Here is a 127,360-nt window from a genome sequence, read left to right as displayed (position 1 = left end):
GGGGGGGGGGGGGGGGGGGGGTGAAATCTAGGAACTCTAATATATTAGTTTGGATTTTTAAACCACCATTAATATGCTTATATTTATTCTAATTATAGATTTAAGTGTGTTCATATTCCAAGAATTTATTTTTACTAATGCCATATTGCATATTATTTTAGAGAGCAAATTGATGAACTCCTGTTCCGTCAAGTAGCTGTTCCAGATATTTAATACCTTTATTCTTCCATATGTAAAGTTTATCATTTTATTATTTTTGTAGGATATCAGGGTATTCCACATAGGTGTACGACTGCATGGGTTAAGGATGACTTTGTCATTTAAAGAACTCTCCCACCATGCTGTCAGAGTAAAACTAATGTTGATATTTTTAAGCATGTATGCCGTTTTATATTTGAGCTAATAACGCAAATCTGAAATCATGATATTATTGCACAGTTCCTGTTCTATTCTCACCAAGGCTCGTCTAGATGACTATTTTATGGAAGTTAGGCAGATCTAAGCCTCCTCTGTCTTTAGTCTTCTGGTTTGTCTTTAAGCTAATACGTGGGGGTTTATCTTTCCAAAGAAAGTTAGAAATGGCTGAGTCTAGAGATTTAAACCAGTCAGATGATGGTTTATTGAGGATCATTGAAAAAAATAATAATTCTAGGTAGGACCATCATTTTTATTGCACTCCCTACCCATAAGTTGAGATTGGAAGCGATTTCCATCTTTCAAGGTCCTCTTCTATCCTGTTTAAAAGTGAGGCATGGTTAATTGTAAGTATCTGTTAATTTATTCGACCCAGTAATACCTAAGTATTTAATATTTCCTGATTGCATTGTTTTCGAGAGAGCATTGAATTGACAGTACCCAGGTAGATGAGACCAGTTAAAGAGTAATCTGATACTTTAAGAAAGATTCTAGTATTCTAATTACTTGTGAAAGAGATTATTTGAATGCTGGAGATAAGTAATACATCATCGCTGTACAGACTAATCTTATGCTATATTTTCATGCATTTTATACCTTTTACCAGCTTTTGTTTGTCTGATTGTTGCTGCTAGAGGTTCTATAAAGATGGTAAAAAGTGATGGAGAAGAGGCAACCTTGCCTGGTGCCCCTCTGTAGACAAAAACTGGCGATATTTGATTATTTTGTCCCTGACACGGCTGTTGGAGAATTGTGTAAAATTTTTAAAACCAATTTATGAAAAAAAAATTCAATCGCCAAAACCGATTATGAAGAGGTAGCGAATAAAATTTCCAGTTTACCTCACGTTATCTAAAGCTTTTTCTGCGTCTAAAGACAATATATTGGTTTTAATTTTTTACTGTAGGAATAATCAATTAAAATTGAAGTAATCTGCGTGTATTTGTGGCTGACTGCTTCCTCTGCTGAAACCAGTTGATCTGGATGTATTATGAGAGGAGTTACTTTGTCTAATCTTTTTGCAAAAGCTGTTACAGATTATCTTAATATCCCCACTAATTAAGGATATGGGATAACTGGGGTGGCAACATAGGATCTTTGTCTGGCTTGAGCAGAAGGCTGTGGAGGCAGAATTCATAGTACGCTGGAAATCTGCCTTTTTCCTGTATTTCCTGCAACATTCTGTGGAACGTGGGGCTAGAATATTCCAGAACTCCTTATAAAACTAGTAGGGAAAATCCATCTGGGACCTGGAGCCTTTTTATTAGGCATGCTTTTTAAGATCTCCTGGGTTTCAGCTGTTGTCAGTGGGGAATCCATGTCATCTTTGTTATCTGATAATTTAGAAGTGTAATTTTATCAGAAATTGCTTAATATCCTTCTCTGATGGATTTATCTGTGTGTGTGTATAAAGATTTTAAAATCGCGGAAGGTATTATTATACACTCCGGTTCATTTACTGTATTACCAGTTGAATCTGTAACTGCAAATATATATTGCTTCTCCTTGTTTATTTAAGCTGATTAGCTAAAGCTTCCTGACTTATTGCCATGTTCAAAATTTTCTATTCGAAGTCCTTGTATTAGAAATCTATTTTGCTTTCATATAGTGGTTTAGTTCTGATTTTCCTTTACGGATTTACCTAACTTTCCTTCTTCTGAGAGAATTTCTAGTACTAAGTTTTTCTTCTAATCGCTGAATCTTTTTGTTTTCCTTTTTCTTTTTATGAGATGAGAAAGAATATTTTACCCCTCTCATCACTGCTTTTTCCACTTCCCACAATATTCGATGCCGATGTACCTGGTTGATCATTGTATTCCAAGTATGAAGCCCACTGTTCTTTAATGAATTTTTAAATTCTTCAATCTTTAGCAGTGATGTATATAAATCTCCAGCTTTTGTTTTTCTTTATATATTCTAAATTAAGGACAGGATTGGTCCTCCATATGGCCAGATGAAAACATGCACATCTTTCTAAACAAGATAAACCAAAAAGCGTTTTTTCGGAGAATTTTTTCCAAGCACGAAGAAGAACTTGATACTGAACGGTGCTACACATGCTGAGCTCCATTAGCACCTCCTATGCTACATGCTAAGCTAAGCATTAGCACCTCTATGCTACATGCTAAACTAGCATTAGCACCTCCTATGCTACATGCTAAGCTAGCATTAGCACCTCCTATGCTACATGCTAAGCTAGCATTAGCACCTCCTAACGCAGAGCTGCAGGCTTAACCAGTCTTCTGGGGGGAAACCCTGCAACGAGTTCTGATGAAGAGGAGGAATCCATCAGCTGCTGAAAACGGCTCCTAAACTTTAGCCATCCACACAGTTAGCATGAAGAAGGAATCTCCAAACCTAATCGGTGCAGCAGAACTCTGGGCTGGAAAAACATCCCCCATCATGGTGTCTCCTCTGCTGCGTCCTGCCGCTCTTTGAGCTCCTGCTTCCCTCCAGTTTTTCTCCGCTGTGCCTCCAGCTGCTGGACTCTTTCCAGACTTCATCAGACTTCAATCACCTTGCAGCTCTGCTGCCTCTTCCGCGTCACCAACATCCTTTCCCGCTTCTGGCCTCGCAGCAAAACAAGGACAAAGAACCCGAAGAGACCAACGTGGCTCCCTTTTGGAAAATGCGCATAAACACCGGCCGCCATCTTGGTGCGGTCATCCTGCAGGCAAGCACCGGATGCCAGAGGCGGATTTTCAGATTTCTTTCAACTTGTTTGTAAAACGAAATATAATTATGTCAAGGTTTCCTCTTTTCTTTAATTTAATGTTGTTGTTAAAATCTGATAAAAAATAACAATTTAGCTTGTTTTGCAGTGTTTTTTGTTGAGTCATAATATTAGAATGGGAAAATTGGACACTGATATTTTAACGTTTTGTACCCAAAGTATTGCTTCTAAGTATATATTAACTTTCAGAAAAAAATCTTTCATCTCAGGCATTAGTTTCTTTTTAGTTTTGATCATTATTTCAAGATTTGTCACTCTAATTCACCAACCCCTTATGGAAACTTGGAAGGCTCTCTAAAATTTTTAAAAATAAATTGGGACAAAAACACATTTTCTCATAGATAAAATGTCCCCCATAGAATTCAATAATTTTAAACTGAAGATGACATAAAATCACATTTGTGTGTCCTCTTAATTCCTGAAATGTGACTAATCAGGGAAAGCAATCTTGTCATTTTTCATCAAAAATGTTTTTAAAAACCTAAGAATTGTAATCAAATTAATTTCACATGATAGCTCTTATATTTAAGATAAAAGTCAACAGACAATTATTTTTTTAGCATTTACATTTTTTTAATGAAACTAGGTGTGATGGTGTTTGAGACCAGCATAACAGGGTTAAGATGATAACAGGGTAAAGGGACAATACAATTTTACATATTTACTTCAATGTACAGCACTTTCCGTTGGCATTATACTGTATTTAATTTGGAACCATAGCAAGGACACCAATATAACTGCTGTTGAATTGAGCTTTATTAAGCTAGTTAAAAAACAGCATATTACCAACAGTAAAACATTAAGTGAATTTATTAAATGCAACATAATGTGAACTGTAGTGTGTAACAAAGTCTCATGGGAGATGTGCTAAAAGTAACATCTTCCTAATTCCTAACATAGAGTTACGCTTGTAATTTCATATATTTATATTAATAACGACAATGATCAGACAGTGAAGAATTTCAATGTGTCTGTATCAGTGTTTGTGTCCATGTTAAAGTGATTTTGCATGTGTTCCTGTATCAGTGTGTGTGTGTCTGTCTGTATATATGCATGAATGTGCCTTTTGTTTCATTAAGTTCATATTGTGAGTCGGTTCCACACCTCTTTAAAGACTTCCACATGGCGCTTTGGTAACGTTTGTGGGGGTGGGAATAAGTTCAAGGACTTCAATCAAACAGGTACCAGTGAAGATCATCCTGATATGGCCAGAAGAAACCGCTTTGACCCAATACCATGCATACATTTGACCTGGACACGTGGTCTCTTGTATGTTTAGAATGACACCTGGATACAAATCATCATCATATCTGAGAATACAGCATTTACCAATCAGCTGTGAACTTTCCCACTGCTTTGTTTTCCTGTATTTCCCTCACCAGCTGGCTGTGATGCAGCCATTTCCATCTTCCTGTCTGAAACTGAAACACTGGCTGTTGAGCACTTGCAGATAAACTGCTGACGTGTTGAACTCATGCAAACTTGCATCCAGAACCATCAGTTCTCCTGGAGCCAGAGTTATGACCTGGTGGATTCTCATGGTTCCAGGAACAGCCGGTATCTTTGGCATTTCTCCATTGCTCCTTCAACATCTTTTCGCAAAGAAGAGGTTAACTCTTGTGTTTGCTTCAGACAGGTCCTGAATAACTCTTCTGCATCTGGGATGTCACGGCCTTTTGCCACCATCTTGTCAGCTGCTCTTTTTAAGGCTCCCCCAGCACCATCTGCTCCTTTTCCATTGACATTGTTAGGAAGATGTTCTGTTGTTAATACAAACAGGATTCAAACTTGGCATCAGTAAAAGGTCAGGCTGTTTTTTTCATACCCTTAGTAAATCTGGAACTGTCCAATCTACCATACCAGGTCTGAGATGGTAGCATGTAGGGAGTGTTTGCTACCCTGTAGTCCTGCAGCTCGGTCCATTAGTGGCCTGGCTGGCCAGAACCACGCTGACCTCCACTTAAGGTAAAAAATTAACTGGTTTATTTTGTGCACACGCTGCAGACACCATCATACCAACTCTGCTTCAGGAGAAGCTCTTCCAGCTGAATGTGGCTGACTCCACCTGCAGGTGGATCACAGACTTCCTGTCTGACAGGAAGCAGCACGTGAAGCTGGGAGAGAGACTGATCTGCACTTTTGCCTCTAAAGTCAGAGAGAAGAGAAAAAAGGAGTCAGTTCCAGTTGCACTGAGCAGCTGAGCAGATTAGTAGATTGTTGGTTCCTGTAAAAACTAGACATCCATGGAGAAATCAGCAGACAGATCCACATGAATAAAGCTAGAAAGTCAAATCAAGGAGAAAGGCAATGGTTTAATCCAGAACACCAGACACTAGCCTTAACCAGCATAGCAGTCATTTTAACACCAAACATTAAAAGAGGCCAAAAGCTTCAATTTTAGCACATTTGGAAAGGTTTGCCACATGAAACTGAAGCAGAAAATGCCAATTGTCCACGTGGTCAGCTGTCTTTAGTCTGAAATGTAGAATCCTAAAATGCTGTAAACTGAATAGTGGAACGAAGGTAAAAAAGCCGAGGTAAAAAAGGAGGCGATGGAACGAAGCACATCTAGCATCAAAATCTGAGTCCCATCTAAATGACTGAGAGATTTAACAAGGACTCATCCAGGAGGTCCCAGAGGAAGCAGAACAACATGTGAAGCTCTGCAGGACTCACTGCCTCAGTTAAGGTCAGAGGTCAGCATTCAACAATTAGAGAGAAAGTGGAAAAATGGCCTCCATGGGAGAGGTCCAAGACCAGAACCACTGCTGAGCCACAAGAAGCCAAAGAGCCAAAAACATCTGGATGATCATCAAGACTTTTGGGGAAATATTCTGGGACTGATGAGACAAACTGGACCTTTCTGGAAGGTGTGGGTCCGTTCCATCTGCTGAAGAACTAGGACAGCGTTTCAGCAGCACAACATCAGGCCTACAGTCAAACATGGTGGTGGCAGTGTGATGGTCTGGCTGCTTCTGCTTCTTCTGGACCTGGAGGACTTGCTAGAACTGAAGGAAGCATGAATTCTGCTCTTTGACAGAAAATCCCGGAGAAGAAAGTCCTGCAAGCAGTTCTGGACCTTAGACTCAAGCTGACTGAGGTTCTGCAGCAGGACAATGATCCAAAGCTCAGCAGCAAAGCCAGGGATGAAGGTTGTGGAGAGGCCTAGTCAAAGTCTGGAGCTAAAGCTGACTGAGATGCTGTGGCCTGACCTTAAACAGGCTGTTCATGCTGGAAAAGCCTCCAATGTGTCTGAATGAAAAAGTTCTGCAAAGCAGAGCGGGTCCAAACTGGTCCAGCTGATGGAAAAGACTGATTAGCAGTTATCAGAACCACTAGATGGCAGCTGCTGCCGCCAAGGCTGGAAGCAGAAGTAACACAAGAATGACTTTAAAACCACTTTCTGGATCTACTCAGGTTCTGTTTGTCTGACATTAAAATTCATTTGATGATCTGAAAAGTTTCCATGTGACAAAAACTAGAAGAAATCCACCAAATTCTTTAGATTTCTGTTGAAAACGTCTGAAGACTGAGAGCAAAGTGGAAGCAAAGTCAGATTGCTGGTTTGTTGCTCAAAGGTTGGCAGTAAAGCAGATGATTCTGATTAGTGCGGATGAAGCCTCCAGCTGTCTGCCCTTCATCCTGCTCCATGCTGCCATCACACAGGAACAAGACACCAAAGATGATGTGAACTCCTTGGCTGGAGGCAGAGACTCATCCCTAACCTGGAGGCAACAAAATACAGCAAGTCCTTTCTGTCAACTTTGAATTGACAGCTTGATGGATTCAAAATCTGGCCCAGATCAAATCCATCATTTCTGAGCCTAATTTATGACCTTCTGAGCCTTTTCTCCCTGATGCTCCCCCACATCTAACTGCAGCCCTAACCGTGGCCTTAGTGGCTTTTCTGGCCATTTTAGGAGACACATGGAGACAAAGTAGCTCATCATGGTGAAGTGGAGCAAAAGGAAACTAGTTGTTTGTTTCTAGTTGGGAAAGTTTTGGAGAATCTCTTTCTGCTGCCGTTCTAAAGGCTTTACAGGAGGAATCTGATCTGCTGGCTTTCAGTCCACAAACACATCAACTAACTTCTTGGTGATCTCTTTAGTTTTCAGCTTTAAAGTTGATTCAAAGCTGTTAAAGCTGAAGAAAATTTGCTCTGATGCAGCAATGGAGAAAATCCAAGCTTTTCTTCTTGGACTGTTTCAAACTAATGAGTCTTCAAAGAAATCTGCAGCACATTTCATCTTCACTTTTATTAGATGGAGTTATTCAGGGGGAAAGTTTCCACTAATGAGCCTGGATGTGCTGCTTTGTGTTGATCTGCCAAATCAAATGGCAGTAAAATCAGCAGAGTTTGTGGTGGTCAGCTGCTAAAAGGACTTTAATGGGGTGTGAATACTTTAGCCTGTAGGGGCCTGTAGTGGAAGTCAGTTTGCTAGCAGGACTCTGCAGCAGCTGATGGATGTTGAGCAGCTGATGTGTGGATGAAAAGCCAGAGAAAATGAATGTGCTCAGCTTTGAGAAAGCTGTGAAAACTTTGCTAGCAGCAGAATTTGCTGCTGTATTTTAGGAAGAGAAGAGCTGCAGCTCTAGCAGCCCTAATGTCAGAGAAAAGTCCATCTTTAATGCAGCAACTAGAAATCTCTGCTGGTGGGAGTCAGAGGAAGCTGCAAGCTGGCAGCTTGTAGAATGGCCAGCAAAGCAACATGGAGGGAGGCTCTGAGAAATGTTTCCATCCTTCAGCTTTTCTAGCCCACTTCCAGCAGCTCAACATGAAGCCAGATGGAGATTTGGCCAAAGAGCCGAGCGCTTGTCATTGTTGATCATTTAGAGATCAGACTGTGAGGACATGACAGAGCTGCAGTCATCAGAGCCCAGCAGAAAGCAGCAGAAGCCAGAGAAGAAGCAGCAGCCATGCTTGTGTTGTGGATCAAGGTAGCGTGCTCCATGTTTGGCTCATTAAAGCAGAAGCTTCACAAGCAGACAATGGGCCACTACTGCACTTTACAAGTTTACAGTCCTAGCAGAGTTTCCTTTAAAGACCTTTGGCTTCCAGGCGCTTCTTTCTGGAGGAGTGGCACCCTGGAGCGGGTGGGCTCAGGAAGCCCACTGCAGCTTGGTGACTAGAAGCCACTTTCTAGCAGTGACTTCTGTGCTGCTGCTCGCTTGGCCTTTAACTTTTTCATCTGCAAAGCTGAACAAGGATCAGATGTGCGCTGAGTCTGGACTCACATTTTGACTGAGAACGCTGCAAATGCTGCGCTGAAAGCACAACTTTGGCTCTTTTCTGGACCCAGGGACAAGATTTGCTGCTCAGCGCTGAGCCTGACCTACATGCTGGGGGGGGGGGGGGGGGGGGGGAAGCAGCCAGCAGTCAGCATGCTGCTGCTGGCAGGAAATGAGGGAGCAGAGGAAGGAGGCAGCCTTGTGGAGCCGCTCAGTTCCCAGAACACTGCTGAACTCCCTCAGAAGATAAGGTGGTGGAAAGGAGAGACACAGCAGCTCCACATGGCAGCTGCAGACGTTTCCCTCAGCCACTCATTCACTGATGTCCACCAAATGCCCATAGAGTTCACCTTAGGGCCCAACAGCAGAGAAGCCATCCAGCTCCATAACAGAGGTCAGAGGTCAGAGAGGAGCCAGGTCTCCCTGATCACAGCATGCTGCACCCCAGCTACTCCTTGATACGCAGCTCCTCCACCTTCCACTTCACACAGCGTGTGCTGCACAGCAAGACGCTGGGGGGGGGGGTCCCTGTGGGCTGGCGTACTCCTCCCCTTCTACCTGTCCTTGGTCCAAGCCGTCCTGATGATTGTCCTTCCAGCGCTTCAGGCAGCTCTGCAGGGCCAAGGGACAGAAGTGATCTCTGCAAGAAGTAGAAAGTCACCTTCTGCATGTGGAAAAGTTGGAGCCTTTAGCATGCAGAAGTTTGAAGAATCAGTCTTTGTTCCCAGAAAGCCGTAGTGGAGCAAAAACACACAAAGACAATGAGTGCAGAAGAGCAGCTGCAAAAAGGCCTCAAAGAAAGTGAAAAGAAGAAAAGAGCAGCAGCAGCAGGAGTCCGGGTGGCCAGCAGAGCAGCACAGCCACAATTTTCCATCTCAAGCCATGAACTTTAAAGCCAGATATCATGTTTAGCTTTGAAGGGCTCCACAAGCCATCAGAATCAAAGCAGAAGCAGAAGCAGGAGCTCAGCTACTTTTAGCTACTTTGTAGACGGCATTCTGGGAGAAAGAAGCGTTTTCATCCACTTTTTTCCACTCTTGCTGCTCATGTGCATTAATGCGCCACCATGAGAGACGAGGGGAAGCTTCTGCTTCTGCTGCTCACACGCTGCACTCGGGACTCCCCAGCAGAAGAGAAAACAGACTCTGCAATAGTTAGAAAAGCACTTCTCACTAACTTTGCAGCTGCACACCTTGCAGAGGGAAAAAGGCCTGAAAAAAGAGGCAAAGCAGCCACTTGTTCCATCCTCTGATGATTAGAAATGAAAGCAGGAAAATCTGCAAAGTGCTTCTTTAGGATCCTGTTCTACGGCTGCAGCTTCTAGCTGCTAAATATCTGCAGACACTTTGGCTTCAGCAGCTTGTGGAGAGCAGCTCTAAAGGAAACTTTCTCACTATGGGGGCTTTATTTTCTGCTGGAACTTTGCTGCTTTTAGCAGCTTTCTGTCCTCCAACACTTGATGCTCAGACCAGAAGCTTAGCTCTGCTTGCTCCCAGCTCAGAGGATGAAGGACGTTTGAAGGTGAAGTTGTGACTTTATGGACATGTTGATGCAAATCAAGGACTATTGTGAATGAGGGAGGAGATGGCTGGTCTTGATGACTCAGCATTTCTTGGATCCTTGCAGGGAGAACAGCAGCAGTCTGTGGAAGATGTTCAATGTGCTCTAAGCAGACAGAGAAATGTTCTCTTCTAGATGTGGCTGACTAGAGGCAGCCTTCAAGAGCCACTCCCCGACTGAAGCCTGCAGCTTTCCTTTCTGCCTAGCGCTCTCTGGGCTCCTCAGCCTTGGCTCTCTCTCTCAGACTAAACACAATCAGGAGGGATTGAAGACGTTTGTCAGGCTGGCAGCACAGAAACTTTTGGAACTTTTCTATCTGAGCAACACATGATTGATTTGCTCCTTTAAATAGTCACAGTCATGCTGGGCTCTGGGAGGTCAAAGGTCAGCTAGGTGCCAGCAGGGAAATGCTGATGGCCAAGTTGCTGAATCTTTGCAGCTTTTCCATCTTTTTCTTTTTCTGCCTGCGTTCAGTTCAGATGATCTTTTAGTTGCTTCCTGCAGAGATGTGAACGTTCCACCATGATTCCTGTCTGATTCCAGCAGAGCAGCAACACACATGATGCTTTAAAGCCAAACTGAAGAGGCAGATGCAGACAGGAAGGATTGCTGGCTGCAGTTAGTTGGTGTGGACAGCAGGTGGCGCTGCATGGCCCACAGAGGGAGAGCAGCAGCGCCACCTGCAGGGACACATGAAGAGCAGCCTGAAGCTGAGCTGGGAGACATGAAGCTTTAACATCTGCTGAACTCTTCAGCTCCTCTTTCCCTCACATCTGGCCTGAAGCAGCTTTAAGGGGGAAAACTGCTGCAGCTGGAGGAGATTCAGCAAAACCAACATGTTGCTTTGCTTTCTGGGCCACAAGCTCCACAGGAGGCTTGGCAGCATCAAGCTGGATGAAGAAGAAGAAGACTTTTTTTTTGACTTTTAACAAAACTTTAATTACAAAAGGCCAAACAATTAAACAATTGAGTTAAAACCAAATGTCATTTACATAAAATTCTTACATAAGAAGCTTGTTAAATTGAAGTTCTTTTCCTTCAGACACTTCACATAAAATCTTTTTAAAACCCCACAACTGCATAAAATCCTCCATGTTCTGCGTGACTCTGTGGAAGTGAAACTCCAGCCTAATTCTAGCTTTAACGTTGCACTTCCACAGAGCCACAGCATCAAGGTGAGGTCCTCCCTGCAGTCTGTCTCTACGGGACAAATAAATAGCCATCTTTGCCTCACTGATTAAGAAGTTTAAAAGTCTGGCCTTTGCCTTATTATTTTTATTTTGGCACACTCCTCCAATAAATAAAGAAGTAGTAAAAACAGTGCCAAAAAGACTAAAAACATTTGTTAAAAGGCTAAAAATGGTCTTTAGTCTGTTACAGTCCATAAAAACATGAAAAACGTTCTCAGACAGACTGCAGAAAGGACACTCATTTAAAACAGCCCGATTAATAACGGATAAAAAAGAGTTTGTGGCGATGGCACCGTGTAAAATCCTCCATTGGAGATCACCAGTTCTCTTTTTAATTGGAGGCTTATATAAAGTCCTCCACTGGGGTGCTCTACCAGCAAGTCTATCAGTCCATACACAGACTGCGCGGTTCTCGAAGTGTCTTCGATTTATGGCTTTGGAGCAAACTCTATAAACAGTTTTCTGATCCATAGTGGATAAAACCATCTTCTGTGGGTCCAGGCTGGAGAGCAGAGGTCCACTTCTCTCCGGGAACCCAGGATCCAGGATCAGGCCAGGAAAGGAGTCCATCGGGTCTGGCTGGCTCTGTCTCTCACAGTAAGCACGGAGGAGGCTCCTCTCCTTGGCCGACATCTTTCCCCTCAGGAGGTCCAGGAAGCGCCGCACCAGCCTGGCAGACCGTACCCCCATCACGGAACCCATGGCCTCGACGTTGGAGAGGGACGGTCCTGCAGTCTCCACCAGCTGTTTCACGGTTGTTATCTTTGACCGGCGCAGCGCCTCCGACAGCCCTGGTCCAGCGCCGTCACACACGTCCAGCCTGGACCCACAGATTAAAGGCTCCTGTAAAAGCCAGTGCAGAGAGTTAGTCGTTTGGGATGGCTTTAAATTGAACAGGGTACATGATTTAAAAACACCCTGATAAAACCTCGGTAATCCCCTTAACTTTAAAAGATTTAAATCAGTTAAAAACAGAGCCGCATCCAGCCCCAGGTTATTTACACCTCTAAAAATGCAGCTGGCCACGTCCCTCCACACTAAGTCAGAGGGCCCTGCCAGGTATTTCTGTACAAAACATAATCTAAAAGCCACTGTTCTCCCGGCTAAGTGGACAAGGCCCTGGCCCCCCTCTTCTCTGGGTAAAAACAACACAGACTGTGGCACCCAATGAAACCCGTTCCAAAAAAAGTTGACCATTTTTGCTTGTATGTTGGCCAACAAACCAGACGGTGGGTCTAAACAGGAAAGTTTGTGCCACAGCTGAGATGCTACAAGGTTATTTAAAACCAAAACCCTTCCCCTGTATGACATGTGGGAGTGTAGCCATCTCCACTTTTCTAATTTACATTCTATTTTCTGTTCCATGTTTTCCCAGTTCTTTTTTTCAATGTTTTCATTGCCTAAAAACAGACCGAGATATTTAAAACCATCTTTTTTCCATAAAAGTCCCTGAGGGAGAACCGGGAGCCCTTCACGCCATTCGCCCACTGCCAGGGCTTCACTTTTTCCCCAGTTCACCCTCGCAGAAGATAAAACAGAGAACTTAGTTGTTATCTCGTTCAGTACGTCGACATCTTGCTGGTTTTTAGTAAAAACAACAACGTCATCAGCATAGGCAGATAAAACCACTCTACTATTAAAACCAGGTAAAACCAAACCATGAACAGTAGAACGTATCTTTTGAAGCAGGGGTTCCAGGGAGAGCGCGTAGAGCATCCCGGACATGGCGCAGCCTTGGCGAACACCTCTACGCACCCTAAAAGGAGCACACAGACCACCGTTAATCTTTAGCATACTCTCAATGCCACTGTACATCACCTGGATCTTGGCGATCAGACCAGCGGCGAACCCAAACCTCTCCATAGTTTTCCACAGGAAGCCGTGTTCGACGCGATCAAACGCCTTTTCTTGATCTAATGCGATCAAGCCCGTTCTTAAACCCAATGAACCGGAGACCTCCAAAACATCCCGAATTAGGTAGACGTTATCTACCATGGACCTGCCGGGGACGCAGTAGGTCTGGTCCCGGTGGATGACCTGCTCCATAGCTTCTCTCAGCCGCGTTGCCAAGGCTTTGGAGAGGATCTTGTAGTCGGTGCAGAGGAGAGACACAGGGCGCCAGTTCTTAATGTCCTGCAGGTTCCCTTTCTTGGGCAGGAGGGTGATGACTGCCCTGCGGCACGAAAGCGGGAGTGAACCAGCGGCCAAACTCTCATTATAGACCTCCAGTAGGTCTTCCGCCAGGATGTCCCAGTAGGCTTTGAAAAACTCTACTGTAAGACCATCGATGCCTGGGGCCTTCTGGCCCTGCATATTCAGGAGGGCTGTATGGAGCTCTTGTACCCCCAGGGGGCGCTCCAGTTGTACATTGGTCTCCTCAGAGACCTGGGGCAGCCCACCACAGAACTCCCCAAACAGCTCCTCATTCTCTTTATACTCACTCTCAAACAGAGAGGAGTAAAACCCAACAGCCCTCCTCCTGATCTGGCCCGGTTCACTTACCTGCTTTGCCCTGTGTCAGATAGTAGAGAATGGATCACCTTCCTCTGCCCGCGTTTCCTCTCCAAGCTGAAGAAGAAGCTAGAGGGAGCATCCATCTCTGTGATGTTCTGAACCTGAGACCTGACCAACACGCCTTGGACTTTAGACTCCAGCAGGTTGGCTAAAACTAGCCTTTTGGATTTGAGAGCTTCAATATGCTCTCGATTTCCTGTGGACTCACTTAAATGTTCTAGTTCCACTATATTCATCTCCAGATCTCTGATAGATCTGGTGACGTCACGAGTGACATTAAGAGTATGCTGTTGACAAAGTTGTTTTATTTGAACTTTTCCATGGTCCCACCACTGCCTTAGACAAGTAAAATCACCCTTTCTTTGTCTAAAAACAGTCCAAAAATAACTTAAAGCTTCTCTAAAACTACGATCATGAGTTAAAGCCAGATTAAAATGCCAGTAGGCGCTTTTAGGTAAAATGTTTGTTATAAAAACATTCCCTAAAAGCAAAGAGTGGTCTGTAAAAGCTACTGGTAAAATCTGACATGCTTTAAACACATTAAAATGATATTTAAAACAATAAAAACGGTCAATACGTGCTAAAGAGAGGCGGTTTTCTTTACTGTGGGACCAAGTGTACTGTCTGGAGCCTGTGTGCATCCTCCTCCACACGTCCACCAGGCCGTGAGACGAGACAAGCTTCTGCATGGCTTGCTGGGAAGCTTTGTGAGGCTCTTTATGATTCCGGTCTAACAATTCGTTTTCTGTACAATTAAAATCCCCACCTAAAAAAACATAATCATCAAACCCGCAATCTCCCAACCTCTCCCCAATGTTCTCTAAAAAACGCTTCCTCTCTGCACCGACGTTAGGAGCATAAATATTGATAAAAACTACGTTAAAATGATCAAACTGAGCTTTTACTAAAAGACACCTTCCCTGGACGATACTTTCTACATTAAAAGAGTTTGGGGTGAAAGCTGAGGAAAAGAGGAGGCCCACCCCAGAACTCTGGGAGGTGCCGTGGCTAAAAAAAGCTTCTCCCTTCCATTCCTTGCGCCAGTCTGCTTCATTGTTAAGATCACTGTGCGTCTCTTGTAAAAATAAAACACTAATTCTTTTCTGTTTTGCTATTTCATAAATCATGGTGCGTTTAACAGCCTCCCTAGCTCCATTAACATTTAAAGAAGCTATTTTAAAATTATCCATGTTGGGTAAAAGGCTAAAAACAACACCACAATAAAATACGCACAATAAAAATAATAAGTTAGTGCTCATCATTCTATTCAAAATTGTTTTCTCACTTTTCCCATAATTTTCTTCAGTCTAAAAACCTCCTGATCAGAAAACCCAGACTCTTCTTTTCTTCTAATATAATATCTCGCAGAGAAATAAAATATTTTTAAATTGGGAAAATATTTTTCTACTTTTATCCCTCTTAATCCTTTTGTTTCTTGGAGAAAATTATTAAAAGATTCAACAGGATAACGTGCCTCTGCACTGCTACCCTGTGACAGAGACACCTCACTGCTGTCAGACAGCTCACCCTCACTGTCGCTGCTGTCTGACACACCTTTTCTCTCTGTGGCCAGCTTGCTGACCTGTTTACTGCTCTGAACAGCAGTCATCACATTTTTTCTCTTACTGCGCCTTTTTTAATTCATAGGCGCCTCCTGCTCCATCACCTGCTCTCCCTCGCCTTTCTCCTCCACAGGAGCCACCACAGACTCCCCCACACTCACCTCCCCTCCACCTGCCACCGCCTCACCTTTCCCTCCCTGCTCTCCACACACACCAGTCACCTCACCACCAGTCTCACCCTCCTGCTCTTCACACACACCAGTCACACCCGCCTGCTCTTCACACACACCGTCCTGCTCCATCTCACCCTGATTCTCCACTTCCTCACCAGTCACACAAGTTTCCCCACCACCACACACCACCGTGCTGCCCTCACTCACCACACAATCACTCCTTTGTGGATCAGATGTTTTATATAAAATTTTCTCCTCCACTAAACTCCTCTGCTGGTCTCCAGCGACCGGAGCCGACGCCACGGCTTCCTCCGCGGCTACGCTGGAGTTCCCCGCAGCGCCAGACTCCTCCACCGCAGCAGGAGCTCCAGCCTCGCCGGACACACCCACCTGCTCCTCGGCTGCCGCAGGCTGCTGCTCCGCGTAGCCCGACGGAGCCGCCCCGGCTCTGTTTGGGCACGATTTTATCAAATGTCCCTCCTGTCCACAGCCGAAGCACTTCATGCCGGATGAGGTGGCGAACAAGACATAGTCAAATTCGTCCACTCTCACCCGGAAACGCAGGTTTAGCTCCTCGTCACGGTTGTTGAGGATCATGAAGAGTTGTCTCCGGTGGGAGACAACATGCTTCAGCAAAGGTGATTTACACCCCGACAGAATCTTTTTAACGGGGGAAACCACCTTTCCGTGACGAGAGAGCTCTTTAACGAGAAACTCGTCACTAATGAACGGAGGGACATTTGATAAAATCACCCTGGTAGCGGGCTGCGTGAGCGGCGACACCTGAAGGAACGAGCCGTTCACAGAAATGCCCGACTCGACCAACAGGTTCGCCTGCTCAACCCGCTCAACAAACAACACCGCGGCTCCGTTCATGCGAGCCGCGGACTTGATGGAACCATGACCAATAACCTCACCCACCGCCAAACAAACGTCCTCCACGCTGCACGGAGACCCGGCACCCACCTTGATGCCGTTCCTCCGTGTCAGCGCGGAGAAGACGCCAGAACCACCACCCACCACCATGGCGTTCAAGACGCCGACCTGCCGCCGGGCAAAACCCGACAGCCACCAAACCCCACAAACCCCACCAAAAAACCCTAACAACCAAAATAAAACAACTATATACACAATATTTACACTCACCCAGTGAAAAAGGACAGAAAAAAGTAAGAAAAACCACTCAAAACAGAGTTTTCCACTCGCTCTCTCTTCCGCTCCTTCACTCACACTCCTCCCACACGAAGAAGAAGAAGAAGAAGTGAGAGCAGCAGCAGCAGTCACCTCCACACAGGCTCTGCTTCCTTGCTGAACATCTCCAAGCAACACGTTTCCTCAGCTGTGCTGTTAGGATGCTGCTCTGAAACATGTCAGGAGGACAGGACACTTGGAGACACTTTGGAGAGGAGATCTCCTGGAATCAGACTCACCTAAAGCTGCTGAGAGCCTCAACATCTCCAGATCCTCAGCAGACTGAGCTGAGCTGCTGACCAGTCTGCTGAGCAGAACTTTACTGGACCTGCAGCTCTGACTGGGATCTTCTTTAACTTTGGCTTTCAGCAAAAACATCAGCAGAAGATTCCCAGAAATCACACATGAAAGCAATATTTTCTGGCACTCCAAGCTGGGAGAAAGTCAAGCTGACTGTGGCAACATTTGCTGAACACTTGCAGATGATTTCAGGGAGAAAATGATCCCTGTAGAACCAGGACTGAAGAAGAGAGGGTTTAAATATTTAGGAGTTTTTCTGGGTGATCAATCTTTTGGTTTGAAAAACTGGGAAACTGTTCAAGATAAGGTGAAAGGTGGTTTAACAAGGTGGAAGTGGATTTTGTTAAAGATGTCCCACAGAGGCAGAGTTCTAATTGTCAATAATTTGGTTTCATCCACTTTATTGCACCGCCTGTCATGTGTTGACCCCCCCACCTGACCTGCTGTCAAAGATCCAGGCTCTTCTTGTTGACTCTTTCTGGGACAAATTGCACTGGGTGCCGCAGAGTGAAGGACGATGGAGGACAGGGCCTGATCCAGCTCAGCAGCAGGGGGGCTGCTTTCCGTTTCCAGTTCCTACAGAGGTTCCTGTGTGGTCCTACTGATTTAGTGTGGAGGCCGTTGGCTTGTACTATCCTGAGTCGGTTAGGTGGACTTGGACTGAACAAATCCTTGTTCCTGATGGACTCAAAGCAGCCTAACGCATATTTTTTACCAGCCAAAATATTAATTCTGACGAGAACTCTCAACTTTTGTCAAAAGGTAAGACTGAGATTATGTTAATTTTCGGGGGGCGTGGCTGACTGGACCCTGGAAGAGAAATCTTTGTTTCTTGACTTTAAGAAATAATTGTAGTTGATTATAAAAGGCACAATATGAATTATCGGATTCACATCCAGGCAATAAAAACACTACAGATTATCATTATTCTATCCATGTTGGTCTCATTTGTGAATGAGGCAGAGTTTCATCAAGCCTATACGGTCCAACATTTTTCCCTCAGCTGCCACACTTAAAGCACACAGGGGTTCGCGCTGCGTCTTTACGCTGATCCAGCTGCTGGATTTTAACCTCATGGGCTTTGAGGGATAAACAGTGAGGAAAATTCATAAAGTAAGACTGTAAAGGGCTCCTTTAGAGGGAAGAGAAGGAATAATGGGTCTGAGCTGAAGCCCCTGATGTTACAAGTTCCTTAAAATGACCCTTAAAAGTGCGCACCTAAATTACATGTAACGTAATTTTGCGCACCTGAATTCAAGCTCAAGGGACCACGCCCACCGAAGCACCGCTGGTTCTGTGTCGTTAGAAACAAAAGAGCATGAAACACAGCTAGTGACTCTCCTATTGATTTTAATTGGGACATTTTGGTACGAGTGGAAGGACATTAAACGTAGTGATTCACGTTTTAAAGGCTGGCCGCTGATAAAAGCACCTGGCTCCAAGAGAAGGGGGGGGGGGGGGGGCAGTGAGAGCAGTGAAGCACAGAAACATGATGCATGTAGTTAAAAAAAATGCAGAACAAATGAGAAGAAAACTTGTAAACAGACTAATTGGCGTTTTAGACTGTATCTGGTTTGCAGAAGTGATCCAACGTGCTGCCATGACTGGTTCTGAATGAAGGATTTATCTGGGAGCTGCTCTCCCCCTTCGCCTCCTGTTTCGTACTTTCACCGCTGGTTAAGACCAAAACAATCATGACTCTGATTGTTCTTACTGCTGCTCTGTTAACTGGATCATCCATGCATTTAAATTTTAGTTGTAGTTCTCTTAGCCTTGCGCTTGTGCTCAGTTACGCACTCTATTTGCACCATACACTGTTGCCAATTAAGACACTATTTTCTCTCTGTGAAGTATTTGATAGAGTGCAGGTCAGAGAATCTGGGCGCTGTTCATAGGGGAAACTAGAAACGTGGTTACAAACACATGCAGTGTTATTGAGGAAAACTAAAATAACTGCGCTCATTCTTAGTCTGTCATCATGGTCCCAAAGGCAGCTGCAATGTGCCGCAGCGCTGCGCATCGATGGCAGGACGCTATGTGGAGAAATGCAGGCAGATGGAAGGAATAGCAATGAGCTTCTCTGTTCATGTGAACATCTTTAAAATAATAGAAGAAAAATGGAAGCAGGACCTGTGGCAGCCTGGACAGGTTATGGTTTCATTTTCTGAACGCAGTCTCAGTCAGAAACGGCTCCACATAATCTCTGTTTTGTCAACAGAGGTTTAACAAAAACTGTTTTAATGGAGAACTTCTGCTGTTTGACATTTTCCTTTATTAAAGACATTATTTGGTATTATAAAAATAAAATAAAATGACTGTTTGTCAACAGAAGTTTAACACAAACTGTTCAACAACATTTCAACAAAGCAGCAGAAAAACTCTTCATTTTATTTTTAATTTTCTGAGTTTAATCAGAAAATATTCCAGCTGCCAAATCCAATGAACAAAGGCAGTGAAAAGCCATTTTTCTCCTTATTCTAGCGGTTGGTGGATCAGTGACGGTCCTCATGTCAGACCAACAGCCTCCGTGGACTAAAGAGCTTCTCTGGTCTCCAAAGTCCAACCAGCGTCTTCATCAGCTCTTCATCCACAAACTGCTGCCTGACAGCCTGGAGCTGAACAAAGATCACCGCAGCTGCTGCTTTGCCTCAGAAGGAAAGAAGGGAAGATTCTGAGCAGATGTGGACTTGGTAATAGTTCACAGCTTCATAGTCACTTCCCACATCAGTTCATAGGCCACATAGTTGCATACTTGAAGAAGTGGGACAGAGGCCTTGATGGTAGCAGCATGTTTGTGAGGATGATGACGATGGAGAAGAAGATCTGCTGTCACATGCTGATGGCTCCAAACCAACTGAAGGGAGAAAATATTGTCATATTTCTGCTTTCATTGCTGTCATTAGTCCTCATTGCCTCTAAATGATGTTTCTGATAGAGAACAAACTGATTTCTGCATTCAAATATGTTCAGTGTTGGGATCCTGAGTTTCTTTGACATAATCTGGATTTTGTTCCAGTTATAATAGCTTGACTGACGACCTCTGTTTTCTCCATTGATCAGGACTGTAGCAACTTCAAAGCTGCAGATTTACTCTGATCCAGAACCAGCAAAGCAAACGTGACATAACTGGTGTATCTGGAGCTGTTGCCGCCATGAAATACCATTTATGTTGTTGAACTGGTGGAGAAAGGTGCGTTCATTAATTTGAGCAGAAGTCATTACCTGTGGTTAAAGATGGAAAACCCTCAGATGCTGTCCAGAAATGCTGAATTCTCTGTTATTTTCATATTTTCTCATGTATTTATCAGTTTTTTCTTCTTGAAACAGGCTTGCAAATCCAGAATGTGTCATCAGTGAGCTGCTGAAAAGATGTCAGGACAAAAACATTCATCTGCATTTCATAGACGACGCTGCGTGGGAACTTTTCTCACAGATGCATGTGAGCATCTTCCTGAATGATTGACTCAATATTTCTGTTCATATTAATAACTCACTGTATTGTGTTGATTAGAAAACCAGAGAAGCTCTTCCTAAAGGTTTCTCCATGGCTGTAGCGGCATTTCATGTTTACAGACAAACTGCTGGCTCAGCTTATTTTTTGTTTGCTGGGACTAAAACTATTTAGCCAAATTGTAGCAGATGTTTCATCCTAGGTACATACCTGCACATGAAGAAATGATTCACTCCATTCTTTGTGCCACCATTTCCAACAATGTGCTCCGAGCTTTTCTGTTCATCCCAGATCATGTAGAGAACACGAAGGCTGCCTGTATCTGGCCTAACAGTTTGGATCCATTTAAGGTTCTGCTAATGTGGCTCCATAGAAAGCTGAAGCTGCTCAGCAGCACCACCTGCTGGTCTCCTATCCTGATGGAGACAGAATGAAGGCTGGAAACTAGATGAATCATCCAGAGAACAAATGATTCAGAACAAATGAACAGAGAAATGTTCCTCTAAGGTTCCCACGCTTCCATCAGAGGAATGGTCTCTAAAGCTGCTCTGACTGAACCACACTGACAGTCCAGCTTTTCATTTCCACTCAGGGATTTTTAGTGGGAATCAAGTGAGACACCACCTGCTGATCTTTGGTTCTAATGGATGTTTTAAAGCTAGAAACTGAACCAACGGATCCAGATAACTTGTTAAACTTCTGCTTTTAAACTCAGTTCTGACTAAATCTAGTAATCCCTGTTTGATGCATGAATCATTTTAATAATTCCTAATTTTAACCCAACTTTAACTTAAAATTCAACACATCTAAAAATTATTTTCTATTTTTCTGCCTGTCTGCTGGGATGCCAGATGTCGTCTTTCTCAGGTTCTAAAGTTATTTATGTAACAGGGAGACGATCGGAGGATCCAGGTTCTGTAGAGCAGCTTCTGGTTCTGGTCTGTCTGAAATGTCCAGGAAATGAGAAAAAAAGGAGATGATTCATGTTTGAATTTCTGATGCAAAGAAAAAATCTCTTTTCCTTCTCCAACGTCCACAGTGGACTTGATGAGGAGCTGCAGGTGAAGGTTTTACCCCCACAGTCCCTAAACAGGATTAAAATCTATGTTCTGACCTCAGCAGAGCAGAGCTGCATGATGAGCCTCAGATCCAACAGAACCAGAACCGTTCTGCAGGAAGAACAGAGAAAATCCTCCAAAGAAGATCTGAAAGTCTCTGAGCTGCTGCGGAAAGTGTTTCCATGCTCACCAAAGGAGAAGCTGGAGCAGATCAAACTTTATCTTTACTCACTTTTAGATTTTACCTTCAGAAAGAAGGAAATAAACAATTTGATGTAAAATCCTGAAGAAAAGCTTCTTCCTCTGATTGAAGAAACCATCATTTACTCACTGAGCTGTTTGCAGCAACAGATAAAAGGACCAGAGCTGCCCAAACATTTGCAGAAAACATCTAAAATATGCTGAAAAACCTCCAGAAACTGCATCACAATGAAGCAAACATGCAGCCTGAAAACTTTAGAGTTGAGCTTTATTTCAAATTTCTGGGTTACAAGCTGAAAATGAAGCAGAGAGAAAAAAGATCAACTTTGCAGTTTCATCAGATTCAGATCAAAACTCCATGGAGCCACTAAATGCAGCTTAGTTTTCATTTGATCCTCATTGGTCCACAGAGACACACAAAATCAGACACTAAATGACAGACATGATCAGATAAACAGGATCAACATCTCTAAGGTCAGAGTTCATCATCAGGATCCAGTCAGAGTCTCTTTAAACTCAAACTGCTGCAGCTTTAACCTCTGGATCATCAGGACAGCTCAGCTTCTCTCCTCATCCAAGATGGTTTCCTCCACCTCCTGCAGAGAGAAGAAGGAGCAACAGAGGAGATCAGTCAGTGTTTCAGCCTCTGGAAGCTGAACATGAACATCTCATCTGTTTCTGAAACACCAGCTGACTAAGAAACATGGAGGCTGTCCCTACACACACCCGGATGAAACTAGTGAGAGAAGGACACATGTCCAGATGTGCTGAGTGGACATCAGCAGAGCTTCTGCTCTGTAGAAAGACCACATGGTGTCTAAATGTAATGATGGGCTGTGAAATCAGTGATTTGCAGGCTGCAGTCAGACTGATCTCAGAGCTGTGACTAAGATGAAACTGATCAGCTGTTTGCTGCTGAAATGAGAGAACAAAGAGTCTGAGATCAGATCTGATGCTCCACAGCTTGATGAATGAGGACCACTGTCTCTAGACATGGTGGAAGGCTGTCAGCTGGAATCCAGCTGCATTTCCTGGAGACATGAACACAACAACAGTCATCTTCACATGGACACAAAGACAGGAACACAACAAGCTGCTGGCTCCTCTGATTGGCTCATTGTTGTCTTTGTGTCCAATCAGGAAGCCTGTCACCATTCTCCTCCCACTGAGAAGCTGCAGCTTTACTGGAAACACTGGATCTTTGCTTTGGTACCAACTGGGTTCAGATCAGTTCTGCCGACAGCAGCTGGACTCACTCCAACCATCTACTTACAGAGTTTTCAGTTTGTAGTTTGGACTCTTTACAAGATCCTGCAGCTGCTGAACATCTGACTCCTTCAGGTTGTTCTTCATCAGGTCCAGTTCTGTCAGATGGGACGGGTTGGACTTCAGCGCAGATACCAGATGATCACAACTGATCTTTGACAACCTGCAGTTATACAATCTGAATAAAGAATGAAAGATGTGAGCTGAAGCCACCAGGATGCAGGTTCTAACAGTCCAACAGAACCAGTTAAAGAACTCTCATTAATATTAATGACAACAAGCTGCTGCTTCAATAAAGACCTGCTGACTTCAGCTCTTCAACAATCAACAATATCAGAACTTTCAATAGTTAAAACTTGTTTAGCAGTTTTTACAGTTCTGGCTCTCATTTAGAAACTTTGTGTGGAATCCGTACTAAAAGTGAACGCCAAGAAAAATAAAATGGAGTATGGCAAAAATATTCAGATGAATCAAACCATGCTCAGGCACAGCAGCAGCCATTTTCCTTTCTAGATCCCAGCTGTAGCGATACATTTGGTACCAGGTTCTGGCTCAGGTTCTGCCCTCTACACGCCCAGATTCAAGCAGAAACGGTCAATGCAAAGCTCCTCATGAATGTTAATGTGTAGAAAATGTGTCAGCTGATCATTTTTTCATCATGGTGACGTGGCACCCACGGAGAAAAAGCAAAGAAACATTGGGAAAATTTCCCAGAGAGGCATTTATTAAATGTAGCAATCAGAGGTAAAAGCTCAGCTGTTGTCCACATTAAAACAAGTTATTAAGAAGCTGTTAAAATAAGTTGTTAAAAAGTAAACCATGCTGTGCTCCGTGTCAAAATTCCTCTGTGGCTGTGGGTTCAGATCCACATTCAGAGGAGAGAGGTTTCCCCACCATTATTAACCCCCCCTAAAAAGGTGAGCACTGCCTGGGTGTGAGCAGAAAGCCTCCTTCTCTGCTCTCTGGGGGTTGGAGAGCTGCCTTTCAGCTCCTCACAGGGAAGTGGAGCCACTTTCCCCTGTGGGGAACAGCACAATGCTGGGAGTCAGAAGCAGGATATTGGCCAGGAAATCTGTGATCCCTGAAAGCGCGTTTTCTCAATTCTCTATCTGCACGGTCTTCCAGCAGTGCCAATGCATCCAGCACGCAGCATTACGCACGAGTGTGTTTGACTGTTTGCAGCAATGGCATACCGCAAGCAACCTATTTTTAAAACATGACGTCACAAGACGTCATATCACGTGGTACGCGGTAGGGCAAGCTTGCTCTGTCCTCCACTGTTTCGCTGTAAAAGAGCTGTGCGTTACCCTTGGTTTTACTTGTACAACGACTGCTTTTTCCAAGTCTAAGACCATGGTTTTTAAACATTGTTGCTATGGAACATGCAACAGCGACTCGAGGTACGCCGATCGGCCGCATATGAAGGATGTTTTTTCAAGACAAAGAGAAATGTGTGCGCTGGGTACACCGGTGCGGTCGGCCTTCACAACAGTTCAACCCGGAAAAAATTACCAAATTCACGTACATATGTAGCAAGCATTTTGTTGGAGGAAAGGGCCCAACCGAAGAACATCCTGACCAAATTCCAGTGACATCAAGTAGTGAACAGGTAAGAGTATTTTGAATACCATTTACCTTTGTCAACTGAGCAATCAAATGAATTGCCTGCTACCATGATAGCATATAGGCTATCATGGCAGCTGAGATGTAAACAGTTGTTTTGTAGCTGCCTATTAGCAACATATACCGATTCCTGGACGGTGATCACAAACAGAAAAAAAAAAACGGTCGACGACGCCATGAATGCCGAGCAGGGGAAAAAAACGACTTACCGTTCGATCAACTCGGCCTTTTTAAGCCCTCGACACTCAAGCCGTCCTTTGAGCTGAAGGTTGGTATGTTCTTCCACAGTTCGACCAGTAAACTGTGCGCCTGGGACATCGTCTTGCGAAAGTTTAACGGCTATAAAGTTGGTCATATCGCTGTTTCTGTTGTGCGTGTAATGGCTGGTGGCTACGGGCGCTCTCTACCTGCTTGCCCTACCAAAGCGGCAAGGTACGTTGCTCTTGAGATGGTGACGTCACGTGCACCGTACGCCATTAAAGTGATTGCTGCTCACCTGGTCACAATAATCTGTGGAACACATCACCCTGGTGATGATTGGAGAGATGAATGTGAAGGTAGAAAACCCAGAGAAGATGTTAGCAGACTTTGATTTAAGATTTAAGATGGCTTATGGGCATTTAGATTTATCTGAAATGTCCCAGATGGATTTAAGAGTCACCAGCAGCAGAATGAATAATACTGAGGTTTTAATGCTTCTGATCAAGATGATCTCTGATTAAAGTCTGATATTGAGTGAAATTGAACGTCTGAGAGGAATCCTCATGCAGGTTGGCTGTAATTCACCACTTCACCATCTGCGTCTCCAGTTTCCCCGTCTCCAAAATGAGCATACGCCTGGGTCAGAGCTGGCATGAGGACCACACATTTTCCCCCAAGTTCATTTTTAGAGATCCTAAATTCTGGTGGAAAGTGGCTTACACACATTTAAGCTCCATTTAGTGTCAGCAAGCTTTCTAAATGACAGCCCTGCTGGCTTCAGCTCTTCACCTCTGTCAACTCCACCAGCAGCTCCATCAATACAAACTCAGCTTCTGCAGCCAAATTATTCAAGTTTCACAGAAAACAAACAAGTCTGCAGCAACTGTGGAGCAAATATGAACACATGGAGATTAATGCAGATAAATTAACAGACCGTTCTGTTTGTTGTCTTGATTTTTTTGCCTTTGTATTTAGCTTATTGAGTTTACCATACTCATTCATTTGATCCCCGGTAAGATGGCGATGTGGGCACACGTATTATTCTGAGCTCCATCTACGCAGCCCTCTAGAAGCTACTTAAACTGGCCTTTAAACATCATTTCATCCACAAGGTGAATCCCAACATCCACGCTCTACAGTAAGGGAAAAAATAAGAGTTTTATAAAATATGTCGGCTGTTGATAAGAAAGATTTTTGTGGAGGAACTATGAGCAAATGGAGATTAATGCAGATAAATGAACTATTTTAATGATTCCACAGCCATTAAAACATGATGTCATGGAGGATATTTCATGTAAACTGACTTTAGGAGCTGAAGCTCCCAGAAGCAGAACCTGGTACTGTGACATGTTGTGTCTGAGTGTTTTAGTCAGTAAAATCCTTGCAGAGCTTCTAAAAGTGCTGAAGCATCAATCAGGGATTATAGATTTGTTCCTGTCAGACAGATTCCAGGAGCTGAAATTCACTTTTCTAAACTGGCTTGAATCCCCTCTGAGCCGCTTCAAATGAGGGGCATTTATACACACTGGGGGTCCCAATGCTGTCCGCTTCTGACCTGAGATCAGGGCTCAGACTCAGTTACACAGAGAGACAACATTAAAAACTGGTTCCAAGTCCAGCAACAAACTCAGCAAAGATTTATTACAATAGAAGATCTGAACTTTGGTTTTCAGCTCAATTACATCCACTTATTCAATTATTTTAAAATCATCCTGTAGAAAATGGAGAAAAACTGACCTGATGAAGGTTTAAAGAGATTAAAAACCTTCAAATAAATGAAACATCAGGATTTTATTTCTTCTCTCTTCCTCTTTCTCAGTTCTGGATAAAAGCTGCAACTCTAAACTGAAATTCAGCTCATTGTTTCATGTTTTCTGCTGAATATTGGAAAAATCCTGACAGGAAGTTAGAAAAAGAAAGAAACTTTAACTGGAGCAAAGCAGTGAAGAAGAAAGCAGACTTTACTATGAAGATCCTCAGTGTGGATCAGTAGAATATCAGCCAGATGTCTGCAGTTTAGTGTCAACACAACTTTTACATCACAAATATCAGATCTAAAACATGGAGTCTGACCTCAGTGTCTGTAGTTTGCAGAGGGGAGTCTGGAGGAAACCACAGAGCTTCTTCACTCCACAATCTTTCAGGTTGTTGTTAGTCAGGTCCAGTTCTGTCAGATGGGACGGGTTGGACTTCAGCGCCGGTCCCAGATGATCACAGCTGATCTCTGACAAACTGCAGCTCCTCAATCTGAATAAAGAATCAAAGATGTGAGCTGAAGCCACCAGGATGCGGGTTAAAACTGAAACATGAACAAATAAATGATAAAATGTAGAAAATGAATGTCCCTGAATGTAAAAGTCCCAGAAACATGATGAACTGATGTCTGATATCTGATCCAGTAGATCTGGTTTAAAGAGTTAACGCCAGCAGAACCAGAACATGTTATCATGACGTGTGAAGGTCCAGATCAAGGTGTGGTTCTCAGCAGTGGCGGCTGGTGATGAAGATGTTCTGGGGTTAGGGTTGGGGGGGGCACTAGAGCTTGGAGATTACCAGCCAACAATAAACTCTACTTGAACATAAATCCATCCATGATCACTTGCTGCTGCTGCTGGATATTTGAGTCTGATGACTCTGGCGTCTGTTTAAAATGCTGCTGTCTACTAGTCTGGCTCACGGTTCTACTAGAACAGTGGTTCTCAGAGCCAGAATGTTCTAAACATGGATCATTTAACAGAGTTTCAGCTCACATTGTTCCGGATTCATCTTCAAGCTAAAGCAGCAGCCTGCATGGAGGCTTTTCTCTAAGGAAACATGGCGTCTGGTTAAAGTTCTGCTCCTTCAGTCCCTGATCACTGAACATTGGTCCCATGTTCTGCTGCTGGGCTCACATGTTCTCCATCATACTGGCTCATTTGTTCTCAGTGGGTCTCTGTGTGTCTGGTGGCTCATTGTGAGAACTAAAACCTACCATGAGGAGACTTTCTCCACCTGTGGCCCTCAGCTGTGGATCAGCCTTCCTGAAGACCTGAGGGCAGCTCAGAGCTTTGGACTAAATAGGGAATCATCTGCATTTTTCAGCACATCTTTGGAAACCAATTAAATGTGTCCTCTGCATTTAACCCGTCCCTCAGGGAGCAGTGGGCTGCCACTGGGTGGCGCCCCGGAGCATTCTGGCTCTAAGGGTCTTGCTCAGGGACCCAGGGCAGGAGCCTGTGGGATTTGAACCAGCAAACTTGCAGTGCAAACGTGGACTACAGATCTATGCATGGTATTAGGTTTTAGCACTAAACGCTGAACACTGGAATAATGAGGCACAGATTAAATCACCATTTGACACAAGTTATAAAGTCATAACAACACCCCCCCCCCCCATATTTAGGAAGGGGGGGGGGGGGGTGTTGAATTTCTGGATGTCCGGTTGAGTTACGATACCCTCCAAGCTCCTAGGTCCAGCTGAGTTAGCCAACGACAGCCTAGAGTCCATTAGCCAGCTTGTTAGCATCGGCTAGTTGCAATGCTAAGCTAGCGGCTAAACAGTCTGAAAAGCTTCCAGTAGAAACTTCTCTGTCTTCTACCTCGGACTGAAGCTCATTTACTCACTCTGGAACATCGTGGGCACAAACCACGGCACACATTACTGTTTACAGTCCAAAGACAAGCAGCTTAACATGGAGAGGTTAATTTATGGCAGCAGAACCGCATCTCCTCAGCTTCTCCTGCTGCGCTCTATGACCCAGACTCACGATGCATTCAATGACTGCCTCTGTGTAGGAAAATACACTTCTTCTTCTTTTGTTTAATGGCGGTTGGCAAACAACTTTTGGTGCATTACCGCCACCAACTGAAATGGAGTGTGGATCGGGATAACCTAATCTAATATCCTACTACTATAAATAAAAAAAAAATAATAATAATAATAAACAAAAATAACAGTAAATAAATAACTAAATCCTTTTTAGCAAATTAGTCTTTTTAAGAATTCTCAATAATAAAGAATAACGCTCTGATTTTGTGACCATGTCTAAAAGATATTTTATGTTTAGCTTTATTTTACTGATTTGTAATCTATTTATCAATTCATTTCTCTCAATATCATATTTACTGCAAAATAATATAACGTAATCCACTGTTTCTTCAACAAAACAAAAATCACACTTTCCTGTTTCAGGAATTCCCATTTTAAATAACGTGCTATTTAACCCTGTATGACCAAAAGGTAATCTTGACATTACTGTTTCTTCCTTTCTATTCCTTGATGTTATCCTCATTAATCCTACTTTTCTTTGAATATTATAAAACCATCTTCCATTTCTTTCTTCTGCCCACTGTTTCTGCCACCTTGCTCTAACCCTTTTCTTAATCACTGATTTTATTTCACCTTTACTAAAGGGAATTATTATATCAATTAAACTGCGTTTACTTGCTCTTTTTGCATATTTATCTGCCATCTCATTCCCTTTTATTCCTATATGAGAAGGAATCCATATAAAAGAAACTATTAATCCCATTGCTTGAATTCTGAATAATAATTGCTGAATTTCTACCAATAAATCCGGTCTGCTATCTGAATGATTATGTTTAAATGAATATAATGTTGAACTAGAATCTGAACAAACTACACTTCTTAATGGTCTAATTTCTTCAATCCATTCTAATACTAACATAATACCAAACATTTCTCCTGTATAAACTGAAATTTCATTACTGATTCTTTTACCTGATTTAAAATTAAATTCTTGAACTACAAATGAAACACTATTCCTATTGTTTGAATCTTTTGAAGCATCCGTATAAATTTTTACATATCCACAATATTCTTTATCTATATATTGCTCAACCATATTTGAATCTGAAATATCCTCTTTGTTTTTCCGCTTATACAACAAGGTTAAATCTACATCGATTTCAGGTTGGATAGATGGATGAAGTATTGATCTAATAACTATTTTACTGCCATTTATTAGAGATAATTTAAGATCTGTTATATTAGAATCCACTATCCACCCGAAATAATTTAATTTCTTCTTCCTTTTTTCCCAACTTGGTTTTAAAATTTCCTGACATGGATGATTTTCACAATGATTCTTTAACGCAAAGCTATGCTGCGCAGTAAATAAAATCCAAGCTGAACTTTAAACAAAATAACGGTTAATAATGGTTAATTTTTAACCATTTTGCAAATCTGGTGTGATGGTGTACCACAGTCTCTCTCAGTGAGCGCCAGGTGCTGATCGGAGCGCACCACTGATGGATGGGTTGGACAGATGCCTTTATGGTTGGGCGGTTTGCGCTTTGCGTCTTTGTTCTGACCGTCGTTTCAGAAAAAAACGGCTGATCTACCCTTAGTAGAAAGCTGCTACTCTGAGTAGTTCTTCCTCCTTATGTCATACTCAGCATTTCCGATTTCAGAACAGATGATATCAGTCAGGTAACTAAACGCAGCGCCCGATCAACCATTGAACATGAGCATGAAAAAAAGCCCGATCACTGAAAGCAAATAACGTGATTCACCATGGCAATGACTGGAAATAAGGTTGGAAGTACGCATGTCCTACGAGTTGAATTAAAAATCTTTAAAGAAGGCATATGGACAATATTAAACCATAAGAAACAATGCCATGGGTGTTGAAAACCGCAAGAGAGAATTGTTGAAAAAGTCAACGCGATATGAAAGTTATGTGATGGAGAATTAAAGCTGTGTGTGTGTGTGTGTGTGTGTGTGTGTGTGTGTGTGTGTGTGTGTGTGTGTGTGTGTGGTGTGGGGGGGGGGGCATTGAAAGGACATGGCAGCAAAAAATTTGTAAAAAAAATAAAATAAAAAAGCCGGTCCACAAGCATCCTCGTTCACATTATTTATTGACTGTATCTAAAAAAAAATCAAATATATGTTTAATTCAAATGAAAATATAAAATAATACAATGCAACATACAATGATTTAAATTGTATTGTATATTGTGGTCATCAAATCAGTGTCAGTTATCTCTGTCAAACTGTAGGGATTTTTAAGGTCCAGCAGGTGTCAGTATTCAGTGACACGGTATCGGCACAGTATCAATACAGTTTGGCAACGTGTCGAAAAGCTTCATGACGCCTCATCGACCCATCACTACTTTACATAAATGCGATGTTAATGCAATTGGCCTATAACTCCCTGGATTTGATCTTTCTTTACCTGGTTTTAAAATAGGAACAATAATTGCCTCCTTCCAAACTTTAGGTAAATGATCCACTTCCCAAATCTTATTATAGAAATCCAATAAAATCCTTTTAGATGAATTACTTAACTGATTTATCATAATGTATGAAATTTGATCTGTACCTGGAGATGAATTTTTTGATTTCCCTAAAGCATTCTTAAGCTCTACAAAAGAAAATAGAAGATTTAATAAATCATTACTATTTATATTTCTTATTAACAATTGTCTGTTTTCATTAATTGTACCTTCTCTTTCCTCTATTTCTTTTTCAGTTAGATTTTTTGAGCTATAAATTTTAGCAAACTTCTTCACCAACATATTTGCTTTCTCCTCCTCTGTCACAGCCCATACAGGTAAAAGCCAGTAAATTAGAATATTTTGAAAAACTTGATTTATTTCAGTAATTGCATTGAAAAGGTGTAACTTGTACATTATATTTATTCATTGCACACAGACTGATGCATTCAAATGTTTATTTTGTTTAATTTTGATGATTTGAAGTGGCAACAAAATTCCGTGTGTCACAAAATTAGAATATTACTTAAGGCTAATACAAAAAAGGGATTTTTTAGAAATGTTGGCCAACTGAAAAGTATGAAAATGAAAAATATGAGCATGTACAATACTCAATACTTGGTTGGAGCTCCTTTTGCCTCAATTACTGCATTAATGCGGCGTGGCATGGAGTCGATGAGTTTCTGGCACTGCTCAGGTGTTATGAGAGCCCAGGTTGCTCTGATAGTGGCCTTCAACTCTTCTGCATTTTTATGTCTGGCATTCTGCATCTTCCTTTTCACAATACCCCACATATTTTCTATGGGGCTAAGGTCAGGGGAGTTGGCTGGCCAATTTAGAACAGAAATACCATGGTCCGTAAACCAGGCACGGGTAGATGTTGCGCTGTGTGCAGGCGCCAAGTCCTGTTGGAACCTGAAATCTCCATCTCCATAGAGCAGGTCAGCAGCAGGAAGCATGAAGTGCTCTAAAGCTTGCTGGTAGACGGCTGCCTTGACCCTGGATCTCAGGAAACAGAGTGGACCGACACCAGCAGATGACATGGCACCCCAAACCATCACTGATGGTGGAAACTTTACACTAGACTTCAGGCAACGTGGATCCTGTGCCTCTCCTGTCTTCCTCCAGACTCTGGGATCTCGATTTCCAAAGGAAATGCAAAATTTGCTTTCGTCAGAAAACATGACTTTGGACCACTCAGCAGCAGTCCAGCTCTTTTTTTCCTTAGCCCAGGTGAGACGCTTTTCGCGCTGTTTCTTGGTCAACAGTGGCTTGACACGAGGTATGCGGCAGTTGAAACCCATGTCTTTCAAGCGTCTCTTGGTGGTGGATCTTGAAGCACTGACTCCAGCAGCTGTCCACTCCTTGTGAATCTCCCCCACATTTTTGAATGGATTTTTTTTCACAATCTTGACTAGGGCGCGGTGATCCCTATCGCTTGTACACTTTTTCTGACCACAGTTTTTCCTTCCCTTTGCCTCTCTATTAATGTGTTTGGACACAGAGCTCTGAGAACAGCCAGCCTCTTCAGCAATAACCTTTTGTGTCTTTCCCTCCTTGTGCAATGTGTCGATGGTCGCCTTTTGGACAGCTGTCAAATCTGAAGTCTTCCCCATGTTTGTGTAGGCTTCAGAACTGGACTGAGAGACCATTTAAAGCCCTTTGCAGGTGTTAATCAGCTGATTAGTTTGTGGCACCAGGTGTCTTCAAAATTTAACCCTTACACAATATTCTAATTTTGTGCGACACAGAATTTTGGATTTTCATTTGTTGCCACTTCAAATCATCAAAATTAAATGAAATAAACATTTTAATGCATCAGTCTGTGTGCAATGAATAAATATAATGTACAAGTTACACATTTTGAATGCAATTACTGAAATAAATCAAGTTTTTCTAAATATTCTAATTTACTGGCTTTTACCTCTATATCCCCATCCTTCAGAACTGGATATCCATAATCTTTCTTAATTCCATTCATTCTTTTTATCATTCCCCAAATATTTGAAATTTTTGTTTCTCTACCAACCGACTCACAAAATGATTGCTTGTAAACCCGTTTTGCACATTTTACAGTTCTTTTGACTAGAGTTTGCGACCTTTTATATTCAATAAAATACTGAAAATTTTGATTTTTCTTTAACATTCGAAACGCTTTATTTCGAGATTTAATAGCCAAGTCACAATCTTTTTTCCACCATGGTACTATTTTCTTCTATCAACCTTTTGCATTTCTTCATCACTAATTCTCTTATATTTTTCCCAATCAGCATTTGCAAAAACCAATCTTTCTCTGCCTTCAATATAATTTTGTCCTGTCTCACAACCCACTTTTATTAGTATTGGATAATGATCACAACATATGGTTGAATCTTTTAAAACTTTCCAATTACTTATTCCTGCAATATCTTTAGATACTAAAGTAAGATATATTGCTGATTCTGAGCCACTCCTAATATTAATTCTGGTACCACTCCCATCATTAATACAAACCAAGTTCTTTATATCCATTATTTCTTCTATCACCTCTCCATTAGAATCATTACTACTATCCCAAAGTGTACTATGAGCATTAAAGTCTCCACAACAAATGATCTTTCCATTTATATTTTCTATCAGTTCATCCATTTCCTCTAAACAAAGCTTTTTACAAGGGTTATAAAAAAATTATATTTTAATATTTCCAGTTTTAATCCAAACTTCTATAGCTATCCATTCTAATTTTTTCCCTTTTCCTAGAAATCTATATTAAACTCCCTGTTTTATGAAGATTATACATCCACCCCCACTTCCCTGTTCCCTGTCCCTTCGTACACTATCATATCCCTTTATCACAAAATCTAATTCTGTTTTAAGCCATGTTTCTTGCACACAAATGATATCCGGTTTATTTTCCAAATGATTTATGTAACCTTTAAACTCTTGACCATTACTTATTAAACTCCTAGCATTCCACTGAAGGAGAATCATATCCTCCCTCCCACTGTTTTACCATGATTCTCAAGCTTTTTATTTATTAACTCCCAAGAAAGATATTTTGCAGAAAATAATTTTTCTGCCCCTTTCACAATAATTTTTGATATTTTTCCGTTTTTTGTTTCACTTGATCTGTACAATTAATAACATAAGCCATGGATAAAATTAATTTATCCTTTGTAATATCCAATCCTGACATATTTCTTTGGTTTTGCTCTGGTCTTGAATCTGTGAACCTCCTTCAATTGTTCTTCTTCCTTCCAGAACCTTCTTGGCTACTTCTGCATAGCTAATGTTTTTAGCCGTTTTCATTTTTTGTATTTCTGCTGCTCTTTTCCTAGCTTCACAAACGCCATATGCAACATTATACAGTTACATTTTATCTGATCACCTTTGCATTCCTCATATTTATGTTCTCCTCCACATTTAGCACATCTCTCTTTCCCTTTACCCCCGTTAACGATTACATCGCTCGCTGTCAGGACATCTGGAGGACCACCGTCACAGCACTCACGCACACCGCAGAGCGGAGCAAGAGGTTCGCCGACCAGCACCGCAGACCAGCTCCCCATTATCGCCCGTGTCAGAAGGTTTGGTTATCTTCCAGAGACGTCTTAACCAACCCATCCGCTAAGAAGCTTGCTCCCCGGTTCACTGGGCCCTATGAGATAGTGACAGTTATTAACCCAACCACCGTCCGTCTACGTTTGCCCCCTCACTCCCGAGTACACCCCACCTTCCATGTTTCCCAGATCAAGCCCGTTTTGGACAGCAACTTGTGCCCTCCTTCCGGACCCCCTCCACCCTCCCAGGACAGTCAGAACCCTCGCGTCCTCAGGGTTGTGGACACCCGTCGACGAGGTAGGGGTCACCAATACCTCGTCGATTGGGAGGGTCGCAGCTCTGAGGAACGCTCATGGGTCTCTGCAGCAGCTATCACGGACAAGGATTTGATTTTAGACTTTTGGTCTACTCAGCCCAGCACCTCTTCGTCTGGGCCGCCAGGAGGCGGGCATTGGGGGGGGGGGGGGGTAGTGTCAGGGTTCTCTGTGTTGTCCTGCTCTAACTCTACTCCTCAGGTGTGCCTAGTTGGCTGAGGGGCGTGGTCCACACCTGCAGCTCGTTGCAGGCGGCTTCCCCTGGCTTCTTAAGCAGAGCGCTGACAGATGGAAGACGCCAGAGCTTTAACCAGTCATGGTACGACGTGGCCTCTGACCCAACTTTTGGAAACCAGCTTGTGAGTTTTTTCGTCTTTGAACTTTGAACAAATTTTGGATCTCCCTGTTTTCGTCACAGTTTTTGGTGCTTGGATGCACTCACCTGTCTTGACGTCTTGTCCGCAGAACCAGGCCATCAGAATCCTCTCGCTCAGATTTTGCTCTGGCTCACCCCTCATACTCCCTGGACGTTACCCTGGATAAACCTTCCAAACTGAGATTCCCCTTCCCGGATTCTGCTGGTTCTCCCCACACTCTGGTCAATCCATCTGTCACCCACTTCCGAGGAGGCTCGCTCTGGATCCCTCACCAGAAACATCTGCCGCCATCAGCCACTAGCCGCCTAACACCAACAGGGTAGGATCACAGAGTTCCCTCGGCGCTACTTCTCCCCGGTTAGGTCCGCCCCGCTTTATGGTAAGCAGCACAGTTTCTAGTAGTTCTCCTGGTTCAACTTCCAAAGTCATTTACTCTTCTTCTCCTTGCAGTCTCTCCAGCCGTGACGTTCTGACCCTGCCGAGTTGCCTGTAGTCTCGTCCTTGATATCTGCCTTTTTCCTAAATAAACATCTTTTAAAACTGTGCTTTGCTTCCCGATCGTATCTGCATGTGAGCTCGTCACCTGAAAACCATGACATATATGACCATATCTCTGACACTTGAAGCAACGCAACGGAGGAGGGACATACAGCCTAACTGGAAAACTCATGAAACCTATTTTAATTTTATCTGGGAGAACATCTCCTTGAAACTCCAATAATACTGACAAACTTTCAACGTTTTGACCATCCACTGATCTTAACAGCCTTTTCAATCTTTTAACTATACCTCCCTGGATATTTTTTTGAAGTTTTTCAAGATCCTCTTCAATCGGAATGCCATAGATAACTCCACGACATACCTTATTTTCCCCAAATATTTTCCTTTCACAAACTACTTTTTTACAAACATTATCAATTTGCATCGCTTTATTTTTCTGTTTTTCAGTTTTACACTGAATCAACATATTTCCATCTCGCAGAACTTTCACTAGTTCCAACTCACCTAGCTTCCTCTTCAGTTCCCTGGAAACCGCAACAGGACTCAAAATCATCTCCTCATCCTCCTTCTTGAATTTCAATAATATTTTAAATTCCTCTTTTTCCATTTTCCTTCTCACTGTTCTATTTTCCTCTTCTGAGCTCCTCTAAACTTCTCTTAACATTCTGATTACAGATTTCCTCGCTGTCATCTTTTCTCACGTATCCTTTTCCTCTTCCTCTACCTACTGGAGTCCAACTATCAAACTCCATGTCCTCATCGTCATCTGCCTGCGATGTCATCCCAATCCAGTCACACTTCAGTTTATGCCAACCACCAAGCTCAAAAATACTTATATTTCTGTCCGCTGCCAAAAATCGCCAAAAAACGCGTCTGCAGTCACTCCACCTCAGGCTCGACACCTTGGCACGTCTAAGTCAGGAAAATACACTTCTTTTTTTGTCTTTTTATTGGCGGATTGCAACCAATTTAAGGTCCATTTACTGCCACATACCAGACTGGAGTGTTGTCATCAATGATCGCAGAGGGAAATTAATAATACTTCAATGTATTAGTTATCACATGTCACAAATGTATGTGTGTGTATAAACATGCATACACACAAATACATACACACTTTAAATACTATTAAATGACCCAGTGTTTCTTTAAAAATCTAATTAATTTATAACAGAATTTAATTTCCTAAAAGACTTATCACAGAAAATCCTATTTTCCCTCTATTTAGTATCGACTTTAAGTGCTGACATTCCTCTAATCACATTCTAATAAGACATGTTCCACTGTTTCCATCTGATCACAGTAAAAACCTGCCGAGGGAAATGATGGTGCAATTCTACTCCTCCATCATTGAGTCCATCCTCACCTCCTCCATCACCATCAGGTACGCTGGTGCCACCTCTAAGGACAAGAGCAGACTGCAGCGTGTCATCAGGTCGGCAGAGAAGGTGATTGGCTGCAATCTTCCATCTCTCCAGGACCTATACGCCTCCAGGACACTGAGGCATGCAGGAAGAATGTGGCTGATCCCTTCACCCCCGTCACAGACTATTTCAGACACTTCCCTCTGGCAGGAGGCTGCAGTCCATCAGGACCAGAACCTCACGCCACAAGAACAGATTTTTCCCATCTGCTACCAGCCTTATGAACAAGGCCCAGAACCGCCCGTGACCTTTGACACTGCCTCTCTCCCCCGTTCAGGACCTACAAGCTACACCAACGTAGCATCTCCAGACTTTCTACGTTACATTAATGCACGGTCTACTGTGTGTATAGCTTTCTGTATATATCATGGGTTAAAGCAAAAATAATCAGTTTGACTGAAAATAAATTTCAAGTCAGCGAGCCCATATATTTCCCGAGCCGTGGACGTCATGCCACATTAATTACTGTTCCTGTACATCATCTATGTAACACCTGAACATTAACTCCACTGGCTCCCTGTCACATTAAATATAAACCAATCCTATGAGGTTGCAAGGCTGATGCGGACCTCGCGTTTCTGCTGATGCGATTGTAAGTAACATTGTAAGGTTTCCCTCATGCTACCGCCTGGCCAACATTCCAAAAAAATAAAAAATAAAAAACTAACTACATATGCGCGCAAAGCTTGTCTCCCCCGCTCTGCCGGTTGCAAAGCTTGTCTCCAGCCCCCCCCCCCCTCTGCCGGTAGCGCAACGCTAATCTCCCCCGCTCTGCCGGTTGCAAAGCTTGTCTCCCCCCCCTCTGCCGCTCGCGCAAAGCTTGTCTCCCCCCCGCTCCATCGCGCTAAGCTTGTCTCCCCCCTGCTCCATCGCGCTAAGCTTGTCTCCCCCCTGCTCCGCTCATCCGGTAAGCAAATTCCTAGGAGAAATACTGTATTGGAATGGTTTCTCTCTCTCTCTCTGTGCATGTTCATACTTTCACTGTGTTAGTAGACATGGTGATTCGTTGCGTTCGCCTGTTTGCTAAGCTCAAAACCACCGCGCCTGGCTTGACGGAGAAACCAGTAGAACAGCTGAGTATATTTACGACAGTGTACTTTTACTTTCGCCCTCTGGGGGGAGCCTTGCTGGAAAATCAGCCCCGGTTGCATAGTATACCTTTAAGTCCAGTAGAGAAATGACTACCTCTTCCTTCCTCCTTCCATTCATACAACTATTACCCCCCACAGTCTTTTGAATTTTATATAAATCTCTACCAGTGTCATGATTAGCCCATTGTTCCTGCCAAACCTTATGGATTTTATTTTGAAAAATAGATTTACCCTCAGTTTTGCTTAAAGGAATACTTAAGTTAATAATATCTTCAGGGACTGTTTAGCTAATATATCTATTTCTTCATTTCCTTCTATACCTACATGAGCAGACATCCAGACAAATCAAACAAAACATTTCTTATTAAGTAGCTGAACTAATAAGCGATATATACCTAATAATAAATCTAATCTACAAGATTTGCCAGATTTTATACTTACTAATGCAGCTTGACGATCTGATGCAACTATATATTTACTTTCTTCTTTAATATTATCATTAACCAACCATTCTAAAGCTAACATGACAATTAATTTAACTGTAAAAACTGCTAGATGGTCTGTTGTTCTCCTTTAATCATGACTTTATGGTGTGGGATATTCACAGCTGCTCCTGTTCTGCCACTATTTGGATCTTCAGGCCCATTTGTATATATAAATATACTATCTTTAAATCTTCCAAAATAATTATTAACTATAACCCATTTTGGAGTCTTTCCCTTTTCAAGCAATTCCCATAACTGCAGAGCATTCTGTTATCTGAGACATCATCCAGAGAAGACAGATCACCCGCTATTACCATCTAATATAGAACAGATTACTGGATCTTCTCCAGGAGTGAATGCTGCTTGTTGGGACTTTGATGCAATCAACTGGTTCCCTTATATAGGAATTTCTTTTGACCAATCTGTATAATCTGACCCAATCTGTATAATAGGGTAGTTCATTGTTATTGTTTTGATGCAGGTTTTTTTCGCGCATGCGCGCCGGACTGGTTGGCAAAAGACGAACACAATGGCGGACGCAAACAGAGAAACTGACGAGTTCTCCATGTATTTTTCTTCTTTAGATAACGTATCACAAGATCGTTTTAAGAGTAAGTTGAGGGTTGATGGTATCAGATTGCCAGATCCACACAGCAAAAGCCTGAAGGGACGGAGCGAGTCTGTGAAATGCTGGCCAAGTGTTCCGTACCGCGACATATACAGCTGCCTTATAAACACACAGGCCAGTACAGAAGAGAGAGCACGAAAGCCCCTGAAACCACTGGACGGCAACAATTATTTTATATCGGGAAAAAGGCTCCAGCAACGTCCGCAACGCCATGAGGGATTAGGCGGGTCAGAAAATGGATGGATGTTGTTCACACGTTTGTGCAATCACAAAGCGGCGTCGGACACAGACTGCGTCTCAGCAGAGAGGAAGACCCGCCTGGTAGGTTAAAAAAAACATCATTCACTACGAATTATTTTTGTGTTTTTGTCTTGTTAAAATGGGTGGGGGTGTCGGCGACCTTGCAGCATAAACACAGAAGTACTAGCGCCTGTGAACGGGGGCGTAAGCAGCTCCAGACAGCAGCTGCTACAGCAGCAGCAGCCGCTTCTCCGGCCCGTGTAGCGATCGCCACCTCCCCTCCGCCGCTATTTAAGTAGAACAATGACTAGAGCAGAATTAAGTTGTATTTACCGGAGATGAAGTGTAGACTGCAAATTCTGTCGTAGTATGATGGCTCCCCCAGTCCATTGGGAGTGTCTGCCTGCGCTCTTTTCATTGAAATGATCCATTTCTTTCTTCGTCCTTCCTCCTTCGGTAAACTACAGAAACGTACATCCAATGATTTGGAATGCATCTCTGTGCAACCGGGAGCACAACAAGTCGTAGGCATTGTTTAGATTCCAAAAACCCAAGCTAACCCTACGCTGCAGGCCTGTTTCTATGCTTGTTTTTGTTTTTTATTGGCTGGTGGTAACCAACTTAAGGTGTATTGGGGACATAAAAGCTCCAAAGCCAAATGTGGAGCTTTTATGCCCCCAATCCATCCAAAGCTAATACAATCAGATTTATGATGTTCCCAACAGTCCTGCAGCACAGCCTTAATTGGATGACCATCAGGGGCAGATTTACCATTAGGCGAAACTAGGCAGTTGCCTAAGTCCCCCAAGTTCCTGGGGGCCCCGATTATCCAGCCAGGCTTTGATAATGATGTTGTTCAACCAGACTGAGAGAGTCCAGCATCCATTCTGCTGGTAAGCAGTCAGCACAGTATACTTTCTGAATATGACCCAGATCTGGCCAATCAGCTGTCTGATCATCCACGCTGCTCAATAGTACTGAGAGGACCACTCCAGGTGAAGGACAGGATCTTTCCAAGAAATGGAGACGGGCGCAGTTTTATTTCCATCTATTATTTCATTCAAAAAAATGGAGAACAGATAAGCATATCATGGCTTGTCTACTAGAAAAAGGGACAAACGAAAACAGAGGAAAACAACAATAAAAGGGATAAGAGAGGGAAAAAAGGTATAACAAATAATGTATGTCTATTCTATTAAAATTTTTGTATCTGTATAATGGGTCTGTTTTATGTATTGTCGTCACAATTCAGAGGGCCCCATGCCTTTCTTTGCCTAGGGCCTCAAATTTCCAAAATCCACCCCTGATGACCATAATTATGTCCCTGTAGATTTACCCAGTACACATACATTGGTTTCAATCTTCTTAAGCTTAAAGGAAGCTCACCAGTTCCAACCTGCAAAGCAGCTAAAGGAGATGATCTGAAAGCTCCACAACATATTGGTAACGCTTGTGTTTGTTCACTATCAAGTTTTCTCCAATGACTGTCAGCAGCTGCCATATATGCTATACACCCATAATCCAAGGAAGATCTCATGAGAGCCTGATAAACTGCCAACAGCACTTCTTGAAGCTCCCCATTACTGTCCAGAAAGACATCTCAACAAATTATTCACTTTTTATTTTGAACTAATTCTATCTGCTGTTTCCAAGTTAACTTTTTATCAAAGATGACCCCTAAAAACCTGACTTTATTCACCTGTTCTAGCTTCTGATTATAAAGATTTAAATTAACTTCCTCATGTCTTTTAGAATAACAAATAACTTGGGACTTTGCAGCTGACATTTTAAATCCACATTTATTTGCCAACCTTCCACTTTCAAAATGGCATCCTGCATCTTTTTCTGCAAATATATCAGATTCTGACCCTCACCCACAGAGCCCCATCATCTGCAAATAAATATTCCCTATACTACCATCTATCTCATCAGAAATGTCATTTATCATAATATTAAGAAGAATTGGGCTACACACTGTCTTGTGGGCAACCATTCTCAACAATATATCTAGTCTAAAACCCAGTTAGAAATCTGACCACTTATGCCACGTTTTTCTTATTTAATCAATAATCCCTCTTTCCATAACATCTCATACACCTTTTCTATGTCAAAGAACACAGCTATCACTATTTCTTTAAGCTTTCCTTACTCCTGACTCCAGGTACAGAACCACATCCATTGTATTTCTCCCTTTACAAAAAAACACTTTGAAAAGGACAGAATAAATGTTTACTTTCTAGAAAAGATGATATTCTGTTACAATTCTCTCCATTGTTTTCCCTAAATGAGATGTCAGAGCTATAGGCCTATAGTTTGAAGGCTCTGCTGCATTTTACCTGCTTCAACACAGGAATTATAACTGACTGCTTCCATGCTGCAGGAATAATCCCCGTCTCCCACATCAGATTAAACAGTTTTAAAATAACAGTCAGTGATCTATCATTTATATGTTTAAGCGTTATATAACAAACTACATATTTTCCTGGTGTTGACTGTTTAACATTAAAAATAGTTTTTTTCAGCTCATACAAAGTAAAAGGCAGATCTAGATCTTGATTTGAAACTTTTCTCCCACACTTCTGTTTCCCCTTGCGTTCTGTCACCTCATGTCCAAATCTTTGACATTTAAAGCACCGCAGTGGTGGATGAATAAATGGTTTAACATCATAACTCATATATCCCACAAACACTTTGTCTGCTAGAGTTTTCTCTTCAAACTTTAGCATGATAGAAAAACTATCAGTCCTTTCTCCATTTTTGTTTCTTTTCAACCGTTTGACTTCAACTACTTTCCCTCCTGATAAATTAGATTTAATGTCATCAACTGGCACATCAGGAGAAATACCTGAAATAACACCGCACACATATTTCCTGTTATCTAACATTCTCCCCCTCACATTCTCACCTAGGACTTTTTATTTTCAGAGCCCTTCCTTTTTGTTTAACATCATTACAAATGATCAGCAAAGGTCCATCCCTTAACACTTTAACATTTCTACCTTTTTCCAACCAGTGAGTTGATTTCTTTAGTAAGTTTGGTCAGATTCCACTTACCAAAGGACACACCCTCTTTGCCCGTTTAAGACCATTTTAAACTCTGTAATCACAACTGTTTCTCCTTCAGCCTCAGAAACAGACCATTCTGTTTGTTGTCTTGATTTTTTGCCTTTGTGTTTACCTTATTGAGTTTACCATACTCCTTCAATTGATCCCCGGTAAGATGGCGATGTGGGCACACATATTATTCTGAGCTCCATCTACGCAGCCCTCAAGCAGCTACTTAAACTGGCCTTTACACATCATTTCATCCACAAGGTGAATCCCAACATCCACGCTCTACAGTAAGGGGAAAAATAAGAGTTTTATAAAAGTTGTCGGCTGTTGATAAGAAAGATTTTTGTGGAGGAACTATGAACAAATGGAGATTAATGCAGATAAATGAACTATTTTAATGATTCCACAGCCATAAAAACATGATGTCATGGAGAATATTTCATGTAAACTGACTTTAGGAGCTGAAGCTCCCAGAAGCAGAACCTGGTACTGTGACATGTTGTGTCTGAGTGTTTTAGTCAGTAAAATCCTTGCAGAGCTTCTAAAAGTGCTGAAGCATCAATCAGGGATTATAGATTTGTTCCTGTCAGACAGATTCTAGGAGCTGAAATTGACTTTTCTAAACTGGCTTGAATCCCCTCTGAGCCGCTTCACATGAGGGGCATTTATACACACTGGGGGTCCCAATGTTGTTCGCTTCTGACCTGAGATCAGGGCTCAGACTCAGTTACACAGAGAGACAACATTAAAAACTGGCTCCAAGTCCAGGAACACCCTCAGCAAAGATTTATTACAATAGAAGATCTGAACTTTGGTTTTCAGCTGAATTACATCCACTTATTCAATTATTTTAAAATCATCCTGTAGAAAATGGAGAAAAACTGACCTGAGGAAGGTTTAAAGAGATTAAAAACCTTAAAATAAATGAAACATCACTATTTTATTTCTTCTCTCTTCCTCTTCCTCAGTTCTGGATAAAAGCTGCAACTCTAAACTGAAATTCAGCTCATTGTTTCATTTTTTCTGCTGATTATTAAATAAATCTTGACAGGAAGTTAGAAAAATAAAGAAAGTTTAAATGGAGCAAAACAGTGAAGAAGAAAGCAGACTTTACCATGAAGATCCTCAGTGTGGATCAGTAGAATATCAGCCAGATGTCTGCAGTTTAGTGTCAACACAACTTTCACATCACAAATATCAGAACTAAAACATGGAGTCTTACATCAGTTTCTATAGTGTGCTGACGGGAGTCTGGAGGAAACCACAGAGCTCCTTTACTCCACAATCTTTCAGGTCGTTGAGGCTCAGGTCCAGTTCTGTCAGATGGGATGGGTTGGACTTCAGCACCGATGCCAGATGATCACAGCTGACCTCTGACAAACTGCAGCCCTTCAAGCTGAATAAAGAATAAAAGATGTGAGCTGAACCCACCAGGATGCAGGTTAAAACTGAAACATGAACAAATAAATGATAAAATGTAGAAAATGAATGTCCCTGAATGTAAAAATCCCAGAAACATGAAGAACTGATGTCTGATATGTGATCCAGTAGAACTGATTTAAAGAGTTAAAGCCAGCAGAACCAGAACATGTTATCATGACGTGTGAAGGTCCAGATCAAGGTGTGGTTCTCAGCAGTGGCGGCTGGTGATGAAGATGTTCTGGGCTTAGGGTTGGGGTTGGGGGGGCACTAGAGCTTGGAGATTACCAACCAACAAAAAACTCTCCTTGAACATAAATCCATCCATCCATCCATGATCACTTGCTGCTGCTGGATATTTGAGTCTGATGGCTCTGGCATCTGTTTAAAATGCTGCTGTCTTCTAGTCTGGCTCAGGATTCTGCTAGAACAGTGGTTCTCAGAGCCAGAATGTTCTAAACATGGATCATTTAACAGAGTTTCAGCTCACATTGTTCTGGATTCATCTTCAAGCTAAAGCAGCAGCCTGCATGGAGGCTTTTCTCTAAGGAAACATGGCGTCTGGTTAAAGTTCTGCTCCTTCAGTCACTGATCACTGAACATTGGTCCCATGTTCTGCTGCTGGGCTCACATGTTCTCCATCATACTGGCTCAGTTGTTCTCAGTGGGTCTCTGTGTGTCTGGTGGCTCATTGTGAGAACTAAAACCTACCATGAGGAGACTTTCTCCACCTGTGGCCCTCAGCTCCGGATCAGCCTTCCTGAAGACCTGAGGGCAGGTCAGAGCTTTGGACTAAGTAATAATCATCTGCTTTTTTCAGCTCATCTTTGGAAACCAATGAAATGTGTCCTCTGCATTCAACCCATCCCTCAGGGAGCAGTGGGCTGCCACTGGGTGGCGCCCCGGAGCATTCTGGCTCTAAGGGTCTTGCTCAGGGACCCAGGGCAGAAGCCTGTGGGATTTGAACCAGCAATCTTGCAGCGCAAACGTGGACTAAAGATCTATGCATGGTGTTAGGTTTTAGCACTAAACACTGAACACTGGAATAATGAGGCACAGACTAAATCACCATTTGACACAAGTTAGAAAGTGTTAACAATACCCCCCCCCTCCTTATTTAGGAAAATAAAACAGTGAATGTACTTTAGGACCTTTAAATAAAGACAAGTAACAAGCACTTCTCTGCATGCAACAGCAAAATAAAAACCCTCAGGGTGTCAATCTGAGATCCCAATTCAATAATATTTGCTTAAATGCTTATTAATTAAAGCTAAAGGCGGTAAAACCCAAGCTAACCCTACGTTGCAGGCCTGTTTCTATGCTTGTGAACATGGAGACCAAACTCAGTGGTCGCTTCTCTCATAGAGCAAATAATAAACTAAAAAGGAACCTTGGTCCAGATGAATAATAATGCTAACAGAGAGGCTCTGCTCTGTGACTACTGTGAGGGACAGAGCCAACCAGACCCCATGGACTCCTTTCTTGGCCTGATCCTGGATCCTGGTTTCCTGGACCAAAGTGGACCTCTGCTCTCAAGCCTGGACCTACAGCAGATGGTTTTATTCACTATTGACCAGAAAACTGTTTATGGAGTCTGTTCTAAAGTAATGACTCAGAGACATCTCCAGAACCGTGCAGTCTGTCTATGGACTGATAAACTTGCTGGTAGAGCATCCCAGTGGAGGACTTTATATAAGCCTCCAATTAAAAAGAAACCTGCTGATCTCCAGTGGAGGATTTTACATGGTGCCATCGCCACAAACTCGTTTTATCTGTTATTAATCGGGCTGTTTTAAACGAGTGTCCTTTCTGCAGTCTGTCTGAAAATGTTTTTCATGTTTTTATGGACTGCATATGACTAAAGAACATTCTTAGCCTTTTAACAAACGTTTTTAGTCTTTTTGGCACAGTTTTTACAACTTCTTTATTTATTGGAAGAGTGTGGCAAAATAAAGGATTAAGCCAAAAACCAGACTTTTAAACATTTTAATCAGTGAGGCAAAGAGGCATTTATTTGTCCCATAGAGACAAACTGCAGGGGGGACCTCACCTTGATGCTGTGGCTCTGTGGAAGTACAACGTTAAAGCCAGGATTAGGCTGGAGTTTCACTTCCACAGAGCCACGCAGAACATGGTGGATTTTATACAGTTACAGCTATTGATTCATAATCCTGCCCTATTAATTCTACTTTATATCTTATACCATCTTTCACAAAAGTTACCCCCCACCACCACCACCTTGTTTTTCCTTTCTATCATTCCTAATAGTTGTATATACAGGAATTACAAAATCTAATTGGGGCTCAAGCCAAGTTTTCTGAATGTAAATCAGATGAGACTTAATTATCAAACCAGAAATGTATTTCTTAAACTCTAGACCATCACTAATGAGACTTCTTGCATTCCACTGGAATATAACTAACATAAAGAAGGGCCACAAGTGCATGATTGAGGCAGAGAAGATTGCGTCTCGTTCAGTTTTTCCTTAAATAATTCCCAGCTAGCATTCTTAAAATCAAGATATGTTTGGGTTGACTTCACAATTATTGCTTTTTTGCTGTTTCCCCTTGCATTCTGCCACCACATGTCCAAATCTTTGACATTTAAAGCACCGCAGTGGTGGAGGAATAAATGGTTTAACATCATAACTCATATATGCCACAAACACTTTGTCTGCTAGAGTTTTCTTTTCAAACTTTAGCATGATAGAAAAACTATCACTCCTTTCTCCATTTTTGTTTCTTTTCAACCGTTTGACTTAGACTACTCTCCCTCCTGATAAATTGGATTTAATGTCATCAACTAGCACATCAGGAGAAATACCTGAAATAACGCTGCACACATATTTCCTGTTATCTAACATTCTCCCCCTCACATTCTCACCTAGAACTTTTTATATTCAGGGCCCTTTCTTTTTGTTTAACATCATTACAAATGATCAGCAAAGGTCCATCCCTTAACACTTTAACATTTCTACCTTTTCCAACCAGTGAGTTGATTTCTTTAGTAAGTTTGATCAGATTCCACTTACCAAAGGACACACCCTCTTTGACCGTTTAAGACCATTTTAAACTCTGTAATCACAACTGTTTCTCCTTCAGCCTCAGAAACAGACCATTCTGTTTGTTGTCTTGATTTTTTTGCCTTTGTGTTTAGCTTATTGAGTTTACCATACTCCTTCATTTGATCCCCGTTAAGATGGCGATGTGGGCACACGTATTATTCTGAGCTCCATCTACGCAGCCCTCAAGCTGCTACTAAAACTGGCCTTTACACATCATTTCATCCACAAGGTGAATCCCAACATCCACGCTCTACAGTAAGGGGAAAAATAAGAGTTTTTTAAAAGATGTTGGCTGTTGATAAGAAAGATTTTTGTGGAGGAACTATGAACAAATGGAGATTAATGCAGATAAATGAACTATTTTAATGATTCCACAGCCATAAAAACATGATGTCATGGAGGATATTTCATGTAAACTGACTTTAGGAGCTGAAGCTCCCAGAAGCAGAACCTGGTACTGTGACATGTTGTGTCTGAGTGTTTTAGTCGGTAAAATCCTTGCAGAGCTTCTAAAAGTGCTGAAGCATCAATCAGGGATTATAGATTTGTTCCTGTCAGACAGATTCCAGGAGCTGAAATTGACTTTTCTAAACTGGCTTGAATCCCCTCTGAGCCGCTTCAAATGAGGGGCATTTATACACACTGTGGGTCCCAATGCTGTCCGCTTCTGACCTGAGATCAGGGCTCAGACTCAGTTACACAGAGAGACAACATTAAAAACTGGCTTCAAGTCCAGGAAAACCTCAGCAAAGATTTATTACAATAGAAGATCTGAAGTTTGGTTTTCAGCTGAATTACATCCACTTATTTAATCATTTTAAAATCATCCTGTAGAAAATGGAGGAAAACTGAAAACTGGCTTTTAAAGAGATAAAAACCATCAAATAAGTGAAACATCAGTATTTTATTCATTCTCTCCTCCTCTTCCTCAGTTCTGGATAAAAGCTGCAACTCTAAACTGAAATTCAGCTCATTGTTTCATGTTTTCTGCTGATTATTGAATAAATCCTGACAGGAAGTTAGAAAAAGAAAGAAAGTTTAAATGGAGCAAAGCAGTGAAGAAGAAAGCAGACTTTACCATGAAGATCCTCAGTGTGGATCAGTAGAATATCAGCCAGATGTCTGCAGTTTAGTGTCAACACAACTTTCACATCACAGATATCAGAACTAAAACATGAAGTCTGACCTCAGTGTCTGTAGTTTGCAGAGGGGAGTCTGAAGGAAACCACAGAGCTCCTTCACTCCACAATCTTTCAAGTCTTTGTTGTAGCTCAGGACCAGTTGTGTCAGATGGGACGGGTTGGACTTCAGCGCCGATACCAGATGATCACAGCTGACCTCTGACAAACTGCAGCCCCTCAATCTGAATAAAGAATACAAGATGTGAGCTAAAGCCACCAGGATGCAGGTTAAAACTGAAACATGAACAAATAAATAACCAATTGTAGAAAATGAATGTCCCTGAATGTAAAAATCCCAGAAACTTGATGAACTGATGTCTGATATGTGATCCAGTAGAACTGATTTAAAGAGTTAAAGCCAGCAGAACCAGAACATGTTATCATGACTTGTGAAGGTCCAGATCAAGGTATGGTCCTCAGCAGTGGTGGCTGGTGATGAAGATGTTCTGGGGTTAGGGTTGGGGGGGGGGCACTAGAGCTTGGAGATTACCAGCCAACAATAAACTCTACTTGAACATAAATCCATCCATGATCACTTGCTGCTGCTGGATATTTAAGTCTGATGGCTCTGGCGTCTGTTTAAAATGCTGCTGTCTTTTAGTCTGACTCAGGGTTCTGCTAGAACAGTGGTTCTCAGAACCAGAATGTTCTAAACATGAATCATTTAACAGAGTTTCAGCTCACATTGTTCTGGATTCATCTTCAAGCTAAAGCAGCAGCCTGCATGGAGGCTTTTCTCTAAGGAAACATGGCGTCTGTTTAAAGTTCTGCTCCTTCAGTCCCTGATCACTGAACATTGGTCCCATGTTCTGCTGCTGGGCTCACATGTTCTCCATCATACTGGCTCAGTTGTTCTCAGTGGGTCTCTGTGTGTCTGGTGGCTCATTGTGACAACTAAAACCTACCATGAGGAGACTTTCTCCACCTGCGGCCCTCAGCTGTGGATCAGCCTTCCTGAAGACCTGAGGGCAGCTCAGAGCTTTGGACTAAATAAGAATCATCTGCATTTTTTAGCACATCTTTGGAAACCAATGAAATGTGTCCTCTGCATTTAACCCGTCCCTCAGGGAGCAGTGGGCTGCCACTGGGTGGTTCCTTGGAGCAAGTCAGGCTCTAAGGGTCTTGCTCAGGGACCCAGGGCAGGAGCCTGTGGGATTTGAACCAGCAAACTTGCAGTGCAAACATGGACTACAGATCTATGCATGGTATTAGGTTTTAGCACTAAACACTGAACACTGGAATAATGAGGCACAGACTAAATCACCATTTGACACAAGTTATAAAGTGTTAACAATACCCCCCCCCCCCTTTATTTAGGAAAATAAAAAGGTAAATAAAATAAATGTACTTTAGAACCTTTAAATAAAGACAAGTAACAAGCACTTCTCTGCATACAACAGCAAAATAAAAACCCTCAGGGAGGAGAACTTCAGCTTAACAAGCTCCTGATTTAAGGATTTTAGGTTAATGACACTTGTTTTTAACTAAATTGTTTAAACTTTTTGTTAAAAGTCAAAAGTCTTCCTCTTTTGTTTTTGTTTTTTATTGGCAGGTGGTAACCAACTTAAGGTGTATTGGGGACATAAAAGCTCCAAAGCCAAATGTGGAGCTTTTATGTCCCCAATCCATCCAAAGCTGTTACAATCAGATTTCTGATGTTCCCAACAGTTTTGCAGCTCACCCTTAGTTGGATGACCATAATTATGTCCCTGTAGATTTACCTAGTACACATACATTAGCTTTAATCTTCTTAACCTTAAAGGAAGCTCACCAGTTTCAACCTTCCAAGCAGCTAAAGGAGATGATCTGAAAGCTCCACAACATATTGGTAACGCTTGTGTTTGTTCACTATCAAGTTTTCTCCAATGACTGTCAGCAGCTGCCATATATGCTATGCACCCATAATCAGAGGAATGTCTCATGAGAGCCTGATAAACTGCCAACAGCACTTCTTGAAGCTCCCCATTTCTGTCCAGAAAGACATCTCAACAAATTATTCACTTTTTACATTTATTTTGAACTAATTCTATCTGCTGTTTCCAAGTTAACTTTTCATCAAAGATGACCCCTAAAAACCTCACTTTATTCACTTGTTCTAGCCTTTAATTATAAAGATTTAAAATAACTTCCTTATGTCTTCTGGAACTGATAACTTGGGACTTTGCAGCTCACATTCTAAATCCACATTTATTTACCCAACCTTCCACTTTCAAAATGGCATCCTGCATCTTTTTCTGCAAATATATCAGATTCCCAACCTCACCCACAGAGCCCCATCATCTGCAAATAAATATTCCCTATACTATAATCTATCTCATCAGAAAGGCTGGACTATTGTAATTCTTCACTATCAGGAAGTCCACAAAATGCAGTTGGAAGTCTTCAGCTGATCCAAAATGCTGCGGCAAGAGTTCTGATGAAAATCAACAAGAGGGATCATATTTCTCCAATTTTAGCTTCCCTTCATTGGCTTCCTGTTAAATCAAGAATAGAATTTAAAATTCTTCTTCTAACGTATAAAGCCCTTAATAATCAAGCTCCATCATATATCAGAGCTCTGATTACCCCGTATGTTCCTAACAGAGCACTTCGCTCTCAGACTGCAGGTCTGCTGGTGGTTCCTAGAGTCTCTAAAAGTAGAATGGGTGGCAGATCCTTTAGCTATCAGGCTCCTCTCCTGTGGAACCAACTCCCAGTTTTGGTCCGTAAGGCAGACACCCTGTCTACTTTTAAGACTAATCTTAAAACTTTCCTTTTTGACAAAGCTTATGACTGGAGTGGCTCATGTTAGTCTGGGCTGCCTTTGTAGTTTTGCTGCTATAGGCTTAGGCTACTGAAGGATATCAGGATCTAATTTTCTCACTCTATAGAGTTCTACTGTTCTTCAATTATGCATTATGTGTTGTCATTTCTGCTCTAACTTTCTGTTCTCTCTCTTTTATCTTCATAGTAGGTACACCTGGTCTAGCGTTCTGTTATCTGAGACATCATCCAGAGAAGACAGCTCACCCACTACTACCATCTAATGTAGAACAGATTACTGGATCAATGTGTGCTTCTTTGCTTTTTTGTCTCTCTTGTTGTGTCTCTGCTCTGTCTTCTGTAACCCCAGTCGGTCGAGGCAGATGACCGTTCATACTGAGCCCGGTTCTGCCGGAGGTTTTCCTTCCCGTTAATGGGGAGTTTTTCTTCCCACTGTCGCTTCATGCTTGCTCAGTATGAGGGATTACAGAAAAGCCATGTACAATGCAGACAACTCTCCCTGTGGCTCTACGCTTCCCCAGGAGTGAATGCTGCTTGTCGGAACTTTGATGCAATCAACTGGTTTCCTTATATAGGACATTTTTGACCATTCTGTATAATCTGACCCAATCTGTATAATATGATTGAACTTGATTTTGTAAAGTGCCTAGAGATGACATGTTTCATGATTTGGCGCTATATAAATAAAATTGAATTGAATTGAAATGTCATTTATCATAATATTAAAAAGAATTGGGCTACACACACTGCCTTGTGGGCTACCATTCTCAACAATATATCTAGTAGAGAAAGCAGCCCCGACTCTAACTTCTATTTCTCTACTAAACAGAAAATCTAACACCCAGTTAGAAATCTGACCACCTATGTCAAGTTTTTCTAATTTAATCAATAATCCCTCTTTCCATAACACCCCATACACCTTTTCTATGTCAAAGAACACAGCTATCACTATTTCTTTATTTCTTTGAGCTTTCCTTACTTCTCACTCCAGGCACAGAACCGCATCCATCGTAGTTCTCTCTTTACCAAAACCACTTTTCAAAGGAAAGAATAAACATTCAAACAAATAAACAGCCTGGTGGCCAATCTTCATTAATGGGACATTGAACAAAAAAGAGTAGAGTGTGAAGGTCCAATTAGCAGGGTAAGAGCATGGTTTTGCTCAAAATATTGCAATGCACACAACATTATGGGTGACATACCAGAGTTCAAAAGAGGACAAATTGTTGGTGCACGTCTTGCTGGCACATCTGTGACCAAGACAGCAAGTCTTTGAGAGGTATCAAGAGCCACGGTATCCAGGGTAATGACTGTAAGGGGATGACACGGTCTGCTCATGCGCTCCTCGTTATCAGGTAACCGGGATAAAAAAACCAGGCCAAGACCTACTCAGGAACTGGTCTGCAGTTAGCGCGGTCCGGTTATGTTTAGCGCAGTCCGGTTCAGTCTGCTGACCATTTACACACAAGAGTTATCTTGGTTATCGAGCTCGGACTGGTCTCGGCTCGGTTAAAAAAGGGTAGTGTGAACGGGCCTTTAATGGACTAGGGAGGCCTACCAATGTACCATGATTTAAGTTGATAAACTGTAACAGGAATATAAGTAAATGTACTTATTCTGTATACATGCATTTGTAGTAATTTGAGGTGTAGTATTTGTTATTGTGTTTGAAGAACAACATGTAACGAAATGGTACCTGAATGAGTTAAATGTTAGAAACTAGTAGTAAGGATACATTCTTTACGTTTTAAAGTGTAAAATGTTTTGGAAACATTTTATTATTTTAGTAGGGGACAGTGTAGAGCCCTAGAAATACGTTAGGAACGTGAAAATGTTAAATTGATAAGTATAATTCTAATTTGGTTAACATTTATTTTATTTTGTGTTTAGTTAGAACAATTCATTTGGTTTATGACTAAAAATGTGATCAAACTACTTTATTTTTTTGTTATCATTTCATAGATTTCTGTCATGATAATACCCCTTTAAGAAAAACACAATGCATTTTGGTAGAAAAAAGAGGAAAAGAAGAAAACATATCTGCTGTATGCTCGAACCGTGGATTTTTTTTAATAAAGTTGCACAAAGGCCAAAACCTCTGGTTTATTTTTAGTTTTTTTTTAAGGGTGCAACATTTACTTTCTACAAAAGATGATATTCTGTTATAGTTCTCTCCATTGTTTTCCCTAATTGAAATGTAAGAGATATAGGCCTATAGTTTGAAGGCTCTGCTGCATTTTTACCTGCTTCAACACAGGAATTATAACTGACTGTTTCCATGCTGCAGGAATAATCCCCGTCTCCCACATCAGATTAAACAGTTTTAAAATAACAGTCAGAGATCTATCATTTAAATGTTTAAGCATTATATAACAAACTCCATATTTTCCTGGTGTTGACTGTTTAACATTAAAAATAGCTTTTTTCAGCTCATACAAAGTAAAAGGCAGATCTAGATGTTGATTTGAAACTTTTCTCTTATTAGTGAAATCTGATCATTTCCTATCCAGATCTTAACAACTATTGATTCATAATCCTGCCCTATCAATTCTACATTTTTACCATCTTTCACAAAAGTTACCACCACCACCTTGTCTTTCCTTTCTATCATTCCTAATAGTTGTATATCCTGGAATTACAAAATCTAATTGGGGCTTAAGCCAAGTTTCCTGAATGCAAATCAGATGAGACTTAATTTTCAAATCAGAAATGTATTTCTTAAACTCTAGACCATTACTAATAAGACTTCTTGCATTCCACTGGAATATAACTAACATAAAGAAGGGCCACCAGTGCATGATTGAGGCAGAGAAGATCGCATCTCGTTCAGTTTTTCATTAATAGATTCCCAGCTAGCATTCTTAAAATCAAGATACTTTTGGGCTGCCTTCACAATTATTGATTTTTTTCTGTTTTCCTTTGAGCAGTGTAATTCATAACCTCCACTATGAATAAACCAAATGCTCTTTCTTCACGAGTAGAGTGTCATCTTTAATCTTGTTGCATTTCAGACAATGAGAACTTCCTTCTTCTACCCCTGTCACTTTCTTTGGCTGCATCATTGGTGGAACAGGCACTTTTTTAGCTGCTTCTGCATCAGTGATCCCAGTAGTGATTTTAACTTTCTGTACTTCCACAGCTCTTTTACTAGCTACACATCCCCTGAAACCTGAACTATGTTCACCTCCACAATTATAACATCTCAAAGGAACTCCTTCCTCACATTTCCCATACTGATCATCCCCAGCACATCTCCCACACTTCTGTTTCCCCTTGCGTTCTGCCCCCACATGTCCAAATCTTTGACATTTAAAGCACCGCAATGGTGGAGGAATAAATGGTTTAACATCATAACTCATATATCCCACAAACACTTTGTCTGCTATAGTTTTCTCTTAAAACTTTAGCATGATAGAAAAACTATCGCTCCTTTCTCCATTTTTGTTTCTTTTCAACCGTTTGACTTCAACTACTTTCCCTCCTGATAAATTAGATTTAATGTCATCAACTGGCACATCAGGAGAAATACCTGAAATAACGCTGCACACATATTTCCTGATATCTATCATTGTCCCCCTCACATTGTCACCTAGGACGTTTTATATTCAGAGCCCTTTCTTTTTGTTTAACATCATTACAAATGATCAGCAAAGGTCCATCCCTTAACACTTTAACATTTCTACCTTTTCCAACCAGTGAGTTGATCTCTTTAGTAAGTTTGATCTGATTCCACTTAACAAAAGGACACACCCTCTTTGACCGTTTAAGACCATTTTAAACTCTGTAATCACAACTGTTTCTCCTTCAGCCTCAGAAACAGACCATTCTGTTTGTTGTCTTGATTTTTTTGCCTTTGTGTTTAGCTTATTGAGTTTACCATACTCCTTCATTTGATCCCCGTTAAGATGGCGATGTGGGCACACGTATTATTCTGAGCTCCATCTACGCAGCCCTCTAGCAGCTACTTAAACTGGCCTTTACACATCATTTCATCCACAAGGTGAATCCCAACATTCACGCTCTACAGTAAGGGGAAAACTAAGAGTTTTATAAAAGATGTTGGCTGTTGATAAGAAAGATTTTTGTGGAGGGACTATGAACAAATGGAGATTAATGCAGATAAATGAACTATTTTAATGATTCCACAGCCATAAAAACATGATGTGATGGAGAATATTTCATGTAAACTGACTTTAGGAGCTGAAGCTCCCAGAAGCAGAACCTGGTACTGTGACATGTTGTGTCTGAGTGTTTTAGTCAGTAAAATCCTTGCAGAGCTTCTAAAAGTGCTGAAGCATCAATCAGGGATTATAGATTTGTTCCTGTCAGACAGATTCCAGGAGCTGAAATTCCCTTTTCTAAACTGGCTTGAATCCCCTCTGAGCCGCTTCACACGAGGGGCATTTATACACACTGGGGGTCCCAATTCTGTCCGCTTCTGACCTGAGATCAAGGCTCAGACTCAGTTACACAGAGAGACAACATTAAAAACTGGCTCCAAGTCCAGGAAAAAACTCAAAGATTTATTATAATAGAAGATCTGAACTTTGGTTTTCAGCTGAATTACATCCACTTATTCAATTATTTTAAAATCATTCTGTAGAAAATGAATAAAAACTGACCTGATGAAGGTTTAAAGAGATTAAAAACCTTCAAATAAATGAACATCAGTATTTTATTTCTTCTCTTCCTGTTCCTCAGTTCTGGATAAAAGCTGCAACTCTAAACTGAAATTCAGCTCATTGTTTCATGTTTTCTGCTGATTATTGAAAAAATCCTGACAGGAAGTTAGAAAAAGAAAGAAACTTTAACTGGAGCAAAGCAGTGAAGAAGAAAGCAGACTTTACCATGAAAATCCTCAGTGTGGATCAGTAGAATATCAGCCAGATGTCTGCAGTTTAGTGTCAACACAACTTTCACATCACAGATATCAGAACTAAAACATGGAGTCTGACCTCAGTGTCTGTAGTTTGCAGAGGGGAGTCTGGAGGAAACCACAGAGCTCCTTCACTCCACCATCTTTCAGGTCGTTTCTGCTCAGGTTCAGTTCTGTCAGATGGGACGGGTTGGACTTCAGCGCCGATACCAGATGATCACAGCTGATCTCTGACAAACTGCATCTCATCAATCTGAATAAAGAATAAAAGATGTGAGCTGAATCCCCCAGGATGCAGGTTAAAACTGAAACATGAACAAATAAATGACCAAATGTAGAAAATGAATGTCCCTGAATGTAAAAGTCCCAGAAACATGATGAACTGATGTCTGATATGTGATCCAGTAGAACTGATTTAAAGAGTTAAAGCCAGCAGAACCAGAACAGGTTATCATGACTTGTGAAGGTCCAGATCAAGGTATGGTCCTCAGCAGTGGTGGCTGGTGATGAAGATGTTCTGGGGTTAGGGTTGGGGGGGCACTAGAGCTTGGAGATTACCAGCCAACAATAAACTCTACTTGAACATAAATCCATCCATGATCACTTGCTGCTGCTGGATATTTAAGTCTGATGGCTCTGGCATCTGTTTAAAATGCTGCTGTCTTCTAGTCTGGCTCAGGGTTCTGCTAGAACAGTGGTTCTCAGAGCCAGAATGTTCTAAACTTGGATCATTTAACAGGGTTTCAGCTCACATTGTTCTGGATTCATCTTTGATATATTAAAGAATTATTTTGCTCTTTAACAATGTATTATGGGAAAACCTGCTCAGTTATATAACTTGTTTCACTTATATTACTTGTTTTTGTGTTCACATAAAACTAAGAACAACATGTGTTATTTTGCTATAACTTGTTTTAACTTGTGGTGGGAACCTATGACAATGTGTTGAGGGAAAGACTGATTCTGTATTTCTTATTTTGCTTATATTTGCTGTATTCTGATTGGAGGAGAGACTACAATACACAAATATGTTTAGAAATATGTTTAAAAGGAGAAATAAGAACTCAGATGAGAAAATTCAAGGGGAAGAGATAATACCCGGATGGGAGCTTCCTCATTGTAACGTGGTTGCGCTGTGTTTGCGCAATGGTGGGGGCCGACCTGAGCCGTGGGGTGGTCCGCTGGAATCAGCGGGACCCAAAGAATTGTTGGCAGTGTTGCAGAAAGTTGAGGTGCAGAAAAAAACTCCGGTGGCCTGATTACAGAGGCGCTGTTGGATTTGTGCCACGGCATGGAAGCAGCAGTATGAAGCTGGCCAACAATTAAAAACTCAGCAGTTAAAAGACAGACAGGCAATGACTGAGCTGCAGTCTGCTGAGTCGCTGTATCGGCAGCATGTGCAAATGCTGACTAATCAGCTGGAACAGATGACCAGTGTCGCAGAAAAAGCTGTGGCCCAGGTGTCTGTGTTAACAAGGAAAAAACAGGGGAAAAAACCCCGCCGTTTTCCTCTGAAAAAAGTCCGTTCGTTTGTAGCTGGATTGGGGTCTGGTTGGGATCCCGAAAGCTGGGACGGTAATATGTGGGACGATGAGGAGGACAGTGATTCTGGAGGTCCTCCAGATCCACGTCCTTTCCCTCCATTGGGGGTTAAACCCGTCGTCCGAAGGAGAAGAGAGCAGCAGCATATACCTGCAGCCTTCCGGCAGCGGCTAGATTCTCAAGGTAATGATGTACTTGATGCTGTGAGACAACCTGTTATGGAATGAGTGGAACAGCCACAACCGCCGGCAGTGTCACGGACTATAACAGAAGATTACTCGCAGGATGAAGTTGCTCATATCACTAAAAAATTAAGGCAGCATCCGGGCGAACCCACTGATCTATGGGTGGCTCGATTGCTGGATGAAGGTGCAGAACAGATTGAAATAGATCACGGAGATGGCATGGCATTTGGTGGTCTGAGCACTGATGGGAATGTAAATGCTAATTATATTGAGATATTGTAATTATATGAGATATATAGTGAGAAATTTGGGGGATCAGGCGAGATCATTGTTTGACGTGTGGTCTGAGGCAGAACGAGCAACATGTCCCAATGTATCTGATTGGCCCGAAATCTCTGGACAATGGTTAACATTAAAGGAGTGTGTGCAGAGGCTGACGAGGCTGTGTGTGCGTGATCTGTTACCAGTGGGGATGGTGGCTGGATATCAGCAAGTGGCTGTTCCGAAGGTGGTGAGAGATCAGTTGATTAAAACTGCCCCACAGCATTATCGGGCAGCTATGCTTACTGTGATGCTGGGAGCTCCAGATGCCCCGATGGAAACCATTAAGGCTCGAATTTTGGAGCTGGGGAATCTGGGGGAATGGGGCAAGCAGGAGGAATGCAGACCACGAGTTCAACCAACTCCGGTCCGCAGGCCGCAAAGGGAGCGGGGGAGAAATGAACAGGGTCCACCACGTAACATGTTGTGGAGGGCACTGATTAATGCTGGGGTGCCTGCTTCAGAGATACACGCATTGCCTACTGATAAGTTCAGACAGATGTGTCAAAGGAGAGGCTTAAAAGTTAACTGTGCAGGATTTGGTGCTGAGCTGGACCCATTAAATTCTTTGATTCAGCTGTTGCTAGAGACGATTCATCCCACACCATTGGCTCCACCTGCTGAAGAATCTGAGCCTGTTGTGCGCAGAAAACCTGCTAAGGTGGTTGAGATTGAGGTGTCAGAGTCTGAGGAATCCTCGGGCAAAGAGGTAAAAGTAAGGAGAGTGAGAAAAAGGAAAAGAAAGAACAAAGATAGGAGGAGGAGCAGCATGTACTCTGATCTGACAGATCTGATGGAGTTTAACTAGGATGAAGGCCGAGCCCCGCCAATTCGGATCACAAATTGGTCAATTGATGATATAAGAACGACATGTCGAATGGATTTATCACATTCCATATTATCCGCAGGCTGCTGGGCTGATTGTGAGTGTGAATGGACTGTTGAAAGAATTTTTTTTTAAGATGTGTGTCTGATAATCATGACTTAACAGATTGGAAGCCTAAATTGATGCAAGCATTGGCCCGATTGAATAATAGGCCAATTGCTCCAGGGGCAGTCTTACTGTCTCTGCATTTGACAAACTGAGAAACCGCTCAGGATTATATGTGTGCATAAGAGAGTAAAAATAAATAAACAATAAAACTTGTGATTTTATCTGAATGGAAAATTTATTAATGTATATGTAAATGCTTAATACAGGAATTAAAAATATTTCAGCATTACTGACTAGAATTTATTATTTTATGGCACAAGGATGTTGTCATTCCAATTCTGAAAAGTGCCTGAAAAAGAAAATTTTATCTGGTAAGAAGCACAGCAAAGAGCATTAGATTTGGCTAAGGAAGCCATACAACAAGCTGTGTCATTGGGAAAAATGATGTCTGAGCCTGTGGAGTTGCAGGCCTCAGCTGTTAATGACAATACAACTGAAGTGATTGATGGGCATTATCAAGGAGAAAATCCCTGGTAATTAAGAAAAAAAACTAGCACAACTGCTAGTGGAACCCTGTGAAATGACAGAGGTTCAAGGGGTGGCTGCCCCCACTAACATCACTGTAAGAGGAACAGGGGGGTTTGGCTCAACAGATAAACCAGGAGCCAAAGTTTGGGTGAGACAAAAAAAATGGTCCACCTAGACCAGCTGAAATCATTTCACAAGGGAATGATACAACAGTGTCAGTATTTTACTCAGGGGAGGAAAAAATGGATAAATGTTATGTAAGAGAAAACTAATTTTATTCTTTTGTCTTATAGCAGTACTAATTTTGATTTCAGATCCATGTTTCCGTGGGATCTGCTGATTGGATGACCTGAGGGACAGCGCGATGGCAGACGTCCCAAACCGTGGGAGGCACCACAGGGCTGGTGCAGGATTTGGGGCCATCATCCTCCGTGTCCTCGCTGCCATGGTCCTGCTGGCACACATCTGTTGAACAGAAGCACTAGGCCGGATCCTGAAAGAGGTGGTTCAGCCGTATCAACTGTGATGGGGAGACAGCACGCGCAACGGAATCCAGGATGACTACACATGCTCTCGGTGGCGTGTAGGAAGCATACCAGTAGTCTTCAAGGGATGTAACGTTACAGTGGTTTCAAGGAGAGGTTTGTGCCAATATGAATCATCTACAGAACGAGCGTGTAAGAAGACAGACTCTCAAATTGCACCTGCTGGACACACTTGTCAACAAATGGCACAATCAACAATAACAAATAAAGTTCACTGGAAAGTTTTTTTTTCCTCCTCCTCTGCCAACATGCACTAAGACGAAACGTGCATGGTGGGACACTTTGCTTGGTGGAACAGGTACTGTGTTAAGTGTTTCCAACACTTTTGACAATAAAGAAACAAGAACTATGTTATTAAACACTGGACAGCATGCATCAAGAGCTGTTCATCAGGTTGGATTATGGATGCCTACTGTTGGAACATCACAGGAGGAAACTACAAAGATCTTCCTTAAAGAACTGAACTGGCAAATTAAAATGTGGAACACGACAGCAGAAGTGTTAACGAACATTTCTGTAGCTTTGAACTGGACGGTATGTAACGTACAAATGATACACGCTCATATACAACAAGGATGGTTTAAGCGTGTGGTTACTATCGGAAATTTCCACGAATGGAGACAACTATGGAACATTAGTAGTAAAAGGTGGTTACAACTAGAACCACAGAAGACCTATTGTAATGCTACTATGTGTGAAGGACATTGGACACAAAATGATGTTACCAATAGTACTACTGTCTTTCATTATTATATATTGCCCTTAGTAACTGTACAGGGGTATTGGTTTTTGAAACTGGATGGTGATTGGTTTGGCCCACAGACAAACTACACCTATGACCTGGATCTATGCGAGACTGCTGATAAAGGGATGGTATGTATGCTACAACAAGGAAATCTTAACCCATGTTTAACCGGAGACGAAGTGTTATGTGATTGGACTCATGAACCTGCTACAGAAACAATAAAGAGTCATCCTCAATTACCTCAGGTGCCTTTCGTTGGGTGTTTTGATGTATACATCTGGGGTTGGAATAACGTGACCTATCAATTAACCAATTTCACTATCTCCCTGGATTGGTTCAAATGCGCATTGAATCAGTCTACGGAACTAAATTGCTTAGTTAAATCACACAGGTCCAACATTTCCACCTTAAAGGTGTCTACATTTATGGCCTAAGGACAGGTTCTGCATGCGGCTAAGTTAATAGAGCAATCATCTGCACATCATTGGTGGGACATTTTTGATGAAATGTCTGTTACTGCTCGAAACTATGTAGTACCTCCCTTGCTTTTGCTCATTATTGTTATTATAGTGTTAACCTTATGTAATGTTTGCACCTGTCTTTATTTTAGAAGGGTTAAAAAGCAGTTAAATTGGAGGTTGTATAACACTGCTGTACTATGAAAATCACCATGAAAATTAGAGATGGTTGGTATGGGGTAGAACATGCTAAACTACTGATTGACACCACAGTTCCTACTGATACTTTTGAAGTAGATTGTTTGTTGGACAACGTTGGTACACCAGACGTGTGGTAATGGAAGAAAATAATAGAGTTGAGTTTCTTAATCAGGTAACTGAATTATGGGATACCTATACTGATTCTCAGTGGTCAACTAGCATTGGACTTTTGGGAATAGAACAACCCTGGGGACGGTTTTTACAAAATTAGGTTTTCCCAAAATTAGGATTGTCAAAGACCAAGTGGTGGAGTGATATATTAAAGAATTATTTTGCTCTTTAACAATGTATTATGGGAAAACCTGCTCAGTTATATAACTTGTTTCACTTATATTACTTGTTTTTGAGTTCACATAAAACTAAGAACAACATGTGTTATTTTGCTATAACTTGTTTTAACTTGTGGTGGGAACCTATGACAATGTGTTGTGGGAAAGACTGATTCTGTATTTCTTATTTTGTTTATATTTGCTGTATTCTGAGAGCACTCATATTATTTTGCTTTGCACACTGCTGAGAAGCTGGGAACGGTTGATGTTTTTGGAAACTCGCTTTGGTAGGCAGGGCAGCTGTGGAGCAAGTGTGGCCATCTCTCGCTCCACATCTGACTCTTTGTGTACAAGTATATAAAGAGGAGACTGCCCTCAGCCCGGTGAGTCTGCCGTGAGTTCGTGTGTGGATAGTGGCATCGTGAACGCTGATCTTAACCTAGGGCTGAGGGCTCCCAGTTCGTGTCAATGGTAAGAGCTGAGTCTGAGAATCTGTTGAGCGTCACGTTTGTTTGAAAGCTTGTTGCTTTAATGCTTGCTACTTTGCGTGTGTGAAGAGCTAATTGTTTTGATGTGCTGTATTCTGTGGGGAATAATAATAAATGTGTGCCTTATATTCTAACAGAAACAGTGTTTGAGTCCTTATTTGTGTTTGCCAATCTCTCCCGATCCTGAAGTAAACATTTCATAAAACAATCTTCAAGCTAAAGCAGCAGCCTGCATGGAGGCTTTTCTCTAAGGAAACATGGCGTCTGTTTAAAGTTCTGCTCCTGCAGTCCCTGATCACTGAACATTGGTCCCATGTTCTGCTGCTGGGCTCACATGTTCTCCATCATACTGGCTCAGTTGTTCTCAGTGGGTCTCTGTGTGTCTGGTGGCTCATTGTGAGAACTAAAACTTACCATGAGGAGACTTTCTCCACCTGCGGCCCTCAGCTGTGGTTCAGCCTTCCTGAAGACCTGAGGGCAGCTCAGAGTTTTGGACTAAATACGAATCATCTGAGTTTTTCAGCACATCTTTGGAAACCAATGAAATGTGTCCTCTCCATTTAACCCGTCCCTCAGGGAGCAGTGGGCTGCCACTGAGTGGTGCCCCGGAGCATTCTGGCTCTAAGGGTCATGCTCAGGGACCCAAGACAGGAGCCTCTGAGATTTGAACCAGCAAACCTTTAGTGGAAACGGGGGCTACAGAGCTATGCATGGTATTAGGTTTTAGCACTAAACACTGAACACTGGAATAATGAGGCACAGACTAAATCACCATTTGACACAAGTTATAAAGTGTTAACAATATCCCCCCCCCCCCTTTATTTAGCTTGTGAACATGGAGACCAAACTCAGTGGTGGCTTCACTCAAAGAGCAAATAATAAACTAAAAAGGAACCTTGGTCCAGATGAATAATAATGCTAACAGAAACGCTCTGCTCTGTGACTACTGTGAGGGACTGAGCCAACCAGACCCCATGGACTCCTTTCCTGGCCTGATCCTGGTTTCCTTGATCAAAGTGGACCTCTGCTCCCTTTAGTCCTCCTCTCCAGTGAAAAAACTGGAGAGGAGAAAGCATGGAAACTGACTGTTTCCATGCTGCAAGAATAATCCTCGTCTCCCACATCAGATTAAACAGTTATAAAATAACAGTCAGAGATCTATCATTTAAATGTTTAAGCATTATATAACAAACTCCATCTTTTGCTGGTGTTGACTGTTTTACATTAAAAATAGCTTTTTTCAGCTCATACAAAGTAAAAGGCAGATCTAGATGTTGATTTGAAACTTTTCTCTTATTAGTGAAATCTGATAATTTCCTATCCTGATCTTCATCAATTACAACTATTGATTCATAATCCTGCCCTATTAATTCTACTTTATATCTTATACCATCTTTCACAAAAGTTACCCCCACCCCCACCACCACCACCTTGTCTTTCCTTTCCATCATTCCTAATAGTTGTATATACAGGAATTACAAAATCTAATTGGGGCTTAAGCCAAGTTTCCTGAATGCAAATAAGATGAGACTTAATTTTCAAACCAGAAATGTATGTCTTAAACTCTAGACCATCACTAATGAGACTTCTTGCATTCCACTGGAATATAACTAACATGAAGAAGGGCCACCGCTGCATGATTGAGGCAGAGAAGATTGCGTCTCGTTCAGTTTTTCCTTAATTGATTCCCAGCTAGCATTCTTAAAATCAAGATACTTTTGGGCTGCCTTCACAATTATTTTTTTTTCTGTTTTCCTTTGAGTAGTGTAATTTATAAACTCCACCATGAATAAAACCAAATCCTCTTTCTTCGTGAGTAGAGTGTCATCTTTAATCTTGTTGCATTCCAGTCATTCAGAACTTCCTTCTTTTACCCCTGTCACTTTTTTTGGCTGCATCATTGGTGGAACAAGCTCTTTTTTAGCTGCTTCTGCATCAGTGATCCCAGTAGTAATTTTAAATTTCTGTACTTCCACAGCTCTTTTACTAGCTACACATCCCCTGAAACCTGAACTATGTTCACCTCCACAATTAAAACATCTCAAAGGAGCTCCTTCCTCACATTTCCCATACTCATCTTCCCCAGCACATCTCCCACACTTCTGTTTCCCCTTGCGTTCTGCCGCCACATGACCAAATCTTTGACATTTAAAGCATCGCAGTGGTGGAGGAATAAATGGTCTAACATCATAACTCATATATCCCACAAACACTTTGTCTGCTAGAGTTTTCTCTTCAAACATTACCATGATAGAAAAACTATCGCTCCTTTCTCCATTTTCTTTCAACCGTTTGACTTCAACTACTTTCCCTCCTGATAAATTAGATTTAATGTCATCAACTGGCACATCAGGAGAAATACCTGAAATAACGCTGCACACATATTTCCTGTTATCTAACATTCTCCCCTTCACATTCTCACCTAGGACGTTTTATATTCAGGACACTTTCTTTTTGTTGAACATCATTACAAATGATCAGCAAAGGTCCATCCCTTAACACTTTAACATTTCTTACTTTTCCAACCAGTGAGTTGATTTCTTTAGTAAGTTTGATCAGATTCCACTTACCAAAGGACACACCCTCTTTGACCGTTTAAGACCATTTTAAACTGTAATCACAACTGTTTCTCCTTCAGCCTCAGAAACAGACCATTCTGTTTGTTGTCTTGATTTTTTGCCTTTGTGTTTAGCTTATTGAGTTTACCATACTCCTTCATTTGATCCCCGGTAAGATGGCGATGTGGGCACTCGTATTATTCTGAGCTCCATATATGCAGCCCTCAAGCAGCTACTTAAACTGGCCTTTACACATCATTTCATCCACAAGGTGAATCCCAACATCCACGCTCTACAGTAAGGGGAAAAATAAGAGTTTTATAAAAGATGTCGGCTGTTGATAAGAAAGATTTTTGTGGAGGGACTATGAACAAATGGAGATTAATGCAGATAAATGAACTATTTTAATGATTCCACAGCCATAAAAACATGATGTCATGGAGGATATTTCATGTAAACTGACTTTAGGAGCTGAAGCTCCCAGAAGCAGAACCTGGTACTGTGACATGTTGTGTCTGAGTGTTTTAGTCAGTAAAATCCTTGCAGAGCTTCTAAAAGTGCTGAAGCATCAATCAGGGATTATAGATTTGTTCCTGTCAGACAGATTCCAGGAGCTGAAATTGACTTTTCTAAACTGGCTTGAATCCCCTCTGAGCCGCTTCACATGAGGGGCAATTATACACACTGGGGGTCCCAATGCTGTTCGCTTCTGACCTGAGATCAGGGCTCAGACTCAGTTACACAGATAGACAACATTAAAAACTGGCTCCAAGTCCAGGAACAAACTCAGCAAAGATGTATTACAATAGAAGATCTGAACTTTGGTTTTCAGCTGAATTACATCCACTTATTCAATTATTTTAAAATCATCCTGTAGAAAATGGAGAAAAACTGACCTGATGAAGGTTTAAAGAGATTAAAAACCTTCAAATAAATGAAACATCAGTATTTTATTTCTTCTCTCCTCCTCTTCCTTAGTTCTGGATAAAAGCTGCAACTCTAAACTGAAATTCAGCTCATTGTTTCATGTTTTCTGCTGATTATTGAATAAATCCTGACAGGAAGTTAGAAAAAGAAAGAAAGTTTAAATGGAGCAAAGCAGTGAAGAATAAAGCAGACTTTACCATGAAGATCCTCAGTGTGGATCAGTAGAATATCAGCCAGATGTCTGCAGTTTAGTGTCAACACAACTTTCACATCACAAATATCAGAACTAAAACATGGAGTCTGACCTCAGTGTCTGTAGTTTGCATAGGGGAGTCTGGAGGAAACCACAGAGCTCCTTCACTCCACAATCTTTCAGGTTGTTGTTAGTCAGGTCCAGTTCTGTCAGATGGGACGGGTTGGACTTCAGCGCCGATACCAGATGATCACGGCTGATCTCTGACAAACTGCAGCGCTGCAATCTGAATAAAGAATAAAAGATGTGAGCTGAAGCCACCAGGATACAGGTTAAAACTGAAACATGAACAAATAAATGATAAAATGTAGAAAATGAATGTCCCTGAATGTAAAAGTCCCAGAAACTTGATGAACTGATGTCTGATATGTGATCCAGTAGAACTGATGTAAAGAGTTAAAGCCAGCAGAACCAGAACATGTTATCATGACGTGTGAAGGTCAAGATCAAGGTGTGGTTCTCAGCAGTGGCGGCTGGTGATGAAGATGTTCTGGGGTTAGGGTTGGGGGAGCACTAGTACTTGGAGATTACCAGCCAACAATAAACTCTACTTGAACATAAATCCATCCATGATCACTTGCTGCTGCTAGATATTTAAGTCTGATGGCTCTGGCGTCTGTTTAAAATGCTGCTGTCTTCTAGTCTGGCTCAGGGTTCTGCTAGAACAGTGGTTCTCAGAGCCACAATGTTCTAAACATGGATCATTTTATAGGGTTTCAGCTCACATTGTTCTGGATTCATCTTCAAGCTAAAGCAGCAGCCTGCATGGAGGCTTTTCTCTAAGGAAATATGGCATCTGGTTAAAGTTCTGCCCCTTCAGTCCCTGATCACTGAACATTGGTTCCATGTTCTGCTGCTGGGCTCACATGTTCTCCATCATACTGGCTCAGTTGTTCTCAGTGGGTCTCTGTGTGTCTGGTGGCTCATTGTGAGAACTAAAACCTATCATGAGGAGACTTTCTCCACCTGTGGCCCTCAGCTGTGGTTCAGCCTTCCTGAAGACCTGAGGGCAGCTCAGAGCTTTGGACTAAATAAGAATCATCTGCATTTTTCAGCACATCTTTGGGTCTTGCTCAGGGACCCAGGGCAGGAGCCTGTGGGATTTGAACCAGCAAACTTGCAGTGCAAACATGGACTACAGATCTATGCATGGTATTAGGTTTTAGCACTAAACACTGAACACTGGAATAATGAGGCACAGACTAAATCACCATTTGACACAAGTTATAAAGTGTTAACCCCCCCTTTATTTAGGAAAATAAAAAGGTGAATAAATAAATGTTCTTTATGACCTTTAAATAAAGACAAGTAACAAGCACTTCTCTGCATACAACAGCAAAATCAAAACCCTCAGGGTGTCAATCCGAGATCCCAGTTCAATAATATTTGCTTAAATGCTTATTAATTAAAGCTAAAGCTGGTAAAACCCAAGCTAACTCTACGCTGCAGGCCTGTTTCTATGCTTGTTTTTGTTTTTTTTTATTGGCTGGTGGTAACCAACTTAAGGTGTATTGGGGACATAAAAGCTCCAAAGCCAAATGTGGAGCTTTTATGTCCCCAATCCATCCAAAGCTTTTACAATCAGATTTATGATGTTCCCAACAGTCTTGCAGCTCAGCCTTAGTTGTATTACCATAATTATGTCCCTGTAGATTTATCCAGTACACATACATTAGCTTCTATCTTCTTAAGCTTAAAGGAAGCTCACCAGTTTTAACCTGCAAAGCAGCTAAAGGAGATGATCTGAAAGCTCCACAACATATTGGTAACGCTTGTGTTTGTTCACTATCAAGTTTTCTCCAATGACTGTCAGCAGCTGCCATAAATGCTATACACCCATAATACAAGGAAGATCTCATGAGAGCCTGATAAACTGCCAACAGCACTTCTTGAAGCTCACCATTCCTGTCCAGAAAGATATCTCAACAAATTATTCACTTTGAAAAGGACAGAATAAATGTTTACTTTCTAGAAAAGATGATATTCTGTTACAATTCTCTCCATTGTTTTCCCTAATTGAGATTTGAGAGCTATAGGCCTATAGTTTGAAGGCTCTGCTGCATTTTTACCTGCTTCAACACAGGAATTATAACTGACTGTTTCCATGCTGCAGGAATAATCCCCGTCTCCCACATCAGATTAAACAGTTTTAAAATAACAGTCTCCTCTCTCCTCCTCCTCAGGGAGGAGAGGAGGAGGAGAGAGGGAGGAGAGAGGGAGGAGAGAGGGTGGAGAGGAGGAGGAGAGAGGGAGGAGAGAGGGAGGAGAGAGGGTGGAGAGAGGGAGAGAGGAGAGAAGGAGCAGAGGAGGAGGAGGTTGATGAAGGAGGAGGCTGATGGAGGAGGCGGCTGATGGAGGAGGAGGAGGCTGATGGAGGAGGACAAGGCTGATAGAGGAGGTGGCTGATGGAGGAGGAGGCTGATGGGGGAGGAGGAGGAGGAGGAGCCTGATGGTGGAGGAGGAGGAAGAGGAGGCGGCTGATGGGGGAGGAGGAGGAGGAAGAGGAGGCTGATGGAGGAGGAGGCTGAAGGAGGAGGAGTCTGATGGAGGAGCAAATGTAGGGTCCAGGAGCTGTGGAGCGCCTGAACTCCTGATGCTGGCCATGGTGCTCCAAGCAGCCGGCAGACCAGCGAGGGACGTCGGCCCGGAGCGAGGCCTCACCAGGTCCTGAAGCGTCTCTGACTCCTCGGCGTTCTTCTGGATCTTCTCCAGCGCTGATTTAAAGTGAGGAGCCAACAGAGCATCCGGGCTGATGGGGCTCCCAGCACCTCCTTTTTCACATCCTGGGAGGAGGAGGATGGAGGAGAACAGCTGGAGCCAGATCATGGTCTGCCAGGCAGAAATGGTCTGCAGACTAATAGAAATGATGATTCTTCAATTTTTACTTGGTTTCCTTCTTGGTGCTCAAACTTGTTGGCTTGTTGCTGAATGGTACCGCTGAGTCCAGAGAGCGTCTGCTGCAGTAGAGCTTTTTACTTTTCAATATTGTGCTGTAGTTTTAATAGCCACACTGCTGGGTCCTGGTTCTGGTTCTGTCTGATTGAGCTGTCAGACTGAAGAGGACGGTTCCTCTCTGAGCCGCACCAACAGAACAGCAGCTTCAGGACAAAGCTGAGCTGCTGGAACCTGCTGGTGCCATATATCCAACCATTTTCCAACAGGCTTATCCCTGCTGGGGTCCTGAGGGCTGCTGGTGTCTATCTGCAGCTGTCAGTGGCTGAGAGGCGGGGTTCACCTGGACAGGTAAGCAGCCAATCACAGGACAACACAGAGACAGACAGGACAACCAACCATTCACACACACACTCACACCTAAGGAGAATTTAGAGAGGCCAGTTAAGCTAACAGTCATGTTTTAGGACTGTGGGAGGTAGCCGGAGTACCCAGAGAGAACCCACGCATGCACAGGGAGAACATGCAACCTGCTGGTGCCGTCGCTTTGATTTAGTTTACATTTTCTCTCAGACATTAATTTTTTAGATAATGCTATTTTATCATGTTTATTTTACTGTTTATGTGTATGAATGTGATCCTGGCACTACTCTGGAGGAACAGAAATTAATGTTTATGTAAAGATGTGACAAAGAAATGAAAAATAAAGCTAAATTATCTGATCTTGTTATCTAAATCTGTCCCAAATCAAATGAAAACATCTCCATCAATAATTCACATCATTTGACTTATTTTCCTAATTTTTGTTCTTCAGTCCAAAACATTTTACGCGTTAAATGTTCAATATTGAAAATCTCAAACACGAAAATATATAATTGACAAGGCAAAACATTTGGACAGCAGGTTGTCTGTAAAGAATTAAAATAAGTTTTAAAGTAGCAGTTAAGATAAAACCTACGTCAGCTTCTTTACTTTACAGAATGCAGTCTCCAGGATCTCACAGATACGCTTCATCTCAGTGTCTCCAAAGGTTCTCCCTCCATCATAGATCTGATCTATTTCCAGGTCAGTCAGGGAGGGGTTGGACTTCAGAGCTGAGGCCACAACTTCACATTCAGTCTGTGAGAGCCAACAGCCCACTAGTCTGTGATGAAAGAAAGAATCAGATCAGTTGTAGTTAAATCAGACTAATAAAGACTGATAAACAGACTAAAAGATGATGACTAAACAGTGATGTCATCATCAGATGAACATCTGCTCTTCACATCAATGTCCTGTTTGACCCACACAGAGAATCTCTTCAGTCTCTTCAGGTCTTGGTTCTACTGCAGAGCTGCTGTGTCTCTGCTTTGGTTAAAAGCTTCATTTAACCACAAAGATGAAGAAAGATCATCTAGAGTAAATCAACAGAACTGACTAAATCTATCTAGATGTCCATGGTAGCATTTGGCCGTCTCCTCTATGTAAATTATCACCAGATTATCTCTAGACATATGTGAGTCTAGTGATAATACACTATGGTTGTTTTGGCTTCATCTCACTTCCAAATCATCTCTAACTATACATACAAGTGGCGCCTCTTCCTTTTACTGGAAGTGACCAAACTGGGTAAAATTACTGGTAATGTATCAAAAAGAAAACAGGAGGCTCCAGTTTTCATTTAGTAAAGAGAGTCATGACTTAATGTAACAGATAACGGCGTTACGTTACTTCCACTAGAACACAATGTGTTACTACAACTGCATCAATAAAGCAGCTTTTCTTCAGAGCATGCTCTCCGCTGCAGGAGTTTACCAGTGGCTGACTTAGTTTAGCACTTTACTTCTTCAGTGGTATAATAGCTGAAGTGCATTCTACCTGCTGCTGTCTGCAGTGGAGGGAGCCCTATTTCATTTACTACAAAGTCTGTTTTAGCTTGATATATTGCTGCAAGAGAAGATTTTGTTACAACCATTTATAGCTGGTTGCAGCTTGTTAAAGTGCAATGATTATCAAGTTCAAAAACATTTGGTTCATTTATTGTTTTATGATAAACATTGAGTATAATAATAATCATCATATCTACATAATTATATTAAAATTGATAGATGCCTTGACTCTAGACTCACTTGTGCCACCACACACTAAAATGGTAGATTAGTGGACAATGTTTTCAGATTTATACTCCATTCATTATTTATTCATTATTATGTATTTTAAATGTGACCCTTGAACTCTGAAATGTTTTTAAAGTTCCACTAACAGGAAAGTGGTCCTAATGCTTTGACATGTTAGATCCCATAAAGTAAGTGAATAGCTCCTTTATCTAGTCAGTAGTGCTGGATGAGAACATTGTGGAGCAAAGGCCTCTTGTGTTTTAAAGCCAGACCTATCAGCTCTGAATCACTCTTAGCATTAAAGCCACTCACACCTGCAGATGGAGGCAAAGGAGAAGGCCGGCTCAGATTCAGGTAAGCTCCACCTGCTACCAGGCTCCACTTTGCCCTCTTTCACAAGGCCATGGCTGATGTTCTGTGTGTGGGTGAGCATTAGTGTTTGGCTTATGTGTGTTATGTGTTATTGGTTCAGGGCCCAAAGCTGTAGTCTGCTATAGCAATGTGAAAGGTGCTGCTGAGATCAGAGCAGAGCTGGGAGAGCAACAGGCTGCTGCTGCTGCTGCTACTCCTGCTGCTGCTGCTGAGGGTGGCTTTACTTTTGCTCTGTTTCTGTTTGCTGCAACTTGATAAAATCACTGTTTCCTTTTAATTAATAACTCAGTAATCAGTTATTATTTTCTGAGTTACAACCTTCAGTCAATCAGTCTGATGGTGAACATGATTAAATTATCAATCATGGTTGATGATGAAATCCAACTCCACAAAATCATCAAGTAGCTCTTAGACAGCTGCTAAAGCATCTCAGCTGAAGTCTGTAGCCTGGTGTCTTTAGACAGGATCAAATACGCTCTAAATGAACGCTTTCTCAGCTCCGTTAACACCACTTAGTCGGGGGGGGGGGGGGGGGGGGGGGGGGGTGTTGATGCGTCACCATGTGCTTGAATTCAGGTGCACATAATTACCTTACATTTAATTTAGGTGTCCACTTGTAAGGGTCATTTTAAGGAACTTGTAACTGAAGGGGCTTCAGCTCAGACCCTCATTCCTCCTCTTCCCTCTAAAGGAGCCCTTTACACTGTTTATTGATGCATTTTTCCTCACTGTTTATTTCTGACACGCAGCGCACCAACAGGGGAAATCCTCCCACCTCAATGATTCCTCACCGCTATCATTAAGTATAAATTATGCTGGTGCCAGACGTTACCAAATTGTGTTTTTTCTACAGTCACTTAATAACCAGTGAGACGCAGAGCTGCAGCATTCACTTGACCCCCGTGAGCAACATATATGTCCAAAACCTGAGGTTATATCAAGCTACATGGCTTAATAAAAGAATCAAGTTACAGCATCGTTTCTTTTAGATTTCTTAGTTTAGATCAAACTGATTTAGCCCCATTACATGAAATTACAACATGGATTTTTTTAAAGAGCTGTATTGCATATTTTTATTTCAGAGGAGCAGTCCTGCAATGGAAGAACTGAGAGATGTGTACATCTTTCAGGGTTCAAATTTTATTTCCATTAAATTGTTTACATTTTCTGCAGTGAGATTTAGCACCAGCATGTAGTAACCCATGTAGTAACCTGTAAAGTATTTCTGATTCTGATTAAAAAAGGAGTGTAATAATGCCGGCAGAAACTTACAACTACTTTACTCTGATTAAATATCAGACCCAAACCTTTTTAACTATCGTTAGCATGGATTTACTTGGACTCGTTTTAAACTATGAACTAGTTTATCATCTTATTTATGTCATTTATTCCCACCATGAATGTATTGCTGTCTTTTAACAAAAGGCAGGACACTGTTCATTTGTTCTCTATTGTTCTTGATCTCAATGGTCTTTTTCCTGGTTAAATAAAACTAAAAATGAAGCTGTTGTTCCTTTCCTGTTTCTTGGTGTAGGGGTGCTGGAGAGGCGGATTTAGACAGAGACAGTTCTGCACCATGAGTTCCGTGTCTGTTCTGTTTAGTGACATCCTCTGTTCTGCAGTCAGCTTTAGAAACCTGCCTGCCTTCAGAAAACTGTTTGTTAACCAATGGCTGAAGTGCAAATAAAGCCAAATGTCTCTTCTTGTGGGCTCACCTATGTGGCTTTACCCAGTGTGTGTGTGGGGGGGCTTACTCCAAGGGTTGAAGATGTCAGTGACAGTCGTAGACACTGGGAGACAAATATAGTTGTGGACTGTTTCATAGAACAATGAAAGCTAACCTATTACTTAGAGGTTAGGAACTGAACAGCAGACAAACCAAGGCTGTTCAACCATGCCGCTCATCTGGGCTGTTTTTCACACGATGTTTCTGATCTTCTCTGATTTATTTAGTTTTTACAAAGAAGTCATTTATGGCCCAGATTACCATCACCAGCGGACCAGAAGTGGCCCACAGACCATCAGTTCAATAGCCCTGACCTAAAGAGTGATTTTCTAAAAAGGTGAATTATGGGTAACAGCCCAATGAGTGAAGAGCTGTTTGAAGTTTAAAATGTGTCTCTGAACGATTGAATCTTTCTAAAAGATAAAAATCTCTAAATACCAAAAGCTGCAGCAGAGCTGACCTGAATGAGCTGAAGATTTAGAAATCTGAATGGTTGAAATAGTCCAAAGCATGAAGGAAGTAGTTAAAGGTTCAGGGCCCAAAGCGTCCAGAACCGACTGAATAATGAAGAATAAACCGGACGGCAATAATGCTGAATCAGCATCAGTCAATGAAGACATCTGGACTCACCGAGCCTTTCTGCAGTTCCTCACAGCTGGAACCAGTCTTTGTCGTCCCCATTCTGATGTGTTATACTTCTCCAGGTCCAACTCATCCAGAACCTCCTCTGACATCTGCAGCATGTAGGCCAGAGCTGAGCACTGGAACAAAGAGAGCTTCTCTGATCTGTTCTCTGATTTCAGGAACTGTTGGATCTCCTGATAAACTGAGAGGTCCTTCATCTCCATCAGACAGTGGAAGATGTTGATGCTTCTGTCAGGAGAGATTTTATCAGTGTTCATCTCCTTCAGGTTGTAGATGACTCTCTGGATGGTTCCTGGACTGTTCTCTGTCTGACCCAGCAGGCCTCCTAAGAGTCTCTGGTTGGACTCCACAGAGAGGCCATGAAGGAAGCGAGCAAACAGGTCCAGGTGGCCATTTTTACTGCTGAGGGATTTAACCATGACTGCCTTCATGAACTTATCCAGAGATGAGTAATTCTGGTGTTCTCCCAGGAAGTTCTTCACCACCTTTGTGTTCCTGCTGGTGAAGCAGTGGAACATGTAGACTGCAGCCAGAAACTCCTGAATGCTCAGATGAACGAAGGAATAGACTGAGTCACCGTCCATCCCTTTCTCCTCTGTAAAGATCTCAGTGAAGAACCCTAAATAGAGTGGAGCATCTTGGACATCAATGCCACACTCTTTCAGGTCTGATTCATAGAAGATCAGGTTTCCTTTCAGAAGCTGCTCAAAAGCCAGTTTTCCAAGAGGCAGAACCTTCTTCATATTGTCTGGGGTCCAGAGTGTTTTTAGCTCAGGTCCTCCTTCATACTTGATCTTTTTCTGTTTGATCTGAGTCTCCAGGAAGCGGATGTACATCTCAGTCAGGGTCTTTGGCAGCTCTTCTTTGCCTCTGATCTTTAATTCACCCTCCAGAACATTAGCAGAGATCCAGCAGAAGACTGGGATGTGGCACATGATGAAGAGGCTTCGTGATGTCTTAATGTGGGAGATGATCCTGCTGGCCTTCTCCTCCTCATCACCAAACCTCTTCCTGAAGTACTCCTCCTTCTGTGGGTCAGTGAACCCTCTGATCTCTGTCTCCAGGTCAATGAACTGCCTTTGGATCTTACCGGCTGCTGCAGGTCTTGTGGTTATCCACAGGAGAGCAGAGGGAAGCAGATCACCACTGATGAGGTTTGTCAGCAGAACATCTACTGTGGTGGGCTCTGTGATATCTGTCACAGTCATATTGTTGTGGAAGTCCAGAGGAAGTCGACTCTCATCCAGACCATCAAAGATGAATACAACTTTGAACTGTTCAAGGCTGCAGATTTCTTTGGTCTCAGTGAAGAAGCGATGAACAAGGTCCACCAAACTGAACTTTTCTCCTTTCAGTGCATTGAGCTTTCTGAAGGTGAATGGAAATATGAAGTGGATGTCCTGGTTGGTTTTGTCTTCAGCCCAGTCCAGAATGAACTTCTGTGTTAAGACTGTTTTCCCAATGCCAGCCACACCCATTGTCATCACTGTTCTGATTGGATCTTTTCTTCCAGGTGGGGGTTCAAAGATGTCTTCTCGTCTGATTGTTGTTTCTGGTCCACAGGTTTTCTTGGATGCTGTTGTAATCTGTCTGATCTCATGTTGATCATTGACCTCTGTACTTCCTCCCTCTGTGATGTAGAGCTCTGTGTAGATCTGATCCAGAAAGGTTTTTTTTCCAGCTTTAGGAGTGCCTTCATTCAAACATTGGAACTTCCTCTTCAGACACTCTTTAAAGCCTCGTTGACACCGACCAAAAACAGCTGAATAAAGACACAAGAGGAGACACTTCAGTGAGACACAAATTATCAGGACTATTTCGGATCTTTTCAGTGGGGGTTTGCACACTAGATTACATGAAACTATTAAAATCAAATACTGACAGTAAATATATTGGTTTTAAAGGAATGTGTCATAAATCTTCTCTGCAGCAGATAGTTGTCTATCTGCTGTGTTGTGGACCAGCTGACTGTTTGCCACTCTCTGACCTGCTCCACTCTGCTCTGCTAATTAGTGGGAGCAGCAGCACCTGTTACTGCCCTTCTTCTTCTTTCTTCTTCTTTTGTGATTTTTACTGGCGGGTGACATCTAACGTTAAGATGCATTATCGCCATCTACTATGCTGGAGTGTGGACCAGAATGTCTCCCTTTAATCTAAATTCTTATGTATAATCCTGTTTCCTTCAAAAATGTAATAACTGCTCTATTTATTTTATGTTTAATTTTTAACTTATTAAGTTTTAATGTCTCTATATCATATTTCCTAATTTCTTGTTTTAACTTCTCTCTACTTATTGCATATTTTTCACAATGAATTATTATATGCTCTACTGTTTCCATGTCCATACCACACTCACAATTACCTGTTGGATGTTTACATATCATATGTAATGTTTTATTTAATCCAGTATGTCCGAGCCGCAATCTTGTCATTACTACTTGTTCTTTTCGATTTTCTCCTATTATTTCCATATTACCTACTTTCTTTTGTATTTGAAATAGATGACGACCTTTAGTTCCTTCATCCCACATTTGTTGCCATTCAGATTTAATTTTGCTCTTTATAATTGATTTTATTTCAGATTTACCATATGCTATTTCCATAAATCTGCTTTGTTTTAAAGACATTTTAGCTAGATGATCTGCCATATCATTACCTTCTATATCTTTATGAGCAGGTATCCACATAAACCTAATCTTTGTTTCAGTTTGTTCCATTCTAAATAACTCTTCATACATTTCATAAACTAAGTCCATACGATTATCAGATGAGACATTTAAAATAGACATTAAAGATGATAATGAATCTGAACATATAAGAACTTTTTCAATTTTATTTTGCTCTACCCACTTTAAGGCCATGAGAATTGCTAACATTTCCACTGTATATACAGCTAAATTGTTAGATGTTCTTTGTTTCATATATATATATATATATATATATATATATATATATATATATATATATATATATATATATATATATATATATATATATATATCTAGTTCAGGAATAGCATAAGCAAATCCTGTTTTATTTGAAATTAAATCTTTTGAACCATCTGTATATATAATTTTAAAGGATTTATACATATTCTCAATTCTATCCTTTACAACATTTGCCCAGTTATTATCTTTATTAATCTGCATTTCTTTATAAACCTCTAAATCAACATTTGCAGAAGGAAACAACCAAAAAGGTGTAATTGGGTAAGGCACCGCAGCACAGTATCTCTTCCCCTGTATGCCTATTTCCCTACTGCATTTATCCGCTGCCATGCAAAACAGTCTGTTTTTGCTTTTCCACTCCATATAATTGGCACAATAATTGCTTCCTTCCAATTAGAAGGTTTGAACAAGCTGAATCATAATTTGCTTTTGTCTTAATTCTAAAGGAATCTCCCCCATTTCCACCTGCACTGCCAAAGATGGAGATGTTTTCAAAGCTCCACAGCATAATCTCAAAGCCTGATTTTGAATTACTTCTAATTTGCTAATCAATGTTTTTGCAGCCTGCCTATAAACTATACATCCATAATCCAACACTGTTCTGATCAATGCAACATAAATCTTTTTTAAATGTATCTTATTTGTGCCCCATTCCAATCCTGTTAAACACCTCATTACATTTATTACTTTTTTACATTTCCCTTCAATATACTTTACATGATCACTCCATAAAAGCTTGGGATCAAATATGATTCCTAAAAAACGAAATTTACTTACTTTTTCTATTTTTTCTCCATACATTTTTAAATCAATTTCCTGAATTTTCTTCCTACTGAATACAACAGTCTTTGTTTTATCAACTGAGAATTTAACTCCCAAGTTATAAGCCCAAATTTCAACAGAATTAATAGCGTTTTGTATTTTCTCATATACTAATCTTACATTTTTCCCTTTTCTCCACAAAGCTCCATCATCAGCAAATAATGACTGCATGACATCCTGATCTACTTCTGTAAAAACATCATTAATTACAATTGAAAATAATAATGGACTGATAATACCTTCCTGTGGAGTTCCATTATCAATTTTATATTTATCAGATCTTGTTGCTCCCATCTGTACTTGTATAACTCTATTAAACAAAAAATCTTTAATCCAATTATAAGCCCTTCCTGTTATCCCCATTTTGAATAATTTTATAAGCAACCCATCCTTCCATACCATGTCATATGCTTTCTCAATATCAAAAAATATTGCTACTACTACTTATCTTTTAATCTGAGCTTTTCTTATATCTGATTCCAAAGACACAACTGGATCCATTGTACTCCTTCCTTTTCTGAATCCACTTTGACATGAATACAAAAGTCCTTTACTTTCTATATAATATGTGATCCTTTCTGTTATCATTCTTTCCATGATCTTTCCTAAACATGAAGTAAGAGCAATTGGTCTATAACTTAATGGGTTTGTTGGATCCTTTCCTGGTATAATAATTGGCACAATAATTGCTTCCTTCCAATTAGAAGGTAATCTTCCTTCTTTCCAAATCTTATTATATAAACCTAGAAGTTTTTCTTCAGCTTGTTTTAACAAGTGTTTTAACATAATATAGCATATCTGATTTTTCCCCGGTGCCGTTAATCCTGATCTAATTATCGCTCTCTTCATTTCTTGCATTGAAAAATAAACACCCATGACATTTCCTGGATTTGTTTCTCCTTCTAAAATAAAATCATTTATCCTTCTTGTCTGCTCCCTCCTAAATTTTCCGATTTCTGTTAAATTATCTGAACTATGAATCTTTGCAAATGTTCTTGCCATTACTTCTACTTTCTCTTCATCTGTTACTGCTGTTCCTTCTTAATGCTTTAGAACTGGATATGTTTTCTCTGGTTTATTTCCCCTCATTTTCTTAATCATTCCCCATACCTTAGCCATAGGAGTTGTTCTGCCTATTGTATCACAAAAATATCTCCATTTTGTCTTCTTTACCTTCTTAATAACTTTCCTTACTTCTGCTTGATCTTTTTGTTATTTTCAATTACATTTTTAAAATTATGTGTTCTTTTCAATACTCTAAAAGCTCGATTTCTTTTCCTCATTGCTTCACTGCACTCCTGTGTCCACCAAGGTACCTCTTTCTTTTTGTTCTTATCTTTACCTATAGGAATTGTTATTTTTGCTGCTTTCATTATAACTTCCCTAATCTTTACCTCTATACTTTCTGTATCTAAATTTAAATTGACTTCATCCATGTATTTCTCACATATATATTTAAATATATTCCATTTTGCCATCTTTGCTTCTTTCCTACCTCCCCCTTCTCTTTATAAATTAGGATTTTACAAAAAATTGGAAAATGATCACTACCTATTGTTGTTTCTTGCTCTATATCCCACCCACATAACCCAGCTAAATCTCTGGACACCAGAGTTAAATCTATAGCTGAGCAATTTCCTGTATGCACATCTATTCTTGTTCCCCTCCCATCATTCATACATACTAATTGATTATCTTCCAACAGTTCCTCTATCATATCTCCATTTCCATCAGTTCCCTGCCCTCCCCATAAATTGCTATGAGCATTAAAATCTGCACACCACATAACTTTATTTTTATTTTGTCCTTGAATTTCTTTTAATTTATCCAACTCTAATATTTCACATGAATTGTAATAATTTATTATTATAAATGGATCTGCATTTATCCAAATCTCCACAATTATAAATTCTGTTTCTTTTCCTTTCTTAACCACTCTAAACTGCAGCCCCTCCCTAATAAAAATGGCACATCCCCCACCATTACCTTCAATCCGATCATGTAACGTACAGGAAATCTGGACCCAAGATTCGAATCACACAGGTCAGTGACGTTTAGAGACTTTATTAAAGAGGGAGGAAACGAGGCTCGGCATCCCGTGGCGCTACAATTTGTGCTCAGTCTGGTAACTCCCTGGAGTCGGGGGAGCAGAGCTCGGAGAGCCGGCAGACAGGCAGGCGGACTGATCCGGGGACAGTGGTCCGATTGCGATCCGTTAGGGGCTTTCCAGGGACAGTAATCCAGGGGAGGTCAAGGTTCCGTTATCGAGGAGGCAGAGATCCAGCAAAAGTGCAAACAGGGAGATCCAACAGACTTGATCCAGGTCCGGTCAGGGTTCGGTTTCAAACAGGCTCAGAGGTGGCAAAGGACAGGCAAGCTCAGTAATCAAGGGCAGGATCTGGTCAGGTTAACCGATAGACAGGCAGAACAAAAACGCTGGGATGCTCGCACAGATGGGATGAGACAAACTAGCACTGGCAGCTGATCTGTACAGGGTTCTTATGAAGATGAGAGCAGGTGGAACCAGTGAAAACTAATTGCAGTGAGGTTGGAGTTAAGCAGGTGTGTTGAATCGAAGATCAGACCAGCACCAGTGCTGAGATTGTCACAGATCACATCTGATAGGAGAATAAATTAAGATTTTAAATTCTAATTGGGGTTTTAACCAAGTTTCTTGTATACAGATAACCTCTGGAGCTTCTTCTAATTTATCAATGTAATGCTTTAATTCCTGTCCATTTGATATTAAACTTCTTGCATTCCATTGAAGAAGCCAGACCATAGTATAGTTATCCTATCCATGCTGCCTCCTGACTGGCCTGAGCACTGAGGTCATCCCTCACTTCCTCCCATGTCAATTCATTAATATCAAGATGATTTGCTGCTGCTTTCACAATGACTTGAATTCTTTCTGTTTTTGACTTAATTTCCATTGTTGCATTTATAACTCCTGCAATAAATGTCACTAACTTTTTTAAATGCACACATACTTTATCTTATTTTATTTGGTTTGACTCTGTATTCGTCCTGTTTTCCTCCCCAACATTTGTTCTTTGCTTTACCATTTTAACAGCCTCTGCATAGGATAGTTTGTTGCGTATTCTGACTTGTTGAACCTGCTCCTCTTTCTTCATTACTTCACAGCCCCCATATGCCACACTGTGGCTGCCACCACAATTACAACATTTTGCCTGCCTGCTCTTATTGCACTGCTCATATTCATGATCCTCTCCACAACCTAAACACCTACTCTTTCCTTTACATGTCTGTGTTATATGTCCAAATCTTTGACATTTGAAGCATCTAATCAGTCGTGGGATATACTCTCTTACATTGTAAGTCAAATATCCTAAATAGACTCTCTCTGGAAGTGTTTCTTCATCAAACTCTATCAAACACTGAGGTTTGACTTAATTTCTTCAATTGAAACCTCAATCGGGATCCCCCAAATCACTCCCTTCCTCCATTTACTTCCTTCTTGTATGAGACTCACACTTGTCACTTTATACTTTCCTATTTCTTTCCTACTTGCTCTGACTTTTTGTTCTTCTGTATTTATCATTAAGTTTCCATCCCTTAGAACTTGTGCATTAGTAATGTCCCCCACTTGATTCTTCAGAATCGTGGAAAGTTTAACTGGACTGATCGTTTGCAAAGCCTTCTCCTCGTTAACTCTAACAATTTCTTTGAACTCCCTTATTTCCCCCTTCCATTTCTTCTTCAGACATATCCCAGTTTTTCTCCACCCTTCCCCTCTTTCCTTCACCTGCCTTCACTGAAGAATTTCCTCTTTTTGGACTCATCCTTTCACTATTCGATGTTTCATTGCTCCCGTCACTCTCATTATCTAAACTATTTTCCCACTCTGGTCCATTCACAGCACAGCTGTGTCTACCCGCCGTAGTCTTTGACCAAAGTTCTTTCACCAGTCCACGGGTTTTCCCAATAGCGTCTTGAGCATTTCCTCGACACCGACTTCCACAAGTCCCAGATATTCCTGTGGCCTGGTGTCTGATATATCAGACATCCTTCCAAGGATCTTGAAAGAACGCCCAACCTTGGAAAAACTCATAATACAAGCTGAAGCCCCGGGTGACGTCCTCTCGATAAGAAAATCAGAAGTATTGAGAGAGGATTAGAAGTCGTCTGTTAAACTTAGTTGATGGCCTTAAAGGTATACTATGCAACCGGGGTTGATTTTCCAGCGAGGCTCCCCCCAGAGGGCGAAAGTAAAAGTGCACTGTCGTAAAGATGCCCAGCTGTTCTGGTTTCTCCGTCAAGCCAGGCGCGGTTGTTTTGAGCTTAGCAGACAGGCGAACGCAGAGAAAAGTCGAAAAAACGGCAGTACAAACAATGACTAACACAGTGAAAGTATGAACATCAAGCTTCCCGCAGCGCTATCTTGGCGAGGCAGCCGCTGCCGCCGCCTCGCCAGTTTTATTATTATTATTATTTTTTTTTTATGTTGGCGAGACGCTACCGCCGCCGCCTCGCCATGCCGCCGCCGCCGCAGCCGCTGCCTCGCCAGTTTTATTATTATTATTTTATTTTATGTTGGCGAGACGCTACCGCCGCCGCCTCGCCAAGCCGCGGCCTCCGCGGTAGCGTCTCGCCAACATAAAAAAAAAAAAAAAATAATAATAATAAAACTTGATATGCTTGCATGTTTATTTGACGTTAACACGCGGTTCTTTATTGTTGCTTTCGCGCGTGCATATAGTGAATGGCAGGGCAAAAACACATGAAGTTCTCGCCGTAAAGCAAGACCGACTCTCGTGGTCTTGCACGAGACTTCTGAGCCGTGTGTGCGGGCCGAGGGCTCTTGCAATTGCAAGTGCGGTATTTCCCCCATAGACCACCAGGGCGGCCGAGAAAACCTTTGTTCGACCTGAAATGACTCATTTAATCATCCAAAACGGTATGGAACACATTAATTAACTGAAAAATGTTGCATAGTATGCCTTTAATGTCAAGGTGTTTCTCATCGGGACTTGTGCACCCGTTAATTGTGGAGACGAGATTTTTTTCCAGAGTTGGGATGATAAACAAATGGCTGGAAAAAATATGCAAACAAACAACTGTAACCTTCATAGACAACTTTAACATCTTTTAGGAGAGGACACATCTGTTCAACAGAGATGATTTCTCTCTAAATAGGTCAGGTGCAAATGGCTGATTTTTAAACATCTTCTATTCTGTGAACCATGCACCATCAGCTTTGTTCTAAAACAAAGTTCATGCAGTGCCAAAACAAATGATAAGCCCAGTACAGCCCGAACAAACCAAGATAAAGATGGTCAGAAAGACGACACAGAAAGAGGCTTCGTCAGAGCTACAGGAGGATTCATCTCAGATCTCAGCAGGACAAAGAGAGGACAAAGAACCTCCATCGTCACGAACACCGAGTTTTTGGGAACTCCTCGTGTTTCACTGTTTGCTCTCTTGGCGTGGTAGAAGGGCGCTAGCCTAGCTTTAGCCTAGCCTAGCTTTAGCTCCACAATGGCTTCCTCTCCTACTATTACTTCAGCTTCTCCGTCTCTGACTAAGTCTCCCCTTATCTCCTGCTCTCTGTGTCAGATGTTTAGCTATTCCTCTGCCTCCTTTAGTGATAATGGTACTTGTAATAAATGTAGTGTTTTTGTAGCTTTGGAGGCGAGGGTGTCAGAATTAGAGTCCCGGCTCCGTGCTATGGAAAGACCAGCTGATAGCCGCCCCTCTTCTAGCGCGGAGCTACATAGACCTAGCGTTAGTTCACTTAGTGGTCCTCCAGAAGCACCCGAGCAGCCGGGTAAGCAGGCCGGCTGGGTGACAGTTCGTAGGAAGCATAGCTCTAGATTTCAGCCCCCAGTTCACCACCAACCCGTCTGCGTTTCAAACAAATTTTCCCCACTCAGCGACACACCCGCTGAGAAGCCAACCCTGATTATTGGGAGCTCAATAGTCAGAAATGTGGCACTAGAGACACCAGGGACCATAGTTAAATGCCTGCCAGGGGCCAGAACGGGCGACATAGAATCTTACCTAAAACTGCTGGCTAAGGATAAGCGTAAATACAGTAAGATTGTTATTCACGCTGGCGGTAATGACACCCGATCGGAGGTCACTAAAGTTGGTGTTGCTTCGGTGTGTGAGTTTGCTAAAGCAATGTCGGACTCCGTAATTTTCTCTGGTCCCCTGCCTGATTTGACCAGTGATGACATGTTTAGCCGCATGTCATCATTCAACCGCTGGTTGTCTAGGTGGTGTCCTGAAAACGACGTGGGCTACATTGATAACTGGAGAACTTTCTGGGGAAAACCTGGTCTGATCTGGAGAGACGGCATCCATCCTACTTTGGATGGTGCAGCTCTTCTTTCTAGAAATCTGGCCGGATTTATTAGTCCTCCTAAATGCTGACAACCCAGGGTCCAGACCAGGAAGCAGAGCCGTAGTTTAACACACCTCTCTGCAGCTTCTGTACTGTTACCCATCCATTATCCTATTGAGACGGTGTCTTTCCCACGGCCAAAACTTAACAGATCAAAAACTTATCTAAAAGGAACAAATCATAAAAACCAAATAAAAATCAATACGGTTCACCTTGAACCTAAAAATAAAACAATTAAATGTGGTCTATTAAATATAAGGTCTCTCCCTCCAAAGACTTTGTTAGTTAACGAATTGATTTCTGATAAACAGATTGATTTGTTTTGTCTCACAGAAACCTGGCTACAAGAGGACTATGTTAGTATAAATGAGTCAACTCCCTCCAATTATTCAAATTTCCACATTCCCAGATCTGTGGGAAGAGGAGTAGGAGTGGCAACCATCTTTCAGTCTGATTTATTAATTAGTCCCAGGCCAATTAATAACTACAGTTCTTTTGAACATTTAACCCTCAGTTTCCCTCATCCAAACTGCAAAGCAATAAAACCTCTTCTGTTTGTTGTTTTGTATCGTCCACCAGGCCCTTACACTCAGTTTTTTGATGAGTTGTCAGATTTCTTATCTGATTTGGTGTTAAATACTAATAAGGCTATTATAGTGGGTGATTTTAACATCCATGTTGACACAGAATGTGATAACCTTAGTGTAGCCTTTAAAACTATCCTAGATTCAATTGGTTTTGCTCAAAATGTGCATAAACCGACGCACTCTTGGCTCCATACTTTAGACCTTGTGCTGACATATGGCATTGATTGTGAAGAATTAACAGTATTTCCTCACAACTCTGTCCTATCTGATCATTTTTTAATAACATTTGAGTTTAATCTAACTGAGTTCTCCACCCCCAAAAGAGGGTTCCATTATAGTAGATCTTTATCGGATAATGCTGTATCAAAACTTAAAGAGTCTGTCCCCTTTTTAATATCCTCCGTATTGCAGAAATGCCCTGTAGATGGCAGCAATGTTGTTTCTTCCAATTCACAAATAGATGTCTTTGTAAACGGTATGACTTTGTCATTGCGTTCTGCATTAGACAATGTAGCTCCCTTGAAAAAGAAGGTGATTATTCACAGGAAGCTGGCTCCTTGGTTTAATTCAGAGCTGCGTATCTTGAAGCACAATGTTTGGAAATTGGAGAGAAAATGGCGCTCTACACACCAAGAGGAATCCTACCTAATCTGAAAGAACAGTCTATTGTTGTATAACAAGACCCTTCACAGAGTTAGAGCAGGATATTTTTCATCATTAATTGAGGAGAATAAGAATAATCCTAGATTTCTCTTCAGTACAGTTGCCAAACTTACCCAGAGCCACAGCTCTGTTGATCCATCCATCCCCTTAGCTCTTAGCAGTAATGATTTTATGGGATTCTTCATAAATAAAATTGATTTCATTAAAAATAAAATAATTGGCATCCTCCCAAACATGATTACCTCGTCCTCAGTAAGTGAGGCAGCATTGGAGGAATCCTTAGAACCTGTGCAGTGTCTGAACTGTTTAAAAGCAGTAGAGCTTTCTGAGCTATCTAAAATTTTAGCTTCATCAAAACCTTCTACCTGTATGTTAGACCCAATCCCAACCAAGTTGTTTAAGGAGGTATTCCCTCTGATCAGTGGTCCTATTTTAGACATGATTAATCTATCCTTGGTAAATGGATATGTACCACAGGCTTTTAAAGTAGCTGTTATTAAACCTTTACTTAAGAAACCATCTCTTGATCAAGATGAGTTAGTAAATTACAGACCTATATCTAATCTTCTTTTCTTATCTAAAATTCTTGAGAAAGTAGTTGCTAATCAACTATGTGAACATTTACAAAGTAATGACCTACTTGAGGAGTTTCAGTCAGGCTTCAGAGCTCATCATAGCACTGAAACAGCTCTGGTGAAGGTCACCAATGATATTCTCATGGCCTCAGATAATGGACTTGTGTCTATACTTGTCCTGTTAGATCTCAGTGCTGCATTTGATACAGTTGATCACAATATTCTCCTACAAAGACTTGAGCATGCTGTAGGGATTAAGGGAAAAGCATTAGGCTGGTTTAAATCTTATCTGTCGGACAGATTCCAGTTTGTTCATGTTAATAATAAATCTTCCTCAAACTCTAGGGTCACTTGTGGAGTACCACAGGGTTCAGTCCTTGGACCAATTCTATTTACTATATATATATGCTTCCGATTGGCAAAATTATCAGACAGCATGGGATTAATTTCCACTGTTATGCTGATGACACTCAGCTATATTTATCCATAAATCCTGATGAATCCAATCAGTTACTTCGACTGCAGTCATGTCTTGATGACATCAAAAGCTGGATGACTTTAAATTTCCTGCATTTAAATTCTGACAAGACAGAAGTTGTAATCTTTGGGCCAGAGTCTTCAAAAAATAAAGTTCTTAATCAATCACTTAATCTGGATGGCATTAACTTGGCCTCTGGTAATAAAGTTAAAAATCTTGGTGTTGTTTTCGACCAAGACATGTCATTTAAATCCCATATTAAACAGATTTCCAGAGTTTCCTTTTTTCACCTCCGGAATATCGCCAAAATTAGAAACATTCTGTCCAGGAGTGATGCTGAAAAACTAGTCCATGCATTTGTTACTTCAAGGCTGGACTATTGTAATTCTTTACTATCAGGAAGTCCACAAAATGCAGTTCGAAGTCTTCAGCTGATTCAAAATGCTGCGGCAAGAGTTCTGATGAAAATCGACAAGAGGGATCATATTTCTCCAATTTTAGCTTCCCTTCATTGGCTTCCTGTTAAATCAAGAATATAATTTAAAATTCTCCTTCTAACGTTTAAAGCCCTTAATAATCAAGCTCCATCATATATCAGAGCTCTGATTACCCCGTATGTTCCTAACAGAGCACTTCGCTCTCAGACTGCAGGTCTGCTGGTGGTTCCTAGAGTCTCTAAAAGTAGAATGGGAGGCAGATCCTTTAGCTATCAGGCTCCTCTCCTGTGGAACCAACTCCCAGTTTTGGTCCGTGAGGCAGACACCCTATCTAGTTTTAAGACTAATGTTAAAACTTTCCTTTTTGACAAAACTTATAGTTAGAGTGGCTCATACCCTGAGCTATCTCTATAGTTGTGCTGTGATAGGCCTAGGCTGCTGGAGGACATCAGGGTCTAATTTTCTCACTCTACTGATTTCTACTGTTCTTCAGTCTACTGTTCTCCAGTTTTGCATTGTATTACATTGAAATGACTGTCGTCATTTCAGCTTTTAACTTTTTGCTCTCTCTCTTTTTCTTCATAGTAGGTACACCTGGTCTGGCGTTCTGTTAACTGTGACATCATCCAGAGAAGATGGCTCACCCGCTACTACCATCTAATGTAGAACAGATTACTAGATCAATGTGTGCTTCTGTGCTTTTTTGTCTCTCTTGTTGTGTCTCTGCTCTGTCTTCCGTAACCCCAGTCGGTCGAGGCAGATGACCATTCATACTGAGCCCGGTTCTGCCGGAGGTTTTCCTTCCCGTTAATGGGGAGTTTTTCTTCCCACTGTCGCTTCATGCTTGCTCAGTATGAGGGATTGCAGCAAAGCCATGTACAATGCAGACGACTCTCCCTGTGGCTCTACGGTTCCCCAGGAGTGAATGCTGCTTGTCGGGACTTTGATGCAATCAACTGGTTTCCTTATATAGGACATTTTTGACCAATCTGTATAATCTGACCCAATCTGTATAATATGATTGAACTTGATTTTGTAAAGTGCCTTGAGATGACATGTTTCATGATTTGGCACTATAAAAATAAAATTGAATTGAATTGAAAAATTGAATTCCTTGTGATACACAGCGGGCCCTGGCCGCATGTTTATCAGACACAACAGTTTCCAGAATCAGCCTGGGCCTCCTGACAGAGAACATGGAATATCTGTTATGATACGTGGCAGAAATAAGAAAAGCAAAAGGAAAACAAACAGGAATAATCAATCGTACTTAAAAGTCATAAACTGTCAGATGCAACCTGCCACAGAGACACCATTAACCACCAAATCATATAAACTGGGTTTACTAAACATTAGATCTCTGTCAGGAAAATCCCCTTTAATTAATGACTTCATTATTGACAATAATCTTGATGTAATGTTTTTAACAGAAACATGGTTGCATGAATTTAGTGAAGCAGCTATGCTGATGGAGTCGACTCCTCCAAACTACAATTTCCTTTGTGAGAGCAGACAGCAAACGAAAGGTGGAGGAGTGGCAACATTGTTTAATGATTCACTAAAGTGTAAAAAGGTGTTTTTGGGAAAATTTGACTCTTTTGAACATTTGGCTCTCCAGGTAAAGAGCCCGGTGCAAACTATGTTTCTGAATGTTTACAGGCCTCCTAAGTCCACATCAAACTTTTTTAATCATTTTAGTGACCTCCTGTCTGTGATATGTGTTGATTCTGACTGTTTAATTATTGTGGGAGACTTCAACTTTCACGTTGACAACCCTGAAGACAGAAGTGCAAAAGAACTGTGTGACACACTTAGAAACTTTAGTTTAACTCAGCATGTTAAACAGCCAACACATAAACAGGGACATATTTTAGACCTGATCATCAATAAAGGTGTAAAGGTTTCACAGGTCCATGTAACTGATGTTGCTATATCCGATCACTTCTCTGTTACCTTTGAAAGCATAATTTCCAGTGACTCATTTAGCCAAAGGGACGTCGTAAGAAAACGCACCTTTAAGGACAACAGAAACTTTTATTCAAGCTTACTCTGATACTTTAACCTTGGGCTGCAACTCAGTAGATGAGCTGGTAGATAACTTTCAGTCTAAAGTCTCAGACATCATTGACTGCATGGCTCCAGTTAAAGTAAAAGTTTTTTTCCGGGAACAAAAAATCTCCTTGGAGAAGTGCTCCAGCAGTTAGAGGTGAAAAAAGGGAGTGTCGGAAAGCTGAACGCAGGTGGAGAAGGAACAGACTCCAGGTTCACTATGTGTCATGATTTGTCTTTGGATGAACCCGGACACAGCACGCACACACAGAGCTTGTTCTTGAAGTGAGTTTTATTGTACAGAGTCAAGGGGGGGGTGAAGGGTTAATGACGAGAAGAACCAGAGTCTTTATGGACGGAGATGAAGGGTGCGGAAGCTGGCTGACAGGAGGAGCACGGGGAGACTGATCGGGAGGAGACTCTGGAGCAGAGGACTTGAGACCGTGAAGCAGCTGCGGAACCGGAGAGCGTGGAACTGTTGCAGAGCTTGAGAGCGTGGAGCTGAGTTGCAGGACTTGGGAGCGTGGAGTTGAGTTGCAGGACTTGGGAGCGGGCTGGCCAAAGGATTAACCCGAGCACGCACAGAGCTTTGTGCGGAAGCTGGCAGGATCTGCTCCGCCCCAGTTAATGTCTCCATGGGTGCCTTCGCCGCTGAGCTCCGCTGGAGGGATCGTTCTCCGCGGAGCCCGCCTCCGAGGCAGCCCAGCGTCTCAGTTCCTGTCTGTGTGTTCAACTTCCTGTCCGCGTCTCAAGATCCCCGCTCTCGACTTCCTGTCCGTGTCTCAAGTTCCCACCTTAGATCTTTAGTTTCCTAGTTTAACTTTATTTTTCCAGATTTATTTTCCAGATTCTCGTTTTTTAGTTAGACATCTAGTTCTCTAGTTTCAGTTGTTGTTTTTGAGTTATTTTGGCCCCGAGGTTTAGAGTAACTTAACATTCTTTGGTTTTCCAGTTTTCCCGTGTTCCTTTAGAGTTCTTTAGTTTGGTTTGTTGTTTTGCTTTCTGTTAATTTATATAGGCTTAACCTTGGTTTGGGTTTACCTAAGATTTTTGTGCTTTAGAATTATTTAGGAGTTTTTCGTTTTCTTTAGAGTAATTGAGTTTCTGTTTTGCTTTGGGTTTATTTTCAGCTCGGTTTAATTGTTCTAGGTTTTCCTTTAGGCTTTCGAATTTTGGTTCAAGATTTTAGTTTTCACCTTAGATTTCCTGTTATTCTCGTGTTCTTAATTCTAGCTTTAGTTATCTAGTTTTTCATTAGTTTAGCTGAACCTGCCCTCGTCTCCCTGTTTTTTGCTTTGTTTTAAAGTTTAAGCTCTAGGTTTCGGTTCCCCTCCTAGTTTTCTGGTTTTGTTTTGGTTTTCCTGTCTAGCCCCAGTAGTTCCTCTTGAGTCCAGTCTTAGTCTTGTAGCCTCTGTCTTAGTCTTGTAGCCTCTGTCTTAGTCTTGTAGCCTCGGTCTTAGTCTTGTAGCCTCTGTCTTAGTCTTGTAGCCTCGGTCTTAGTCTTGTAGCCTCTGTCTTAGTCTAGTAGTCCCTGTCTTAGTGTAGTAGCCCATTGTAATCCCTGGCCTAGTCCTCCTGTCTTGTCTTCCTCCGTGTTTAGGCGCTGCCAGAGCCCTCCGGCGCTTCTAGTCACCGGCTGAGCCCTCTGGTGCGCCAGCCTGTCGCTGCCCAGCGCATGCAAGCCGCCGCCAGAGCCCTCCGGCGCTCCCATGTCGCCGGCTGAGCCTCTGGCTCGCTTGGCCAGTTGCTGCTCGGCGCATTCCCTGTTCCTTGGCGTGTTAGGACGCCTTCTGTTCGTGTTCCCTGGCGTGTTAGGACGCCTTCTGTTCGTGTTCCCTGGCGTGTTAGGACGCCCTCCGTTCGTGTTCCCTGGCGTGTTAGGACGCCCTCCGTTCATGTTTCCTGGCGTGTTAGGACGCCCTCCGTTCGTGTTTCCTGGCGTGTTAGGACACCCTCCATTCGTGTTTCCTGGCGTGTTAGGACGCCCTGGCGAACTTCTCCCTTGTGCCCTGGCGGTTCCCTCACGCCCCGGCGATCTCGTCCCTTGGGCCCCAGCGCTTCCCTCACGCTCTGGCTTTGTCTCCCCTTGGCGTTTCCATACGCCCGTTCCTTCTCCTCTGCGTTTCTGTACGCTAGTTGTGCCCCAGCGTTTCCATACGCTGTCGGGCCCTAGCGGATCAGTCCGCCCATCCTTCCTCTGGCGTTTCCATACGCCCGTTCCTTCCCTTTGGCGTTTCCATACGCCCGCTCCTTCCCTTTGGCGTTGTGTACGCCCGTTCCTTCCCTTTGGCGATGTCGTGCGTCCGTTCCTTCCCTTTTGGCGCTGTCGTGCGCCCGTTCCTTCCCTTTGGCGTTGTGTACGCCCGTTCCTTGCCCTTGGCGTTTCCATACGCCCGTTCCTTCCCTTTGGCGTTGTGTACGCCCGTTCCTTCCCTTTGGCGCTGTGTTGCGCCCGTTCCTTCCCTTTGGCGCTGTCAAGCGCTCGCTCTTTCCCCCGGCGCTGTCAAGCGCTCGCTCTTTCCCCCGGCGCTGTCAGGCGCTCGTGCCTTTCCCTGATGTGCCGCGCCCTGGTTGTGCTCTGGCACGTCAGTGTTCTCTAGTTCCTTGGTTCCCTAGTGTTCTCTAGCTCCTTGGTTCCCTAGTATTCTCTGGCCCCTTTGGTTCCCCGTGTTCTCTGGCCCCTTTGGTTCCCCATGTTCTCTGGCCCCTTTGGTTCCCAGTGTTCTCTGGCCCCTTTGGTTCCCCGTGTTCTCTGGCCCCTTTGGTTCCCCGTGTTCTCTGGTCCCTTTGGTTCCCCGTGTTCTCTGGTCCCTTTGGTTCCCCGTGTTTGCTGGCTCTTTGGTCCCTCAGTGTTTGGTTTTGACTCTTGCCCGCCTTCCTGGGCCCCCTCCACCCACCCAGCATGGAGATTCTGGGCCGTCCGGTGTCCGGCCTTGGGGGGGGGGGGGGGGGTGCTGTCAGGATGCAGCTTGTAGGCTGCATACTGAGCCTCTCTCCCTCTCTCTCGTTCCTGCGCAGCCTTATCGGTTTCACCTGGTAGGCTGCAATGCGTGGAACTGAGTTGCATGACTGGAGAGCGTGGAACTGAGTTGCAGGACTGGAGAGCGTGGAACTGAGTTGCAGGGCTGAAGAGCGTGGAACTGAGTTGCAGGACTGGAGAGCGTGGAACTGAGTTGCAGAACTGGAGACTGACTGAGACTGAGCTGGAGTGAACACTACGGGCCGGTGACGAGAGCAGAAAGAGGTACGTTTAAATAAGGGTGGAACGAGGTGGAAGCAGTTAGGGGTTAATTGCAGCCTGCCAGGTGAAACCGATCAGGCTGCGCAGGAACGAGAGAGAGGGAGAGAGGCTCAGCATGCAGCCTACAAGCTGCATCCTGACTCTATGAAATCTATAAAGAGAGACTTTACAGATATAACTTACAACTAAAAAATGCAAGGGAATCTTTCTTCTCAGAGATCATCAAGAAAAACATTAATAATACTCGTGTCTTATTTGCCACAGTCGACAGGTTAACAAATTCTCCTGTGTCAGTGACTTCTGAACTCCACTCCACCAGGGCCTGCAATGAATTTGCTAACTTCTTTACTGAGAAAATCCAAAAGATTAGAGGATCAGTTTGTACATCCATACCAAGTTCAGTACCAAAGTTGTATTCAGCTGGAACTTACCCTGACAAAATTTCCCAATTCAGCCAAATAAACTCCAAAAGCTTAGAGGAGATCATTCAGCAGCTAATTTCCTCCTCCTGCTGCCTTGATGTTCTCCCCACAGCTTTCTTTAAGAAAGTTTTGCCTGTCATAGCATCTGATTTGACTCAGATAATAAACGCGTCCCTTCTGTCAGGTGTTTTCCCCCAGTCCCTAAAAACAGCAATTATCAAACCACTGCTGAAAAAGAACAATTTAGACAAACTTCTACTCCAAAACTACAGGCCCATTTTAAACATCCCCTTTACCAGTAAGATTATTGAAAAAGCTGTGTTTCAACAATTCAACACCTTCTTAACAACGACCAGCCGCTTTGATGTTTTCCAGTCAGGTTTCCATGCTCACCACAGTACAGAGACCGCCCTTAACAAGGAGTTTAATGACATCCATATAAATACAGACTGTGAAAGAACCACCGTGCTGGTTCTATTGGACCTCAGTGCAGCATTTGATACTGTTGATCACTCCATCCTATTAGAACGCCTGGAGAACTGGGTCGGTCTCTCTGGTACAGCTCTCAACTGGTTTAAATCCTACTTAAAGGACAGGGAATTTTTTGTATCAGTAGGTAACTTTACGTTAGAGATGACAAAAATCACATGTGGGGTTCCCCAAGAGTCCATCCTGGGTCCCCTCCTTTTCAATATCTACATGCTCCCTCTTGCTCAGATAATAAAAAACAACAACAGCTACCATAACTATGCAGATGACACACAGCCACCAGGTGACTATGAACCAGTTCAGGCACTGAGTAAATGCCTAGAAGAAATCAATGCGTGGATGTGCCAAAACTTTCTTCAGTTGAATAAAAACAAAACAGAAGTAATAATATTTGGACCAATAGAGGAGAGATCAAAAGTTAGCACACAGCTTCAGTTGCTTCAGCTAAAAACCACTGATCAGGCCCGAAATCTGGGTGTAGTAATGGACTCAGACCTGAACCTCCAAAAGTATCTAAAGACAGTTACAAGGTCGGCTTTCTATCACCTGAAGAACATTTCTATGATCAAAGGACTAATATCTCAGCAGGATCTGGAAAAACTAATCCATGCGTTTATTTTTAGTCGAATTGATTACTGCAACGGTGTTTTCACAGGTCTGCCTAAAAAGTGGATCAGACAGCTGCAGCTGATCCAGAACGCTGCTGCCCGCGTCCTCACTAAGACTAAGAAAGTAGACAACATGGACCCGGTTCTGAAGTCCTCACTAAGACTAAGAACGTAGAGAACATGAACCCGGTTCTGAAGTCCTTACACTGGCTCCCTGTATCTCAGAGAATAGACTTTAAAATACTTCTGTTAGTCTATAAATCCCTGAATGGCTTAGCACCTAAATACATCACAGACTTGTTATCAGTGTATCAACCTTCCAGACCACTCAGGTCTTCTGGCTCCAACCTACTCTGCATACCTAGAACCAGAACCAAACACAGAGAAGCAGCATTTAGTTCCTATGCTCCACTTATATGGAACATACTTCCAGAAAAACGTAAAGGTGCGGAAAGCCTGAGTTCCTTTAAATCAAGATTAAAAACACATTTGTTTAGGATTGCCTTCAACTGTTCTAGAAAACTGAATCACCACTTTTTTATTCTATTTTCTATCTACATTTTATTCCTACTTGCTTTTATTCAGTTTTATTTTGCTATATTTTAATCATGTAAAGCACTTTGCATTGTCTTTGTACTGAATTGTGCTATATAAATAAATTTGCCTTGCCTTTGCCTCAATTCGATTACCTCTATAGGGTAAGGACTCTTTAGCCAAAGCGGAGTACTGATGGTTACCATGATAAGGGCTGTCTGAATAGTGCAGTCAGCAATGAAGGAGGTAGGAAAAGTAGTCTGTATGCTTTCTCTCACACAGCAGTCCAAAGCTCCTTTCCTCCCCACAATAGTTATTTATGTTGACCCAGTGATAGGTTACTGAACAGGAGCTAGGAGCTGTTATTGTGGGTTTTAGGATGGAACCAGTAGGTCAGTATATAACTTTGCATCAGAGGCTCAGGTCTACTCTGCATCCCCAGAACCAAACATTTAGAAGCAGTTCCAAGTAAAAAACAAAGCAACTGGACTTGTTTTCCGTAGTTGAAGACGTTTCACTCACCAGGAAGCTTTCTCAATTCAAAAAGTCTGGAGTAATGTGGAGTACCAAGCTTTATACTACTGACAAACAAAGGCCTTGGTACTCCACATCTCACTTCATGATAGGACTCGTGCGCATGTTGTCATGAGAGAAGGGAGGATGAGATAACCTCTCAGCAATTATTGGCTGATGTATAGTAAGATTATGTCTTCAGCCAATCAGAGAAATTTGGTAGGTGGGTGTTTCCGCATTCACAGTGGCGGGTGTTTAGTGCTTGTTACCATACGTAGACACCCCGTCGTTGGGTGGGAGGCGCGCCGACAGAGCGGGCATCTTAGGTCAGAATACATGTCAATTATATATATATATAGTTTATAATAATATAAACAATAATATATATTGTTTTTGCTATGATTTTGTAATCTCTTTGATTCTAAGATGCATTATTAATTTTTTGTTGATTTTTTTCCCTCCATATTGCGGTTTGTATTATACCATTTTTAAATACTGTTATTGGCACCTCTGCTCTCACTTGTCTGTATATAGTTTTGCTCCTATGTAGATCAGTGCTGTTGTCACCACCTACTCTTAAAAAGTGTCAGATGGCCACTAATGAGTATTTGTTTTTTGTACAGTTTAAAGTGTCATTTGTAAATGTATTTACACATGAAGTAGGAAGCTACCCTGTTGGATCCGATTGATGATAAAAGGGATTGCAATGAGTAGTCTGTGAAAATTCATCATATTATATATATATATATATATATATATATATATATATATATATATATATATATATATATATATATATATATATATATATAACATTTATGAATATATAAATAACAATATACAAAAACATATATTTACATATATGTATACATATATATACAGCTATACATATACACATACTTATATATACATATATGTATATTTAATATCAATAACATGTAAAATATTTCAACACCTAATTTCCTAGTAGTTGATAGTGTTAGTACATCCACTCACTGTAGAATTACCTGTGAAACGTTTTCACACAGCCAGAAAACTGCTTGTTGTTGCAATCAAATCCTATGGGATTCTGTGAGTGTAGGGAGTAGCAAGATGGCGGCCAGTGACTTCAGTTTTTCGGCAAAATCAGCACTCCAGTGTTTTATATAGCTCAGTGGTCTATGGTCACTACCCGATCTGTACCGGTAGCACGATCCGTTCCATCAGCTCATTTGCGCGTGCGCGAACAGAATAACTTCTGGTAAGTAAATATTTCGTTTTTCTCACTTTTTATTCTTTTGTGTTTTTTCGAGGCGGGGGTTTCTTTTTGTATATCTTTGTATTTGTGTAAATATTGCATATTCTAAAAATTAAACAACAGAATTACATAAAAAAATACATTTTTTATTTGTTTATTTATATAGCAAAAATGTTTCCCAGTCGTGGTAAGGGAAATAAAAATATATAAACCATTTCTTAAAGTACATAAAAACCACCAGGTATAAACACATATAGACGTGTAGGTGTATAGAAACATATTTGATTTAGAATATTCTTCAGGTTTTTTTTAATCATTTATTTGATTTGCACATGTATGTATTTTGTGCTTAATAAGGTATGCCTTGGCTTTATGTTTGTTCTTTGTTCTATTCCCTGTTCGGTTTTTGTAAAAAATAAACAATGCTGCTGCTACAGTGACGAAGTCTTCTCTAGTTTATGATGTGTACACCAGAGGGCGCTAAAATCTCAATCGATACTTTTAATTTCTAATGAAACAAATGTTTAGTATAACATTATATGTATAACAAAATTCACCGTATAATTAAGGATGAAAATATTTTTTTCCAGTCCTGTTTGAACAAATAATAAAACTAATAGAGAGTACTTGTCTTTGTTGTTGTGCACTGTCATGCACATCTAGCTTATGAAACAAGCTCTGAGACGGGGGGCGGAGGGGGTATGGGGGAGAGAAACGAAAAAGTAACGCAATTGTAACGTTTCTGGCACTGGAGCTGATCTAATCTTTACTCAGCACACCTGTTTACTCTCCACCCCGTCTGCAATTAGCCTTCAGTGTTTTCACCTGTTATCATCTCTATTTATACTCCGTTCTGATCAGTCTCCAGTGCCAGAACATCACTCCTCTCCCGTCAACTCTCAAGCCTGGGGTAAGAGCATTGCAGCCTCAGTTTAATTTATCTGTCTGTTGCCCTACATTATCTGTCCTGTTTTTTGAGTCTGTCCCAGCTTTTTGCCTTTGTGTCAGCCTGGAGGACCCATCATCTGTGCAATAAATCCTTTAAGCATCAGCTCCGTGTTCGGCTAATATTGAGTTCAATCTAAATCATCACAGCAATAGTTACTTCTACTGCTAACTAGTTACTATTATAGTGGAGTAACTCAGTTAATAACTCAGCTACTTTTTGGGAGAAGTAACTAGTAACTATAACTAATTACTTTTTCAAAGTAACGTGCCCAACACTGCCAATGAGCTACCACTGGGGACCATCCAGGAGCATTCTGGGACAAAGGGTATTGCTCAGGAACCCAGAGTGGCTATCTGTGGGATTCAAACCAAGGAAGCACCCTTTCCAGGAAAAGAGAGCCCTGCTCTAACTACTAGTTCACTATTGCTTTATTTATTCTACATTTAGAATTGAATAATCCCCCAACTGAATTATTGTGTAACTACCCTCTTAGTCACAGGCAGGAGCCTCAACAATCAAACCACTGAGAATGATCTATGAACGAGCTTCAAAGACCCTAGATCAGGGGTCTTCAACTCCAAATTTAAGATGTATCCAACACAACTGAATCAAATGGCTGAATTAGCTCCTCTGTATGCAGTTATAGTCCTGCTAATGACTTGATTATTTGACTCAGGTGTGTTGAAGCAGATGTATATAAAAGTTGCAGGACACTAGACCTCGATGACTGCCTTGATCAGAAAACCTGTTTAAATCTACCACAGTCAGCTTCTGCAAAAGTTAAATGTACCAGGTTTGAACTGTCTGTTATTTAAAATTATTGTATTAATGATTGCATAAACGAGTTTGGTGTTGGCAGTCCTATTGCCAGAGGTTAAGTCATGCCCTGGGTTATCAGTGGATCAGTTCCTGGTCTTGGTCTTCTCGGCTGGGGGTGATGGTGTGGCTGGGTTACAGGTGTTTGGTCCCTTGCATCTCACTTTGTGTCCTTAGAGCTGCCACTACTGCGCCTCACTGGTGACTTACTTCTGTGTGGGGCATATAGTTGTCTCAGGGTAAAGATTTGTGTCTGGCAGAATGGGGGTGCTGCAGCCTTCCAGGCCCAGGTTTTCCTGTCATTTGTTTATGTTGTTCTTGGGTTGTTGAGTGCCGAGGATGCCAGACGTTCTGCCATTCAAACCACATTTACAAATGTATGGACCAGTGGTGAAAGGTCATACAAAAAGTCCCCATAACAATACTGTGGTCTTCCTACTTTCATGTTGGCTTGAATCTGGATCTAATAAAGTTATTCATGTAATCAGGATATTGTTTTGAGGTATCATTTTCTTAGGGCAAATCTGCCTTGGCACATGTAGGCAACCATCTGTTCCATAGGCCTAAAATGCAGAGACCAGTCAACATAAAACTTGTTGACCACCCCAAGTCCTGAACCCAAGCTGGGCTCTGACTTTTTTTGTTTAAAAACACATTTAAGATCACATCAGAAATGTCTCTAGTCAGTCTTGTGAGCACAGCTAATTTACTATGTCTGTGTTTCTTTGGGTATGTCTGTGAGTTTTAACACATGTTTCTGTAAAGGCCCCTGAAGACAATTAACTTTGCAGTAACAGCAGCATCACAGAACTGTGTAGCCTCACCTGGTTGAGCAGATAAGGCAAAGGGCAAACCCAGCTGATTGGACAGTGTAGCATCTTTTAGCTGAAGATGTTGGATCATCATTTTGCAGGAGTCGTTTCCTTTTTTCCTCACAGCATCTATGGTGGAACGGGCCTTGTCTGCTCTGGTTTGGTTGTTTTCAAGTATCTCCTCTTTCTCCAAATTATTAAAGACACCACCAGCTTCAAGGGAGTCAAGGAGCTGTTTCAGGACTTCCTCAGAAACCCTCTCCACAAACCCTACACGAACTCCGAGAAGTGTTTTCTCTGCAGGCAAACAAAAGACATAAACATGATTTATTCAAACTAAGAAACATGTAATCAAGACCAATTAGACATGTAGTACACAGGGATCCTCACAGAGTCTGTTTATTGTGCCTCCTTAGGTCTTAAAAATCCGTTCTTGTTCTATTACTGCTTAATAGTGAGGACCATCTGATTCTGTCTTCATGTGACCAGTTGGATTCTCCCATTAAATCCATAGGATTCTTTTCTGTGGCGCTCTACAGATCAAGAAGAATCCTACCTAATCTGTAAAAACAGTCTACTGTTGAATAAAAAGATCCTTTGCAGAGTTACAGCAGCATATTTCTGTCACTAATAAAAGGGGAATAAAAGTAATCCTAGAATTCTCTTTAATACAGTTGATCCATCCATGCCCTTAGCTCTCAGCAGTAATGACTTTATGGGATTCTTCATGAATAAAATTGATCCAGACAATGAGGGTTCTGGGTAGGTTGCTTGGGAGGGCGCTGGCACCAACTACCTTTGGAGGGGTGGTGGATGGTACTGGACACCCCCTTTGGCACTCCCAGTTTTAAATACTAGAGAATAACAGGGAACATCATGACATTTGAGCAGGCGGAAGCAGGCTCTGGGTCTTCCAGTAAATTGAGAACAGCTTGGCTGAAAGATGATATTTTGATTTTTTTATTGGACTGTCTCAGGAGGGGAAACCCATCCTGTTATATCAGATACTATGGGGACAGAAGAAGGATCTGATCAGAATCAGAATCAAGTTTAATTGCCAAGTAGGTTTGCACTTACAAGGAATTTAACTTGGTGTTGATGGTGCAGACAAAAAAAAAATACAATAAAATAAAATTGAATAAAATGTATATATATACAGAAGCTATATACACTCAATAAACTGTGCGTTAATGTAACACAGAAGCTTGTAGGTCCTGAATGGGGGAGAGAGGCAGTGTCAAAGGTCACAGGCGGCTCTTGGCCTTGTTCATAAGACTGGTAGCAGATGGGAAAAAGCTGTTCTTGTGGCGTGAGGTTTTGGTCCTGATGGATCACAGCCTCCTGCCAGAGGGAAGTGACTGAAATAGTCTGCGACAGGGGTGGAGGGATCAGCCACAATCTTCCCTGCGCGCCTCAGAGTCCTGGAGGCATACAGGTCCTGGAGAGATGGAAGATTGCAGCCAATCACCTTCTCTGCAGACCTGATGACATGCTGCAGTCTGCTCTTGTCCTTGGCGGTGGCACCAGCGTACCAGATGGTGATGGAGGAGGTGAGTGTAACCCAGGTTAAAATCCCTTGTTTTGGCTCCAGTTGTCACACCAGCAGAAAGACATTGGCCATGTTGGAGTAGTGAGACTCCTCAGCAAAGTCCCAGTGCGTGTTCCGGCCGGCCGCACACTTATCATCGAGGGCTCTGCTAAAGTCACCTCTCCCAGCTTCAGCCAATCTGTCCTCGTCCAGCATCCTGCGTCCATCCTGCCTGGTGGTATTTGTGTTAGCAACTGTCTTCTCACTCTTTCGGCTCTTGCACCTTACAAAGTCCCAGTGGTTGTAACAAATGAGTCGAAGCAGGACCACTACATTCCACCACTGAGTGTCATCGCCGAGCTCGGTACATACCACTGTGTTCTTTCACAGCATCAGGTGAAAAGTCATTCATCAAAACTTGCACTTACCTCTCTCAACTTTGACTTTGGTGACTCTCCCATACCATCGGAGTGGAAAGAGAGAATCATAAGGAGATTAAGTGACATGTCAGAAGTTTTCTCACATCATGACCTTGACTTTGGATGCACGGTAAAGCATCACATCACGCTCCATGATGAAACTCCGTTCAAACACCGTGCTAGACCAATCCATCCCAACGACCTTGACGTTGGGATGGATTGGTCATCTGAGTGAGCTTCTGGAGGCTGGTGTCATCCGTGAGTCCACATCACCCTTCTCTTCTCCTATTGTCGTGGTACGGAAGAAGAATGGGGATGTCCGATTGTCCATTGACTATAGGAAGCTTAATCTCCAGACCATCAAAGACGCTTATGCTCTTCCAAATTTAGAAGAATCCTTTACAGCACTCACCGGTTCAAAATGGTTTTCAGTCCTGGACTTGAAGTCAGGCTATTACCAGATTGAAATGCACGGAACAGATAAGCCCAAGACTGCTTTTGTGACACCCCTGGGGTTCTGGGAATTCAACAGGATGCCCCAGGGGGTCACTAATGCTCCCAGTACATTCCAGCGGTTGATGGAGCGATGCATGGGTGACCTCCATCTTCGTGAAGTATTGGTGTTTTTGGATGATTTAATAATATTCTCCAATACCCTTGAAGAACATGAGAGGAGACTGATGCGAGTGCTGAATCGTTTGAAAGAATATGGATTAAAACTGTCATCAGAAAAGTGCAAGTTTTTCCAAACTTCGGTTCGCTACTTGGGTCATATTGTGTCAGAGAAAGGAGTAGAAACAGATCCCGAAAAGATAAACACCATCAAATCCTGGCCAATCCCCACCAACTTAAAGGAACTACGCTCTTTTCTGGGATTTGCGGGTTATTACAGCCGTTTCATCAAAGACTATTCCACCATTGCCAAACTTCTGAACGACCTCACGCGTGGGTACGTACCTGCACGAAGGTCTAGAACCAAGCCATCCAACGCTCAACATCAAAGTCCAAATCAGCCTTTTGGAGAACGTTGGAGTTCCAGTTGCCGAGTTGCTTTCACTACACTGATTGAGAAACTAACTACAGCACCAGTCCTTGGGTTTGCAGATCCATCCAAACCATACATACTTCATACCGACGCTAGTACGACAGGACTAGGAGCTGCACTCTATCAGGAACAGGAAGGAAAGCTGAGAGTGATTGCTTATGCAAGCAGAGGCTTGTCGCAGAGTGAAAGCCGCTACCCAGCCCACAAACTGGAATTTTTGGCATTAAAATGGAGTGTTACCGACAAGTTCCAGGATTACCTGTATGGAGCCACATTTACCGTTGTGACAGATAGCAATCCCTTGACCCCCATACTCACCTCTGCCAAGTTGGATGCTACTGGTCACCGCTGGTTAGCTGCACTCTCTACATACTCTTTTAAGCTTCTATACCGGGCTGGAAAACAAAATATAGACGCAGACGCACTCTCCCGACGTCCTCACCAGTGTCTTGATGAATCACCTAAAGATCATGAGCTCATACAACAGTTCCTGGAAAATCATCTTGCCGATTCAAACCTGATCTCTCCAGAAATTGTTGATGCCATCTGTCAAGGTTGTCGCATCCGAGCTGCTCAGCCGGAGGGCATTACGCTGGTTGAGTCCCTCTCACTCACAGCAAAGGCAGTCCCTGACAGCTACATCACTGAAGAGGATCAGTTATCTCCAACCCTATCTAATCTCAAAATCAAGGAGGAACAGAGGGCTGACGCAACCATCCGAGAACTGGTTCATCAGATGGAGACAGGAGAAAAGATCCCTCCTATGGCAAGAACAGAACTGCCTGAATTACCTCTCTTGTTGAGGGAGTGGACAAGATTGGAGCTGATTGATGGAGTCCTATATAGGAAACGTCAAGAAAATGAAGAGATAACTTACCAACTTGTTCTTCCAGAGTGTCTTCGTCCAGATGTGCTAAAGAGTCTCCATGATGAAATGGGCCACATGGGGATTGAACGCACTTTAGACCTTGTTCGCACAAGATTTTTCTGGCCCAAGATGGCTAAGGACGTTGAGCACAAGATTAAAACGTGTGGTCGTTGAGTGCGCCGGAAAGCTCTTCCTGAACGAGCTGCTCCATTGCTCAACATCAAAACATCTCGTCCTCTTGAATTAATCTGCATGGATTTCCTGAGTCTTGAACCAGACACAAGCAACACCCGTGATATCCTTGTTTTGACCGATCATTTCACAAAGTTCGCTGTGGCCATTCCAACGGCAAACCAAAAAGCAAGGACTGTAGCCAAATGTTTATGGGACAACTTCATTGTTTGTTATGGAATTCCGGAACGGTTGCATTCCGATCAAGGTCAAGATTTTGAGTCAAAACTGATCAAAGAGTTGTGTGAAGTTGCTGGTATTCAAAAGTGTCGGACGACGCCATACCACCCAAGAGGAAATCCGGTGGAGAGATTTAATCGCACGTTGCTGGGAATGCTGGGTACGTTGGAAGACAAACAAAAATCAAAATGGAAAGTCTTTGTGAAGCCTCTAGTACATGCATATAACTGCACAAAAAACGAAGTAACTGGTTTCACTCCTTATGAACTAATGTTTGGCAGAACACCACGTCTTCCTGTAGATCTGGCATTTGGACTACCTCTGCGGGAACCACAATACCACAAGCTCTCAGATAAGTGGGAACGGGACATCTATGTTGTGGTCAGAAGGGCTGGTGAACTCCCAGTTTACACTGTAAAGCCTGAGAATAGAGATGGACCACTGCGTACATTACATAGAGACCTCCTCCTGCCATGTAGTTTTCTACCAGCAGCTGAGAATGTTCCATCGCCAGAGCATGCCCATGCTGTCAAGCCAAGAATCCGTCAGCAAAACCAAAAATCAGACAACTTGATCGACTCACCTCCTAGTGATGATCAAATTGAAGATATGGAGCCACTTACCTTTGGTCCATCCGTATCTCGATTCACTGTGGAAAGATACTGCAGAGAACCGAATGCCGTTCTTCCCAGTGATGTTGCTGACTGTAGTTCTTCTATACCACCTACTGTTCGTCCTCCAGCTCCTGTTGAGTCGTCTCTGTTGGAACCCAGCAGTGAGCAGTCTGAGTTCTGTGAAGAAGAGGAAGCTGTGGAAGAGGACAATGTTGTAGAACACTCAACTGAGACCTTACCTGAACCTGAAGAGACATTTACCGAAGTCCAGTTAAATGAAGATCCTCCTGAAGAATCCAGTCCATTGCCTGCTGTTCCTGTTGAGCCTTCAGTTAACAATGACGTAGGTGACTTGACTTTTAGACGTTCAACACGGCAGAGAGCACCGCCAGAGCGATTACAATACTCAACTTTAGGTAATCCTCTAATCTCGGTAGTTCAGTCTTTGCTCCATAGCCTGTCCAATGCTTTAAATATTTCATCTGCGTCTGACACAGTTTCGCCGGTTCATGTCATCTAGTGCTCTAACATGCAACGGGACGTGCATGGGTTTAAAGGGGGGAGGGTGTAACCCAGGTTAAAATCCCTTGGTCGTTTTTTTTCCAGTACCTGAACACACCACAAGACACACCCCTGTAGTCTAACCAATCATGAAGTTCAGGCACATTTTATAAGCTGAGGTGAGTTTCCCCAATCAGTAGTGAGGGGGAAGCCACCGGAGCAGCTGCACTTGGTATGTCTCTATACACAATACCTTTTATTCACTGATTTTTTTCCATCTTAAATGCTTGTTGATTCTAGTATGAGACTGTATTTGTAGTGTCTACTGCCGTGGTGTTAGAAACCATCTGGTTCCACGGTGTGTCGAATATCTGCGGGAATTGGTGAGTCTGTTGTTGTTCACTAGATAGCATGGCTATCTATTGTGCTGAAATGCTCTGTTTGCTCAATGCTAATAGCATTAGCATTTTCAATATAATTCTATAGGGCTGTGATGGCTGGTAGCATTAGCGATGCTAGTAGCATTTGTGCTCCATTTGCTCCTATTGAGTTTTAATTGTTTTACTTAATGAAAATGCAAACTTAACGTTTTGTTTAGTATTTAAGTTGTTGTTTATACATTGAATGACAAGAATATCAATTGTATTGAATGGAATGTTGTAGATATTCCTAATGTGTACACAGACTATAGACTATAATACTAGCTAGTAGATAAATTAAGAGAATAGTGGTTATGGGTCCTGGTTATTTAATACAGACCAGGTGAGCCCAGCTGTGGGTCAATTGATGGCGAGCTACTACCTGGAACAGAACCTGCCCCTATACATCCTCATCCTGTGGGTCTGGTAGGAGGCTGCTGCAGCTTTGCTCAACCCCTCCATTTTCCTTTACACATCTGTCCAATTACTAAGACTTGGATAATGGACTGATTGCATCTCTCAAATCATTCTCTCTATTTAGATGCAATGTTTTGAGTACTCCTGATTATGTTTTATTTTGTTAAATTCTGTGAACTACGGTGTCTATGGAACTGAATTATCTGACGTGCACTGTGAAAACTAACTTGTCTGCAGATTGTAAATATTTTGTATATTGTTTGTTTGTTGTTTGTTTTTTTTTGTTTCACATAATATATGGTACCAACACCAAATATAAGCGTCTGCCTTTGTGTCATTATTTACTCTTTCAACACCTCCTTAAACCGAACCATTTATCTTCTGATACCCCACGTATATGTTACATGAGGATGGACTCAATGATGGAGGAGTAGAAGTGCACCATCATTGTCCTTGGCAGGTTGAATTTCTTTAGCTGCCGTAGGAAGTACATCCTCTGCTGGGCTTTCTTGGTGAGGGAGTTGATGTTCAGCTCCCACTTTAGGTCCTGGGAGATGATAGTTCCCAGGAAGCGGAAAGACTCCACAGTGTCGATGGTGGAGTCACAGAGGGTGATGGGGGTAGCTGGGGCTGAGTTCTTCCTGAAGTCCACAACCATCTCCACTGTTTTTACAGCGGTGAGCTCCAGGTTGTTCTCCCTGCACCAGGTCACCAGATGGTCAGCCTCCCACCTGTAGGCGGACTCCTCGCCATCAGAGATGAGTCCCATGAGAGTGGTGTCATCAGGAACTTCAGGAGCTTGACAGACTGATGACTGGAGGTGCAGCTGTTGGTGTTGTTAAGATATCCACTGGGTCAGTGGAGTGACCAGCTTGACGTAGGAACTGCCTGGCACACTTAAATAGCACCAACACAAAGATTGGCACATATCTATCAGATAACACCCCGGAGGTGACACATTTTCTCTACTGATGTCACAGTTTGGATGTGTACAGCCCTTGCATGGGTGTGTACCTAGATCCCTATATAATGTTTGTGTGATGAGCAATCGGGCTTCTTGCCGATCAAGAGCCAATCAGCGCTGATGTGTCTGTCACTCTTTCCCTGTCTTTAGTAGGTAAAATATAACTAAAAACATACTTGTCTGTTTTATGCGTCCTACATTCAAGGTAACATTTAAGTGGGGGTCGCCTGACGGGTAAAAAGAGCTGGGTCCACTCAGGGTGTTTCACCGCCAGCAGGGTCGGTATACATTAACAGTGTACAGGGAGAAGAGCAGAGGAGAAAGAACACAGCCCTGGGGGGAACCAGTGCTGATGGGCTGTGAGTCAGAGTCATGTTTTCCCAGCTTTACGTGCTGCTTCCTGTCAGACAGGAAGTCTGTGATCCACCTGCAGGTGGAGTCGGGCACATTCAGCTGGGAGAGCTTCTCCTGAAGCAGAGCTGAGATGATTGTATTGAAGGCAGAGCTGAAATCCACAAACAGGATCCTGGCGTAGGTTCGTGCAGAGTCCAGGTGCTGGAGGATGTGGTGAAGGGCCAGGTTGACGCCATCGTCTGCAGACCTGTTGGCTCTGTAGGCAAACTGTAGGGGGTCCAGGAGGGGATCAGTGATTTCTTTAAGGTGTGAAAGCACAAGGCGCTCAAAGGACTTCATGACCACAGAGGTCAGAGTGACGGGTCTAAAGTCATTAAGTCCTGTGGTCCTTGGGTTCTTGGGAACAAGGATGATGATGGAGGATTTGAAGCAGGCTGGTACGTGACATGTCGCCAGTGAGGTGTTAAAAATGTCTGTGAACACTGGAAAAAGCTGATCAGCACAGTGCTTCAGGGTGGATGGAGAGACAGAGTCTGGTCCAGCAGCTTTCCGGGAGTTCTGTGTTCTGAAGAGTTTGTTAACATCTCTCTCATGAATGGAAGGAGCTGTCACTGAGGAGGAGGTGGAGATGATATGTTGGGTGGTGTTGTGGGGGGTGAATGCAGGACTGTCCCTTTGTCTGTCGAAACGACAGTAGAAGTTGTTAAGGTCGTTTGCTAACTGTCGGTCGTTTATGGAGTGGGGGGCTTTAGGCAGCTTCTCAGAGTACAGCTGTTTAGCTTCTTTCAAAGCCTTAACAGAAACATTTTTACAAGCCAAACTTGTAAAAACTTAGAAATGACATGGGACTGATTTGGCCCTTTAGACGTAAACAGCAGATAGAAATATTCCATGTTTCTACAAATATATCTGCTGTAATCTGGAATCTATTGTCAGAGGAAATAAAGGTTGCTGTCTCTCAGACTTTCCGTCCCTCTTTCTGTAAAGCAGCAGTGCAGCAGGTTGTTTGCTCCACCTTTTTGTTTCCATCAAAACGAGCTGCAGCTTTAAGGAGATGTTCAGTTTTAATGCATTTAGCACAAAGGGCTGAAAACAGAACCACTTCAAAGCAAACCCAATACGTTGTTGGGTTGAACACAGACGTTACATTTACAGCAGCTGGAAATCCAGAGATTCAGGGGAAAATTCGATCCCAGAAAGACTTTAAACACTTAGATTCCCAAATGCCAACTAAAGACGAGGAATTAGTCCAACAAAGACGATAGAAGGAAGTTCTGATTGGAGATGTTCAGTCTCACCTGGAGCACAGCTGCTCTGATTGGCTGCCAGCAGTCCAGGTCCTGGTCTGGGTCTTTTCCCACACTGGGGGCAGGAGGAAGGTTCTGATGGAGCATACTGGACCCAGTATGACGTGATGCACTGTCTGCAGAACCAATGTCCACAGCTGGTAGGGACCGGGTCCATCAGGACCTTCTGACACAAAGCACAGCAGGACCTCTGCTCCTCCACACCAACGCTGCTCCTCTTCCTCCCTCTGTGGAGACATTTATTCATCACTGAAACAGTTCACTACCAACAGGGTGGAGCTCCTCCTGAAGCTGGAGATGTTCATGGAGGTCCACCACAAAGAGTGGACCAGAAGCTGGGTCAGAACAGAACCTCAGCTTTGCTCTCTCTTCATGGAAGCACGATGAGTGAACTCAGACGTTTTCTGAGTTCTTCATCACTTAAAGTCTAACTCTTGGACTGAAAAAAAATCCTGAAAACCGTTGAATAACTTCCAGAACAAGGTAAACTTTCAATATCCATGTATCAAAAGTGTTCAAATTAAGTTTAAATATGAAATATTGCGCATTTTTACACCGATTATAGCATTTCGCGTTTGAGTGCTGCCTCCGTTTACAATCGGCCATTTCCGAAAGATCGCCGAACTAAGTCCACAATAAAACGCCTTCTAGGTACGTAGTTAGTGGCTGTAGTGTCGCTTATAGACCAGTTCACTACTATTGTTTTCATCCGGGTTTTTTGCGCATGCGCGCCAGACTGGAAGGCAGAAGGCCAACACATAGCGGACGTATTTTTCTTCTTTGGATAATGTATCACAAGATTGTTTCAAGAGTAAGTTGATGGTTGATGGTATCAGATTGCCAGATTTATACAGCAAAAGCCTGAAGGGATGGAGCGAGTCTGTGAAATGCTGGCCAAGGGTTCCGTACGGCGACATATACAGCTGCCTTATAAACACGCCAGGCAGTACACACGAGAGAGCATGAAAGCATGAAACGACTGGACGGCTACAATCACCCCTGGACAGAATGTTTCTAATTTTGCCGATATTCCAGAGGTGAAAAAAGGAAACTCTGGAAACCTGTTTAATATGGGATGTCTTGGTCAAAAACAACACCAAGATTTTTTACGTTATTACCAGAGGCCAAGTTAATGCCATCGAGATTAAATGATTGATTAAGAAGTTTATTTTTTGAGGACTCTGGTCCAAAGATTACAACTTCTGTCTTGTCAGGATTTAAGTGCAGGAAATTTAAGGTCATCCAGCTTTTGATGTCATCAAGACATGCCTGCAGTCGAAGTAACTGATTGGATTCATCAGGATTTAAGGATAAATATAGCTGAGTGTCATCAGCATAACAGTGGAAATTAATCCCATGCTGTCTGATAATTTTGCCAATCGGAAGCATATATATATAGTAAATAGAATTGGTCCAAGGACTGAACCCTGTGGTACTCCACAGGTGACCCTAGAGTTTGAGGAAGATTTATTATTAACATGAACAAATTGGAATCTGTCTGACAGATAAGATTTAAACCAGCCTAATGCTTTCCCCTTAATCCCTACAGTATGCTCAAGTCTTTGTAGGAGAATATTGTGATCAACTGTGTCAAATGCAGCACTGAGATCTAACAGGACAAGTATAGATACAAGTCCATTATCTGAGGCCATGAGAATATCATTAGTGACCTTCACCAGAGCCGTTTCAGTGCTATGATGAGCTCTGAAGCCTGACTGAAACTCCTCAAGTAGGTCATTACTTTGTAAATGTTCACATAGTTGATTAGCAACTACTGTCTCAAGAATTTTAGATAAGAAAAGAAGATTAGATGTAGGTCTGTAATTTACTAACTCATCTTGATCAAGAGATGGTTTCTTAAGTAAAGGTTTAATAACAGCTACTTTAAAAGCCTGTGGTACATATCCATTTAAAAAAGATAGATTAATCATGTCTAAAATAGGACCACTGATCAAAGGGAATACCTCCTTCAACAAATTGGTTGGGATTGTGTCCAACATGCAGGTAGAAGGTTTAGATGAAGCTAAAATTTTAGATAGCTCAGAAAGCTCTATTGCCTCTAAACAGTTCAAACACTGTGCAGGTTCTAAAGATTCCTCCAGCACTGCCTCACTTACTGAAGACGAGGTAACCATGTTTGGGAGGATGCCAATTATTTTATTTTTAATGGAATCAATTTTATTTATGAAGAATCCCATAAAATCATTACTGCTAAGGGGAAACTCTGCTCTTTGTCCAGGTGTCTTCTGTGAATTGCTAACCTGACTGTCTGCTCCGGAAAAGCTCTGCTCTGTGCCCTGGTGTCTCCTGAGAACTGCTAACCTGTCAAGCTGCTCTGGTGAAGCTCTGCTCTGTGTCCTGGTGTCTCCTGAGAACTGCTAACCAGTCAAGCTGCTCCGGTGAAGCTCTGCTCATTGTCCTGGTGTCTCCGGATAACTGCTAACCTTACTAGCCGCCCAGAAGAAGTTCTGCTCAGAGTTCTGGTGTTGCTATGAAGCCTGCTAGCCGAGCAGCACTTAGTAAGTGTGGACTCTCTCTCTCCGGGCCGTCAGCTCCTGCCATCACCTACATCCCTGACCTTCTGCAGCCCTGAACCTCCGCTCTTCATCATCCGCCATCCAGCACACTTCCTTTAAATAAAAACTCTTAAACTTTAGTCCCGTGTGCGCTTCCTGAGTTCTTCGGTAAACAAATCCTGACACTGTTGGTGTGTAGAGCGCCATTTTCTCTCCAATTTCCTAACATTGTGCTTCAAGGAACACAGCTCTGAATTAAACCAAGGAGCCAGCTTCCTGTGAATTATCACCTTCTTTTTCAAGGGAGCTACATTGTCTAATGCAGTACGCAATGACGAAGACATACTGTTTACAAAGACGTCTATTTGTGAATGGGAACAAACAACATTGCTGCCATCTGCAGGGTATTTCTGCAATACTAATATTAAAAGGGGGACAGATTCTTTAAATTTTGATGCAGCATTGTCCGATAAGGTTTACATGTTTAAGCTTGTGCACATGTTGCTATGACAACAAGTGCAGGATGTCTTTCGAAGAACCAAACGATCCAAGATCATGCCAAATCGTCAACAATCAAATCCAGCTAACTGAGTTAGCGACGTACGAAGAACGGACTCCTATTTTTCACCTGCCAGTCATTCAGTTCACATCTTAGTAAACATCCTGTCTGTTTGCCTGTCACTCCCCTTCACCTGTCACCATCCAATCAGCTTCAGTTTATTTCCCTCCTGATCAGCTCCACCCCTTCTGGTGATTAGTTTCACTCTGTTCACCTGCTCACTCCTCTACTTATACCTGCCTCTGCCAGATCATTGTCTTTCCTTGCAAATTGGTGATTTTAATCCAGCTTTCTCTTTCCTCTGTTTACCTGTTCTTGCTATTCTGTAGTGATGGTGAGATGAAGCCTCATGAGGCATTGAACTACTTGAGCCAACTGGTTCGAGAAAGTGTTCATTTCTTGAAGCTTCATGTGCACACGACACCACCTACTGGCCAGGTGTATAATCACAGCCAGCTGTATCTTAACACGTGTGATGCATTGATTTTTTTGTGTATTATGGCTCTTGGGAATGACTTCACAAAAGGTGTAGGACGAAATCATTTGTCTACATAAATTATGTATACACATATGTGTATAATAAAATATTGTTTAAATGTATTCTCTGTGTGTAATTATTCCCAAAATAGTAGTGTCATGTAATATGGCATGGTGTGTAATAATCAGACCTCTCAACTATTATCAAACGTTAAGAGTGAGATTATGCTAATTTTGGAGGTGGGGGGGGGGGGGGGGGTTATGGTCAACAATTTCCCCTCAGCAGCAACACTGAAGCACACAGAGGTTCACGCTGCGTATTTATGCACGATCCAGCTGCTGATGTCTCCCTCCTTTCAGCTCAATGCGCTTCTAGACTGTTACAGTTTATAACATTCTCATCATCTTTCACAGCGACAGGTTTCTCATCTCAGTCGCCACGCTGACCAGACAAATCTCTATTGCTCTCGTCAGTGCACTCTGGGCGGTGAGGTGGACGGATTTTACCCCCGTTGGTGCGCTGCGGGGAAAATGCATAACTAAATACTGTAAAGGGCTCCTATAAAGGGAACTGACAGGTCTAAGATGAAGCCCCTGATGTTACAAGTTCTTTAAAATGACCCTTAAAAGTGCGCACCTGAATTAAAGCACGAGGCAGCAGCCCACCGAAGCGCCACTGATTCTATGTTGTTAAAAACAAAAGAGCATGAAGCACAGCTAGTAACTCTCCTATTGACTTTAACTGGCACACATTGCTACCGATGTGAGGACATTAAACGTAGTGATTCACGTTTTGAATGGTGAACGGTGATAAAAGCACCTGCTCCGAGTGAAAGGGGGGGGGGGGGGAAGAGGAGCAAGCACTGAGGCACAGAAATACGGTGCATGTAGTTACAAAATGCAGAATTAATAAAAACGAAACTTATAAACAGACCAAGTGACGTTTTAAACTGCATCTGGTTAGCAGAACTGTTTTATTATCCAGTGTGCAGCCATGACTGGTTCTGAATGAACCGGTCATCTGAAATCTGAGCCGCTTCCCGAAGCAGTCACGTGGTACAGCCGGGCAGCGAGGCTTCGGCCGTCATCGTTTTCGGCTCCTCCCCTAAATGAAGCAAGCCTCGATATGCGCATTACGGAAACGCCCCCTCCATTACTCGACACACGCCTCGAAGCCTCGGTACATCACGTAACATCCCTACTATTCTGGTTTACCTGTTTTTTTTTTACTATTTTTGATTTTTGGACACAGTCCTCCTGTTTTTGGCTTGATGCCCATTTTGTTTCCACCTGATTGTTTTCTGTTAAATAAATCCCTTTAAAATATCATTGTTTTTGTCCGTCCTGATTACTGGGTCCACCTGTCCCCGTTTCATGACACAACCACATTTAAAAAAACTTGTCCCCCCCCCAACATACAATTCAATTGTTACCTTTACCATCATTTAGAAATTAAATAAACTGGTCACCACCTTCTGAGTTGGTAATCAGTTTCTTTGAAAACCACGACTTGAATTCCCCTCACAGTAAACTATCTTCAGTAAAGTCCCCATAAACTCTGGTGTGTTTGCTTAATGGTTCACTCTGATTGGAGAATATGAATTACATAGAAAGATAAACTGTTTTCTGATCTGAGTGTTTTTTAGCAAAGCAGCAAAGCTGACCAGCCCTGGCAGTGTACTTTGGTATCCACTGGGACTTTAACACGGCCTCATCAGTGCCCAACAGACCATATTATAGCCTAAAGCCTCAGAAAAATGAAATTTACTGTCATAGCCCCTCTAACACCCATCTGTCACTTGGCAGAGCTGCTGCTGGATCTCACCACTGTCTGGGTCTGTTATTCATCACAGAACCTGGCTGGACAGATTTGGTTCCAGTACTCGACTGTGATACCTCAAAGCTATGTTAGCCATATCTTTTAATACTGCTATGTCAAAGCGCTGACTTCTTGAATGTGATGCCAATCAGTCTTAACAACTGTAAATTGATTTAAGCATTGCCATTACCCATTTAATCAGTTTTTGACTTGTTTTATTTTCATTTACTTCCTTTGTATGTTATTTTGCGTAGTGAGTAGTGTTTACTAGTGTTTTAATAAGTAGAATAATTTCTGTAACAGGGAATTATTAGAATAATAAATAACTTGTGACATTGTGGTTGTTTGTGTTTATTTTGGTCCAGAAGTTGAATGGTTTCTAAGTCCAAAAAGAAGTACCTCCTTTTTGAGTTAATAACTGAATAAACTGAGACATTTTTATTGGTTTGTCGTAAAAAAAGAACGGATTAAAACTCCAATTGCAATTATAATCTGAGTTATCAACGTTTGCTGGATAAGTCTAACCATTTAAACTGGTCAGATCACACTTTTCCAGCATGTATAAGTTCATAATTGCTAATTAATAAACAAATTCTTAGTGTTAATCACTACAGGCTCATAGCCCTTGGATCACAAGCATTCAAATTAAATTTGGTATATCTACCATTTGAGTTTGAAGGATCTACTATTAAATTATAATAGCAAATTATGATTAATAATAATAATCATATTCAAACATGTTTGTGGGCATAACAACCATTATTGATTCTCAAGTCTTTATTTAAACACTACTGGTTCCCTGACTGACATCCTTCAGAATTATTTAGCTTTAAGTAAAAAGAAAAATAAAGTTACTTTGGATTCAGACGCTGAAGATCAACCAGTTAATGTTCTAGATATTATATCTCTGTGGAGTCATATAGATCAGTTAGAAACTGGGTTCTTACTCTGAGGGTCCAGGTTCTTCACTGAAGTCTGGATGGTATTCTTTGAACCGGTCACTTCTCATAGACGGACAGCTGGATCCTGGAGGTTCTGCTCTGTTCTCCATCTCCTGGACTTCAGTCAGCCTGAGAGAGAAACCAGAACCAGTCAGTTCCCAGTGGTTCAGGTCCAGTCAGTGTTCTGTAGAGCAGAAAGCTGGTTCCCATCATGTGTGTAGAGGACCAGAGGAACCTGAGTTCAGCAGGTACCATCTGGGTCTGGATTGTCCTCTCCTTCACTACTTCATGCACCTCCTGATGTCTGCTGGCTGATCTCCTCAGAACCATCTGGAGAAGTTCTGTTCATCTACAAAGATGAACAAAGATGCTGCAGCTTCACTGCAACTCATCTCCATCATCTTATTTCAAAGTCAGTATATCTAATTATCTTATTTTAGGGATCAAAATACTCATTCCATTGGCAGATAATCTGATTTAGCTGCTCAAATCAAGGACAAACAAACTCATTTCCAGAAAGTTTTACTTCCTTTTAGTTCTCTTTTGCAGCTTGTAACTCTTCTCTTGGACCATCCTGCAGGTCATTCTCCAGAAGAACAGCAGAGATGGATTTATCTAAATGAAGATTTTACCATGATGACCTCAATCAGAACCAAGATGTTCCTCTGAAAAAGATTTTATTTAGAAGGAACATCTTGGTGTTTCAGCTCCTTTATGACCAAAGTTATATTCAGGTGACCTGAAGGTTTTATCTATTTATTTCTTTGGCTGTAGATTCCAAACTGTGCAGAGAGTGTCCTTCTGCCGTTTTGTCCAAGACTTCTTCAACTTTCAGTATCTGACAGTTATTCAGTATTAATTGTGTTTCTGACTGAGCAATTACTGTTTACAGGGCATAGCAACAAACTTCAGGCAAGTCCTGTTTGCAGAATAAACGGCAATGAGAGGGTTAAAAGTGACGCTGTTACAAACTAGTCTGCATGAACTGCTGAACAACATTTCTGGCTCCTTTTCATTCCATAGAAACTTTGATATTTGTCAATTAGGGCAGCGATTTAAAAGTATTAATAAACTATATGAAGCCTAGACGGAAACCCAACTGAAGAAACTGAATTACTTACATTCATCCAATCAGAGGCTCATCCGCCTCCGACGTAAGCCAATCAACTTTGACCCAGACCTCCACAAAGCCCAATCAGCATCCAGAGTTCATCTTAAAGGTCTTCAAATCACGTCTCAGCCTGCTACCCAGCCAAAGCTCAAGCAGTGGTTGCCCAATGTCTGATTAGGACTCAGATGACCCTGATTCAACCCACCTCCATCCCTTCTCCACCATGGTAGCAGCTCCATATGGCTTTCCCATGGTGCTCCTTCAACCTCGTCCCTATCAGAGTGTATTTCCTCCTGGACTCTGACTGCATTCCCTGTCACATCTCAATGGGTCCGGCAGGAGACCGCCATGTTGAGCCTGGTTCTGCCAGAGGTTTCTTCCCAAAGGGGAGTTTTTCCTCTCCACTGTCGCTTCATGCTTGCTCATCATGGACAGGTTCATGCAAACCTGTGTTTATCCAAGCTGGACATCTATCTTTCTGGGTCCCTGAGTGAAGCACTAGTATCAGCTCTCCCAGTCTACTGGATCTCACCAATACAGCTCAAGCAGATCGTCTCACCAACCAGCGTCTATGGACTGAACCAACTTGGTCTATCTCCACTCCACCACCAGTTTCAGGCCTGGGGGGAAACATCCATGTTCTCATACACCTGCTTATGCATATTAAAGGAAAATTCAATGCTAATGTTTCTTGCTGAGGTCTGAGCGCCAAAGTCTTAAAATATTGTAGCAATGACATTCTTCTAATTGTCTCTTTCTTTCTGTGTGAGTTTTTCAGATTGAATTAAAATAGAATTTATGTGAACAAAGACAACAGGCGATAATAAAACAACTGAACACATCTGGATCAAACATGGTGCAGCCGTAGAGAAAACCAGGAAACCAGGAAATACAAGGAAACGCCTCTGAAGGAGCAACTGGATCCACAAGCAGGAGAAAAAGGAGAGAAAAACTACAAATGGCCATATTTTAAAGGACTCTGATTGGTGGCCTGCTGTGATGTCATCAGAGGCTGGTTGTGAAAGAACTAAATACCAACCATGACATGTTGTTCTGCAGGAGACAAATTGTCTCTAGAGAGATTTTACAGAAAGGTGCGGCTGCTGCTGCAAAGGATCAGAGATCAACTGAGAACAAAGTTTGATTATCCAGTTTTTCCAGTTTTCAGCCAATGACTCTGCTTCTGTCTGGAAAGGCAGATAACAAATTACAAGCCTAAAGCCCCCCACTCCATGAACGACCGACAGTCAGCAAACGACCTGAACAACTTCTGCTATCGTTTCGACAGACAAAGAAGAAGACCAAGAAAGCACAGCAGAAGATGTACTTCCTGCGGCAGGTGAAGACTGCAGCGTGTGATCAGGTCTGCAGAGAAGGTGATTGGCTGCAATCTTCCATCTCTCCAGGACCTGTACGCCTCCAGGACTCTGAGGCGTGCAGGAAGATTTTGGCTGATCCCTCGCACCCCAGTCACAGACTATTTCAGACACTTCCCTCTGGCAGGAGGCTGCGATCCATCAGGACCAGAACCTCACGCCACAAGAACAGTTTTTACCGAACTTATCAACAAGGCCAAGAGTGACCGTGACCTTTGACACTGCCTCTCTCCCCCATTCAGGACCTACAAGCTTCTGTGTTACATTAACGCACAGTTTACTGAGTGTATATAGCTTCTATATATACTGTATGTCTACTTTATTTTATTTTTATTATTTTATTTTTTGTCTGCACCATCAATACCAAGTCAAATTCCTTGTGAGTGCAATAAACTTGATTCTGATTCTGATTTTCAGCTTTTATTCAGCAGCTAAATCACAATCTGCAGACTTCAGAGTTTTCAAAGCAGTTTTCCTGATTCATCTCAATTATTCATCTAGAACAGGATGTGAGTCTCTGACATCAGCATTAGCTAAGATCATGAGGAAGAAGCAGCAGAGAACCGGTACCGGTTCTACTGAACAACTGGAGCTGCTACATGTGGAGAATGGAAAGTTCCATTTAGTAAAAAATCTTTTGGTAAAAAAAAAATAAAATCTGTCAAAGGAACCAACCTGTGGGATGGTCTTCCCACAAATATGAGTCTGACTAGACTTTTCACTCAAAAAGCAAACGATGCTAAAGGCGCTTTTACATCATCTCCCATTTCCTCACATTCAGTTTTTGTCTTTAGAAAAGAGACAAAGGAAGGAAACTGAGCGTTTGTTGGTGCTGATAAGGAGGAAATCAGAGCCTGACCAGCACCACGGTTACATAAAAGCAGCAGCTTGGTTCTGAAGGAGAACCAGACTGAGTTCTGTTACTGGTTCTGTTCACAGTCCACAGAGAGAAAACCAGAACAAGTTCACACTCACCCTGATCCAGAGTCTTCTCTCTGTTCTGTTCTGCTGCTAAATGGAGTCAGAACCTGTTTCTCCTGATCTGATACCTGACTGTAACTGACTCACCTGAGGCTCCGCCCCCTGTCAAGGTGAGTTTACCTGAGTTTAAACATCTTTCCTTTCAGTTCTTCTCTTTGTTCTGTTCTGCTGCTAAATGGAGTCAGAACCTGTTTCTCCTGATCTGATACCTGACTGTAACTGACTCACCTGAGGCTCCGCCCCCTGTCAATGTGTGTTTACCTGAGTTTAAACATCTTTCCTTTCAGTTCTTCTCTTTGTTCTGTTCTGCTGCTAAATGGAATCAGAACCTGTTCCTCCTGATCTGATACCTGACTGTAACTGACTCACCTGAGGCTCCGCCCCCTGTCAAGGTGAGTTTACCTGAGTTTAAACACCTTTCCTTTCAGTTCTTCTCTTTGTTCTGCTCTGCTGCTAAATGGAATCAGAACCAGTTCCTCCTGATCTGATACCTGACTGTAACTGACTCACCTGAGGCTCCGCCCCCTGTCAATGTGTGTTTACCTGAGTTTAAACACCTTTCCTTTCAGTTCTTCTCTCTGTTCTGTTCTGCTGCTAAATGGAATCAGAACCTGTTCCTCCTGATCTGATACCTGACTGTAACTGACTCACCTGAGGCTCCGCCCCCTGTCAAGGTGAGTTTACCTGAGTTTAAACACCTTTCCTTTCAGTTCTTCTTCTCTTTTTATCAGCAGTGAGCTGAGCTGTAATACTCTGAGGTCAGGCTGTAACTTTTCTGTTTTTCAGGTTTTTTCAGGTTACTTCTCAGTCTTCAGCTCATAGCACACGTGAATAGTACACTATTTCCCCTGCATTTTTTACATTGTTAGATTGTTTTTCATTTCAATTGTTTACATAAATCGCTGCTGCATCTTTATCCTGAGAAATAGTGCAATATACTGTGATTTTTAGAGCGATTTCTAGAGTGATTTTTTTCAAGCTGTATGCAAACAAAATTTTGTTCTGCACTTTGTGCATACAAAATGACAATAAAGCTATCTATCTATCTATCTATCTATCTATCTATCTATCTATCTATCTATCTATCTATCTATCTATCTATCTATCTATCTATCTATCTATCTATCTATCTATCTATCATTTCCAGTCAACATTTTATTGCAATGAGTAGTTTTGGTCTCTGGAAACATTTTATAGGGTCCCCACCCTTATAGAGTGATGGTAAGGGACTTTTTGAGAGACAAGAAAAAAGACCCCCCCCCCCATCCCAGATGTTCTGTTGCCCCCCCCCCCCCCCCAAAAAAAAAGAAGCCTATCTCCTCCTCCTCCTCCTCGTTAATTAGTTTCAGCAGCCTGATGGGTTAAAGTACAGCTCTAGTAATGTCATTTACTGAGGATCAATAAACAGGAAAAATATTAAATAATCCTGAATAACAAGTGGAAACATTTACAAAGAATATATATACATGTACATCTCCTTGTGTTTGATTGCTACACGGAGCACTTCTCACCAGGCTGGTGGGTAAAAATTGAGAAAGAGAGAAATTAATCTGCAGCAAAAAGCTTTAAAGTGCTTGTATTTGCTGCTGTCCATCTCCTTTTTGTTCTCACCTTCTTTTTCCTCCATTTTCTGTTGGTCATTTTACAAAATCCAGCAGCTTTCCTACCAGAAGGCAAAAACAGTAAGATGCTGACAGGTGAGAGCGCATTAATATCAGATAGATAAAGTAGTAAAATTACTGGAGAGTAAACAAAAGCAGATCTAAATAATGATGAGGATGAAATAAGGTGCGTTCAAACATTTTGATGCTGCGTGACGATTAATTAGAAAGAACCAGACTTTGTGTCTGAGCCTCCATCTTTAATCCTCACATCTGGAGCTTTGGATCAGAACCATGACTTCCTCTTTATTATTAGATTTATTATTAACTTTAATATTATAGCTGCTCAGCTTTGTCCTCTTGGTTCTGATCACGTTCCTCCATCTTGTGGCTTCATTCAGTCTGAGAGGAAACAGGAAGTGACTGTGAGCTCACAGCTAAAGAATCTGAACAAACGGGTCGGTCCAAGATTCCCACTGAGAGAACAAAGGTTTAACTTCCTAGTTCAACTGTCAGATAATAAAAACATCTTCTGTTTCCTGAGAAGATGTGAAGAATTAAAGCTGAAGCAGAAGCAGACTGGGTTCTGGTTCTGTTTACAGAGAGAAAACAAGGAGAAGTTAACCCACCCTGATCCAGGTTCTTCTCTTTGCTCTGATCTAAACTGACTGCAGTCTGAACCTGACTAGACCTGCTTCTCCTGATCTCATCACACCTGACTCCTCTGAGGCTCCGCCCCTTCTAACAGGACAGGTGAGTCTACCTGTGTGGAACAAGGTTTAGATTCCTTTCTGCTCATCTCTGCATTGACAGCAAACTGGCCCTAAATGGCTGCCCAGTGCTGCAGTCAGTAGCTCTGTTAGCTTGCAGCAAGAAGATCCTGGGTTCAACACCTGGTTTACCTGGAAGAACCCAGGTAAACCAGGTGTTCTCTCTGGGTACTCTGGCTTCCTCCCACAGTCCAGAAACATGATTGTTAGGTTAAATGGTGACTCTAAGTTACCCTTAGGTGTGTGAGGAGGAGACGGGATCAGAGTGTCTGATTACAGGGACATAATTGACTGTTTTATTTTCTGCAAGCAGCTCTATAATAGATCAAAGCATATGGCTGTAATAAAAATAATAATTTTATTGGTGCCACAGTGGTTTGCACACACAACCCATGTACAGAGGCCTTAGTCCTCTAGGTGTTTGATGCAGGCTGGACTCTGACCTGTGGTCCTTTGCTGCATGTCTCTGCCCTCTCCTGTAGCCCCTTTGCTGTCAGCCCACTGCCTGAGAAACGAGCCACTAGTGTCGTGAAAACCTCAATAATAATATATCCATCCTTAGATATGTGGCAACCTGAGGGTGGATTTTCTTTTACTTTGAAACACGCATGTTAAAGTTTACAATACGGAAAACCAACAACGCCACCTGGAATAACTCCAGGAAAATGGTAATAAGGGCCCAGGTAAGTTCTGCTGGAAATGAGACACGATATAGAAACGTGTACAAAACTTTATTAAACTTCAATAGGTTTAATTCAACAATAACCTGGACTTGAATGTTTACAGTGAATGCACTTGGAACCAAATTGAGTGTAAATTTTTATTTTAAATGAGACCGAGGCTTAGCAATGGGGGGAAAGTGGTGAGGAGAAAAGGGAGCACCCTGGACACTACAGAAACACAGCAAACACAAGCAAAGGGTGCTCCAACACAACACAACCGAAAACACCGCCACCAAGGGTCACCACTGCCACCACCGTAGCCTCAGTCCCTAAATGACAGACAAAACTAAATCAATATGAGTAAAACAGTGATACAATGGCACTACAATATTGCACTGCATCCCATAAATGGTACCACCAATAAAAGTTCAGGTAAGTCTTTAAAACATGTCTTTATAGGCAAAACAGCAGCGAGTGTCAATCCACGTTGAATGCTGATCAGAGGCTGGTCAGGTGGCTGTAACTGGTAAATTACCACCATGCCAGGTAAACAAGTCCACAATTCCTCCTCACAGTGTAGCTTCCTGCCAGCAAACAACAGGACAGATCGGTCCAGAGGTCTGAGGAGCAACAAAGAAGCCCAGCACAGTTTGACAAACAAAGAGAAGCAGCTGAGTTCAACACCAGCCGTCTTGTGGAAACCTGCTGGTATACAGCAGCCATAATAGACCCTTTTCACATGACGTCACTCAACTTCCGTTTTGAAGCGGAGCAGGGTATCTTTACTTCCGGCTACATGCTTTTACATAGAAAATTCGGGAGGTGAAGAGGTGTTTCACTGATAATCAGCGCAATTTCATAAGGTAAGACTGAGACCACAATGTGTCGCATTGACTATCTTTATTTTCCTTAGTATTGGTAGCAATCATTGCTGTTATATAGATGGTTTGATCGGGACAGTAACATGTAGATCAAAGCTAACATGCAGCAGCTTGTTAGCTTACTTTACCAAACTTTTACCTATCAGTAATCAGCGTGATTTCATTAGGTAAGACTGAGAGCACAATATTAAACGTGTCGTATTGACTATCTTTATTTTCCTTAGTATTGGTAGCGATCATTGCTGTTATAAAGATGCTTTGATCGGGACAGTAACATGAAGATCAAAGCTAACATGGAGCAGCTGGTTAGCTTACTTTACCCGTCATTAATCTGATGTAGATGTTATAAAATGATTACTGTAGCTTTGCTATTATAGAAATAAATCTTGTTCACTGAGTGAAAAAAGAAACATTTATCTGCTACATTGTTCCCTTTACTTGATTATGGTGACGTGTTATATATATATAATTGCAGTCACTGAATTAAAAAGAACTTATTCCATTTGAATCTTTTTGTTCATTCCTAAAAAAAAATGACCGTGGGTCTATTGGACAGTACTTCTGTTTCTGAATTTTCTCTGTATTATAATGAATTTTCTTCATAATATTATTTGCACTTATATTAATGCACTTTTTTTTGTTTTTGTGCAAAATACTGTATATTTTAAGTAGAAGCCTGAAATTGTTTTTATTATACTGTATTAGTAATGACATGTGCTGCTGACCTCTTAGTCAGATCAACCTTTAAAAAAAGAGATCTTAAACTCAATGGGAGTTTATCTGATTAAATAAAGGTTTTAAAAAGTATTATAATTAATCTATTTTTTCTCTCCTTGTGTCCATCTCTCAGCAGCATCATATCCACCAAGCATGGCTCAATCACAGAGAAACCGCTACTGCAGTGTCCCACAGTGTTCGAACAACAAAAAAAACTTTCCATATCTCAGTGTTCATGACTTCCCGGCTGATGCTGAGACTGGAGCCCGTTGGGTGACGGCAATAAGAAGAGACGAGGGGCCAAATTTTAAAATCCTTCGTGGCAGCACTTACGCCTGCAGTCAGCACTTCTCTTCCGAGGACACCTATGTTTCTGCAAGTGGTCTTTAACAAATTAAACATCTTTCTTTCTTAAAGATAATTGAGTTACAAGTTTATTTAGCTATTCCCAAGATAATTTCAGTGGCTCACCACGTAAATTTTTATTAGAGCTGTCAAAATCAATTTGTTAATGAAAGGAAATTAATTTCTGCACATACAAATGGTTTTTAAAAATACTCACCTGTACACTGTGATCGCACATCGTCTCTTTCTCCTGCTTTGTTTACATTTCAATTGTTTACTGTTAAATCACTGCTGCACTTTATCCTGTAATTTACTGTAATTCTCAAGCTGTATGCAAACGGAATTTCGTTCTGTACGCACTCTGTGCATACATAATGACAAATAAAGTTGTCTAAGTCTAATTTGTCTATGGATGAACCTAGAACCACACAAGGGACTTAAAATGAAAGTCTTTATTGAAGGTTTGATGGGATGGAGGGTGATGTAACCAGCGAGGTAGAACTGCACGGGAACAGGGTGATGGTGTTGGCAGGAGCTGACGGACCGGAGAGAGACTTCTTGGAACCAGGAACAGGCAGCACGGTCCACAGCTCGGCAGAGAATTGACAGTTCAGGGGAGAACCCACCAGAGCTCGGCAGCAGGCTCTTCTGTAAGGCAGAGGGGAACCGGAGCAAGGCAGCAGGATAAACAGGACAGGTAAAAGGTAAAATGGACAGAGCTGCTATGAAGTATCTATGTAATAAATAACTAAAATATATGAAGTGTGATGTCTGACGTTTTTTAAAATCCATGTTTTTTTGGTCACTTCCTGAAAAATAACAGTATAGGACACAAGGGGTTTGCCCCGACAGCAGCATAATCCATAAATTTTATAATGAACTGATTATTAGTGTGCATGCAGTGTGCATGCAACATTATTGACAGCGTCTTTCTCAGTCTTTGATGTCCTAAACTATCGCAGTTTTAACAGGAATGGGCAAAATTATTTTCTTAATTGAGGCTCCAAATCTACTGGCGAGACTGAGAAACACACTGAACCCACCGGGGAATTTTGAGGGATACCGCAAAGTCTGCAACCTCAGTAAAATACTACACAAAAAAAAAAAAGCTGAAGGGAATGAGGCTCCTCATTTTTATTCATAGAGCAGTGACAGCGTACTCTAACTGTGACCAAGTGGCCAAAAGCATTGACACTGTTCTAAAACAAAGTATGAAAAGGCTCAACATTATACATCAACTATATCCCTGGTGAGACTCATTGGCTAAAAGCTGTGACACAGATAAGCTGATATAGCAATAAAGCTAGCGTAGCAATATAAAGGAGAAATAGAAAACTAATAAATGACAAAAGCCCTGTTGGTAGCATAGCTACCATTATCCTAGCATCTATGCTAACAACACAGCTAAGAAGAAAAAGCTCTTACCTTCATAATCGAAAAGGTATTGTTCCACAAAGAACTTGTCATCTTTGTCGAGTTTGGAGGCTGGTGTGGCCGGAAGCTTTTGCGCCAGTCTGTGCACGTCTCCCAAACGAAATTTGGGTAGATTGGTGAGGGACTGTGTGAATTCCCTATGTAAAAACACTGCTCGCGGAGAAAGCGGAAGTAAAGATACCCTGCTTCACCGCAGAACGGAAGTTGCATGACGTCACTGTGAAAAGGGTCTATTGGTCTTAAAGTGGCAGCGTACCATTTGTGCTGCTACATATAGATAGATATATTCTTATTATTTATTCATTATATATTTCTATAACAATGTTGATTTTGGTCAGCTGGCATGAACCTGAGTCTCTGTGTTTATGTCACACGTGACTCTACTAGCTCCAAAATCTTTTTACACAAACCACCAGGAAATAATTATATTATTATACTATTTAAACGTTATTGAACAGTTCTCCGCATCCATAATGTAGCAGTGTGATGTTAATACACTAGATTGTCAGGTGAGAAACTATTCCGGTAGGAAACACCGGAGGCTTTTATTTTGAAAAGCCAACAGATCCATAGAAAAACAGCGGGTAACTTCCTTTTTCTAAATGATAATTTTTATTCAAATTTAAGGTGTTGCGAATGAAAATGTAAATAATTATCTTTCCTGGTGAACCTATTGAGTTGATGGATTGTTGTTCTGAGTGTTAGTTCGGAGTTTAAAAAGACAAATTAACGGATCATACCATTATAGTCTGTGAAGGGTTTCCCACGCTCTCCATCGCTCTTTTTGTTCAGATTCCGTGGGGGAAGGTATGAAGTTTGGTTTTCTGTCTTCAATAAGTGGATTTTAAGCATAATAAGTGGCAGTTTGATGATTGTTGTTGTAAAATAATCTGCTTTGAAGCATTTAAACGTTGTTAAACAGTGATAGAAGTGTGTTAGCAGTTGTTTAGCTGCTCTTATGCTAGGTGAAAGATTGCTAATGAAAAGGCTCCATCCATGTTTAGCTGGACTCTAATCTAGTGATGGTGAGATGAAGCCTCATGAGGCATTGAACCACTTGAGCCAACTGGTTCGAGGAAGGGTTCATTTCTTGGAGCTTCATGTGCACATGACACCACCTACTGGCCAGGTGTAAAATCACAGCCAGCTGTATCTTAACACGTGTGATGCATTGATTTTTTTGTGTATTATGGCTCTTGGGAATGACTTCACAAAAGGTGTAGGAAGAAATCATTTGTCTACATAAATTATGTATACACATATGTGTATAATAAAATATTGTTTGAATTTATTCTCTGTGTGTAATTATTCCCAAAATAGTAGTGTCATGTGATATGGCATGGTGTGTAATAATCAGACCTCTCAACTTTGATCAAAAGTTAAGAGTGAGATTATGCTAATTTTGGGGGGGGGGGGATTATGGTCAACAATTTCCTCAGCAGCAACACTGAAGCACACAGAGGTTCACGCTGCGTATTTATGCACGATCCAGCTGCTGATGTCTCCCTCTTTTCAGCTCAATGCACTTCTAGACTGTTACAGTTTATAACATTCTCACCACCTTTCACAGTGACAGGTTTCTCATCTCAGTCGCCACGCTGACCAGACAAATCTCTATTGCTCTCGTCAGTGCGCTCTGGGCGGTGCGGTGGGCGATTTTACCCCCGTTGGTGCGCTGCGGGGAAAATGCATAACTAAATACTGTAAAGGGCTCCTATAAAGGGTACTGACAGGTCTAAGATGAAGCCCCTGATGTTACAAGTTCTTTAAAATGACCCTTAAAAGTGCGCACCTGAATTAAAGCACGAGGCAGCAGCCCACCGAAGCGCCACTGATTCTATGTTGTTAAAAACAAAAGAGCATGAAGCACAGCTAGTAACTCTCCTATTGACTTTATCTGGCACACATTGCTACCGATGTGAGGACATTAAACGTAGTGATTCACGTTTTGAATGGTGAACGGTGATAAAAGCACCTGCTCCGAGTGAAAGGGGGGGGGGGGGGGGGGGGGGAAGAGGAGCAAGCGCTGAGGCACAGAAATACGGTGCATGTAGTTAAAAAATGCAGAATTAATAAAAACGAAACTTATAAACAGACCAAGTGGCGTTTTAAACTGCATCTGGTTAGCAGAACTGTTTTATTATCCAGCGTGCAGCCATGGCTGGTTCTGAATGAACCGGTCATCTGGCAAAATCTGAGCCGCTTCCAGAAGCAGTCACGTGGTACAGCCGGGCAGCGAGGCTTCGGACGTCATCGTTTTCGGCTCCTCCCCTAAATGAAGCAAGCCTCGATACGCGCATTGCAGAAACTTCCCCTCCATTACTCGACACACACCTCGAAGCCTCGGCACATCACGTAACATCACTACTGGAAACATTTTATAGGGTCCTCACCCTTATAGAGTGTTGGTAAGGGACTTTTTTGAGAGACAAGAAAAAAGACCCCCCCATCCAAGATATTTTGTTGCCCCCAAACCAAAAAGCCTAGTTCCTCCACTGGAGGCTAGTTAATTAGTTTCAGCAGCCTGATGGGTTAAAGGTGCAGCTAGGCGTTTGGACTGCTAATGGTTTTCTTCAACAAAATAATCCTCAGACTTTGACCTCCTTTGCTTCTTTAAAATGAACAACAGGTGTCCTCCGTTTTCTCTGTGGACAAACCTTCACTAGCCCTCCACCACTCATGAAGAACACAGTACCATAATATTGTATTGTTGAATATTTCATCGACATGAGTTTGAAAGTGATCACTACGCTTGACAAACACTTGGGACCTCTAAATCTCGAGGTCTACAAGTTCTTCTTTTGCCAGAGCTGGGGTTATGTACAGTGTGCCTGTGGCTGTTGGGAACTTTTATTCAAAAGCAAGAATAGTAATGTTTGAGATGTCCTTTATCATATGAGAGTAAACAGAGTGATAAGGCAGATAATGTGTCCTTTTTAAAGGGAAAAAGAAAAGAGCTGTTAAAATGATGGACACCATGGTCCTGCTATTCACCATTTGCTGGGCGCCATTCCACACAGTCCACATGATGTTTGAGTTCAGTAAGTATAGCTTAATGCGCTTCTAACAGTGATAAAAGTGTCTGATGTCGCACATTCCTTCGTTTGTTTCTCTCCTCTGTGGCACTTAAATGTTTTAAGGTTTTAATTACGAGCAATTTTAACCTCAGTAAACACAAAAAGCAGTTCTCAAGTGCAATGTTATTTATTAAGGGGAAAATATATTTATAAAACGTGGTTCTTTTTGAAAAGGCAACTAGCCACTGAGCCTAATAACTGATTGTGTCATCCTTGGCAGCATCAACTTCCTTCAAGTGTTTTTGCAAAATGAGTCTTTGCTGTGGAAGCTCAGCTAAGATACTGATTTCTGAAATCTACCCCACAGAACCTCAAATTAAAAAGAAACGTATCCCTTCAGCATCCAAAGTCTGATCTGCACTAACTTGTTTATCTGTAATCGTCTAGATGACCTGGAGAAGAAGTACAACGGCGTCACCCTGAACATGATCGTGGCTATTGTGCAGGCCATCGGGTTCTTCAACAGCTTCAACAATCCCATCGTTTATAACTTCATGAAGGAAAACTTCAAGCAGAGCTGCGTCTCCACCCTCTCCCACTGCCTCCGTAAACCGAACCACCAGGGTGCCGCCACAGTGGCTGAGACTGAGCGTGCAGTTCATCAAAGCCCAGAGCAGAGAGGCCTTCATGGACGCAGACGAGGGCGACAGCTCGGAGCAGCGCTCGGCAGAGAAGGGCGCCTCGTGCTCATCGCACAGAGAGAGCCAGCTGGGGATTATCGCAGAGAAAACAGCTCTTCTCAGGTCAAGTAAGACGTCCGGGTGCTTTCACTTTGGAAATCTGCCGTTTGCCATCACCTGCTGCTACGGGATGACAGCAGCTTTGGGAGTGGGGGAAGTACAAACACTGGCCATGAAGACCTCTGCATGGCCTGCAGTGGCAGGCAGCAGAGCAGCAAGAATGTCAGTTTATTAAAGACTGGGAAGGAATTTCACTGTAAATAGAAGCAGCAGCAGGAGGAGTGCTGAGACACTGAAACAACAGCTGGCCATAGAAACTGAGAATGAATTTGTGCTTCATCTGGAATCTAAAAGTCCAGAAATGGTCCCTGAGCGAGACGCCGTTTTATCCTGAACGAGCCCCAGCTGCAGTAACTTCTGTGGTTTTCTGCTGC

At 42.0% G+C, this 127,360-nt stretch overlaps 1 protein-coding gene and 1 long non-coding RNA gene across 3 annotated transcripts; both read right to left on the bottom strand.

Annotated features, from left to right (window-relative positions):
• Window positions 1-64,906: 64,906 nt before the first annotated feature.
• Window positions 64,907-98,395, bottom strand: LOC118558939 (protein NLRC3-like). Its single transcript, XM_036129531.1, has 4 exons — window positions 98,145-98,395; window positions 74,163-75,347; window positions 68,516-68,637; window positions 64,907-64,966 (listed from the first exon to the last, which is right to left on the bottom strand). Exons 1-4 carry the CDS (start codon window positions 98,224-98,226, stop codon window positions 64,907-64,909), a joined length of 1,449 nt encoding a protein of 482 aa, XP_035985424.1. The 5' UTR covers window positions 98,227-98,395.
• An 8,729-nt stretch (window positions 98,396-107,124) lies between these two features.
• On the bottom strand, window positions 107,125-117,199 carry LOC118558938. Of its 2 annotated transcripts, none has more exons than XR_004928554.1 (3): window positions 113,527-113,629; window positions 113,298-113,420; window positions 107,125-107,206 (listed from the first exon to the last, which is right to left on the bottom strand). It is a non-coding gene; the product is annotated as an uncharacterized LOC118558938 (long non-coding RNA). The 2 variants fall into 2 exon arrangements; XR_004928553.1 differs by lacking the exons at window positions 107,125-107,206; window positions 113,527-113,629 and adding exons at window positions 116,754-116,806; window positions 117,089-117,199 and having other exon boundaries at window positions 113,404-113,420.
• Window positions 117,200-127,360: the final 10,161 nt, after the last annotated feature.

Source organism: Fundulus heteroclitus, unplaced genomic scaffold (genome assembly GCF_011125445.2).
Source record: "Fundulus heteroclitus isolate FHET01 unplaced genomic scaffold, MU-UCD_Fhet_4.1 scaffold_180, whole genome shotgun sequence".
In the NCBI taxonomy this organism is placed as follows: Eukaryota; Metazoa; Chordata; class Actinopteri; order Cyprinodontiformes; family Fundulidae; genus Fundulus; species Fundulus heteroclitus.
The sequence above is the reverse complement of the archived record's forward strand: the minus strand, read 5'-3'. Positions and strand labels throughout refer to the sequence as shown.

Bases quoted from the DNA above. Each gene is read 5' to 3' on its own strand.
- LOC118558939 (XM_036129531.1), bottom strand. From the start codon at position 98,226: ATGATGATCCAACATCTTCAGCTAAAAGATGCTACACTGTCCAATCAG. The intron at 75,348-98,144 runs GTGAGGCTACAC...GTCTTTATTCAG, and splicing joins TGCCTTATCTGCTCAACCAG to CTGTTTTTGGTCGGTGTCAA. The intron at 68,638-74,162 runs GTGACTCAGTCT...TCCTCCTCCCAG, and splicing joins AGAGGAGAAAGGGATGGACG to GATGTGAAAAAGGAGGTGCT.